We start from the raw sequence: 144,179 nt of genomic DNA, 5'->3' as shown, positions 1-144,179 counted from the left end.
GTAACCTAACAATCTACATAAATTAAAATCAAACATCTTTATTCAATAAATGGAACTATCATAGTTGCGAAAGACGAAAGGCGAAAAGCGAGCCAAGGCGGTAAGGGCAAAATACCGCCTTGAGGCATCGCGAGAGGCGAGGCGACCGCCTTTCGCATGTGAGGCGACAAAAAAAATAGAAACACCAAAAAATAAAATCATTAATATTAATAACTCAAATCTACTATTTTAAGTCTAAAGTTGTAAAACACAAAAAAAAAAACTCATAATCCTAATAACATCTAATCCAAAATAAAACCTAATTCCTAATAACATATCAAATGAACACCATAATCAATCCAAATCCTCATCATCAAACTCCATCTCATCATTGATGTTTTCCTCTTCTTCATCCTTGTACTCTTCATCTTCATCTTCTTCCACATATGTTTGTGTAGGTCTAGTAGTAGACACAACACTTTTACCTTTTGCCCTAGTTCTATAGGCATCTTCTTCCACTCCAAGATCATCCGTAGCTAAATCCCATCTCATCTCATCATTGTCAAATACTAAATCATCATCATCATTACCAACATCTCCTTCCATTGTACCCACCAACCACTCATTACTATTATCGATATCTTTTAAAGAAATAGGATCAATGCGATCTCGTTCATCAAATCTACGTTTCAACGCTCGATTATACTTGATATAAACCAAGTCATTCATGCGTGTTTGAGCTAGTCGGTTTCTTTTTTTGCTATGAACCTACAAAACAATAATTAAAAAAACAACACTTTTATGATCCTTTGAACTATGTCAAAACCTAAAGTGATCAAATAAGTGAAAAAGTTATATTTATAAAACTTACATGCTCAAGAATACTCCAATTCCGCTCACAACCGGATGCACTACAAGTGAGACTAAGCACTTTCACTGCACATTTTTGTAATTGTGGAGTACATGATCCATATGTCTCCCACCATGCAACTAAAGAAAGAAAATTACAAACAAGTATTAAAATGCATTCAAGTTGTTAAATAATAAATATGAATGTGTAAATGTTTAGAAACTTATATACCTGGGCTCATTGTCTCTCTATACCTAATTGCCATCTTCATTCTGAATAGATCATTACTAGAATTTTGATACAAAATCAGTTGCTCACCGATCTTGTCTTGTTCATCTTCACTTTCTACCAATCTTTCCAACGCTTTCAGATAGCCTTTTTAATCTCACCATTTACATCGGGTGCACCAAAGAATTATGGATTTAAAAGGAATCCAGCTGCATGTAGTGGTTGGTGGAGTTGCCTATCCCATCTATGATTAATGATATCATAGATATTTTGATAAGAAGCTAGTTTATGGTCGAAGGCTTTTGCTATTGCCTCTTTAGCCCTATCTATAGCCTCATAGATATATCCCATGGGTGGTTTTTTCTCACCATCCACCAATCGGAGTACACGGACTAAAGGGCCAAATATCTTCAAGATATTCAAAACACTTTTCCAAAAGTGTACGCTCAAGACACATCCCGGCGCATTTTTTGCACTAACTTCTTTTGCCCACTTACTCTTAGTCCACTCATCAGATATAAACATTCTCACAAATTAGCCTTCAACCTATGCATACGTTGAAGCGTTAGATAAGCATTGGCAAATCTTGTGATACCGGGTCGTAGTGGCTCTAAGTGTCTGATAGGGGTCAAAAAACTCTATCTTTGGGTACGGTTTTAGGACGGTTTTTAGTGTTATTTCATGAATAAGCGAGCAATTCTCGCATTTGTATGCCTTTGTGTGAGTTAGTTAGGAATTAGAAATGTTTTATTAACTTTTTGTTGTTTAGGCTCGTTTTCTGATCATTTTAGGCAAATAAGGCCAAAATGGCATGTATGTTATAATTCCGTTATCTTTTATAGCTAATTGATCCGCCAAAAGTCGCACCAAACGAAGCGTTTGCTTAAAATGAGCGATTGACGGGTCAATTTAGCCTCGAGACTAATGTTATTTGGAGTTTTCGTGCATGCGCATGGATAAATTCGGGCGAAAATTACATCGTGGAACATCGAGCAACCGTGCAGAAGCGTGCAGGGCAAAACGGCTCGTCGAACTGGCCTTTTTAGGCCAGCTCGCCGAGCAGGCCCCTGGAGGCCTGCTCGGCGAGCTGGCTTGGCCAGCTCGGGCGAGCTGAGGGCCTGCTCGCCGCGAGCTGGCCTGCAAGGGCCAGCTCACCGAGCAGCGCACCCTGCTCGGCGAGCTGACCTGCGGGAATTGGTCAAAATAAGCAATTTTGACACCACGACTCCACGACCGGTCCCACGACTTCCCACCTGCATAAGGATACGAAATAGGTCAAAAAGAGGGCCCGAGCTACAACTATAAATAGAACTTTTTCATTGTAAATTAGACATCTTTTCATTATTGTAATTTACTTTAGCTTTCCCCTTGAAGTTCCTCTCCATCTCCTCCATCTTCTTCAACCTCCATTGAAGCTCCTTCAAAGCTGTTCACCGAGGAATATTCAAGGTCCGTCCTTAAGACCTAGGAAGCCGGCTGCAGAGTAGACAGGTTCCCTGAAAGGGATTTTCGTATCTCCTTTTATCTTTCCTTGTTTGTACTCTTTGATACAGTCTATGAATCCTAGGCTAATTGTATCCTGTGACATTGTTCTTCGCCTTTAATAATATTTTAGCTCTTATTTTGTTCTATGATTATTTGTTTAATCTTTGTCTTACGCTTTATTCAATTGGTTTAACTCATTCAAAATCCCCAAAATCTAGTAGGCACATATTGTGAGCTGAATCTGACCTAGTCAGAGCCTAGGAGATTGACGACCTCTTAGTTGATTAAGCCCAAATTGCTGAGCCTTAGACCTAGTTTCGGCCTTACAAGGGAATCACGCACTAGGAACTTCAGGAGGGTAAGTAGGGTTAATCGCCTTGAATACAAGTGACTTGGATTAGGTTTTTAATCAATAGACCTAATAACCTAACTTCATTATTATCGTTCATACCATGTTCCTTCGGGTAATTGCATTAGTGAAAGATCACCTATGAGTAGTATAACTTAACTAGGAGTAGTTTAACTTAATTAGGCGTAGAATAACTTAGTTAGAATCAGCATAATTTAGCTAGGAGTAGCATAATTCAACCTAGGAGTAGATTAACCTAAACAAACAAACTCAAAACCCACAAAGCCTAGATAACACCTGAGACCAAGTAGCTCGATACTTGTGGTAAATAAATCCTGTGGATTCGATACCTGGACTTTCCAGATTTATTACTTGATAACGACGGGGTACACTTATCCCCTAGATCGGCCTCATCGTGAGAACCGCTGAGGCCGCGTCAAGTTTTTGGCGCCGTTGCCGGGGATTTATTTCTTCTGCAATATCGAACCAAAGGTCGATTTGTTAGTTTAGGCATTCATTGTAAATATCCTTTGTCTATATCATCTATACTTGTTTATATCATTTATACTTGTTTATATTCATACTTACATAAACAAATACTTGTTGATATATTATTACTTCATTTCTGTAACATTACTTGTACTTATAAAATCGTTCTTCCAGCAATTATGGACAACAGAGCTCCAAAACCGTCCATGAACGATCTCAACACCAAAATGGATTTTCTTATGGCTTCGCTCAGCCGTGATAGCCAAACAAGGACACCGTTTTGCGTAAGATGTGGCCAGAATCACCCCGGTGAGGTATGCCACGTCAACTACTACGTACCTAGAGGTGAGAATGTAAGTTACTTGGGTAATCGTCAAAGGTATAATTCTGAACCCCCAACTTACAACTTTTACGATCAGGAGCATACACGATATCCACCGGCGCCATACGTGGCACCCATGGATACCCTTCCATATCCCCCTTCTAATTCTGATTTTTATGGCAGGCAAACAGAGCGTTCAGAAGGAATAATGACCCTCTTAAGAGAGATATCCGTCCGACTAGCAGCCAATAAGGAGGCATGTAGGACCCTGAGCAACCAACTCGCCACAATCAGACAGAAAGAAAGGGAATGCCAAGAGGCTTTCCTCTCACGAGAGGAAACGGTTCAAGCCATCGCCCTAAAGAGTGGCAAGGAAGTGGACACACTCGTGGCACCTCAATCACAAACACAACCACCACCACAAGTAAGTAGGGAACCAGAAGTGGTAAGCAACCCCGGTCCCGTATCTGAAACTCCAGCTCCTGAAGTAGCTGTAGAAAAAGTAGTTAGGCCTTATGCACCAAAACTGCCATTCCCTCAGAAACAGAAAAAGGCCAACTTAGATAAGAAATTTGCTCGGTTTTCAGAAATCCTTAGTAGATTAGAAATCAATATTCCATTAATGGAGGCACTAGAGGAAATGCCAGACTATGCAAAATTTCTTAAAGACATGTTGTCGAAAAAGAAAAAGTTTGGGGAAAATGAGATAGTGGCTTTAACAGAACAATGCTCGGCCATAATCACTCATAAATTGCCCCCCAAGCTTAAAGATCAAGGGAGCTTTACCATCACGTGTAGGATAGGCAACATGCACATAGATATGGCATTATGTGATTTAGGAGCAAGTATTAATCTTATGCCTTTATCAATTTTCAGGAAATTGGGACTCGGAGAGCCTAAACCAACAAACATGACACTACAGCTAGCGGACAGGTCAATCGCACGGCCTAGAGGCATAGTTGAAGATGTATTGGTGAAGGTGGACAAACTGATCTTCCCGGTCGATTTTGTGGTCCTCGACATGGAAGAAGATGACTCCGTCCCCATTCTTCTCGGGAGACCGTTCCTTGCAATCGGTAGGACATTGATAGACATCCATGGAGGTAAATTGGTCCTAAGGGTGCAGGACGAAGAGGTAACATTTAACGTTTATGAGTCTATGAAATTTCCTCAAGAGCGTTCCAAAAGTTGTAATTTTGTGGATGCACTAATAGATGAATGTATTGAGGAAGTTGACCTTAACATAAGAAATGCCTCTTTAGAACTCGGTCTAGGTGGTGAGGAATGTGAAAACTCGAATGAACCATTTGAAGACCTCCCACCTGAAAAATGTTATTGGGTCAAGGGTCGAAAAGAGGACCTTGATCGTGAGATCAAACCTAAACCCAAAAACTCACTAGAGGAGCCTCCAGAATTGGAGCTTAAGCCCTTGCCCAACAATCTGAAATATGTTTTTCTTCAACCTCCCACAGATTTACCCGTTATTATTTCTTCTTTGTTGACAGTCGAACAGGAAGAAAGATTGGTGGAGGTGCTGAAGCAGCATAAAGGGGCCTTTGGATGGTCAATCCACGACATCAAAGGCATCGACCCCAAAATCTGCACGCATAGGATTTTCCTTGAGGAAGAGATTAAGCCATCTGCCCAACCTCAACGACGGCTCAACCCTGACATGAAAGAGGTGGTAAAAGCCGAGGTTATAAAACTCCTCGACGCAGGTATTATCTTTCCAATTTCTGATAGCCAATGGGTAAGCCCGGTTCAATGCGTGCCCAAAAAAGGGGGAACAACGGTAATGGAAAATGAAAAAGGGGAATTAATCCCAACTAGAAAGGTCACGGGTTGGCGTGTATGCATAGATTATAGGAAATTAAACGAGGCCACCCGTAAAGACCACTTTCCCTTACCATTTATTGATCAAATGTTGGAACGGTTGGCAGGGCACGAATTTTTCTGTACTTTAGATGGGCTATCCGGTTATATGCAAATTCATGTGGACCCTTTGGACCAAGAGAAAACCACATTCACTTGTCCCTATGGAACTTTCGCATATAGGCGGATGCCTTTCGGATTATGTAATGCCCCTGCCACATTCCAACGCTGTATGATAGCTATGTTTTCTGACATGGTCGAAGAGTTCCTAGAAATATTCATGGATGATTTTGATGTTGTAGGACCTACTTTTGATCAATGTCTTGAAAACCTGGACCGAGTCTTAGAACGTTGTGAAGACAAGAACTTGGCACTTAATTGGGAAAAGTGCCAGTTTATGGTCCAAAACTGCATAGTGTTAGGACACAAGGTGTCGGGAAAGGGGATCGAGGTCGATCCGGCAAAAATTGAGGTGATTGAAAAACTGCCCCCTCCTACCAGTGTAAAATTGGTTAGGAGCTTTCTAGGACATGCGGGGTTTTATAAAAGGTTCATAAAGGATTTTTCAAAAATCACTAAATCCCTCACTCAATTATTACTGAAAGATGCTGATTTTAATTTCAATGAAGAATGTATGTCTGCATTTAAATTATTGAAAAAGAAATTAATCGAAGCACCTATTATGGTAAGCCCGGATTGGTCCCTTCCCTTTGAATTGATGTGCGATGCCAGCGATTTAGCTGTAGGAGCCTGTCTTGGGCAGAGGGTAGATAAACTTTTTCGCCCAATCTTTTATGCTAGCAAAACCTTAAATGATGCACAGCAGAATTACTCAATAACTGAAAAGGAATTGCTAGCCGTGGTTTTTGCCTTTGACAAATTTAGATCTTATTTGGTGCTATCTAAAGTAATTGTTTTTACTGACCATGCAGCTTTAAGATATTTGATGAGCAAGCAAGATGCAAAACCTAGGCTGATCCGTTGGATCTTACTACTCCAAGAATTTGACATCAAGATCAGAGACAAGAAAGGGGTGGAAAACGTGATAGCAGACCACCTATCCAGGTTAGAGTCAGATCAGCAAGCCTTAGAACATGAGATAATCAAGGAGGTATTCCCGGACGAAACATTATATTCGGTACGATCTCTCCCCTGGTTTGCAGATATCGCGAACTACAAAGTCGGTAACATTCTTCCCCCTGATTTAGATGCAAGCAAAAAACGTAAGTTTATGTTTGAGAACAAACAATATTTTTGGAAAGAACCATATTTGTTTCGATTCTGCACTGATGGCATAATTAGGAGATGTATACCTGAAGAGGAGGTAGATTCAGTGATTAATATGTGTCATTCTAGGGAACCAGGTGGCCACTTCGGGCCAGATAGGACAGTGGCAAAAATCCTCTAAAGTGGGTTTTGGTGGCCACAAATGCATAATGATGTTATTAACTATATTAAATACTGTGATGCATGTCAGAGAGTAGGGCATATCTCTAGGAGGAATGAGATGCTTCAACAGGGCATACTCGTGTGTGAGCTATTTGATGTTTGGGGCATAGATTTTATGGGACCCTTCCCCATGTCACACAACAACCAATACATTCTTGTGGCGGTTGACTATGTTTCCAAATGGGTAGAAGCAGAAGCTCTACCCACAAATGATGCTCGAATGGTGATGAAATTTCTGAAAAAGAATATTTTTACCAGATTCGGCACCCCCCGAACCATTATTAGTGATGGGGGGGTCCCATTTCTACAATAGACAATTTGACATGTTGCTCCAAAAGTATGGCGTAGCTCATAGGGTTGCAACACCCTACCACCCTCAGACGAGTGGTCAGGTAGAAGTGTCAAATAGAGAGCTGAAACGTATTCTTGAGAAAACAGTAGGGAATGCTAGAAAAGACTGGAGCCTTAAGCTGGATGATGCCCTTTGGGCATACCGGACAGCTTTTAATACTCCCATAGGAATGTCCCCCTATCATTTAGTTTTCGGTAAATCTTGTCACCTACCTGTTGAATTAGAACATAAGGCATACTGGGCATTGAAATATCTAAATTTTGACCCTAAGCTTTCAGGTGAACTAGGGTTAACTCAGCTGCACAAACTGGATGAGCTCCGGTACAATTCCTACGAGAATGCCAAGTTATACAAAGAGCGGACCAAAAGGGTGCATGATAGGAAAGTACAAAAGAAAACCTTTCAAATCAAGTACTTTTATACAACTCCCGATTGAGATTCTTCCCTGGCAAACTCAAAAGTAGATGGTATGGGCCATTCTCAGTCATCAACGCGCACCCCTCCGGAATGGTTGAAATCGAGGGGAAGGATGGGATCACCCAGAAAGTAAACGGGCACCGTCTTAAGATTTATCTTGGCAAAGATAATTCGGACGTGCAAGTTCTGCGCCTGCAGACAATTACATACCCCCCGGCCCATCAGTAAGTTGTCTTCTCCACCCTAACTTTTTGCACTTGTACTTTATGGTTTGTGATGCAATGTTGGAACTTATTGCACATTTTTAGTGTGAGGAGGAGGGGTAGACAAACTTACAAAAATTGTATAATTTTTAAAAATTTTGTTGCATCGTGTCTAGTTTAGTTTAGCGTTTTCGGGTTTTATTTATGTTTTCGCATGTTTAGGACCTAAAACCGTGAACCTCCTTCGAATCTAAACTTCGTTATTTGTCCTTGAGGGCTGAGAACCGAATCTAAGATTGCATGACAACTAGTTTAGGTGTAGGACACAATCTTTGTATCTGTAAAAGCATGAGCTAAAGTTTGCATTTAGACCCTACTTTTGAAGAAATGCTAAAATCATTACTTAGGTAGATAACTTAAGAATTGAAGGCATGTGATGTTAAACTTGAGTTTAGGGAGAACTAGTAAACACAAAATTGAAACCCAAAGAATTGTGAGTTGAATTTGAGCCTAAGAGCGAACATCTAAAAGCTCTTTTTCTTGACATTTTTGTGTGAATGCTTTGACTTGTGGAAAGATTACAGATTTTGCACCTAATACTGGGTTGAACCTACATGCAATGATTTGAGATGATAAACGATGAATCAGCCTCATTAGAATTAACCCTTTTCTTTACCTTATTTTCTCTTTTTCATCCACTCTAAGAAGCCCCTTTGAGCCTATATTTTTGTAGTTGTAGATTTTTCTTTCGTCCTAACCCAATTTTTGCAAACCATCACTTGGTTTGTTACTTAACCCGAGTTTTTGCAAAGCTCGCATTGAGCCTTTGTTTTCTTCTAGCGCTTTATCTTTGTTTATGGCATCATAGTAGCAAGCCAAAAGGCTAAGAAGTGAATGCGCATCACTAACCAAAAAGAAAAAAAAAAAAGAGAAAAAGAAAAACAGAAAAAGAAAAGGGACGAACAAAAGAAGGAGAACTCCATCTCCCAGTTCTTAAAATTAGAACGTCTCAGAAAAATATATATATATATATATATGGAAATAAAAAGCTCAATCACTTCACAATTTGCTAAAGCCATCTTTAAACTTTGTTTTTCTAGCGCTAGAACTCCTAACCCTTGTTGTACCTTTAACCCTCTAACCACATTACAACCCCAATTCGAGGCTGTTTTTGATATCATCGGAGTCATGTAGCATAGTAGAGGAACTCGGATGAATGTGCAAAATCAACGTAATCCTAAGCAAGAACATAAGCCGAGAGTAAACACTTTAGCCACCAAAATTGTGTGAATTGAGTGAACTACCTATGGTGAGGTGTTTTATTTAGCTATCCCCTTAAGCTCGTTTAATTGAACATGTGTCCTTTTGCTTAAAACATATGACCTATGATAATTCAAATGCGGCTTTTGGATATTGTGTCTCTACTTTGTATTTCCGAATGCATGTAACTACAGATGCTCGAAATTGTGTCAAGCACCTAGTCAAACCGGGAGGTTTTCTAGCTTGCTTGTGATTGCGGGTTTAGTTTTTTAGTTTACTTAGGGACAAGTAAAGTTTTAAGTGCGAGGAGGTTTGATAGGGGTCAAAAGCCCCTATCTTTGGGTACGGTTTTAGGACGGTTTTTAGTGTTATTTCATGAATAAGCGAGCAATTCTCGCATTTATATGCCTTTGTGTGAGTTAGTTAGGAATTGGAAATGTTTTATTAACTTTTTGTTGTTTAGGCTCGTTTTCTGATCATTTTAGGCAAATAAGGCCAAAATGGCATGTATGTTATAATTCCGTTATCTTTTATAGCTAATTGATCCGCCAAAAGTCGCACCAAACGGAGCGTTTGCTTAAAATGAGCGATTGGCGGGTCAATTTAGCCTCGAGACTAATGTTATTTGGAGTTTTCGTGCATGCGCAAGGATAAATTCGGGCGAAAATTACATCGTGGAACATCGAGCAACCGTGCGAAAGCGTGCAGGGCAAAACGGATCGTCGAACTGGCCTTTTTAGGCTAGCTCGCCGAGCAGGCCTCCAGGGGCCTGCTCGCCGCGAGCTGGCCTGCAAGGGCCAGCTCGCCGAGCAGCGCGCCCTGCTCGGCGACCTGACCTGCGGGAATTGGTCAAAATAAGTAGTTTTGACCCCACGACTCCACGACCGGTCCCATAACTTTCCACCTGCATAAGGATACGAAATAGGTCAAAAAGAGGGCCCGAGCTACAACTATAAATAGAACTTTTTCATTGTAAATTAGACATCTTTTCATTATTGTAATTTACTTTAGCTTTCCCCTTGAAGTTCCTCTCCATCTCCTCCATCTTCTTCAACCTCCATTGAAGCTCCTTCAAAGCTGTTCACCGAGGAATATTCAAGGTTCATCCTTAAGACCTAGGAAGCCGGCTGTAGAGTAGACAGTGTTGGTCCCTGGTAATTAGTTCCAAAGGGGGGTTAGGAACTAATATAACTTTTTCGCGTTTTAATTAAGCTGACTGGAAGTAATTTTGAGAGTTTATTAACTCGGCTTTTGGTCAGCTTGGTGAGATATGTTTGAAGACAGCTTTAGTCAGATGTTGACTAAAGTTGTTTTCTCTTGAGTTAAGAATTGACACTCTTGGAGGTCAGCTTCTAACTCAGCACCACTTATTTTCTCAAGGTCAGCTTAGCCAATTTATATGCTGAGTAAATATAGCAAACAACACATACAATATAAGAGAGAGTTCAGAGATTACTCAGTATCACTTATCCTGGTTCGGCCTCTCTGCCTACGTCCAGTCCCCAGAGTCCTCCGGGCTTTTTGAATCCAATACTGAGCTCTTTAATGGTAGAGCACAAACCAATTACAAGGCAGTTGAATATGCAAGAGTACCTTCCTCTATTCGTCTACTCAACTCCTACTAAGTGCTACAACCCAGCACCTAGATTTCTCTACCACTGAATGCTTACAACCAAACACTCAGCTTAACACTCTCAATATTCCTATTGATCACAGACTTGTTCTTTTTATGCTAAAGAACACTTTAGATGATTATACAACAATCAATCTAGCATTTACACAGAGAATAGAAAAGTGGGTGTAAGATCTGTTTGTATTTGAGTGCTTTCAAGATTTTCTTTCTTTGTATTTTTCTCTTGATGCTTCAGTTATAAACCAAGGTTCTTTATTGTCCTTTTATAGAAGGAAATTGCAGATTTGGATCTTGAATTGTTGTTACCGTTAACACCAAAACGGCTCTTTTGGGGAACAATTTCTGGCCAGCTTCAGACTGCTCCGCCATTCCCTTTCTCTGTTTTCTTCAGGCGTCAGATTTGTCTTCTTGCGTCTGGCTTGTCTGTTTGTGCCAGTTGTCTTTTACCAATAATCCAATGACCCATGACTCTTGGAATTAGTCTTTTATGTGTCTTCGAGGTTCCAATTATTGGTGCAGAAGATTTGCAGACTTTGTCCTTTAGTGAACGGATCCTTCATGCTGTCCTGATAGTCATTCAGCTTTCTTCGTAATCTTCGGATGTTCAACTTCTAAGCTGAGTTCATTCTTGGTCAGCTCCGCTCTGTGTAACCGCTTCTGAAGAAATCTTTAACTTTAGTCAGCTTCGTTTTGCTTCTGAGTTCTACTCCACTCCGCTTACATTCTGTCATGCTGAGTTCCGTTCTACTCAGCTTTGCTTGTGCTGACTTTTGTCCTGTCTTTACTTTATATATTTTTGCACTCAATATTGAACAAACACATTAGTACAATTAAATCAAAGCATTTAAATTTAATTGCCTCTTAATCATGGATGCTTTTGTCAAATCAAAATCTTGTGGAAAGGTGTTTCAACAAACTCCCCCATTTTGATGTTGGCAAAATACATAATTACGGAACTCAGTTATAAGTTGCCCCATGATTGATTTTTGAAGTGACTCCCCCGTAAGGGTTGCACATATTGTCTTAACTTAATTCTAAACCTTCCAAGATCTAACTGAATTAGACTTAAGACATTTGTGTATACTGACTTAGTTTGAGTTTTGAGCTTGTTTGGATTTAAGTCAGTTTTTCAAAAATATTAGAAGTATGTTGTCTCTCAGTTTATTGCATAAGTTGTTTTGGTGTTAATGCATACTGAATGTATTTAACTTCTTGATTTGTTTGTTCAAATTTTATTAGTCAGGTCAGGAAGAAAATTAATACTTATAATATATTGACCTTTCAAAAACACATATATTCAAAGACAGGATATAAAAGCGAAGTCCTGGATATTGACTAAGCTAGTTATACTTCTTCTTTTTCTGAGCCGGGTGGTCAGCTTGAGCAATTCCTTTGCCTTTCTCTTTCTCTTTACTTCTAGAAGCATTACCTGCAGGCTGAGGCTGAGTTCCTCCTTGACTTGTCTCCCCCGTTTTGCCATCATCGGGTTTGTAGAGGAAGGTTTCATTTCGTGCTGCAGAGGAGAGATAATGGGAGTAGCGCTGAAGCCTTTTGGTGCTTTCACCCAAGCCATCAATGACTGGTACACTATCGTCCTGGATATGCCTAGGAACCCGAAGGGAGATGCTGATCATGTTGAGGAGGCATTCATGGGATTTGCTCAGGCAGGTGAGTGAGCTTGTGATCTGACCAAAAGATTGATGGTACAGTTTTAGCAGAGCAGAATCATAAAACATGCGCTGGGCATTGTTGATGCGCATTGCCTTCATGATAGCTTGTGAAAAGCTCATGAGTTCAATGTTGGAGATTGGATCAACATCCATCTGAGCTCTGTCGATGTTGAGTAGTCTGACTGCTTCACTTAATTGGTCAATAGTGCACTGAGAAGAGGAGGATACTAAGTCACGTGTACTGGTCAGCTCAGTATGAAGCTTGGTGAAGCATTGTTGAAGTTCGGCAGAGGTGGAAAACTCAGCATTGCCGGGTGGACTTGATTTGGTCAGCTCAGCATTTAGCTTGGTAAAGCAATCATGCAACTCAGCAGAGGTAGCATACTCAGTATGGGCAGTGGCACTAGATTTGGTCAGTTCCGCATTTAACTTAACAAAATATTCTTGCAGTTCAGTTGAAGTTGCATACCCTGGATTTACTGTCGACAATTTTTGAACTTGCCCTTCAAGTGAATTCATATGGGTTGCCATTGTAAGCATCAGTTCGGTCAGTTTTGCTATTTTCCCTTGATTCGGTTGCTGAGTTTGAATCATAGTGATAATGCTAACCAGATCTTTTAGTCCACGAAGTTCATTCAGAAGCTGAGTAATACCTGACAGGTGGGAGGACTCAGCTTGAGTAGATTGGTGACCATCAGCTTGAGTAGTATTGAAATCTTGAAGCAAGGACTGAGCAGAAGCAATGACACGTCGGCCAGACTCAGTAGCATTCAAGTATGCAAATCTAGCAGTGTTAGACTCAGAGGCCGGTACTGAGTTTGATGGTGGAGGAGGAGTTGGCTCTCTGCCAGATTGTGTACCTTGATTGGTACCTGGACTTTGATTGATTGGATGAGCTGAGTCATTAACATGTTGAGTTGAAGGTGGAGTTGAGGCAGGAGTTGGCTCAACTTGAGCAGTTTGGATTGGATCTGCAGGGTTTTTGGCTTGTTCCTCATCCTGAGTAACAGAGGCTTGTTTTTCTACAGGATTTTCTGGTGGTGACTCAGTCTCATTAGAGAAGTACTGGAATTGGATTGTAGAGAGGTAAGTTTCAAGCTCATCAATAGGAAAGTCGTCCATGAGATCAATTTGCTTTTGCGCTTTCTTTTTTAGTCTTCGCCGTGTCTCAGCTCTTGGCGGTGAATGGTCCGTTCGAATACCTTCACAGGACTCAGTAGCAACTGTCTCTTCTACAAGTTGCTCAACATGACCCTCAACAGCATTACTTTCTCTTTCTCCTTGCTCAGCATCATCCTGAGATTTCTCAACATTGGGATGTTCTTCCTGCTCAGTATTAGCTTCTTGGTGCTCAACATGTAGCTCTGTTTCTTCTACAGCTTCCTTTTCTTGGTCAGTTCCATGACCTTCAGGTTGAGTACAGTCTAGTGGGACAGCTTCCACTATCTTTAAGGAGTTACCCTTTTTCTTTTTCTTTAAAGGGGATTATGGAGTTTCTTCTTCCTCATCCTCAGGCTCTTCTTGCCTTTTTCTTTTCTCAGCTAACTCAGCTTGCTCCTTAGCCTTGTCAGCTTTAGCTTTTTCTTTTGATAATAGCCTTACTTTCTTTGGGACTGCATGAATGTCTTTTGAGTAGGTTTCTATAGCCTTCCTCTTCTTCTTCCTCTCAAGCTGAGCTGTCTTAGGTGACTCAGCATGAGCCTCAACATCTCTTGCAGGCTCAGTTTCGAGCTCAATTTCTGGTTGCTCAGCTTCTTCATCTTCTTCAGCATCTCCAGCTCCTTCATATCCCTTTAAGGGTTGATTGTACAACAGTCCATCCAGTAGAACTGCAGTGATTTCACTCCCCAATGTACTTGTTTCATTCACCGTCTCTATTTGCTTGTCCTCAATAATTTTTGTAATGAGAGAGCCCAAGCGGAGTTTCTTACCACTTCGTTGAAGAGCTCCAACTAGGAAGACGGGAAGGTTGAGTGGAGTGTAGGTCAGCATGTGCTAGATGAAGCACTGCTCGAAGTTGGAGGCGGATGAAGCTGAGCTGAGTTTGGGGAAGATAAAGGTGGTCAGCATGTAGTGGACCATCTTTTGTTCTTTACCCATGCAGGTGCTAGGTATTTCACCCTTATGATCCTTGGGTTTACAAAACCCCTTGAGCTTCTCAGTCGTGTCTTTTGGCACTTTCTCCTTCGTCGTTCTAAACTGAATTCCTTCGTCTGGTAAATCTAGTAGGGTGGCTAGATAGGCAGGGGTTACGATGATTTTCTGACCTTTAACTGTGGTCTCCAAATAGTCAGAGTCATCTGCATCAACATATAGATTCGAGTAGAATTCCCGTACTAACCTGGGATAGGTTGTTCCTGAAAGAGAGAAGAGACCTTTCCACTTGTTCTTCTCGATCCATTCACAGAATGGTTTCTCAGACGAGACAAAGCTTGGAGAAAACCATCGGCATTTTAGAACCTCCAGATTAGCAATCTTTTTGTGAACCTTAATCATGGTTCTTTTCACTGGTTGTGAGGAACCGGCGAGATCAGCCTGAGTGGGTTTGTTTGAGGTTTGAGTTTTAGGGGTTTTATCTTTGCCGGAAGTCATTGTTGAAGGTTTTGAGGTTTTAAGGAGAGAGAGAAGTTCGATTGCAGGAGATTACAAGCGTAAAGAGTGAAGAGTGGGGATTCTTCCACTTTTTATATAGATTTACGACGGCCCCTATTCATTAACTAGCCGTTTTACCTAGGGACGTTCAACCGATAAAGATTCTGTCATTTATGACATCTTCGGCGTATGGGATTTGCCATTAATGTGCGTCTTTCCAAGGTGCCAGAGGTTACACGTGTAGGTTCATTTTACGCAAGTGGGTTTCTTTTTGATTTTTCTAGAATTCGAAGCATTTGTGATGTTGAGTGCCCATGTTTTGTCTATCTCGAAATAACTCAGCATACGTTTGGGCACTCAGTATGTGCTTCTACTCAGCATAGGATGAAGACTCAATATGTCTATCTACTCAGCATAGGATATTTACTCAACATTTGTATCTACTCAGTATAACCACTCAATGTTTATGTCTATTTAGCATGAGGCTATTTTTCTATTTTTAAACTTAAATAGAGAGTAGATATTTATTTTTAATTTACTTAGCATGGCATTTGCACATTCATTCAAATTTCCACTCAGTATAGCAATCATTCAATCATACAGAATTATTTAGAGTGGATTTGACATACCAATGGCTTCCCTCAGTATATTGAATTGTTCTCGTGCTAAGGGCTTAGTGAATATATCCGCAAGCTGATCATTTGTTGGCACATAGGTCAGCTTGATCTCATCTTTTAGTACATGGTCTCTGATGAAGTGATGCCTTATGCTAACATGCTTCATCCTGCTGTGTTGGATTGGATTCTTAGATAGATCAATGGCACTTTTGTTGTCGCATTTGATCTCTATTGTCTTTGTTTTGACTCCGTAATCCTCAAGCTGTTGCTTTATCTATAGGACTTGTGCAACACAGCTTCCAGCAGCCACGTACTCAGCTTCAGTTGTAGACAGAGCTACAGATGATTGCTTCTTGCTGAACCAAGATACTAGACAGCTTCCAAGGAAATGACATCCTCCCGAAGTACTCTTCCGTTCTAGCTTATCTCGTCCATAGTCAGCATCAGTATATCCAATGAGTGTGAAGTCATTTGAGGTTGGATACCATAGACCTGCATCAACTGAGCTTTGCAAGTATCTAAAAATTCTTTTCACAGCCGTTAGATGAGATTCCCTGGGGTCAGCTTGATATCTAGCACAATAGCATACTGAGTATTGAATATCCGGTCTACTAGCAGTGAGATAGAGTAAAGAACCTATCATACCTCGATAGAGTTTACTATCAACTGACTTACTCTTCTCATCCTTGCATAGGACAGTATCAGTACCCATGGGGGTTGATATTGGTTTGCAATCTACCATGCTGAATTTCTTTAACATTTCCTTGGTGTACTTAGACTGACTTATAAAGATGTCATTCTTACCTTGCTTGATTTGAAGTCCAAGGAAGAAGTTGAGTTCACCCATCATGGACATTTCGAACTCAGTTTGCATCTGTTGGCTAAATTCTTTGCACAAAGATTCGTCAGTAGCACCAAATATTATATCATCTACATATATCTGTGCAAGTAGGGTATGTTTACCCTTTTTCTTAATAAACAAGGTTGTGTCAGCTTTTCCCCTGACATAGTTCCTGGTCAGCAGGAAGTTGGTCAACCTCTCATACCAAGCTCTTGGAGCTTGATTTAGGCCGTACAGGGCCTTTTTGAGTTTATAAACGTGGTTTGGAAACTTTGGATCTTCAAACCCAGGAGGTTGATTAACATATACCTCTTCATTTATAAAGCCATTAAGAAATGCACTTTTTACATCCATTTGGTATAGTTTAAAATTCATGTAACTGGCATAGGCACACAATATATGTATAGCTTCTAATCTAGCAACAGGAGCAAATGTTTCTCCATAGTCTATACCCTCTTGCTGACTATAGCCTTGGGCTACAAGTCGAGCTTTGTTTCTAATCACATTTCCATGCTCATCTAACTTATTTCTAAAGACCCACTTGGTTCCTATGGGCTTTTGATTCCTAGGTTTAGGTACTAAATCCCATACCTCATTTCTAGTGAATTGGTCAAGTTCCTCTTGCATAGCATTGATCCAATACTCGTCTTGCTCAGCATCGGCAAAGTTCTTTGGCTCATATATTGAGACGAATGCAACATTGCTGAGGTATTTTCTAAGCTGATCTCTGGTCATTAATTTGTTGTTGGCGGCATCAAGAATGGCCTGTTCTGTATGTCCTCTTGGGATCTTTATTTCCTTGGGCAGTGTTGAGTCGTTTGGAAGAGGTGTTTCTACAATCTCTACAGGAATAGATTGGTCAGCAAATGATATTTCAATTTCTTGCTTACCTTGGGTCAGCTCCTGTATAGATGACACGGAGGCTTCTGGTTGAGCAGCGAAAGCTGAGCCTGGTTCATCTTCTTTAGGCTGAGCTGACTTACCTGTAGGGTCAGTTTCATCAAACTCAACATGTACAGACTCTTCTACAACCTGAGTTCTTTTATTAAATACTCTATATGCTTTACTGTTTGTTGAGTACCCTAAAAAGATCGCCTCGTCAGCTTTAGCATCAAATTTAGCAAGGTTGTCTTTTGTATTGAGTATAAAGCATTTACACCCAAAGGCACGAAAGTATCCAATGTTGGGCTTTCGACCTTTCCAAAGTTCATATGGGGTTTTCTTAAGTATAGGTCTAACTAGAGCCCTATTCAGTATGTAACATGCCGTGTGAACAGCTTCACCCCAGAAGTACTTTGGAAGCCTATTTTCACTCAGCATTGTCCTAGCTATTTCGACAATAGTTCTATTTTTCCTTTCAACAACCCCATTTTGTTGAGGTGTTCTAGGAGCGGAGAAATTGTGGTCAATACCACTGATTTCACAAAATTCATCAAACTGTTGGTTTTTGAATTCTCCACCATTGTCGCTTCTAATGTGAGCTACTCTTAGGTCTTTGTCATTTTCAAGCTTTTTAATCAGTGTGGTAAGCATCTCAAAAGTTTCATCCTTGCAGCTCAGCAAGATGATCCAAGTGTACCGAGAGAAATCATCTACAATAACCAAGGAAAATTTCTTACCTCCCAAGCTGAGTGGCTGGGTAGGTCCGAAAAGATCCAAGTGTAGTAATTCCAATGGTCTTTTGGTTGAGACAATATTTTTGCTATGAAATGACTTTTTAGTTTGTTTGCCTTGCTGACAAGCTTTACACAGTTGATCTTTTTCAAACTTTAATTTGGGTAATCCCTCAACTAATTGCTTTCTAGCTAATTTGGCAAGAAGGTCCATGCTGACATGCCCAAGTCTTCTATGCCATAGCCAGGAGTTGTCCTCTTTAGACACTAAGCATATGTTTTTAGAAAACTGTTTTTCTAAGTTTAACATGTATACATTTTCTACACGAGGGGCAGTTAAAATTAATTCATTTGTATTTCCCTCGAGTATTTGACACTTAGTATCATCAAATACAACCTTTCTGTCGCTCTTGCAAAGCTGAGCTACACTCAGCAGATTGTATTTGAGACCTTTAACTAAGGAGATAGACTCAATAGTTGGGTTACCTCCGATAGTACCTGAGCCGACTATCTTACCCTTCTTGTTGTCTCCAAAGCTTACACTTCCACATCGTTTAAGCTCTAGTGTGATGAACTGAGTTTCATCACCTATCATATGCCTTGAGCATGCGCTGTCTATATACCATAGTTTTGACTTCTCCACGCATGTCAAGCTGACCTGCAGTTTAAACTATTCATTTTTAGGTACCCAATTTCTTTTGGGTCCTTTCTTGTTAGTATAAACAGGTGCAAAATCATATTTTAACTTGTGACGGCATACTTTTATGGTGTGGCCTGGCTTACCACAGAAATCACAAAAAGGTACCCTTTGTGGGTTGAACTGAGTATGGTCAGCATTATTGTGTTGGGCATGCCAACATACTTTTGTGGTATGCCCTTTTCTTCCGCAGAAGTCACATTGGACAATCCGCTTGTTATGCCAACACACATCCTTTGTGTGCCCCCTTTTTCCACAACACTCACATTGAGTGAATTGCGTATGCTGACTAGTATTTGCGTACTCAGTATGGGGTTTATTTCTATTTGAGCCCTTCCCTTGACTCTGTAACATTGTGATATCCTTTCTAAGTTTCCTTGACTCAGATTGAACCTCCGTGACAAACTTATGTAAGATTTGCATGTTGGTATGTAGGTCAGAGTTGTCCTGGAGAAGATATCGGAGGTCACTCAGTTTGACCTCTTCAATCTCATCACAGCGCCTGCTGATTGCCTTAATCTTTTTGTTACACTTCTTAGTTAGTGTATATAAGTCACTCAGGGCATTTACCATTTCATTTCTAAGCAAAAGTAAGGATGTTACCTCATTGTTGTTTTCCTCCTGCTCGGAATCTTCAGAGAGGTCAGCTTGCTCAGATTGGGATTGGTCAGCTCCATCATCTGCCATGAAACATATGTTAGCTGTTTCATTTTGCTCAGCTTCGGATGATGCTGACACATCACTGTCACTCCATGTGGCTACCATAGCCTTTTTGCTTCCCTTCTTATCCTTTTTGAGGTTGGGACAGCTTGACTTGATGTGCCCAGTTTGATGACACTCAAAGCATGTGACAGACTTCGAGCTGTCCTTCTTGTACTTGTCACTTGACTCGGCTTTATACTTGTCATTTCTTCTAAATGACCTTTTACCGTTTCTATCATTCCTTCAGAACAGCTTCTTCATTTTTCTGGTGAACATGGCTATTTCCTCATCATCAGTTGACTCAGCTTCAGTCGAGTCAGCTTTCATGACAAGTGACTTTTGTTTCTTATCTTCTGATTTTTCTTTCTCTTTGGCTTCAAAGTTTTTCATAGAGATTTCATGGGTCAGCAGGGATCCGATCAGCTCATCATATTTATAGGTAGTCAAGTCTTGAGCTTCTTCTACGGCTGTTTTCTTTGCTTGCCAACTCTTAGGCAGACTTCTCAGAATTTTCTTCACCTGTTCCTCTTCAGTGAAGTTCTTTCCAAGCCTTTTTAGCTCGTTTATAATATTTGTGAACCTTGCGTTCATTTCTGAGATGTCTTCATTCTCATTCATCTCAAACAGCTCGTAGAGTCTCATATGTTGATTGACTTTAGACTCCTTAACTTTGCTTGTGCCTTCATAGGTTACTTCAAGCTTCTTCCAAATCTCCTGTGCTGACTCGCAACCTGAAATCTTATTGTATTCTGCAGCATCTAACGCACAGTGCAGCATGTTTATAGCCGAAGCATTATTTTGTAATTTTCTGAGGTCATCCTCTGTCCACTCAGCCTCACTTTTAACGACTTTCTCATCGTTAACAGTTTTGTATGGCACATGTGGACTTTGAACAATTGCAAGCCATGCACTCATGTTTGTGGCTTGAATAAAGTTTTTCATCCTATTCTTCCAGAATGTATAATTTGACCCAAAGAATAGAGGAGGTCTAGTGATTGATAGTCCCTCAGAGAGTATCTGTGTTGTTTGGTTTCCTGGAAGGAACCGAGTGCTATTCTCACCCATTTTTAGGGATCAGCTCAAGATTGTTAAATCTTTGAGTAGTGAGCTTAAGCTCTCATACCACTTGTTGGTCCCTGGTAATTAGTTCCAAGGGGGGGTTAGGAACTAATATAACTTTTTCGCGTTTTAATTAAGCTGACTGGAAGTAATTTTGAGAGTTTATTAACTCGGCTTTTGGTCAGCTTGGTGAGATATGTTTGAAGACAGCTTTAGTCAGATGTTGACTAAAGTTGTTTTCTCTTGAGTTAAGAATTGACACTCTTGGAGGTCAGCTTCTAACTCAGCACCACTTATTTTCTCAAGGTCAGCTTAGACAATTTATATGCTGAGTAAATATAGCAAACAACACATACAATATAAGAGAGAGTTCAGAGATTACTCAGTATCACTTATCCTGGTTCGGCCTCTCTGCCTACGTCTAGTCCCCAGAGTCCTCCGGGCTTTTTGAATCCAATACTGAGCTCTTTAACGGTAGAGCACAAACCAATTACAAGGTAGTTGAATATGCAAGAGTACCTTCCTCTATTCGTCTACTCAACTCCTACTAAGTGCTACAACCCAGCACCTGGATTTCTCTACCACTGAATGCTTACAACCAAACACTCAGCTTAACACTCTCAATATTCCTATTGATCATAGACTTGTTCTTTTTATGCTAAAGAACACTTTAGATGATTATACAACAATCAATCTAGCATTTACACAGAGAATAGAAAAGTGGGTGTAAGATCTGTTTGTATTTGAGTGCTTTCAAGATTTTCTTTCTTTGTATTTTTCTCTTGATGCTTCAGTTATAAACCAAGGTTCTTCATTGTCCTTTTATAGAAGGAAATTGCAGATTTGGATCTTGAATTGTTGTTACCGTTAACACCAAAACGGCTCTTTTGGGGAACAATTTCTGGCCAGCTTCAGACTGCTCCGCCATTCCCTTTCTCTGTTTTCTTCAGGCGTCAGATTTGTCTTCTTGCATCTGGCTTGTCTGTTTGTGCCAGTTGTCTTTTACCAATAATCCAATGACCCATGACTCTTGAAATTAGTCTTTTATGTGTCTTCGAGGTTCCAATTATTGGTGCAGAAGATTTGCAGACTTTGTCCTTTAGTGAACGGATCCTTCATGCTGTCCTGACAGTCATTCAGCTTTCTTCGTAATCTTCGGATGTTCAACTTCTAAGCTGAGTTCATTCTTAGTCAGCTCCGCTCTGTGTAACTGCTTCTGAAGAAATCTTTAACTTTAGTCAGCTTCGTTTTGCTTCTGAGTTCTACTCCACTCCGCTTACATTCTGTCATGCTGAGTTCCGTTCTACTCAGCTTTGCTTGTGCTGACTTTTGTCCTGTCTTTACTTTATATATTTTTGCACTCAATATTGAACAAACACATTAGTACAATTAAATCAAAGCATTTAAATTTAATTGCCTCTTAATCATGGATGCTTTTGTCAAATCAAAATCTTGTGGAAAGGTGTTTCAACAGACAGGTTCCCTAAAAGGGATTTTCGTATCTCCTTTTATCTTTCCTTGTTTGTACTCTTTGATACAGTCTATGAATCCTAGGCTAATTGTATCCTGTGACATTGTTCTTCGCCTTTAATAATATTTTAGCTCTTATTTTGTTCTATGATTATTTGTTTAATCTTTGTCTTATGCTTTATTCAATTGGTTTAACTCATTCAAAAGCCCCAAAATCTAGTAGGCACATATTGTGAGCTGAATCTGACCTAGTCAGAGCCTAGGAGATTGACGACCTCTTAGTTGATTAAGCCCAAATTGCTGAGCCTTAGACCTAGTTTCGGCCTTACAAGGGAATCACGCACTAGGAACTTCAGGAGGGTAAGTAGGGTTAATCGCCTTGAATACAAGTGACTTGGATTAGGTTTTTAATCAATAGACCTAATAACCTAACTTCATTATTATCGTTCATACCATGTTCCTTCGAGTAATTGCTTTAGTGAAAGATCACCTAGGAGTAGTATAACTTAACTAGGAGTAGTTTAACTTAATTAGGCGTAGAATAACTTAGTTAGAATCAGCATAATTTAGCTAGGAGTAGCATAATTCAACCTAGGAGTAGATTAACTTAAACAAACAAACTCAAAACCCACAAAGCCTAGATAACACTTGAGACCAAGTAGCTCGATACTTATGGTAAATAAATCCTGTGGATTCGATACCTGGACTTTCCAGATTTATTACTTGATAACGACGGGGTACACTTATCCCCTAGATCGGCCTCATCGTGAGAACCGATGAGGCCGCGTCAGTGCCCAGTGAAAACTTCTCAACAAATTTACAACCCCGGGACGTGTATAAATATAACAATTCAACTTAATGGCTTTCTTCACCATCTTACTAACAACCTCCAACTTGCCGATATCTTCCAACATCAAATCAATACAATGAGCTGCACATAGAGTCCAAAACAAGTTTGGCCTCTTTACCTCCAAAAGCTTTCCTATAAAAAAAGATAATAACAATTAATAAAAGGTTACAAACTATTAAAGTGTAAATAAGAATTAATAATAATAGTACATGCAAGCACATTAGATGATGCACTGTCAGTAATAAACTGAACCACATTCTTCTCCCTAACTTTGAGCACCATCCGGTCAAATAATTCATATAACTTCTTGCCGGTCTTTGAATAATCAGAAGCATCAGCAGATTCAATAAAAACAGTCCCTTTATGCGAATTAACTAAGAAATTAATCAAAGTTCTTTGCCTCTTGTCTGTCCAACCGTCCGCCATAATTGAGCATCCATGCTTCTCCTATTCTTCTTTATATGATCTCATTTCAAGCTTCACTTTCTTAACTTCTTGTTTCAAAAGAGGGACTCGAACTTCATGAATGCTAGGCGGCTTGATTCCAACACCATATTGTCCAATAGACTCAAGCATCACAGGAAAAATAGGATAAGTTACAACGTTAAAAGGAATTGCCGCATCATACATCCACCTAGCTATATCCGCATAAGCTTCGAAGCTCTTTTTTACATGTTTCATTAATGGTGGTTTGCCTCAACTTTCTATCTTTGAGGGCTTTTTCAGCACCAGGAGTAAAAAAAACATCCATTGGACCCTTTAGCTTTGGTTTTTTCCTACGAATTGATTTAATACTTACACTATTAGGCTCTCCAAGATCATCAACCTCAGTCTCATCATCCCCAAAACTATCTAAATTAGTAAAATCAACATCAATATGCTCATCAACAACCTTACTTGCCTTCTTTGATATCATATAATCTCGGAGTTCTTGGCGTACATGTGGTGGATATCTATCACACTTCTAGACATTAGTGTTTTCTCCAAAATATGATGTTTAGCTCTACATATCCCTCATTTTGAGATAAAATCACAAAAATTACACCTTAGATCATTTGAATTCCCCGCCTTGACTTCTTTCACATACTTCCAACAAGGATCGGTTCTTTTCGTAGTTTTGGATGCATTAGAATTACTAATGCTCATGATAAACAACCTAAAAAATTTGGACAGAAAAGTTAGAAACAAACTTTCTGACCTAAAATCAAACTTTCTGACCTAAAAAAATTCTACAGCATAACATTTAGAATAAGAACTAATTAAGAAATAGAAATAAACAACTAAGCAAAGAGATCATAAAAGGAAAAAATTGGGCAGCATAACATTTAGAAATTAAGAAAATGAAGAAACAAAGAAGAGAAGAGAAGTAAGAAATTAATCAAATTGAGAAAGGATAAAGGATAAAGGAAGAAGAAGAGAAGAGATGAAGATACATACCTCTAATTATTGGAATTGTTAGCTGGCTGAAGTAGAAGTCGAAGTCGAGCAGAAGCTAATGAACGACTCTTTTTCTTTTCGCAGGTCTCCTCTAAATGTGACCTAACAATCTGTTTCTTTCTTTTTTTATAAAGACTAAATATCCATTTAGGTCCCTATTAAATGAAAAAACATTTCTTTCCAACCCCCTATTTTACCTAATTTTTATTTTCGGCCCAGAACTTAGTAAAAGTCGCCCGACCTACCCAAGGTGGCCGCCTCTCGCCCAGCACCGCCTCTCACCTGCGGCCAAGAGGCGGCCGCCTTAAGGATTTTGCCCGCCTTCTTTAACAGAAGGCGGGGCGGTGATCGCCCAGGTCGCCTCTCGCCTCAGGCGACCCGGGCGGGCGCCTTTCAAAACTATGGGAATTAGTATAAAATGGTTTTCTAGGTTGTTTAGCTTGATGGAATATATAGAAATAAGTCAAAATTACTGTATTAGGGAGTTTTGAACTTGACATATGTCACATTCTCTTATGCCAAAGCACATCAAAAGACTTATTCCGAGTTGTAGAAAAAACAACATTATGGGTATGAAAATTTGGTTCTGAACTAACTTGGCATGACGTCACCTTTGAAAGAATCAACTGTCAACCTTCATAGTCTTTTTATCACCTCAGTTACTACAATTAACTTATTAGAACTCAAGTCCTATAATATGCAATGCTTAGCTAGGAACCACGTCTTAATTGAAGAATCTTTGAGTGATTTGCTTACTGACAACAAATTATATGTAAAACTAGGCATAAACAAGACTCTTTTCAAACATAGATCTTTATTAAAACAAAATTCCTAACATATGTAACCTTTTGTTGGGAACCATTAGGCAAGAAAACTTTTCTTACAACTGATAAATCCCTTAGGTTTGTCATGCATTTCTCAAAGACATATACATATATGTTGATGCATCATTATCAACAATCCAACAAACATTAGATACTATAGAAGAAATTTTACATGAACAAGTTCCTGCAAAATCTGTAAATTCAACATGTTGATCCTGGACATTCTTGCCCTTAACATACATATGAACTTCACTCTGAACTAGTAATTGCATCATTATTCCCTTTTCATCTTCTAAATCTGAATCTGACTGGTCCACAAGAGTATATTCATCTTTGGTCATGTAAGCATGAGCACATGTGGCTGTTTTACCACCTGAAATGGAAACAAATCCATTCTTTGGGCCTTCAAACTATCATAATACCTTTTAAGTCGAAAACAAGTATCTTTATCATGATCACTCTTATTGCAATGACTGGAATGCTTCTCTCATTTACCTTTAAACTTGTTAGCCCTTCTCTTAGTGTCTCATGTGTATGTAATTCTTAACACCAAAAGTGAGATTATTAACTAAAGATGATTGAGATTCAGTATTTCTATGTCTTTCAACTCTTACAAGCATAAAGTATGCTTTGTTAACATTGGTAAAGGATCCATAATCTAGAACTGATCTATAATACGATCAAACTCTGGATCTAAACCAGAACGAAACTACATAAGATGTTTTTCCTCGCATGTCTTTATGCAACATGTCTTGCCTCTCAATGTTTGCAACTAATTTCAAGCCTCAAAACTGCCAATTCATCTTACACTCGCTTATATTGTTGAAAAATGCCACTACAGTTGAACCTCCTTGAGTAATTTCTCCAATTTCCTTGTGTAGGTGAAAAATGATTGATCTATTTCTCTCTCCATACCAAAGCTTATCTCATTCCACAGATCCTTTAAGTTGGAGAAAACAAGAAAACTTCTGCTAACTCCTTAGGTAGTGAATTAATCACTCATGGAAATACCAAACTATTGATTTCTTTCCACTTTTCATACTGAACATGTTTTTGTGCAGTATCTTTCAACACAAAATTTGCATTTCTTTTGGCATTTAAGTCAATTAATATAGAACGTTTCCAAGAAGTATAATTTTTGCCAATGGGAGGATTATTGAAAAAAATTATACCACGACTGTCATTACTAGTTTGATCAGAAAGTGGTACATCATAATTATGAGTGTTATTGCTGCCTTTGTTGTCATGATTACCATCACGATTTCAGTCTGAAGCAAAGTTGCGATTGTGAAGGTCTTGATTATCACAAGAATCTTTTGATCTAGATGAAACATGTACTTTATCTTCAATTTGTAAAACTTCAACATAACTTCTTCTTTTTGACATACTGGAAGAAAATTCTCTAGAGAATTGTAAAAGAAAATACAATAAATAAAATTCTTTAAACTATATGATCTCATACCATAATAAGAAAGATAGAATCAATAGGAATTTTATTATTGAAGTTATCTGATTACAATGTGTGATGATTATATTCATATTATTCTTAATTGCTAATTATAATCTGTTATCGAATCTACCAGCTCAACTAATTAATTAGCAAACCAGTTTCTCTCTCTTCAACTAACTAACATCTCTTCCCACCAATTTTTGTCATTCGAGTGTGAGTCTATAATAAGTTGCAATTTGATGCTCTGCAATAATGTTATGCATGCATGGTTCTAACATATTCCAGTTATTTATAAGGGAAAACTAAGGCGATGAAATGTTACAAATTTTTCTACTTCTGTGAGTATATTAGGAGAAATCTTTTTGGTATTTATGATTTACCTCTACGAGAAGATAAACAAATCAGGTTTCCCATACCCTTGCCAAAGCGTCTAGCTCTCAGTATAATTCTTTATTTTGGGTGGATTCCCCTCCCTCTTTTAATGTTGTTATTCTTTGTTCTAATCTTTAATGAAGATATTTACTTTTCTTAAAAAAAAATAAGATAATTGTGTTATATGTAGTGTTATAAAACTTTGCATGGTTTGATCAATTCGCAAGCGGTGACTTATTTCACCAAGCCACAAGTTAAATGAAATATATGTAAAATTATATTAATAATCAAATATGGTCATATATATATATATATATATATATATATATATATATATATATATATATATATATATATATATATATATATATATATATACTATTTTAGAAACTATAAACAATTATTTTTATTTTTTTATGCTAAATTATGTATTCCTTTTCATATTTTTTGTGTTTATTATTAGGGAAAATCGTTAACATAAAAAAAAATTTGAAAACTATAATGCAGTGGGCTAAGTTAGTTTGGGCCTTGGGAATAGGTGTTACAAGCCCAAGTCGACATTTCAGTGAGAAAAGTTGAGGTGTGTATAGATAATATCATTTATATGCTAGTCCAATTAGGTCTAGTTTGAGTCCCTTCTTCAGAAGTTTCGTGGTACTCCTGCTCAGGTGGAGAGGTAGGGTTAATGTCGAAACGGTTGTCCTCGTATTGATCACTTGATCGGTTCTGGGAATCGTCAGACATGGTGTTCTTGAGGAGTTCTTTGAGAAATGCAGAGAGATTTAGGATTTGAGAGAGAGAGTTCGAGTGCGAAAAATCAAGCGTAAAAGGTGAATAGTGAGGAATCTTTCACTATTTATAGCCGGTAAGCGTTGATTTGATAGGTCAGGGAGACGGTGGGAATTTGAACCATCGATTGTCAGTCATTAATGACATTAATTGCGAGAAACGACGCATGGTTTTACTAATGATGACGCTTACGTCATCCTAAAGGCTACTTAAATACGCGTGCAAACCCTAATTGTGCAAGTTGCTTTACTAAGCAACGAAGGTACTCAGTAGTTCAAGTGCTGAGTATATTAAGAAGTTTTATACATTTGCATAGTAGAATCACTCAGCATGCATAGCAACTCAGCATGAGTTATACTTAGAATTTTATTGAAGAGGATTAAACATGCCGATAGCTTCTCTTATTATGCTGAACTACTCACGAGCCAGCGGCTTCGTGAAGATATCAGCAAGTTGTTCATCCGTTGGGACGTAAGTCAGCTTGATCTCACCCTTGAGTACATGATCTCTGATGAAGTGATGCCTTATGCTGACATGCTTCATCCTGTGTGCTGGATTGGGTTCTTTGATAGGTCAATGGCACTTTTGTTGTCACATTTGACTTCAATCATTTTAGTCTGAACACCATAGTCATCTAGCTGTTGCTTGATCCATAGGACTTGGGCAACACAGCTTCCAGCAGCAATGTACTAAGCTTCAGTGGTTGACAAGGCTATTGACGACTGCTTCTTACTAAACCAAGACACAAGACAGCTTCCAAGGAAATGACATCCTCCTGAAGTGCTTTTTCGCTCAAGCTTGTCTCGTCTGTAGTTAGAGTCAGTGTATCTAAGGAGTGTAAAATCATGAGTGTTGGGATACCATAGACCTGCATTCACTGAGCCTTGCAAATATCTAAGGATTCTTTTTAAAGCTATGTAATGAGACTCCTTAGGGTTAGATTGATATCTTGCACAGTAGCATACGGAGAACTGAATGTCTGGCCTACTGGCAGTTAGATAAAGTAGAGAGCTGATCATACCTCGATATAATTTGCTATCTACTGACTTACTGTTTTCATCAGCACAGAGGATAGTGTCAGTGCCTATTAGAGTAGATATTGACTTACAATTATTCATTTCATATTTCTTCAATATCTCCTTTGCATACTTAGTCTGACTGATGAAGATGCCATTTTTGCCTTGTTTGATTTGAAGTCCAAGAAAGAAGTTCAGTTCTCCCATCATTGACATTTCAAACTCAGTTTGCATCTGCTTACTAAATTCTTTGCACATAGACTCATTAGTAGCACCAAAAATAATGTCATCAACATATATTTGTGCCAACAGGGTATCCTTACCCTTTCTCTTAATGAATAAGGTTGTATTGGCTTTTCCTCTAACATAATTTCTAGTCAGCAGGAAACTGGTCAGCTTCTCATACCAAGCACGTGGTGCTTGCTTGAGACCATACAGAGCCTTTTTAAGTTTATAAACATGGTTTGGGAACTTAGGATCCTCAAACCCTAGAGGCTGATTAACATAGACCTCCTCATTTATAACTCGATTAAGAAATGCACTCTTGACATCCATTTGAAACAATTTAACATTCATAAAACTGGCATATGCACATAATATTCTAATTGCTTCAAGCTTTGCCACTGGGGCGAAGGTCTCACCGTAGTCAATACCTTCCTGCTGACTATAGCCCTGAGCTATAAGTCTTGCTTTGTTTCTAACTACATTCCCTTGTTCATCGAGCTTGTTACGGAAGACCCATCTTGTTCCTATGGTCTTCTGGCTTCTTGGATTTGGCACTAAGTCCTATACTTCATTTCTTTTGAACTGATCAAGCTCCTCTTGCATTACACCCATCCAAAACTCGTCGTTCTCAGCTTCTGAAAAATTCTTTGGTTCCAGAATTGAGACGAATGCTACATTGCTGAGGTATCTCCTGAGTTGATTTCTTATCATTAGGGTATTCTCAGTAGCATCGAGAATGGCATTTTTAGAGTGTCCTCTTAGGATTCTTATTTCTTTCGGTAGTGTGATGTCTTGAGCTAGTTGTGTTTCAACAATCTCTGCAGGTATAGATTGGTCAATGAAAACAATTTGAGTTTCGTTTTTACCTTTAGTCAGCCCTTGAGGTAGTGACTCAGCGGCTGTACTTTGGTCAGCGGGTGCTGAGCTTGGATCATCCTCAGCTATTTGATTGATCTTCCCTGCAGGGTCAGTTTCATCGAACTCAATATGTACAGACTCTTCTAAGACATGAGTTTGTTTATTGAAAACTCTATATGCTTTGTTGTTTGTTGAGTAGCCTAAAAAGATAGCTTCATCATCTTTTGAATCAAACTTAGCAAGATTGTCTTTAGTGTTTAAGATAAAACATTTACAACCGAAGGCACGAAAGTATCCAATGTTGGGTTTTCGTCCTTTCCAAAGTTCATAGGGAGTCTTCTTCAATATGGGTCTGACTAGAGCCCTATTGAGTATGTAGCAAGCTGTGTTGACAGCTTCTCCCTAAAAGTACTTTGGAAGCCTATTCTCACTCAACATTGTCCTGACTATTTCAACCAAGGTTCTGTTCTTCCTTTCAACTACCCCATTATGTTGAGGAGTTCTAGGAGCAGAAAAGTTATGGTCAATGTCGCTGGCTTCATAGAATTCAACAAACTATTGATTTTTGAATTCTCCACCATTATCACTTCGGATGTGAGCTAACTTTAGGTCTTTATCATTTTCAAGTTTTCTAACCAATGTTGAAAACGTCTCAACGGTTTCATCCTTGCTACTCAGCAAGATGATCCAAGTGTACCGAGAAAAGTCATCTATAATGACCAAGGAAAATCTCATACCATCCAAGATCAGCGGCTGGACTGGTCCGAAAAGATCCAAGTGTAGCAACTCTAGTGGACGCTTGGTTGAGACTGTTGGTCCCGTGTAACTTAGTAGGATTAGTTCCAAGGGGGGGGGTTAGGAACTAATGTAACTTTTTGCTTAATGATGCTGACTTAATTAATTATTTGAAGATTAAACTCAACTTTAGGTCAGCAAGGCTGAGTGAGATGTGAGACAGCTTTAATCAGATGCTGACTAGAGCTGTTTCGATTGTGAGTTGGGAAGCAACGCTTTAGGTCAACTTCCAACTCAGCACTCTGATTACTCAGTGTTGGCTTATACAAATTATTTACTGAGCAATTTAAGCAAGCAACACATACATATATAACAAGAGAAAGGGTTAGAGATTACTAAGCAGACTTATCCTGGTTTGGCCTCACCGCCTACGTCCAATCCCCAGAATCCCTCCGGGCTTTTACAATCCACTACTGAGCTCTTTAAAGGTAGAGCACAAACCGTTTACAATAGCAACTGAGTATGCAAGAGTACCATCCTCTATTCGTCTACTCAATCCTATCTGCCACTGAATACTATAACTGAGTATCCAGAATTTCTCTACCACCGAGTACTATAATCGAGTACTCAGCTTCACTCTTCTAACCTTTACAATCGATACAAGATTGTTCTCACAAAACAAAGAACACTTTAGATGAATAAAAATTCACTCTAGACTTTTACACAATGATTGGAATTGGGTGTAAGAGCTTGCTTTTTGTTTTCAGACAGCTTCTATTTTGGATTTTCACTCTTGTGAAGATTTGTTTTTTCTATCTGTTTTTAGTTGTATGTGTGTATAATCCAAGTGATGAACTTATCCTTTTATAGTGAATTCCGAAGCTTCAAATTATTTGAATTCCGACATATCCGTTGGGAGTAAACAGTCTTCTTTCGTCATTGATAGGTCAGCTTCCAGAATTGCAGGCCAATCCTGTCTTCTGATTTTCGCAGGAGCCAGGCTTTGCCAGTTTCATCTTCTTGCGCCAGGTTCGTCTTCTAGCGCTAGGTTTGTATTCTTGCCAAATGCCAGACGGTCCATGCGTCTCGAAAAGGTCCTTGATCACATTTTCGAGACTTCTGATTTGTTGCAGAGATCTGTCGGGCCTTGTCTTCTAGTAAACGGATCATTGGCGCTGACTTGATCATTACTCAGCTTGACTTAGCGGCGTCTTGATCATTGCTCAGTTTGACTCCGCAGCTTCGCCTTCAAGCTTTCCTGAAGAAGACATTTCTTTTGCAACGCTGAGTTGTATTCCACTCAGCTTCTGCTGTGTGATCTGCTTATGCTGACTTTGTTCTGTCTTTCTTTTTATGAACACTTAGTTCCTGTTCTAGTCAGTTTACTTACTCAACATTGAACAAACATATTAGTATAATTAAACCAAAGCACTTAAATTTAATTGTTTAATCATGGGATTAACTTAAATAATTTTGTCAAATCAAAATCATGTGGAAAGGTGTTTCAACAAACTCCCCCATTTTGATGTTGGCAAAAGTATTTAGTCCGAAACTCAGCATTGAGCTCCCATGAAAGTTGACCTTTCCTATTCTTCTGAAATTACTCCCCCGTAAGGGTTGCATCTATTGACTTAGTTTAACTCTAAACCTTCTAAGATCTAATCGAGTGAAACTAAGGCTTGCGTTTACTGACTTAGTTCAATTCTAGACCTTCTAAGATCTAATTCATATGAGCCTAAGGTCAGTTTTCAGAAGTAGGTCAATACTTGGAACATATGGTCATTACTCAGCTTTGATACTTATCTATTTTTAGGTATCAGAGATATTACGTTAAGTTCAGGTATCAGAGTTGGATTCATTTTTCAGAGTTGGGGTGTACTGAGTATGATCTACTTGTTTAATCTCTATGTTCACAAGTTTTAATTTATTGTTCAATGAGTAGTCATGTGTTCATTTAGCATATAAACACAGCAAGTAAGCATGGCATAAATATAGCCAGTTTGTAGAAAAAGATGCTTGTATAGATAGTCAATTCAACAAAGATATGCCAGATACAAAATCACAAGTCGTAAGCTAAGACTATTGTTAATCTATTTCTTCATGTTGACTTGAATTTGGTTAGATTTGCCTTTGCCTTTGGCTGTGCTTTGTTGCTGACTTTGATTGCCTGGACAGCAGAAGTTGAACCAGGCTTCTGCTGAGTTCCGGCAGCTGGCTGCTTAGCTTTGTCTTTCTCGCCCGGCTTCTGGTGAGTTCCAGCAGCTTGCTTCGCTTGATCTTTCTCCCCCGTTTTGACAGTATCATTAGATTGAAGGGGAGGAGCAAGGAATGTCCCTTGTTGAACAGCACGAGTCAATATGGATGAATAATGTTGCATGTGACCCGTACTTTCTCTAAGACCCTTAAAGACTTGCACGCCATCGGCCATACTTGAAGCTGGGATTTTAATATTTGCGCTGAGCATGCTGAGTAGGTACTCAAGTGATTTTCCAATCCAAGTAATGGAGTCTGTCATTCGTGCATAGGATTGATAGTACATTTTGAGCAGTGCAGTATCATACGAATGACGTTGAACATTGATGTGTCGAACATGCGCAAGTGTTGACCTGGTGTAGTGCAAGATGTCATTAGTCTTGACCTGGTCAGTGTCCATTTCTTTTTTTCTCAAGTTGAGTAAGCGGATAGCTTCTCCAATTTGTTCTATGGAGCATTGAGAAGATGAGGAGATGAGTTCACGAGCCCCGGTTAGCTCGATGGACAGCTAGGAGAAATGCTGAGTGACCTCAGTAGAAGTTGCGGATGATGAGTTTGCAGCAGATAGGGTGTTGATTTTCCCTTCGATGGAGTTCATATGATTTACCATCATCAGCTGTAGTTCAGCCAGCTTCATTATGAATTGTTGCTTGGGCTGCTGAGAGACTAGAGAAGTCATAACATTCATCAGCTCCTTGAGACCTTTGAGTTCGGTCAAAAGTTGCGTGACGGAAGAAAATTGAGTTGGCTCAGCAGGAATGGACCCAACAGCATCAGCTTGAGACTGATGGATCTCTTGAAGTAGAGTTTGAGCAGATCGGATGATTCTTCTTCCTGACTCAGAAGCATCCAAATAAGTGTAAGTATCATCAGTGTTGTGCTCAGAAGCCATTTTCTGGTTAACAGTAGGTGGTGGAGAATTGTGGTGCTGTCCAGAAGTAGAAGTGCCAGCTTTGTTAGCAGGTGCACTTTGATTGGTAAGGTCAGTATCAGGAGCTGACTGGTTGATAAACTGCTCAGTGGAGGATGGAAGTGGTTGCTGATGCGCCTCCCGGCGTTCGGTACCGCAAGGCTCACTAAGGGATAAGTGTACCCCGTCGTTATCAAGTAATAAAATTCTGGAAAAGTCCAGGTATCGTCCACAGGATTTATTTCTGCAAGTATCAAACTACTTGGTCTCAAGTGTTATCTAGGCTTTGGGGGTTTTGAGTTTGGTTTTGTTTAAGTTAATCTACTCCTAGTTGAATTATACTACTCCTAGCTAAGTTATTCTACGCCTAATTAAGTTACTCTACCCCTAATTAAGTTAAACTACTCCTAGGTGATCTTTCACCAATGCAATTACCCGAACGAACATGGTATGAACAATAATAATGAAGGTAGATTATTAGGTCTATTGATTAAATCCCTAATCTAAGTCACTTGTATTCAAGGCGATTAACCCTACTTACCCTCCTGAAGTTCCTAGTGTGTGATTCCCTTGTAAGGCCGAAACTAGGTCTAAGGCTCAGCAATTTGGGCTTAATCAACTAAGAGGTCGTCAATCTCCTAGGTTCTGACTAGGTCAGATTCAGCTCGCAATATGTGCCTACTAGATTTTGGGGCTTTTGAATGAGTTAAATCAATTGAATAAAGCGTAAAACAAAGATTAAACAAATAATCATAGAACAAAATAAGAGCTAAAATATTATTAAAGGCGAAGAACAATGTCACAGGATACAATTAGCCTAGGATTCATAGACTGTATCAAAGAGTACAAACAAGGAAAGATAAAAGGAGATACGAAAATCCCTTTCAGGGAACCTGTCTACTCTGCAGCCGGCTTCTTAGGTCTTAAGGACGGACCTTGAATATTCCTCGGTGAGCGGAGCTTCGAAGGTGCTTCAATGGAGGTTGAAGGAGATGGAGGAGGTGGAGAGGAATCTTCAAGGGTGAAGGCTAAGGTAAATTTACAATAATGAAAGATATCTAATTTACAATTGGAAATTCCTATTTATAGACGTGGTTCGGGCCCTCTTTCTGACCTAATTCGTATCCTTTTGCAAATAGGAAGTTGTGGGGCCAATCGTAGCTTTGTGGGGCCGGGAATCAGTTTTTTGACTGATTCCCGCAGGCCAGCTCGGCGAGCTGGCCTCCAGGGGCCTGCTCGACCGAGCAGCGCCTGGGCAGCTTGCCGAGCAGCGCCTGAGCTGCGCGCCGAGCAGCGCCTGGGCAGCTCACCGAGCAGCGCCTGGGCTGCACTCCGAGCAGCGCCTGGGTAGCTCGCCGAGCAACGCCTAGGCTGCTCACCGATGCTCAATTCGCCGAGCGACTGCCGGAGGTCCCCGAGACGCGATTTTTGCTTGAAATTGATCATGTTTTAACCTGCACATGCACATAAACTCCAAACAACATTAGTCCAAAGGCTAAATTGACCCGCCAATCGCTCATTTTAAGTGAAAACTCCGTTTGGTGCGACTTTTGGCGGATCAATTAGCTATAAAAGATAATGGAAATCTAACGTACATGTTATTTTGGCCATATTTGCCTAAAATTACCAGAAAACGAGCCTAAACAACGAAAAGTTAATAAATCATTTCCAATTTCTAACTAACTCACACAAAAGCATATAAATGCGAGAATTGCTCGCTTATTCATGAAATAACGCTAAAAACCGTCCTAAAACCGTGCCCAAAGATAGGGGTTTTTGACCCCTATCAAACCTCCTCGCACTTAAAACTTTACTTGTCCCCAAGTAAACTAAAAAACTAAACCCGCAATCACAAGCAAGCTAGAAAACCTCCCGGTTTGACTAGGTGCTTGACACAATTTCGAGCATCTGTAATTACATGCATTCGGAAATACAAAGTAGAGACACGATATCCAAAAGCCGCATTTCAATTATCATAGGTCATATGTTTTAAGAAAAAGGACACATGTTTAATTAAGCGAGCTTAAAGGGATAGCTAAGTAAAACACCTCACCATAGGTAGTTCACTCAATTCACACAATTTTGGTGGCTAAAGTGTTTACTCTCGGCTTATGTTCTTGCTTAGGATTACGTTGACTTTGCACGTTCATCCGAGTTCCTCTACTATGCTATATGACTCCGATGATATCAAAAACAGCCTCGAATTGGGGTTGTAATGTGGTTAGAGGGTTAAAGGTACAACAAGGGTTAGGAGTTCTAGCGCTAGAAAAACAAAGTTTAAAGTGGCTTTTGCAAATTGTGAAGTGATTGAGCTTTTTATTCATTATGTATATATATTATCTTTTTTTTTTTTTTGGTTGGTGCGACTTTTTTGAGACGTTCTGATTTTAAGAACTGGGGAATGAAGTTCTCCTTCTTTTGTTCATCTCTTTTCTTTTTCTTTTCTGTTTTTCCTTTTTCTTTTTCTCTTTTTTTTTCTTTTTGGATAGTAATGCTCAATCACTTCTTAGCCTTTTTGCTTGCTACTATGATGTCATAAACAAAGATAAAGCGCTAGAAGAAAACAAAGGCTCAATGTGAGCTTTGCAAAAACTCGAGTTAAGTAACAAACCAAGTGATGGTTTGCAAAAATTGGGTTAGAACAAAAGAAAAATCTACAAACTACAAAAATACAGGCTCAAAGTGGCTTCCTAGAGTAGATGAAAAATAGAAAATAAGGTAAAGAAAAAGGTTAATTCTAATGAGGCTGATTCATCGTTTAACATCTCAAGTCATCGCATGTAGGTTCAACTCAGTATTAGGTGCAAAATCTGTAATCTTTCCACAAGTCAAAGCATTCACACAAAAATGTCAAAAAAAATAGCTTTTTGATGTTCGCTCTTAGGCTCAAATTCAACTCACAATTCTTTGGGTTTCAATTTTGTGCTTACTAGTTCTCCCCAAACTCAAGTTTAATATCACATGCCTTCAATTCTTAAGTTATCTACCTAAGTAATGATTTTAGCATTTCTTCAAAAGTAGGGTCTAAATGCAAACTTTAGCTCATGCTTTTACAGATACAAGGATTGTGTCCTACACCTAAACTAGTTGTCATGCAATCTTAGATTCGGTTCTCAGCCCTCAAGGAAAAATAACGAAGTTTAGATTCGAAGGAGGTTCACGGTTTTAGGTCCTAAACATGCAAAAACATAAATAAAACCCGAAAACGCTAAACTAAACTAGACACGACGCAACAAAAATTTTAAAAAAAAAATTATACAAATTTTTGTAAGTTTGTCCACCCCTCCTCCTCACACTTAAATCATGCAATAAGTTCCAACATTGCATATAAAACCATAAAACACATGTGCAAGAAGTTAGGGTGGAGAAGACAACTTACTGATTTTATCGCAATCGCCAAAAACTTGATGATTTGCGGTGCCATTTTTTTTTATTTATTTATCTATTTATTATTTTTTTCAGCTCCGTTCGGGAAAAAATCCCAAACTGTTGCTTATGTCGCCCGAGCTGGGGTGCCCGGCGGGCTGCTGGGCGGCAGTGGCCAGCTCGCCCGAGCGGCAGTGCCCAGCTCCCCGAGCTGGGCCTCCCGGGGTGAAATTACGCTTTTTTTTTAACCCGAGCACTAAAAATAAAAACGGAAAAGAACTAAACCAACCTAAAAGTATATCTATAAAATTTATTAAAAAGTAAAAACCTGAAAAGTTGTATTCAAACTTGGGTTGCCTCCCAAGAAGCGCTACTTTTATAGTCGGTTAGCTTGACATAGAGTTCCTTCCTAAGTATAAGCTTCTATCCGCGTTAGGAACTCGAATTCCTTAACAAATAATCCGTACCTACAAAACGGATTAGGATCCTCAAATGAGTTAAATAAAAACAAGAGGCCAAATTTAAACAGATTATGAAAACGTTTGGTTTGCTCCCTTTTGGATTCTCTTGGTAGGTCGAAGAGAATGAAAACTTATGAACAATGAGTAAATCCAAACTTTTCTAACTTTTGAGGAAAAGGTAGTTCATATACACAAGCTTCGATCTGATCATTTATTTCTATCACATGATTTAGGATTTTAGGTTTTGAACCGGGGTTGCTTACCGCTTCCGGTTCCTCACTTACCTTGAGTGATGCATGTGACAGTGTGCTTGGTTCTACCTTTTTGTCGTTCCTCAAGGAGATGGCTTGAGCTGATTCCCTCTGTGGGATTTCTATGTTTTCCTTTATGCTTGGGAGAGCATCTCGGGTTTGCTCTTGCATCTTATGGTTTATTTGAGCCAATTGGTTGCTCAAGTCCTTGCAAACCTCCTCGTTGATTGTAAGTCGGGCTGATATTCCTTTCAAAAGGGATAACACCTCATCTCGTGAGCTAGAGGGTTGTGGAGGAACTTGGCTTGCTTGTTCGTAAGGGAACATTCCCAATTCGTTTTCCCTGTGCTTATTAACAAACCTATTTGGATGCCTCAACATGTTAGGGTTCCCGTAGGACAGATTTGAGTGTTGAGGTCTCCTCCAATCACTACCATAAAAGCTGTAAGAATTGGGGTTAGAATTATACCTTTGGTGATTACCCACAAAACTTACACTTTCATTGGTGTTGAGGCTCAGTTTCGCCATCAAGATATCCATTTTCTTATTTAAGTCGGTCATGGAGGGATTGGGAGCCTCATTCTCCAGGGCATGAATGTATTGTCTTGATGGGATAGTAAACTCTTGAGCTTGCCACTCGACTCTTTCTTGCCAATTCATTGATCAGAGAATGCTGAGAAAAAGTGAAGTTCTAGCACAAAAGTTGATAAGTAAAAGTATATAGTTATAAACAAATACAAAAGATATGAACAAGTATATAAGTCTTAAAGAATTATACATAAACAAGTATAAACGATATAAACAAAGGATATTCACAAAGGAATGCCTAAACTAACAAATCGACCTTTGGTTCGATATTGCAGAAGAAATAAATCCCCGGCAACGACGCCAAAAACTATTGGGGTTTAGTGTCCTATAGACAATTGTTCTAGGATACAAACTTAATGTAAATGAATTGTTCTTTATATCATTTGTTTAATGAGATATATGTTTTATAACTATATAAAGGCAATCCCTTTTAAGCACTAAATAAAGTCTAATAAAAGGAAATCCGTAAGTTTATTTAAAGTGATTATAAAGTGTTCATACAAGCATGAAGTGAGACAAAACTTTATAGTAAACTGATAAACTTAAAACCACCCCAAGTCAAGTGATATGTTTGGGATTGACATATCACTGTTGAGACTTGTATGTAACAATGTCTTCTGTCCGACAGAAAGCTAATCTCACAAGCTTCATATATACAGATATCTGGACAGTTACATAGATCCGATGAAACGTTGTTCATTAGGATTGGGGATCCGATTTGAGATAACAGGATGCGTAGATTCATCCTTGTCACCTGTTCATCTCATTGGTATTAATAGGTATAACTAATCCTCAGACTCAAAGGAATATTAATTGGTATTCTGGATTACGGAATGTGATGCTTTGACTCTGGTGTAACACGATCCTTAACAGAGATGACTCTGGGGTGTGAACAGTAGACATTGGGTATCATAGGAAGTGATTGCGGAGTCGTTATATATTGGATTGAGCATTTATCACTCCCGATAAATGGGAGATACATCCATGGATCGCTTGTGGAAGACTCGACTCTAAATCCTTGCAAGGTGATAGCTTAAGAGTAAGAAATACAGATTTCACTTAACCTATCTTTTTGAGTTGACTCGGCCTGTACAAGTAAAACGAACGTCTCGCTATATGTGACTTGACATCACCCATAGTCATAAGATTCAGTTCAAGGATGTAGTTGATAAAGGATCGAATTATACTGTAACTAATACGGAAAGGTTAACGAAAGAATCAACCTGTCTTCTTATAGCTCTGGGGGAATGATTACGGACTTGCTAATCACATACTCTGTACATCATTCCGTTATGCAAAGATTAAATATAATTCTTTGAAAATTAATTTAATAACGTTGCATACGGCTAGAAGCAATACGAACCTAATGGATCACACATAAGACTTGGAACCTAAAAGAGAGATAGATGTTAATTAATTAATAGAAGCCCAATTGAGCCCAATAAGGCCCATGGACATAAGGGGGTCGAAATTCATGTAGTAATATACATGAATAATTAATTTGATTTTGTTAATCCTAATTAGATTAGGAATATGAATTAAATTAATTAAGAGATAATTAAGTTAGGAGTTTTAATTAGATTAATATACTCCTATTATTATCCAATAAGGTTATTATTACTATCCTTAATATATTAGATATATAGTGAGATAATAATTAGGAATTCTATTCCGAATGGAATTCCTATTCAGTAACCTAATTCTATCTAACTAGGGATTAGATACAAGAGATTATAAATACCCCTTCCCTTGAGATTTTTGAAATCCAAGAAAGCCATACCCTACTGTGATTTTCAAAAATCACCTAGTCCAAGATAGAGAAAATTCGACACCCCTAGTTTGAGGACGAGATTTCTCTACGGCTTCGTTTGATCAATTGATTTTCATCTATTTCTTTTATCCTTGATCTTGTGTTGATTAGTTAGAGGCAATCTACTTTGGTTGCTATTCAACGGTTGATTCCAAATTAATCTTCCCGTGTTTTATTTCGTGTTTGGGAACTCGAAGAAGAAAAACAAACAAAAGAGATAAATTCATTTTACTACTCCTACATCAGGTCAGTTCACGATTTCGCGGATTCCCGGAGATTGAACCGTCGGATCGTCGCGATTTTTGGACAGGAGCTTCTAGATATATTCTTCCACGTTTCCACCGAAGGGATTGTCGTTCGGAGGTCTGGAAGGTCTGTTTCGGATAGGGGCAGATTGGTAGACAGTTTCTATCTCTTTTGAAGTTGTGGGCACTTCGTTTGCAACGGTAGATAGAACTTCTAAAATGTATTTCTTCTTATCCTTCTTTATATGAAATAACGGTTAACGGATCTTGTGGTCAAATGGAAATAGGTTAAAATTTTTATATTTCCGCTGCTATACCTTAGCCTAATTTCCATCAAAAACTTGATGCGCCTCCCGGCGTTCGGTACCGCAAGGCTCACTAAGGGATAAGTGTACCCCGCCGTTATCAAGTAATAAAATTCTGGAAAAGTCCAGGTATCGTCCACAGGATTTATTTCTGCAAGTATCAAACTACTTGGTCTCAAGTGTTATCTAGGCTTTGGGGGTTTTGAGTTTGGTTTTGTTTAAGTTAATCTACTCCTAGTTGAATTATACTACTCCTAGCTAAGTTATTCTACGCCTAATTAAGTTACTCTACCCCTAATTAAGTTAAACTACTCCTAGGTGATCTTTCACTAATGTAATTACCCGAAGGAACATGGTATGAACAATAATAATGAAGGTAGATTATTAGGTCTATTGATTAAAAACCTAATCTAAGTCACTTGTATTCAAGGCGATTAACCCTACTTACCCTCCTGAAGTTCCTAGTGCGTGATTCCCTTGTAAGGCCGAAACTAGGTCTAAGGCTCAATAATTTGGGCTTAATCAACTAAGAGGTCGTCAATCTCCTAGGCTCTGACTATGTCAGATTCAGCTCGCAATATGTGCCTACTAGATTTTGGGGCTTTTGAATGAGTTAAATCAATTGAATAAAGCGTAAAACAAAGATTAAACAAATAATCATAGAACAAAATAAGAGCTAAAATATTATTAAAGGCGAAGAACAATGTCACAGGATACAATTAGCCTAGGATTCATAGACTGTATCAAAGAGTACAAACAAGGAAAGATAAAAGGAGATACGAAAATCCCTTTCAGGGAACCTGTCTACTCTGCAGCCGGCTTCCTAGGTCTTAAGGACGGACCTTGAATATTCCTCGGTGAGCGGAGCTTCGAAGGTGCTTCAATGGAGGTTGAAGGAGATGGAGGAGGTGGAGAGGAATCTTCAAGGGTGAAGGCTAAGGTAAATTTACAATAATGAAAGATATCTAATTTACAATTGGAAATTCCAATTTATAGACGTGGTTCGGGCCCTCTTTCTGACCTAATTCGTATCCTTTTGCAAATAGGAAGTCGTGGGGCCAATCGTAGCTTTGTGGGGTCGGGAATCAGTTTTTTAACTGATTCCCACAGGCCAGCTCGCCCGAGCTGGTCTCCAGGGGCCTGCTCGGTCGAACAGTGCCTGGGCAGCTCGGCCAAGCAGTGCCTGGGCAGCTCATCGAGCAGCGCTTGAGCTGCGCGCCGAGCAGCGCCTGGGCTGCGCGCCGAGTAACGCCTGGGCTGCGCGCCGAGTAACGCCTGGGCTGCTCACCGATGCTCAATTCGTCGAGCGACTGCCGGGGGTCCCCGAGACGTGATTTTTGCCTGAAATTGATCATGTTTTAACCTGCACATGCACATAAACTCCAAACAACATTAGTCCAAAGGCTAAATTGACCCGCCAATCGCTCATTTTAAGTGAAAACTCCATTTGGTGCGACTTTTGGCGGATCAATTAGCTATAAAAGATAATGGAAATCTAACGTACATGTTATTTTGGCCATATTTGCCTAAAATTACCAGAAAACGAGCCTAAACAATGAAAACTTAATAAATCATTTCCAATTTCTAACTAACTCACACAAAAGCATATAAATACGAGAATTGCTCGCTTATTCACAAAATAACGCTAAAAACCGTCCTAAAATTGTGCCCAAAGATAGGGTTTTTGACCCCTATCAGTTGCTCGGCCGTCTTATTTACCTACTCAGGGTCAGTCTGGAGTTGAGTAGAACTTTGAGGTGGAGGCAACTCAGCACTGTCTTTAGCAGATGGAGTTTCCTTTGCTAACTCTTTATGTTGAGCAGTAGGAACTTCGAGCACTTGCTCAGTGGAAGGATGAGCAGAAGTGTCGGCATAAATTGGACCCTTAGTGGCTTATTCCTCAGCTTGAGAAACTGAGGCTTGTTTTTCCTTTACTTGGTCCGGAGTGGGCTCAGTGATGTCTGTGAAAAATTGGAATTGGAGCCCAGTTAAGTCTGTGATTGGGTCCCTCAATGGTGATTCATCCAGCAGATCGATTACACTAGGCTTTTGAGCTTTGCGTTTGAAACGCTTGTCCGCACTGCCCTTTTGAGGTTTGGTTGGAGGAGAAGGGTCAGCAGCATGGGAGTCTGGTGACTCAGAAGAAAAGTTGAGTCCTAAGTCAGCGTAAAGTTGCTCTTCAACCTTGTCGTTTGCTGGAAACTCAACTCCTTGCTCATTAGTCTGCTCAACAGCAGTTGTATTACTCGGCTCAGTAGAATGTGTCTTGTCAGCTCGAGCCAGTTCCTCAGTACAACCTTGTTCTTCCTCCTGATCACAGGGTGTCTTTTCAAGGTCGATCTCCTGAGCTCGCAGGAAGTGAGATTCTTTGGGAATAATGAAGTTAATGGGGTTGGCTTCCAACGGTGTCATCCCAGAGGTCTTCTTCCTCTTTAGGGGTTGCTCAAGAGTCTCCTCACTTTCCTCAGGGTCAGCTCTCTTCTGTTTCTTCTCAGCTGACTCTGGCTTTTCTTGCGCTGGCTCAGCAAGAGCAGCTTTCTTTCCACCAACTATTAACCTGATCTTCTTCACAGCTTTGTTAATGTCTTTGGTTAGATGGGTTGAGGATTGGTCAACTTTCCTCTTTCATTCCTTTCTAGTTTGCTCAGCTGGTGCTTCTTCAACCATAACCTTCTTTTCTTTCTTGGTTAGCTCAGCATCTGCTTCTTCAACCATATTATCCTCAGCAGGATCTTCTTCAATCACAACTCTCTTCCCTTTTTTAGATTTGATAGGCTGACTGTGGGCCAGCGCGAATCAGATTTCCGAGGTGATCTCAGTCCCCTCTACGTTAATTTCTCCCTTGAAGCTGACCTGGTGATCCTAAAGTATTTTAGTGATGAGCGAACCCATCCGAAGGATCCCAGTGCTGCGTTGGAAAGCTCCAATAAGAAAGACGGGCATGTTGAGTGGCTTGTAATTAAGCATGTGCCAGATGAAGCACTGCTCAAAGTTGGAGGCTGAGGAGGAGGAGTTGACCTTGGGAAACAAGAATTTTGTCAGGATATAATGGGCTTGTTTCTAAGGCTGACCCATACAGGTACTGGCGATTTCTCCTTTGTGGTTCAGAGGTTTACAGAACTCAACAACGTAATGAACCCGCTTATAATCATTCGTGCATCGCAACTCAGCACCTTCTGCTTTAAGCTTTAGCAGGATAGCAAGGTAGGAGGGGGTGATGGTGATTTCCTTATTCTTGACCTTGGTGACCAAATAGTCATCATCGTCCTCAGCGAATGTTAGGTTTTCGTAGAACTCCTTCACCAGTTGCGGGTAAGTTGTTGCAAGTATAGAAAAGAGGTCGGTCCACCCATTCTTGGAAATCCAGTCACAGAAGGGTTTTTCTTCGTTGATGAAGCTCCCGGAAAACCATCGGGAATGATACACATTTAGTCCTTTTATGCTATTGAAGACTTTGAAGAACTTCCTTTCCTTTTGTTTGTTCTTCTTCTTCTTTAAAGAAGTCGTTTGGTCAGTGTGTGGGTTTTTACCGTGGGGGCTGACTACGCCCTTTGATTGGTCATGCTGACCTTGGGTTTGATTTTCCTCCTCAGAGGTTTCCTGATATTCCTGCTCAGCAGGAGATGGAGGGTTAATGTCAGAGCGGTTGTCGTTGTATTGCTCACCGGACATATTCTGGGAATCGTTTGACATGGTGTTCTTGAGGATTGAGAGAGTTAGAAGATTAGGGAATTTAGAGAGAGAGAGATCGAATGCTAGAGTTTTAAGCGTAAAGAGAGATTAGTGGGAAATCATCCATTATTTATAGTCGGTGCGTGTTGATCTGATAGGTCGGAATGGCAGTTCGTTCTTGATTTGATCAACGACGGTTATCTCTGGCATTAATGACACATTCAGCGCTTGGTTTTCTAATCATTACGCTTATGTCATCCTGGGTGGCTACTTAAATGCGCGTGCAAGCATTAAATTTCGCATGTTATCTTACTCAGTATCTAGGATACTAAACGTTTGGTGTTATGAGTGCTCAGTTTAGGGATTCATATCATGTGAAGTAACTCATCATTTAGTAATCACGCAATATATATATATATATAGCAATTCAGCATGTGGTGATTCTTTTGTATTCATATTTGCTCAGCATATGATAGTTACTCAACATATAATGATTACTCGGCATATTATAATCACTCAACATACGTTTTACTTAGAAATTTATTGAAGAGGATTAGACATACCAATTGCTTCCCTTAGTATGCTGAACTGCTCACGAGCCAATGGCTTCATGAAGATATCTGCAAGCTGTTCACCTGTTGGAACATAGGTCATCTTGATCTCACCCTTGAGTACATGATCTCTGATGAAGTGGTGCCTGATGCTGACATGCTTCATCCTGCTATGTTGGATTGGATTTTTAGATAAGTCAATGGCACTCTTGTTGTCGCATTTGACTTCTATTGTTTTCGTTTGAACTCCATAATCATCCAGTTGTTGCTTGATCCATAGGACTTATGCAACACAGCTTCCAGCAGCAATGTACTCAGCTTCAGTTGTTGACAGGGCAACTGACGACTGCTTCTTACTGAACCAAGACACTAGACAACTTCCAAGGAAATGACATTCTCCTGAAGTGCTTTTCCGCTCAAGCTTGTCTCGTCCATAGTCAGCGTCAGTGTATCCAATAAGTGTGAAATCATTTGCGTTTGGATACCATAAACCTGCATTCACTGAGCTTTTCAAATATCTAAGGATTCTTTTTACAGCTATGTAATGAGATTCCTTAGGGTCAGCTTGATATCTTGCGCAGTAACATACTGAGTACTGAATGTCTGGCCTACTTGCAGTTAAATAGAGTAGAGAGCCAATCATACCTCGATATAATTTGATGTCTACTGACTTACCTTTCTCATCAGCACAAAGCACAATGTCAGTACCCATTGGGGTAGATATTGGCTTACATCCTTCCATGTCGAATTTCTTCAATATCTCTTTAGCATACTTAGTCTGGCTAATAAAGATGCCATTTTTACCTTGTTTGATTTGAAGTCCAAGGAAGAAGTTGAGTTCTCCCATCATTGACATCTCAAACTCAGTTTGCATCTGTTTGCTAAATTCCTTGCACATAGATTCGTTAGTAGCACCAAAGATAATATCATCTACGTATATTTGTGCCAACAAGGTATCTTTACCCTTTTTCTTAATGAATAAGGTTGTGTCAGCTTTTCCTCTGATATAGTTCCTGGTCAGTAGGAAGCTGGTCAGCCTTTCATACCAAGCACGTGGTGCTTGCTTTAGGCCGTACAGAGCCTTTTTGAGTTTATAAACATGGTTTGGGAATTTTGGATCCTCAAACCCTAGAGGTTGACTAACATAAACCTCTTCATTTATAACTCCATTAAGAAATACACTCTTAACATCCATTTGGAACAGTTTAAAGTTCATAAAACTAGCATATGCACACAATATTCTTATTGCCTCTAATCTAGCTACGGGTGCAAAGGTCTTACCACAGTCAATACCTTCCTGCTGACTGTAACCTTGAGCTACAAGTCTAGCTTTGTTCCTGACTACGTTACCTTGTTCGTCTAGCTTATTGCGAAATACCCACTTTGTTCCTATGGTCTTTTGATTCTTCGGTTTAGGCACTAAATCCCATACTTCGTTTCTCTTGAATTGATCAAGTTCCTCTTGCATAACATTGATCCAGAATTCATCGTGCTCAGCTTCTGAGAAGTTTTTCGGTTCATGAACTGAGACGAACGCAACATTACTGAGATATCTCTTGAGTTGATTTCTGGTCATCAGGGTGTTCTCAGCAGCATCAAGAATGGACTTCTCTGAGTGTCCTCTTGGAACCTTGATCTCTTTTGGTAGTGTAGGGTCTTCATGAACTGGTGTTTCAACAATCTCTGCAGGCTCATGTTGGACAGTAAAGGTAATATGAGGTTCGTTTTTACCTTCGGTCAGTCCTTGAGGTAATGACTCAGCAGCTCTATTTTGGTCAACGGAAGCTGAGCATGGGTCATCTTCGGCAGACTGACTTATCTTCCCTGCAGGGTCAATTTTATCGAACTCAATATGAACAGACTCTTCTACAACCTGAGTTCGTTTATTAAACACCCTATATGCTTTGCTGTTTGTTGAGTACCCTAAGAAGATAGCTTCATCAGATTTTGAATCAAACTTAGCAAGGTTGTCTTTCGTATTAAGAATAAAACATTTACAACCAAAGGCACGAAAATATCCAATGTTGGGTTTTCGTCCTTTCCAAAGTTCATAGGGGTTTTTCTTAAGTATAGGTCTAACTATAGCCCTATTGAGTATATAGCAAGCTGTGTTGACAGCTTCACCCCAGAAATACTTTGGAAGCCTATTCTCACTGAGCATTGTCCTAGCTATTTCGACTAAGGTTCTGTTCTTCCTCTCAACTACCCCATTTTGTTGAGGAGTTCTAGGGGCAGAAAAATTATGGTCAATGTCGCTGACTTCACAGAATTCATCAAATTGTTGATTTTTGAATTCTCCGCCATTATCACTTCGGATGTGAGCTAATTTTAGGTCGTTATCATTTTCAAGTTTTCTAATCAGTGTTGAGAACATCTCAAAAGCTTCATCTTTGCTACTCAGCAAGATGACCCAAGTATACCGAGAGAAATCATCTACAATGACCAAGGAAAATCTCTTACCACCCAAGCTCAGCGGCTGGACTGGTCCGAAAAGATCCAAGTGTAGTAATTCTAATGGACGCTTGGTTGAGACTACCTTTTTACTTTGAAAAGACTTTTTGGTTTGTTTACCTTGCTGACAAGCATTGCATAATTGATCCTTCTCAAATCTAAGTTTGGGCAAACCCTCAACTAATTGCTTTCTTGCTAATTTGGCAAGGAGGTTCATGCTTACATGACCAAGTCTCCTATGCCATAGCCATGAATTATCTTCCTTTGACACTAAGCATATATTTTTAAACTTCTTTTCTAAATCTAGCATAAAAACATTTTCAACACGAGGGGCAGTTAAAATCAACTTGTTTGTTTTTCCCTCGAGTATCCTACACTCAGTGGCATCAAATACAACCTTTCTACCTCTGTCACACAGCTGAGCTACGCTCAATAGGTTATATTTAAGACCCCTGACTAGGGAGACTGACTCAATAGTAGGATTTCCTCCAATAGTACCTGATCCCACTATCTTACCCTTTTTACTGTCTCCGAAACTTACATTTCCTCCTCGTTTATGCACAAGTGTGATGAACTGAGTTTCATCACCAGTCATATTCCTCGAGCATGCGCTGTTAATGTACCATAGCTTTGACTTCTCCCCGCACCTCAGGCTCACCTGCAATTGAACTAGTTATCTTTAGGTACCCAATTCTTTTTGGGTCCTTGTTTGTTAAAGCTAATAGGTGATGCATTATATTTAAGTTTGTGACTACATACATTTATGGTGTGGTCATCTTTCCCACAATAGTCACAATAAACCACCCTTTGAGGGTGTTTCCATTTTTGGTCAGCACGATAGTGCTGAGCATACCAACACACACTTACAATGTGCCCTCTCTTTCCACAACAGCCACACTAACTGTTATGCTGAGTGTACCGTCTTTGCTGACTAGTACCTGAAAACTTAGCTTTTGGATAGAACCTTTTCTTAGCCGATGAACTCAGCTGGTTCTGTATGGATGTGATGTCCTTTCTCAGCTTTTTGGAGTCTCATTGGACTTCAGAGACAAACCCGTGCATGATTTTCAAGTTTTCATCTTGCCTGGTATTGTCCTGAAGAAGATGTCGGATGTCACTAAGTTTGACCTCTTCAATCTCATCACACCGCCTGCTGAGTGCTCTCATTTTCTTGTTACACTTTTTGATCAGTGCATAAAGATCACTCAGGGCATTAACCATTTCATTTCTGAGCAAGGGTATAGATGTTACCTCATTAGAGTGTTCCTCATAGTCAGACTCATCGGAGAGGTCAGCTTGCTCAGTCCGACAGTTGTCAGCAGCTTCGTCAGCCATAAAACAGATGTTTGCTGACTCAGTGGCATCAGCTTCTGATGAGGTTGACTCATCACTATCACTCCATGTGGCCACCATTGCTTTTCTACTACCTTTCTTTTCTTTCTTCAGAGTAGGACAGCTTGATTTGATGTGCCCAGCTTGATGGCATTCGAAGCAAGTAACATGCTTGGAGTTGTCCTTCTTATGTCTGCTATCGCTAGACTTAGCTCTGTATTTATCACTTCTTTTGAATGGTCTTTTGATGTTCTTGTCGTTTTTCCTAAACAGCTTCTTTTTCCTAAACAGCTTCTTCATCTTCCTGGTGAACATGGCCATCTCCTCATCATCTGATGAGTTAGCTTCCGTTGAGTCAGCTTTCATGACAAGAGATTTTTGCTTCTTGTCCTCAGTCTTTTCTTTGGCCTCAATGTTTTTCATGGAGATCTCATGGGTCAACAGAGATCCGATGAGCTCATCATATTTGTACGTGGTCAGGTCCTGAGCTTCTTCAACAGCTGTCTTCTTAGCTTGCCAGCTCTTAGGGATACTTCTCAAGATTTTCTTCACCTGCTCTTCTTCTGTGAAGTTCTTGCCGAGTCTCTTAAGCTCATTTATGATGTTAGTGAATCTTGAGTTCATTTCAGAGATGTCTTCATTTTCGTTCATTTCAAACAGCTCGTATAGCCGCATGTGTTGATTCATTTTGGACTCCTTGACCTTACTGGTACCTCCACAGGTAACCTCCAGCTTCTTCCAGATTTTCTGTGCTGACTCACAACCTGAAATTTTGTTGTACTCTACAGCATCTAACGCACAGTGAAGCATATTGATAGCCGAAGCATTATTTTGTAATTTCTTAAGGTCATCATCTGACCATTTATCCTCACTTTTGACGGACTTTACACCATCAATAGTTTCATAGGGAACAGATGGGCCTTGGAATATAGCTAGCCATGCACTCATGTTTGTTGCCTGAATAAAGTTTTTCATCATGTTCTTCCAGAATGTATAATTTGACCCAAAGAACAGTGGAGGCCGACTAATAGATAATCCCTCGGGGAGTATTTGTGTTGTTTGATTTCCTGGAAGGAAATGAGTGTTGTTCTCAGCCATTACAGGGATCAGCTCAAGATAGTTTTATCTTGAATAGTGAGCTACTGTGCTCTGATACCACTTGTTGGTATCGTGTAACTTAGTAGGATTAGTTCCAATGGGGGGTTAGGAACTAATGTAACTTTTTGCTTAATGATGCTGACTTAATTAATTTTTTGAAGATTAAACTCAACTTTAGGTCAGCAAGGCTGAGTGAGATGTGAGACAGCTTTAATCAGATGCTGACTAGAGATGTTTCGATTGTGAGTTGGGAAGCAACGCTTTAGGTCAGCTTCCAACTCAGCACTCTGATTACTCAGTGTCGGCTTATACAAATTATTTACTGAGCAATTTAAGCAAGCAACACATACACATATATATATCAAGAGAAAGGGTTAGAGATTACTCAGCAGACTTATCCTGGTTCGGCCTCACCGCCTACGTCCAGTCCCTAGAATCCCTCCGGGCTTTTTCAATCCACTACTGAGCTCTTTAAAGGTAGAGCACAAACCGTTTACAATAACAACTGAGTATGTAAGAGTACCGTCCTCTATTCGTCTACTCAATCCTATCTGCCATTGAACACTATAACCGAGTATCCAGAATTTCTCTACCACTGAGTACTATAACCGAGTACTCAGCTTCACTCTTTTAACCTTTATAATTGATACAAGATTGTTCTCATAAAACGAAGAACACTTTAGATAAATACAAATTCACTCTAGACTTTTACACAATGATTGGAATTGGGTGTAAGAGCTTGGTTTTTGTTTTCAGACAGCTTCTATTTTGGATTTTCACTCTTGTGAAGATTTGCTTTTTCTGTCTGTTTTTAGTTATATGTGTGTATAATCCAAGTGATGAACTTGTCCTTTTATAGTGAATTCTGAAGCTTTAAATTATTTGAATTCCGATATATCCGCTGGGAGTAAACGGTCTTCTTTCGTCATTGATAGGTCAGCTTCCAGAATTGTAGGCCAATCCTATCTTCTGATTTTCGCAGGAGCCAGGCTTTGCCAGTTTCGTCTTCTTGCGCCAGGTTCGTCTTCTAGCGTCAGGTTTGTATTCTTACCAAACGCCAAACGGTCCATGCGTCTCGAAAAGGTCTTTGATCATATTTCTGAGACTTCTGATTTGTTGCAGAGATCTGTCGGGCCTTGTCTTCTAGTAAACGGATCATTGGCGCCGACTTGATCATTACTCAGCTTGACTTAGCGGCGTCTTGATCATTGCTCAGCTTGACTCTGCAGCTTCGCCTTCAAGCTTTCCTGGAGAAGACATTTCTTTTGCAACGCTGAGTTGTATTCCACTCAGCTTCTGCTGTGTGATCTGCTTATGCTGACTTTGTTCTGTCTTTCTTTTTATGAACACTTAGTTCCTATTCTAGTCAGTTTACTTACTCAACATTGAACAAATATATTAGTACAATTCAACCAAAGCACTTAAATTTAATTGTTTAATCATGAGATTAACTTAAATAATTTTGTCAAATCAAAATCATGTGGAAAGGTGTTTCAACAGAGACCATATTTTTATTTTGAAAAGATTTCTTGGTTTATTTTCATTGCTGACAAGCATTGCAAAATTGATCCTTTTCGAAGTTAAGTTTGGGCAGTCCCTCAACTAATTGCTTTCTTGCTAATTTGGCTAGGAGGTCCATGCTTACATGACCAAGTCTCCTGTGCCATTGCCAGGAATTTTCTTCCTTTGACACTAAGCATATATTTTTTGAAAATTTCTTTTCCAAATTCAGCATAAAGACATTGTCAACACGAGAGATAGTTAAAATCAATTCATTTGTTTTGCCCTCGGGTATTTTACATCCAGTGGCATCGAATACAACCTTCCTACCGCTGTCACACAGCTGAGCTACGCTCAGTAGGTTATATTCAAGTCCTCTGACTAGGGAGACTGACTCAATAGTAGGATTACCACCAACGGTTCTTGAACCTACTATCTTACCCTTTTTGTTGTCTCCAAAACTTACGCTTCCTCCTCGTTTAAGCTCAAGTGTGATGAACTGAGTTTCATCACCAGTCATATGCCTTGAGCATGCGCTGTCAATGTACCACAACTTTGACTTCTCAGCACACCTCAGGCCTACCTACAATATAACTAGTTATCTTTAGGTACCCAAGTCTTTTTAGGTCCTCGTTTGTTAGACACAGCAGGTGATACATCATATTTAATCTTATGACGGCACACATTGGTAGTGTGGTCAGTCTTCCCACAGAAGTCACAATGGACCTTCCTCTAGGGACGCCTTATTAGCGAGTCAGCACCATTGTGTTGAGCATGCCAGCACACCTTAGTAGTGTGGCCTTTCTTCCCACAAAAGTCACATTGGACGTTTCACTAGGGAGTCCATTTCCGCTGACGTACCTGAGTACTCAGCGTACTGATGGGAACTTTTCTTATTCGGAACTTTCAGCTGGTTCTGAATAGATGTGATGTCCTTCCTCAGTTTCTTAGAATCTGATTGGACCTCAGTGACATACTTATGCATGCTTTGTAAATTTTCCTCTTGCCTAGTATTGTCTTGGAGGAGATGTCGAAGGTCACTGAGTTTGATCTCCTCAATCTCATCACATCGCCTGAAGAGTGCTCGTACTTTCTTGTTACACTTTTTGACAAGTGTGTAGAGATCACTCGGGGCATTAATCATTTCATTTCTAAGCAGAGGTAGAGTTATTACCTCAGTTGATTGTTCCTCATTGTCAGATGCACATGAGGGGTCAACTTGCTCAGAAAGGCAGGTGTCAGCAAACTCATCAGCCATGAAGCATATGTTTGCTGACTCAGTGGCTTCAGCTCCTGATGAAGATGATTCATCACTATCGCTCCAGGTGGCCACCATTGCCTTTCTAATACTCTTCTTGTCTTCTTCAGGGTAGGACAGCTTGACTTGATATAGCCAGTTTGATGACATTCAAAGCATGTGATGGGCTTTGAGCTTTCCTTCTTGTATTTGTTGTCAGTTGACTCAGCTTTGTATTTGTCATTTCTCTTGAATGGCTTCTTGCTGTATTTGTCATTCTTGCGAAACAGCTTCTTCATCTTTCTAGTGAACATGGCCATTTCTTCATCGTCTATTGAGTCACCATTAGTTGAGTCAGCTTTCATGACAAGAGACTTTTGCTTCTTGTCCTCAGCCTTTTCCTTCACCTTAAAGTTCTTCATTGAGATCTCGTAGGTCAGAAGAGATCCAATAAGCTCATCGTACTTGTAGGTGGTCAAGTCTTGGGCTTCCTGAACGGCTGTCTTCTTTGCTTGCCAGCTTTGGGGAAGACTCCTCAGTATTTTCTTCACTTGCTATTCCTCAGTGAAGTTCTTGCCAAGCCTTTTTGAGTTCGTTGATAATGTTGGTGAACCTTGAGTTCATGTCAAAAATTCCTTCACCATCATTCATCTCGAACAGCTCATACAGCCTCATGTGCTGGTTCACCTTGGATTCCTTGACTTTGCTGGTTCCTTCATAGGTGACTTCCAGCTAGGGGTGGGCACGGTTCGGTTAACCGGTCCATAAGGTAAAAAAATTAACCGAACCGTTATCAACGGTTTTTTAACCATCCAAACCGAAACCGGTCCATATCAATCGGTTAACCATACAGCCGGTTAACCATTAATTTCGGTTAGGTTTTTCGGTTAACGGTTTTTAACCAATTCTCACCAGTTAACCAAAAATCAACGGTTAACCATAATTTTTACCCAAACCTAAATTTTTAAACAATATTAAAATACACATTTCAAAAATTCAAACGAAACGAATTCATATAAAAGTTCAAATTCAAACATAAGTACCGAACTAAAAAACAATCCATCAAATTTACATTTAAAACATAAAGAAATGTAAATAATATTTCGTCAACGTGCTTATTACAACATTAATCCATCAAGTTTACATTCAAGTATAATCTATGTTATATATTTATATTAATATAGGTTATAATCTATGTTAAAGACTTTTTTTTAATCTTATAATCTATGTTATATAATTATATATTATTTTTTTTTAAAAAAATTGGTTATATTTACTAAACGGTTCGGTTAACCATTAACCGCGGTTTTTAAAACTCTAACCCGAAACCGAAACCGAAACCGGTACCTATATATTTTTTTAACCATTAAGAAAACCACCGGTTCGGTTAACCGATTTTTCGGTTCGGTTACCGATTTTCGGTTCGGTTACCGGTTTGATCGGTTTTTTTGCCCACCCCTACTTCTAGCTTCTTCCAAATCTCATGTGCTGACTCGCAACCTGATATTTTATTGTACTCTGCAGCATCTAACGCACAGTGAAGCATGTTTATAAATTTGCTGCAATCCGGCACTAAACGAAGTAGGTATCTTGCCGAAGCATGATTTTGTAGCTTCTTGAGGTCATCCTCTGTCCACTTAGCCTCAGCTTTGACAAGCATTTTGTCGTCAATGGTTTCAACAGGAACAAATAGGCATTGGACTATAAAAACCCATGCACTCATATTTGTTGCCTGAATGAAGTTTTTCATTCCGTTCTTCCAAAAGGTGTAGTTAGACCCGAAGAGCAAAGGAGGCCTAGTAATGGACAGTCCCTCAGGAAGAATCTGAGTTGTCTGATTTCCTAGGAGGAAACGAGTGTTGTTCTCAGCCATTATGGGGATCAGCTCAAGATAGTTATATCTTGTTCAATGAGCTGTTAAGCTTTGATACCACTTATTGGCCCCGTGTAATGTGACAATATTAGTTCCAATGGGGGGTTAGGAACTATTTAAAAAAATTCACGTTAGACTGACTTATATTTAGAACTTAGACTTTTTCAAAGTCTATTAGCACAGTGGTACTGAGTAAGTTTTAGACGCAAGCTTAGTCAACAGGTGACTAAGTCTGAATCTAACTTCGAGTCAAGAGATACCACTTGAGTCTATTCCTGAACTCAGCTTCACAGTTCACTCAACTCAGCTTATGTTCCTTTTTAGTGTTTAACTAGGCAGTATTTATGGCAAGCAATATGTTAAGGAGATAAGGGTTAGAGAGATATTACTCAGCAGACGTATCCTGGTTCGGCCTCTCCGCCTATGTCCAGTCCCCATAATTCCTTCTGAGCTTTTCAGAATCCTCTACTGAGCTCTTTAAAGGTAGAGCACAAACCTTTTACAATAGCAACTGAGTATACAAGAGTACCTTCCTCTATTCCTCTACTCAATCCTATTTCTACCACTGAGTACTATGACCGAGTACTCAGCTTCTCCTTTCTATACTTCTAGAAATGATAAGTGTTTTTGTTCTAAATAACAATTGCTAAGAACACCTTAGATGAAATAAAATCACTCTAGACTTTTACACAAGATTAGAATTGGTGTAAGATTTGCTTTGCTTTTCTTAACAGAACTTCGAGTATCAATTTGGTCAGCATTTCGACTTGATTGAAGATCTGCATCGAATGAAGCGTTTGAGTGGCCTATTTATAGTGACACTTGATGCACCAGTAATTTTGAATTTCGAAATCACCGTTGGAGGGAAACGACTTCCTGTCGCTTTCACTCAGTACGTGCTCAACGTCCTCGGCCAATCAAATTCTTGTATCTTCTGTCTACGGCAGTGCTCAACAGCTTTTCGTCAGGCTGGACAGAATGTTTCCACATTTTTGGCAAAGTCTTCCAGACAACTTTCTGCATCTTCTGAACTTTACCCAAAGTAGAAATACTTTGTCTCCAAGTTTGTTCAGGTCAGCCGCTGACCTGACTTCCTTGTCGCATAACTCAGCAGCTTCGTCTTGAAGCTTTTAGTCGAAGGCTTCTCGATCCTTCTCCTTGCTGGGCTTGCGTTTTGTTTAGCTTGAGCTGTGTTTTGATCTACTTGGGCCATGTGGCTTTCATCCGTGGACTTAGGCTTGACTTTCTCTTGCAGGCTTTTGGCCTTTGGGCCTTTCAACTTAATGTCTTATAAATTAAATAACTCAACATTGAACAAACACATTAGTACAAATAAATCAAAGCATTTAAATTTAATGTGATAGAATATTTTTATCATAGAGATTTAACTCTTGTTAAATAATTTTGTCAAATCAAAATCATGTGGAAAGGTGTTTCAACAGATATCATGAAGCAAAAGATCATGTAAGATTACAATAGGCATATGTTAACTTATACGTGGCATTCAACTAATTTGGGTAGTCATATTGGCTTGTTAGAGTCCGCTTACGACTTATGGACCAAAAGCTAATTTTGGGCTTATTGCCAATGTTAGGTGAACCTATAGGATCGTACACAAGAAAGCTTGGTTAAATCAGATTTAATTAATCTTTAGAGAAGTGTTGAGCGATTTCCGCAAGTGCACGGTTTCGCTTATAGTAATAAAAAGATATCGATCCCACAGGGAATGTTTTTCAACAAAAACTTATTTATGTGTAGTTAATATACAACTTAAGGTTTATATAAATAGATAATCATTATTTGAAATTGGTTTTGAGATTGAAAGAATTAGGTTAGAATATGTAGAACGTTTAGAAATCAATTCTGTTTTGAGTATGAATTACAAAACAGAAACGTTTAGTGTTTAAAATAAGAGAATAATTGTGTTCGTTTGCATTAAGCAAAGAAAACAACTTTAAACTTTGTATAAATTATAACAGTGTGATAACGTAAACTCCTTCAATTAAAAGGCTTTGAACCGCAGACAATCCTCCTATGGTCGGGTTAGATTGCTACCTTAACCAAATTAATACTTATTTCCGATAAGCCGACTTAACGATCATATCGTCCTTAAGAATGAATTTGCCTAAGTGTTCAACAAAGTTTCCTTGTAAAGATATTGAATTCAACTACGTTTTTATGAAAACACCAGAACTCACTTCCGATCATTTACATAAGTGCTACATAAAAATTTATTGAATTGCATGAATTTTATTAGATGAAGTATGAATTTGATACAAGTTTACAGAGAATAAAAAGCATGGAAGCATTCAAACGACATGAGAGTTCCGGGTCGTCAATCCTTTCCTCAAACCTCGTTAGAGTTTGTCAGGCTCGTGGGTCGAATCCGCTACTTGATCTTCTCGCTGAATCTTTGGAATAGAGATGGTTTGTCAACTACCAGAATGTAAACTAATATAAACAAATCTTAATCTAAATCCAAATGCTACTGTGTATGTAATTATTTGGTAAACAATGTGTGTACATCATATTGCTTTTTACAAAATCGAACTTCTAACTCTGAATCGTTTGACTCAGAATTTCTGCATTAATTCTGTACTAAATCTTAACTCTAAAAAATCATATTTCAACTCTGAAATCAACTCTTTATTTATAGTTGTTGAAGAGTCGGGTTTAAGGGACGTGTCTGCTGCGAAGAGATGTTCTTATCCAATCGAACGGATGCGTATCTTTGAAAACGAACATGTGTAAGTTGTGCTGCCTGAAAATCTGAAGTTACCGAGAATGGAGAAGTGCAATTTCAGCCTTCGAACGGAATGGAGGAGTGGCTGGCTGACGTGTGTCGCGACCGAGAATAGGGAATCTCGATCGCGACACGGGTAATTATTTCCCGGACCAGACTTCGTTCCTCGTCTTCGTTTCGGTGCGTTTGATTTTTGTCGTCTTTGACTCTTTTTGTAGGATTTTTCCTTCGTTTCTGACCTCTTTTCGTTTCTATTTGGATTTTACCAAATATTGAGGTACCTTGCATGAAAGAAACATATTCGGACGTAAAAGTACGTTAAATAGATATAAACAGCACAAATTTGTAGTAAAACTAATGTAAATATTGATGATATTTTAGGTATATTTTGGGCTTAACAAGAAGCTTGATATATATATTAGATAATTATATAATTATAATTAAAAGATAATTAATGAATATAATTATATGACTATGGTTGTATTTTAATTAGGATTCAAATTAATAGGATTAAGTTTTATCCTAATTGAATATGGTTTTGAATTAAACAAAAGGTGGTTTAATAAAAAAATCAAATCTTAATCCTACTTAATAAACCCTACGTCGCCCTTTACATATATAAAAGGTGGAAAAAAATTATGCTTAAGACAATTACGATAAAAATAAAAAGACACAGAGAGTTTAGAATATTTCTAAGCCTCAATTATCTTTGTTCTTGAGATACACAAACTCGAATTCCTCTTTGATAATTCGATACTAGAACACGATCTAACCAACAAGTTTCAGTGTGTGAGATTGCAGAGGGAGGCAGCGATTCACAACTCATTGTCCATTCGAGTTTGTTCATGATCGATTCTGTTGCTTCGTGCACGCGGGGCGCACGACAATCTATTTTCCCCTTTTTTCGAATCACCACCAATCATCTATTGGTAATGTGCACGCGGACGTGATTGAGCGTCCTATTTATTCAAAATTAGCTCTTTTTGTTTTGGTTTTGATAAGGATATCTATGGAGAGATTTAAGTTTGTTTTGCAGTTACTTATCATCACCCTACCTTGCCCAATAAATCGGTACTATCATAATATTATCTGTTTGTTTTTTATATTATGTTTTAAATTGTCAATATAAGTCGGGTACTCATCTATTTTCTTGGATTTAGAGTCTGGGTTTGTTTTAATTTGAAATTATGCATATTACATACACATAATTGTGTTGAAACACCTTTCCACATGATTTTGATTTGACAAAATTATTCCCATGATTAAAACAACTAAATTTAAGTGCTTTGATTTAATTGTACTAATGTGTTTGTTCAATGTTGAGTAAGTTAACTAACGAGAACGGGAACTGAAAGTCTCTAAAAGAAAGACAGAACAAAGTCAGCATAAGCAAATCACACAGCAGACGTTGAGTAAGAATGCAACTCAGCCTCAGAATAGAAATGTCTTCTTCAGAAAAGCTTGAAGGTGAAGCCGCTGAGTCAAGCTGAGTAATAATCAAGTCAGCGTCAATAATCCGTCAACTTGGGAGACAAGGTCTGACATAAATCAGAAGCCTCAAAATCCATCTTAAAGACCTTTTCGAGTTGAATGGACCGTCTGACTTTTGGCTAGAAGAGTGATTCTATCATTTAAAGTGTTCTTTGTTGTATTAAGAACAATTTCTTATCATTTGTAAAAGGTTAGAAGAGTGAAGCTGAGTACTCGATTATAGTACTCAGTGGTAGAGAAAATCTGAATACTCGGTTATAGTGTTCAGTGGTAGATAGGATTGAGTAGACGAATAGAGGACGGTACTCTTGCATACTCAGTTGCTATTGTAAACGATTTGTGCTCTACCTTTAAAGAGCTCAGTAGAGGATTGAAAAAGCTCGGAGGGATTCCGGGGACTGGACGTAGGCGAAGAGGCCGAACCAGGATAAGTCTGCTGAGTAATCTCTAACCCTTTCTCTTGATATATATATATATGTATGTGTTGCTTACTTAAAATCACTCAGTATATAATCTGTATAAACTGAAGCTGAGTAATCTGAGTGCTGAGTTGGAAACTGACCTAAGTGTTACTTCCCAACTCACAACTAAAACAGCTCTAGTCAGTATCTGATTAAAGCTGTCTTACATCACACCCAGCCTTGCTAACCTAAGATTAAATTAAATTGACAAACATTTTATTTAGTCAGCATTATTAAGCGAAAAAGTTATATTAGTTCCTAACCTCCCATTGGAACTAATCCTATCACGTTACACGGGACCAACAAATTGTACTTATCGAATTAAAACTTAATTTAATTTTACATATATCGTGTATACGCTAAATAAAATATGAATTTTAGTTGGGAGTATTTTAAATATATTATAAATTCAAATAATATTTTCACGTTAATTTGAGCTATTTTGATTAATTTATTTATTTTAATTCAGAATTACGTATACAACATATACGTAATAGTAGATAATAAATGGGTTAATTTATAAAATAAATAAAAATAAAAATAGATCTTTATTATTTGACTTTTGACTTTTTTTTAACACTGTTAGTCAGTTTGGACTGCCTTTGCTAGCGTGAATGAACCACAAGGTACCAATTTGTAAATTTGTAAACCACGTAGTTTATGTTTGAAAGTAACACAAACCACAAGATTTATTTTTGTACTTTTCCCTTATAATATTTATAATAATTATAAATTCCAAATTAAATAAAGTATAACCCTCTAATTATACACGTAGGTGGAAAGTAAATAAAATCCTAGTTTACCTAACCTTATTTTTAGGGTAAATTCCAAAAACATCCCCTATGGTTCATGGATTTAAAAAAAAACTCTGTGGTTTGTTTTTACAAAAAAAAAAAGGACTGTGTCTTACGTCGTTACAAGAATTACGAAAAAGGAGAAAACACCGTTTAACTTGGTGACGTGGCAAAGGGTAGATTTGTCCGAAATTATTGGAAGACCTATATAAACTCCAGACCGTGTTATTCTTTCCCTAATTTTAGGGCCATTGGGAGAACTCTGACAGCATTGCTACTTTCCCTATTTCTTCTTCTTCTTTCTCATATCGCTCTGCCATAGCTGGTAACGTAGCTTTTTTTTACATAAAATTAAAACAATGACACAGTCAGAGAGATACCCAATCAAACAAAAGATGTTAATGTTGGTCATAAGAGTACAAGAACTGAAAAAACTAAATGATAACAAAAAAAAACTCACCATTAAAATGATAATTAGGCGCACAGATTAATGAGAAAGAAATAAGATACCTGAAGGGCTTGCTTGCAGTGGCGGTACTTACGAAGTAGCCATTGATGAATTTCCGTAGCTCAAATAACTTAAATTCCTTCTTCGAGGCATTGGTCAATAACTGCTATCATCGAGACTGAAGGATTTCTAACCGTCGAAATTCCACAGTACAGAGAGTCGATTTGCGGCGAGGATGCGGAAGAGAAGGAAGACGTTACATCATTTGTGGAAACTAGAAAGAAATAAATTTGAAGAGGGAAGAAGATGAAGAGAGGGAGTGATAGGGGTAAAGGAGAGAAATGTATCAAATTAATTTTTTTTTATAATTTGTGGGTCCCATTTTTTAAAATGGATATGATACAAAATGGTCATGTGGCGCGTTGACTTCGGGTTGATCGGTCACAATTACCGGCTGTACACTTTAGTGGGAGGTCAATAAAAGATTATATACTTTTGTATGCAAAATTAAAGGTTGTACACCAAAGTGTGAAATAAGACAAAGGTTGTACACCACATATGTAATTTACCTTCATTACTTGCTACTTCTTCCTTTATTTAGGGGCTTATGGATAATGAGTGGTGGTTAACTTTTTGCATATGTTTAAAACATGTGTTTAGTCTTCAGGAATGAGTCATTGACTCGTTGAGGCGTCCCAATGTCCTTAACTTTGTAATCACAAACGAATTGACTCTGGTTTTCTATTCTACATGGCATGTGAGCTAAATCACACGTCATGTGGCTCATTTATTCATAACATTAAGTTGTCATTTTATGTCTGACACGTCGTGTGGGTTTGTTTGCAAAAGTTGTTCATTGGAATGCCTACAGCTCACACGGCGCGTGAGTTGTAATTTCCCGAGCCTTATGTTAAATTTACTATAAGCTTTTATTTAAATAAAAATAAAAATACAATTTTATTATATGTACCAACACTTGTTTTGTGCTTTTCTAGGGTCCTATTAACAATTGCATTACATACTATTGTCATCAAAATGGCATCGTTTAATCTTTTACTTTTGTTTTTCTTTTTGCTTTTTATTCATTGTTTTACTACATCCTCTCATCTCTAATTTCTTCATCAGAAGATTATTTACGATCTTGGCTGAACTCTCTTTTACTTTTTTCTTAAATTCTTCCAATCAATATGCCTCCCATTTTTTACAGTTTATAATCTTCATATGAATCCTTATGTTATTTGCTTCATATATTGTTAATATATCCTAAAAGAATTAACTACATTAAAATAGTTGTTTATACTATTGTATGTTTATGAAAAAATTTATTTTCAGAAGCGAATCGATCGTATATCTAGTAATTACCCCTTTTGTTTCCAATTGATTGACGTTTACATAAACTAGTTTTGTTTCTTATTAGGGAAAATTGCAAAATTGGGTCAAATGGGAGACCCATTCACGTATTTAACCCATTTACTCAACCTACTACATATCTAGACTATTTTGTGTGACTTTCCCAAAATATCCCAACCTTTCATCTTCCATTTCTCTACCTTGGCGCACGACGGTTTCTCTTCCCTAGGAGATTCTCAGACCTTTGATCTTCATCTCTTCCTTTATATTGTGAAATCTGCACCATTTCTCTTCATCGCCATGTCTTTCTCTTCTTCCTAACTTCCTCTCTTGATTCTTCATCTTCCTATTGCTAGAAAACTAAGTCATGGTTCTTCATCTTCCTGTTTCTGCTCGTCTTTTGGTTTCTTTCTTCTTGTGCGGATCAAAGAAATCGTTATTCTACGTTATTTTCATCGTTTTTATGCGTTTATCATATGGCTATTGACAATTTTAATGGTGAAAGGCGGGGAAAATGTAAATATCCACTATTTTCTTTTTGTTTTTTTCTCTCTAGAAAATCACTTCGCGTAATCTGGTTTAGCGAAGGTCTACGATGAGAAAGAGCTTGAAACAGACGATTTTACTTCGCGAAAACGGATTACGCGAAGTCTGTGAAGAGAAATGTTCATGATTTTTACCTTCGCAGACTTCGCGTAATTTGTTTTTGTGAAGTAAAATCATCACATTTCTCCTCGCAGACTTCACGAAATCCTATTTTCGCGAAGTAAAAGCGTCCTCTATCTTGCACATTTCTCTTTGCAGACTTCGCGAAATCCTCTTTTCGCAAATCTAAATCGTCCTTTGTCTTCCTAACACGATTAATTTTTTCTAAAGGTGGTTGAATATATAACATCCCTTTCAGGAAGGCAGTGTACTGGAAAGCAGAGGAGATGACTTTGTTGGATTCTCTTATGATACAGGGAGAAATTCCCATCAAGATTGGTCACGTTGACTTTGAAATGATACGTTAGGTTGTTATTGTGGCAATTTTGTTGTAAATTTTGATAATGTTATGATTTTAATGTTATAATCCCTTGTTGTTATGCCTTTTTTGTTATATACCACTTCGCAGATTTCGCAATATGTGAAGTTTGCGAAGATAAAAATGCTTAAAAACACGTCTTTTATCTTCGCAGACTTCACATATTGCGAAATCTGCAAAGTAAAATCATATACTGAACCAAACATTATCTTTGCAGACTTCACATATTGCGAAATCTGCGAAGTCAGACGGGAGGAAGAAAGAAGAAAGTCTAAAAAATTTCTAAGTGTTATATATATATTAAAGTTATTTTGGAAAAGTCACACAAAAATAGTATAGATATGTAATAGGTTGAGTAAATGGGTTAAATATGTAAATAGGTCTCCCACTTAATTTTGTAATTTTTCCTTCTTATTATTTGATGTTTTCCTTTAATCAAGGATCATTAATTGTCATCCTTCCCGAAATCGTGCTGCTGATTGATTGACAAACTTCACATGGACACTCCCTTTAGGTCATCACGAATATGATGTGCCTCCTACAGACCTTCTTGACACGTTATTCCATGATCGTTGTGGCTCTGGCCACAGCCGTAGAATCAATACATTTTCTCTTATGTTTCTGGTTCTTAGGGCCTTGTGCCTTCCTTGTCTGATAAAAAAGTTGCTATCCCTCCTTTTATACCATTGTTTGTATTGTTTCTCTTTGCAATAGTTATATGCCAACTTATGCAATTTTTGTAGTTCTTTAGCGAGAACACTAAGTCTAAAACCGGGCTAAGAAAGTACTCAAGCCGGGTAAAATGACTTTCGAACTTCCATCTTAAATTTTCCCAATTAGCGCCATATTTTATAGTATGATTTTATAATTTTTCACCAATTAGCGCAATGTTTTTTAGAACTTCATTAAACACCTGTATGCGGCGATTAAGCAATTAATTTAATAAATGCTTTAATTGAACCGTATTAGGAGCCAATTTTTTTGTTAATTAAAAAGAGTAAAAGAGTCAATTTATTTATAAAATAGTATCATTAATTACAACTTGTGTGCACATTTTCTTTAAACGAACAAATATTATAAAAGGGATGGAGTAATTTTTAAAAAAAATATTTTTAAAAAAAAATATTTTTTAAAGGTAATTTTAAAAAAATATTAAAACCTTAAATTTAGTAAAAATAAAAAGCCCAAAATGGACGAGAAAAAGGCCTCCGCCATCGTCGTCGTCTTCGCGTCAAATCCAAGCCCATTATTCGCAGAGACAGAGAGAGGTCTCGTTCTCGCATAGTATCTCTTTCGAAGAAGAACCAAACCTGAAGGAGAGAGAATTTTTTTTTCTCACATTACAAAAAAAATTCAGAGCGAGATTACAAAATTCTGATTTTTTTTAAAAAGAGAACGAACTTTTCAGAGAGAATTACAGGGAACTCCATTTTTACGTCTTCATGGCTGACATTTGCAGCGATGTGTTTAATTCTAGGGTTAATTTACCCTCGTTCTGATTGAGGAATTTTTTGCTCCATCACCACTCCAAAACCCTAGGAGAGAGAAATTGTTGGAAGAGAGGAACGCTTATTTATTGTCTCAGTGCTGTGCCCTAGCTATCCAATTTTGTAATTCAGGTGATTAGTGCTCCAATTTTTAGGTTTATTTTGCCCTACTTTGGAAACCCTAGAATTGGTGTGCCATGTTTCGTTTGGGCAAATTATGCATTGATTAATGAAACTAGGGTTTCTTTTTTTGGGGCAAAAGATACTAATTCATTTCTCTCTTGGTTTTATCGTGCATTTTCCTTCAGTGCTAGCTGATTCATGCTGTATGTCGTATTATTCACGTCGATAAGGTAATCCAATGCAGTAACTTGGTTTGCTCCCGTGTTTAAATTGTTAAGCTGTTGATTATGAGTTTCTCAACGAGTGACTGTCAGAATTTGAACGGACTTGAAGGCGCTAAACATTTTTGGTGCTCTTGTTGCTTATGAGCATGGCAATGTTACCTTTCCAAGTACATTTAGGGGATTTCGTGCAATATTCAGTCTAACTGATTTCTCAAAATATTGTTGGCGCCTCTCTTGTTTCAATGGATAACTTAGTCATTTTCAAAATTTTGGAACTTAAACTGTTAGAACCGTCCGGTCACCCTTAACCAAATAACATATATATATATATATATATATATACATACACATACACATATATATATTAATGCATTGCTAGTTGTGCAAATTTCTTGTTAATTCTATGATAAAATGGGTGCAAAATAGAAAGTCAACTGTGAGCGCGCTCTCATTTGATTAGAGTCGATTGCAAAACTAATGTTCTAGGGCTTTATGAACTTTAAGAGAGAGGCACTAATCCAAGTGGTTTATGCTTGAAAAGATAAAATAATTTAGTACTTCACCATAAGGCTTTCAAGAGGTAAAACGCCTGTAAATTAGCATGACACTGTAGCTATTGTTGAATTTGAATACCATTAATCTCCACAGTTAGTTTTGCGCATTAACTCCCATCCTATTTGATGCTTAAATCTTGTATTTCATCTCTCTCCTCTCGCTCTCTTTCTCGATATATGTATTTTTTGTGCTTTCTGTGTATTTGAATTACTTTTCTTAAAACCATGTTCTTTGGCTTTGTGATGTGGGAATTGGGATGTCATGTGTCATGGATTCAAAATATAAATCTATTATCTGATCTGTTTGACTTGTAGATATTTTAGCATCTACATTGCTTTACTTTGGTTGCATTAGTGTTTCCATATGCATTTTAGGAGGCTTATTAGTCAAGGAATGAGGAATCATTACATCAATGCAGAATGAGTGTGCTTTCTGTCTCTGTTGCTATAACAAGATAGATAAGCATAATCTTGAAGCTGCTGCATTGAATCTGTAGTTTCATAACTTTGCTTATATTAGTATTGCTCTTAAACCACGTTCAATATTTATGGAAGCATGTTGTTTCTATCTGTTTTCATATAGCTGGATTAGAATATCAAGAAGTTTATCTTGGCATGTGTAAGTGATACTTGTCTATCTTCAATTATCAACATTCATAGATATGCTCATTTTGTCATCCTTGAATTATAGGATACAATTACATGTGGAAATTATTTAATGTTTTGTTTTTAGTTGCTTTCGCCCGTTCATTCTTTAGTTAATTTGGAATTTGTCCATTGTGCTATAAAATCTCGCTGTAATTTGACTAATTAAGGGAGGAATGCTTTTTTATTTGTTGGCAAGTCTTTATTTCAGTCACATACTTAGTTCTTAATTTTGGTGGATGAATTGGATAGACGTCGGAACCAATGGGTGGGGAAAACTTGTAGCTATTAAGGTGGGAATGCATGGATGTGGTTCGGGATCTGCTCTCCTAGTAAATGCTGAGGTTGATTCCATGGGAGGGGTTGTTGACGGTGGAGTTGGAATTGGAATCAAAACCTCTCCACGCCGAGCAGCTATTGAGAGAGCTCAAGCAGAGCTCAGGTGATGCTAACATGATCTCTTGTGTTTGTCACGTCTCTCAATTTAATATCTTCTTTCAACATGGCATATTGTTATTATTCATCATTGTTTCTTTACAAATATGGAAATTATTCTGTGTAACAGACAGGAGTATGATGTTCGTGAGGAAAGGAGACGAGAACTAGATTTTCTTGAGAAAGTACGTCAATTTCGTCCTCTGCTTGGTATTTCTATTCTCTGTATATTATTGGATCATTTAAAATATTTTATTGTCCACAGGGTGGAAATCCATTAGATTTTAAGTTTGGGAATGCAGCTTCAGTTAGTGTCCAGTCTACTTCTCTGACTGATCATCATACTGAACATTTTGTCACTAGGTATATATTTACCTTTTCATTTAAACTTTCTTACAGTCAAAGAATATGTACATGATTAAGTAGCGAGGCTCTCCTTTGTATTTTTACTGTTCTGTTTACAGTGAAGCAAAAGGTAGTTTCGCACTGACTGCTTCACCTCATGGAGACTCTGTGGAAAGTAGTGGGAGACCAGGGGCTCCTCTAGTATGTGAACCTAATAGTGCTGATAATTTTGACGGTGAAAATGAGATTCTTGAAGGTGAAAGGAAACTTAAACATCCTAATAGGAGAAGTAATGTTGCTCCATCACAACAGTCTTTCCAGATGGATGGGACTCAGATTGCCAAGGAATCAGAAGATTCTGCTATTGTTCGACCATATGCTCGAAGGAATAGGTCCAGGCCAAATCGTGATGGTGCTCGATCCAGCTCAACTGATATAGCTCAGAGTTCTGTTGGTCATGGATCTTTCATAAAGGTTCATGGGGCTTTGAGGAATGTGAAAGGATCAGTACCTGAAACAAACAATCAGAAGGAGCGGGTCATTCCTTCTCTTTCAAATCCAAAGTCTACTACATCGAATGGTGATATGGCTTCTCCAATTGAAATTGCAAATACTCAGTCAAACGTGGAGCTGGATGGTAATCTGGCCGTGGATACAACAGCCAGCCCATGTAAGGGTGGTGCCCCTGAAGACAGGTTGGATGCCTTAGATACTAACATTTTAAGGGAAAACCAGTGCGAAAAACTTTCAGAAATTGATGCTCAGAAAAGATCCATTGACATGGCTTCTGTGGAGTGCGACCAAGTTTTAGGAAAAGAACAGTTAGTTTCAGCTGCTTCTGATTTTACTCCTGGTGCAGATGTGGCCAAACCTGAGAATGATATTGGTTCAGCTGAATTAAATGGTTTCATTGACATGAAAAGAGATGCCAATGAAGGGAAAAACACCAACACCCCTATAGGAACAAAGGGGTTAGATTCAGAATCCTCTTGCACCCAAAATGGTCTATGCTTAGATGCAAATAATGAGAGTGATTTGTGTACTAATGGCAAAAATATTGATACTAATGGACTTCTTTTAAAGCCGCTGTCAGAGTCTGATGGAATGCAAAATTCAGTGGAAGCTGAGATGGTAAATGAAAAGAATGATATCAAGGTCACAGACAGCAGTGTTCTTATCAAGGAAGATAAAGATTCTGTGCATCAAAACCACTCTGGCATTGATTCTTTCCTCAAAGTGGATGGAGAAATGCAGAGAAATTCTGAATTAAACAGTGAGCCGAAATGTTCTTCTAACTTCAGAGGAGTAGAGAAGAATGACCATGCTGCATCTCATGCTGACAAAGAATTGTGTAGTGTGTTAGGTGATGATTCAAATTCTAAAAAAGAAACTATCAGTACTGCTGGGCCCAAGGGCTGCTTAGATTTACCTATGCAAGAGCCACGTGAAACTAGTTTGCTAGAGAAAAACTCTTCTGCTGTTCCCGACCCTCAATCTTGTTCTGGTAGTCAGTTGTTAGTTTCAGACAAGGCCCATGAAGATTCTATCTTGGAAGAGGCACGGATTATTGAGGTTTGTTCCTGAAGCTCTAAATATGAATTGTTATTTATTGGACAAGCATTGCAAGGATTTATTTCCTTATTCATTAAGCTTTAAATGGTTGACATAATTTGGCAAACAGGCTAAACGTAAGAGGATTGCTGAGTTATCTGTAGGAGTTGTGCCCTTGCAGAGTCGCCGAAAATCTCAGTGGGATTTTGTGCTTGAAGAAATGGAATGGTTGGCAAATGATTTCGCACAGGTCTGACCATGTTAATAACTGACATGATTAAAGTTTATTTTGCTTTACTTCACTTCTATACTTATGAATGTTTCCATCTTTGCCAAAAGGTTGATCGTGTAAAATAATTGCTATTAGTACCTGTATTCAACTCCAACTTTAGTTCTTTTTTCTTAGTTGTTGCTGTCCACTTGTAGGAGCGTCTTTGGAAAATGACAACTGCTGCTCAAATTTGTCACCGCGTAGCTTTTACCTCTCGGTTAAGAGTTGAGGAACAGAATCAATGCTGGAAGCTTAAAAGAGTTGCTTATAATTTGGCAAAGGCTGTGATGCAGTTCTGGCAATCAATGGAGATGCTTTTAAATAAGGATGATCAGTACACCGATCTGAAAAGCTGCAAACATGATTCAAAGAGGTTTGGTGCAGATGGAATTTTCAAGGACAAGTTTGAAGAACTTGATAAGGTGCTATTTTTTCACCTTGTGGAGGCATTACATATATAAGCATGCATGTGTCTGAAAGTGGATTATATTTGAAGTGTTACTCTGTTGTATGCTTATTAGATGTAGTGAATTTTCTTTGACATTCATAGTTTGAGTTTGTCAATGTGCTATGTTGCAGAAGAATTGATTTTATGCACGCTGATCGTAAATTGACATCTGTGTGATCTAATTATATGCAGGAGAAGTGCAAAGAATTTGAGGTGCAAAATCTGGGGAAAAATCTTGTATCCCCAATTCAGGGATATGCAGTTAGATTTTTGAAATGCAACAGCTCTGTTGTTCCTTCCCTTCAGGCAGAAGCACCATCTACTCCTGATAGAGTAGCTGATTCAGGCTTTATTGGGATCTCATGGGAAGATCAACTTACTGAAGTAAGGGAGTATTTTTTTTACTTCTTTCTCTGATAAATTTGATTATCAAGATTGATGTCAGCCATCCTTTCTCCATGTTTTAGATGCCTGCTTTTTTGTTGCTCCGTACCATGTTGTTTGTCATGCTTAATTTCATTTAGGTATTTATTTACTTGGCAGGAAAGCCTATTCTATGCAGTTCCCTCAGGTGCCATGGAAACTTACAGAATCTCCATTGAGTCTCATTTGGTACAGTGTGAGGTAAAGCAACAAATGGTATGAGCTTTTTATTTCCTTCCCTTTGGATGACAGTGGAGAATTTATCTGAATTAGAAAAATTAAATCTATATTGGTGTATGATATTATAGCTTTATGTGAAGACTGTCAGGATTAATAATTCGATAAGCTGCTCAGTGCTCATGAATTTTTTTACATGATCTCATGTTTGGTTCCTTATTTTGTCTTCATTCTTATTGGTCGAATTGATTTTTTCCTTTCAGAAGACAGGCAACAGCATGCAAGAGGAAGTAGACACCTCTATGTATGATCCTGCAGCAGGTAACATTCTAGCTACTCTGCTTATGTGTCTTTGAGTTTCTCCTGGGTTCTTACAAGTTGTTTTTGAATCCAGAGTTTGGATATCGGGAGAACACATATGATGAGGAGGAAGGAGAAACGAGCACATATTATTTGCATGGAGCTTTGGATGGTAGCAGGTCAACAAAACATGATCAGAAGAGGAAGAAGAACCTAATGAAAACAAATTCTTTGAGATCATATGAATTAGGAGTGGATTCGACTTATGGACACTATGCAGCAGCATCTCAACAGAATAATTTGATTGGAAAAAGGCCTGCAAGTAATCTTCATCTTGGTTCAATTCCAACAAAACGTGTTCGCAGTGCTGCGTCCAGGCAGAGGTTCATAAGTCCTTTTAATGCTGGAGCCACAGCGACTCCAGCAAAGACAGATGCTTCAAGTGGAGATACTAGTTCTTTTCAGGATGACCAGAGTACTTTGCATGGTGGATCCCAAATCCAGAAGAGCATTGAGGTTGAATCTACTGGGGACTTCGAAAAACAGTTACCATATGACAGTGCTGAGACAACAACAAAACCAAAGAAAAAGAAGAAGGCTAAAAACCTGGTACGAGGGAAATTTCCATATGTCGAGAAATACTGCCGGTTATGTAATACTGTTGTTTATTCATTTTTATTCTGCTGGTTGAGTTGAATGACTATTTGGTTGTAGGGTTGTGCTTATGATCAGGGTTGGCAGCTGGATTCCACTGTTCACAATGAACAGGTGTTTACATCTTCTCTTTCTTTCACTGAGATTATTGTTTAATTTTTTCAGAATTATTTTCTTCAGCTCTCTTTTCCGATAGTTGGTGGATGGCAAATAATTGTTGTTGCAAAAAAATTGGAAGAGCTAAAAGTGAATTGATATTTAAGAAATTGAGAGATGGTTTAATTCTGTTTATAAGAAAATTCTGAATTTTTTATTTTCAGCTGTTTTGATCTTATTTTTGTGAGGCATGGTAATAATCCCAATCCCATTTTTTGGTTTTCCAATAAGATTCGATCATTAAAAAAGAGTTTAGAAATTAACTCCCCTTTCGCTTCTATTGTTTATTTTTTGGGGTTCGGTTGTAACCGATCTAAGCGGAAAGGAAAGGTGCTTACATGATTCGCCTCAGATGATTGTAACGTCAATAATTTTTTCGTTTTTATAGACGCGAAAGAATATGATCTTCAGCAGAATGGTGCCTTCATTCATCTATATTTGTGACTGGGGATTGTTAGGTATTCATTCATGCGTTTAAAATATGCTGTCTAAGCAAACATCTACTACAGGCATATGGATTTAAAAGTTGTTAGAATGTCAAATAGCTATAAAGAGAAGGAAATAGCGCCCTTCAGTCAAGACAGTAAAATATTTATTGTTGCTTGTAGGCTTGCTCATACTTAGGATGGAACTCTTAATATTGGGCCATGCAATAATGTTTGCAATAGAATTTTGTAAGAAGAAAAGTTCATTTACTAATGAAAGGAGATTTGATGAAGTGGTGTCAATATTCATTGACTAGTTAATCTTAAATTGTGAATTATCTTTTGTTATAACTTGTAAGCCTTGGCAACTAGGAAAATCATCTTATTAGTTCATTTAGGGTACAGTAAATTTATTGGCAGATCTTGCTTGAGAAAAATAGCATATTTAATTGGTATGCAATAGTTTAAGCATGCATCCTGCCATGGGCTTGAGGCCGATGACCTGTTAAGGGAACAACAGATCTTTTCATTTCTTTGAGGACCTATGGAGTTATGGTTAATTTTTTCTTGAGGAACTAAAGGCTTGGATGCACTATCTAGACTATAAAATATTATCATTTCCTTTGCAGATGCCAGATGTATATTGTTATAATGAGATTATTTCTACATTTTCTTTGTCAGTGATGCATTTATTCATCTATCTATACTTCTTTAATCAATTTTCTGCATTTGAAATTATGAAAAACTTTCATTCTACCAATATTTTCTGAAAAGTTCTTTACTTTTGTTAATGGTTCTTCTATTTCCAGAGGGATCATTCAAAAAAGAGACTGGAAAGTCATCATTTTGACTCTAATGGAACTAGTGGTAATGCTATTCTCATTTCGAAATGTTTGTCTTATTTGATAGGTTTGCATAGTGTCTTAAGTTTATTTATTTTGAACCTTCTTCTTTTTAAGGCTTATTATACGGACAACACCCTGCAAAGAAGCTGAAACTAATGAAACAATCAATGGATGGTACTTTGGACAATATGGCCCCAATGATGGGGTCTATTCCTTCTCCTGCAGCTTCCCAAATGAGTAATATGCCCAGCACTAGTAAAATGGTGAAAATTGTTGGTAATAAGGATAAGGGCAGAAAACCTAAATCATTGAAGGTGTGCTTTCTTGTAGCTGTGCTATGTCTGATTAACTTGTCAACCTCTTCTATGCATCTCACTTTGGGTTTGACCATTTTATTCTTTCTGTAGGTGACTGCTGGGCAGCCAGGTTCTGGAAGTCCATGGTTACTTTCTGAAGACCAGGTTGGGATTTACTTCTATCTTTCCTACAACCTCTTTTTTTTTTTTTTTTTTTTGAGTCAAATCTGTGGTAACATGAAGTGTTGTCTTTTTTATGCCCAGGCACTTGTTGTCCTTGTACATGATATGGGTCCTAACTGGGAGCTTGTAAGTGATGCCATTAACAGCGCCCTTCAATTTAAGGTAAATTTTTCTTATGTCTTGTATAGATACAATTCAGGTTGCAGAAGACAAGTTATTACTTTTCTAGATATTCAAGCCTATGGTTTAACCTTCATAAAATTATTTTTCTGTTGGTGCATTATGTTCAGTGTATGTTTCGCAAGCCTATAGAATGCAAAGAACGACACAAAATTCTAATGGATAAGGGTGCTGGTGATGGGGCTGATAGTGCTGATGATTCAGGATCTTCCCAATCTTATCCATCAACTTTGCCTGGCATCCCAAAGGCAACTGTTTTAGATACTCATATAGTTATTTTCCCTTCTTATATTTAAACTATATATTTATGTGTGTGTGTGTTTATGTGATTTTCTTTTCTGCTTCCATTGTTTTACATTGGCTGTATTTCAACAGGGCAGTGCCAGACAGTTATTTCAACGTTTGCGAGGGCCTATGGAAGAAGATACTCTCAAGTCTCATTTTGAAAAGATTATAATGATTGGGAAGAAGTATCACTTTAGAAGGACTCAGGTTTGTCTACAATCCATATTTAGCATGCATAAGCAGTTACGTTGATTGTCTCTGAATTTTTTTTGCCCATCGCCGTTGTATCAGATTCAGAACCATACAGGCTGCTGTTAATTTTTCGCCTAAATTTAAATGTTGATAATTTTTGACATGATAATCATTTAAAAGTACTAAAAAAAAGCTTAAGAAGAGAAGTATGTTAACTTTTTTGTGTTTGTTTTAAACAGATGCATGGGTATTTGAACTGATCCTTGTTGTTTTTTCCTTATCACAATATTCTTTCTTGACACTAATTCTGGGTTTCTTTGTGGCATAAAGAATGATAACCTGGATCCTAAACAAATAGTTGCCGTTCACAATTCTCATCTTGCTGCTCTCGACCAAGTGCCCACAAGCCCAAATGGTGGTGCTTTGACGTGAGTTTCATGCTTTGCTACTTGTTTATTGTCTAGCCTTCAATATACGTGCTTACCAGTACTTACCTCCACAAGTGTCTTATTTGTTTTTTTGTGTTGCCACTCTTTGGGACATTTGAATGTTCTTGTCTCATGCAAGAAGTTGTATTAATAATTGTTTTGTTGAGTGGATGCAGGCCTCTTGATCTCTGTGATACAACTGCATCAAGCCCAGAGACTCTTCCCAATGGGTATCCAAATTCTCATGCTACTGGTTTACCCTTGTCAAATCAAAGTGCTGTTGGATCCGTGCTTCCTACTTCTGGGGCAAACTCATCTCTGCAACCGTCTCCTGGCGTGGTTCTTGGCAGTAATTCATCACCATCCGGCCCACTTAATGCTCCTGTCAGGTGGTCATGCTTGGGATTTATTATGTTTATATTTGTGTTTTCGGCTTTGTTATTGTTATCATCAATTTTTTTTTCTTACTGGAATGTGGTGTCTTTATGATAATGTCAGGGATGGTAGATACAGTGTTCCAAGGACATCTTTACCAGTGGATGAGCAGCAAAGGTTACATTATAATCAAATGTTATCCAACAGAAACTTGCAGCAATCTAACTTGCCTGTTTCTGGGGCTGATCGGGGTGTTCGCATGGTTCCTGGAAACACCGTGGGCATGATGCCTGGTATCAACAGAAGCATGTCACTGCCAAGGCCAGGGTTTCAGGGGATTGCCTCATCATCAATGTTGAATTCTAATAGCATGCTTTCCTCTGGTATGGTTGGGATGCCAAGCCCTGTAAGTATGCAGTCTGGAAGTAGTTCTGGTCAAGGGAACTCAATGATGAGATCTCGTGATGGCTTGCATATGGTGCGGGTAAGTTATATCCGTCCAAATATTATTTAGTCTCTTTCAGCATTGGTTGTACATTAATTCATGTCTTTTTGTATTAGTTGACAAGTATACTGTTACTAGCATGTGATGTGATTCTTATCACACTGTTCTGGTAATTCCTGCATGTAATGGTTTTTTGGTGATTGTTTTTTCATTTTAACTTCATATAAAATTAAATACTTGTTGGGTAGATAAGTTAACTTGGGAGTCAGATGTTACTCCCACTTTTCAATCCTTATTCGTTAAGAAAGTATTGGTGTCATCTTTAGATTGTGTTGCTATCACTAAATTTCTGATGCATCAAATGATTCAATATGATATGATCATATTATGTATTTCCATTATAGACTGGAGCCAGTGGGAATAATTCGGAGCATCAAAGACAAATGATGGTGCCAGAACTTCAGATGCAGGTCTCACAAGGGACCAGCCAAGGAGTCCCTGCTTTTAGTGGCATGAGCTCATCATTTGCTAATCAGACAACGCCTCCAGCTGTACAAGGATATCCTGGTCATTCCCAGCAGCAGCATCAAATGCCTCCACAACAATCTCATGTGATGAGCAATACTCATCTTCAGGGCGCCAATCATTCTACAGGCTCACCGCAGCAAGCTTATGCAATCCGTTTGGCTAAAGATAGGCAGATGCAGCAGCGACTCCTTCAGCAGCAGCATCAGCAACAACAGCAGCAGTTTGCTGCATCTGGTGTCCTGATGCCACATGTCACATCACAGCCCCAACTCCCTATGTCATCTTCTATGCAAAGTAGTTCCCAGGTTCAACCACAAACTTCGACACAGCCAGTATCACTTGCCCCCTTAGCACCGACTTCGCCCATGACACCTGTTTCAGTTCAACAGCAACAGCAGAAACATACCTTGCCACATCATGGGATCAATCGGAACTCACAAACTGTTGCAAGTGGGTTAACCAATCAGGTGGGAAAGCAAAGGCCTCGACAGCCACAGCAGCATCAGCAGTTTCAACAATCTGGCCGGGTCCATCCTCAGCAGCGACAACATTCACAGTCTCCCCAGCAAGCTAAAGTTTTGAAGGGAATGGGAAGAGGGAATGTGGTGGTTCATCAGAACCTTGGCATTGATCATTCTCATTTAAACGGCCTTTCTGTACCTCCAAGTAACCAAAGTGCGGAGAAGGGTGAGCATATCATTCATATGATGCAAGGTAAAGGCTTATATTCCGGTACTGGATTGAGTGCAGTACAACCATCTAAACCATTGGCTACTCAATCCTCAAATCATTCTCAGCCACCTTCAAAGCTATTTTCTGCCTCAGCCCCTCCTCCTTCAAAACAAATGCAGCAGATGCCTTCTCATTCTGATAATAGCATGCAAGGTCAGGTTTCATCAGTATCTGGTCATACGTTATCGGCTGCTCATCAAGCTCTTCCACCAGCAATTATTGCCTCCAACCATCAGCAGATGCAGCCAACACCACAAATACATCAGAAGCAGTCTGGTCAACCAGCTATTCAGAGGATACTTCAGCAGAATCGTCAGTTGAATTCTGATCTGCAAAACAAGTCACAAACTGATCCGGGTCATGTAGAGAAACCTGTAATTGCTCCCAAAGTTCCCCAGATGGTCACAAATACAGTGACATCAGCGTCTCAAGGCTGTAATGATTCAACTAATAAGCTACCGAATGTTACTACTGCTACTTCACAGTGGAAACATTCGGAAACCCCTTCTGATACTGTGATGGAAAATCCAGCATCGCAAGTGAGTTCGGTTGGCAGTGCACCTCTTACAAATATGGCTGGAAATGAGCCAGTGGCATCAGTTAATTCGGGTTCAGGCCAGAGGAAGTTATCAGGAGGCATGCCTCAACATGGGAGTGCTGGAGCACAGAGGCAACAGCAGCAGCAGCCACAACAATCAACACCACCGCCGTCACAGCCCTCATCTCAGCCACTGTTCCAGACTCAAGAACAGCAGCTACCAGAACAACAATCACCACGACAACAGCTGCCACCACAACAGAAATTGCCGCATCTTCAGTCAGCGCAAGGCACTTTGTATATCAGGCCCACTAATTCTCAGCTGGAGTGAAGCAACCTAATGGAATGAGCAGTTCCAGATGCAGTCGGTGCTGCTAAGGCTTGGGTTTGCATGCCCTTGTAGCAGCAATGTACAGGTAAATCTGCAACTTTTTCTATCTTAATTTTAGTTAACGAATACAGATTGGCACAGATGTTTAGATGTTCTCAAGTCTTCTCAATGCTGAATGTTTCTTCACTTGAACTCTATATGGATCAATATATGATGTTATCTAACAAGTGAAGAGATACTTTGCCTTCTGTCCTTCATTTAACATATCTTCTAGGCTTTAGTTTATTTTGGACTGGTTTAATCTCTTATATACGTTTCCTGTAAGCATGTCAAATGACTCAAATTAGTTAGATCCAGAAGTAAATTATTGCGTGAATTTGATGCAGGCGAGGCCGATTACTCCACAAGAGGAAATGGAAAAAGGCGCTGATTGTTATTTGCAGGTTTTGTTAAAAATTTACTGAAGAGTCGTCTACGGGCTATTTTTTGTTTCTTTTTTTCCTTCTTTTTATATTAAAATTTGGGGAAATCATGTATATTACCACTTGTAGGGCTTTTGGAAGATGGAGACACATAGGTATGTGTACAGGGTCTCATCTGTCCATCTCTTTGTACATTTCCCCAGATTTTGCCTGGTTACCCTGCTCATGTGCAGAGGGGCCTGTTTCCATTTTGTGCCTCGGTAGGTTAGTGCATGTATTTGTTAAACTTGCAGTTAATGTTGGTAGTGATCATTATTATGGGCAAAAAAGCCTTGGAAAATTTTGTGAATACAAGGTCTCTGGTAGTCCAGATTGATCTGTTACTTCCATGTCTCACCCATTTGGTTATGACTCAGTGCTGGCATCTAATATTTGCATATAATGTAGCAAGCCAAGCTGTATATACCTAACAAATGAACCCCTGAAACTGTATGGTTTCGATAGTATTATTATGATTATTATTATTTTTTTCCATATAAAATATTTGTTACGAGACACTGTTGAATGGCTTGTGTTAGAGGTAAATGCTCGGGTGATACAAGCTTTACTGTATCCGACGAAGGACCGAAGCATACTTCCTTCTGGTGAAGGAGCTACCGAGCTTTGGCCATTGGAATTGTTATATTCTTAACACTGAATGGACTGTGAAGAGGTAACAAATGTTTCGGAGTGGTTGCTTGAAAAAATTCTCTTTATGGTTTATTTGGCAATTTACCAATTAATTTAGCTTGACGGATCCATAAGTTAGACCTTGTTTGATAAAGCACTTAATTGCTTAAATTAAAATGTTAAGCACTTATTTAATTTAAGTGCGTTTGATAACGATTGTTTTTCCACCACTTAAATTGGTTAATTAAGTTAGAAATCGCTTATTTTGATAAGTCAAAATATTTAACTTAACGTTTTAAGTTAAACATTATCTACTAATATTTTTATAAAACTTATATCATTCAATATTTTCAGCATTTATAATGTTCAGCACTTAAAATTCAGTATTTATTTTTTCAGCATTTAATTTTCAGTTTTATCAAACACCACTTTAATGTGTTTGCCTTCATTTTAGCCATGAGATATCTGAAATTTCTGTCATGTTATTGTTCTATCGGTAATAGATCAAAGATAGCATGCTTGTGAAAAAATGTAAAACAAATTAAAAGATGATCTCCTATATTGTTGCCTATTGGAAAAAAAAGCAAATATTTCTTCAAGTTTAAAAAGTATTTTATTTGCAAATCTATTATGAAATTAGAAAATGTGCACAAACAATTCTTCTGACATATGAGGATAAGATACTTTTTCCTGGTAAATTGAGGCTATATTTTTTCGGCTTAATGTATAATTCCACCTCTTAATTTGTAACTTTTTTGCATTTTGTACCCTATTTTTATACTTATCAATTTGGAATTTATTATAGCTAAAATTTTGGATTTATTATTTACTGATTAGGTAGTGATGTGGCATGTAATATATTTAGACAACTCAATTCAAATTGACAATTTCAAGTGTGTGACAGGTTAAATACAAGTACATGTTAAAATGCTATATGAAATTATATGTAAAATATCATTCTCATATTCATTACAGGAAGAGAGTCATGCTGCTATTTGATTCTGTGAAACGCGGCGGCGTCGATGTTGATGGAGCGGAGAAATTGGGCTTGTGTAGAGTACATTGCTAAGATATAGTAGATCGTGTGATGGGGTTGGCAATTGAGCGTCCTCCCTCTCTTATTTTGAAACGATGACGGTTGAGCGTCCTTCTCATGCCTCATCTAAAACAGCGGTGACTGAGTGTCCTTCTCATGTTTCATTTGAAACATCAGCGATATCAAATAAACCATCAGATCATAGAGTCAAAAAAACCTAAAGGTAGTAATGGTTTTCCACAAGATTTAGAACAAAATCCCAAACAATTACTGGAACCGCTGATTCGTAGGAAGCTTTCATGGAAATCTGTGGCTGCCGCTGAGGATTCTGAGAGTCATGATCATTTATCTGAAATCGCTTCTGATTGGTGTGAGGATCATTACGCAGAATCAGAGATGGATGAGGATGATGATCCGCTTTGCCCTACTATTCACTTGTCTAGGAAGAGAAGCATTCCCTCTGGAGTTTTTGGAAGTTTTCTCTCATTATTAGTGTTGGGCAAGCATGTTGCATTCAACTATCTTGCATTGAGGTTGAGGCAGATGTGGTCAAATCTTGGCAATTTCATAGTTATTGATATTGCCAATGATTATTACATTGTCAAGTTTGCTAACCATGAAGGTTATTTGAAGGCTCTGAACGGTGACCGTATATTCTGGCGAACCATTGCCTAACTATTAGACCTTGGGTACCTCACTTTGACTCATCTGATGAGTATGTTAAGAAGATAGTGATATGTGTGCGTTTTTCAGGCCTTCATATTGAGTATTATAATGAGAGGTTCATGAATAGATTGGGTAGTCTGATAGGGAAAGTCCATCATGTTGATACCAAGATGGTAGGTGCTGAACGTGGGAAATTTGCCAGAGTGTGTATTGAAGTGGATCTTACTAAACCACTTTTGGCTAAATTTAGATTTCGCCGATCCATTTATTGAATTGAATACGAAAGCCTCCATGATATTTGTTACCAATGTGGGATGTTTGGACATGGTTTTGATTCCTGTCCTGCTCGTAAGGAAGAGAGCAATACTGATGGAACACATAAAGAACTTAATGATAGAATCATTGTTAGGGAGGAAATTACACATGATTATGGATCTTGAATGGTGGCAAAAAGAGCTGCCAAGAGAACTGCATCTAGACAAAGGAACATACATAGTTTTGACACTGCTAATCTTATTGCTAAGGACTCCCCTTTGCGTAACCTGGAGGAAGTTGGGGCTCAGAATAATTTAGGATCCAGGTTTGATGTTTTGAATAATCTAGATGAAGGGAATATTGTAAAAAACCCGGATAGTATTACACTGACAAAGGAATTAATTCCAGCGAATGCCCAAGGGTCTTCTATGTTGTCTGATGTTGTCACTCCTTTGTTTGAAAATGATCAATCAAATAAAAAATCTAATGCTAATTCACATGCTAAACAGGGGAAAAGAGAAATTTACAATTTAAATGTTATCACAAAAAGTCTTATAAGCTTGACAAAGCAAAGTCTTGCATGATAAATTGAAACCTTTAAATGAAATAAATAGAGATATGAAGAAGAGTAGTAACTCTAGTGTTGCTAAAGGTAATGGTCATAATTCTACTCGTGGTGGTGGAGACGTGAGTGACTATCTTGCATAATAGGTGCTCTTTCGCTCCTCCTTTTCATCCTTTTATGGATTTTTTAGCCTGGAATGTCCGTAGAGCGGCGAACAGGAAGATTTGATTAAGCAGTTTTATCCTGCTTTTTTTGCTATTTTAGAACCTAAGATCAGTGGATCGATGGCAGACAAAGTGATTAACAAGTTCCGTAGTTGGACGTGTATCAGGTCTGAAGCATAACACATGTCTAGTGGGATTTGGCTATTCTGGAACCCTTCTGCTATTACAATTATTGTTTTAACTACTCATTCCCAGTTTATTAATTGTGCTGTGCTAAGGAATGGTAAAGAAATTTGTAAAAAATTACTTTCGTATATGCTTCTCCTATCTCGTGGAATTGTAAGCTCCTTTGGGAAAATCTTGCTGCTATTGGTAATGATATCTCAAGTTTGTGGTTTCTTTTGGGTGATTTCAATGATATATCTTCGATGCAGGATAAAAAAAGGAGGCATCTCTCATTACATCAATAGTTGTTTGAGGCACAAAAGAGAGATGTATAGTTGTAGTATTTTTTTTTATCTTGGATTCTCTGGTCACCATTTTACTTGGAAGGGAAACATGACTTTTGTTCGCGTTGATAAAACTTATGGGAATTACCTTGAAAAACTTTGGCTTCCGAACTCCTCTGTGTTAAATCTTCCGTTTAGGCATTCAGATCACTGCCCGATTCTCTTTATATTTGAAGGCAATCATTCTCCTCTGGTGGCCAAACCCTTCCGGTATTTCTTGGCCTGAGAGACTCATCTTCTTTTCAAGGATTTTGTTAAGTCGATGTGGAAACCGGCCAATGATGCTATTCAGGAAGCTAATAATTTCAAGGAAGAAGCAATCGATTGGAATAAGTCTATATTTGGGAACATTTTCGTTCGTAAGTGGTCCTTACTTAACCACATTACTGGTATCCAAAAGCAGATTGGAACTCAGCCATATGGCAATCTATGTCGCTTTCACGATGTGTTGCAACATGATTTATTCAAGGGTTTATGTCAGGAGGAATTCTTTTGCTTCCAAAAGTCTAGAAAAGATTGGATTACCTAAGGGGATAGAAACTCTAGGTACTTTCATTTATCCACTGTTATCATGTCTCAATTGGAATACCCCAAGAGGGTTTCACTCAAGGGCTCGATTAGTTTACAAGATTGAATGACATAACGAAATAAAGAGAAAAAGAAGAGATCCTCAGCAAGTGGATTGCTTAAATACTTTAAAGGTATTATGTATTTGAGTTTGCAATTTAATAAATTTTTGATTATTTTGGAACTGGGGTTTTGACAAATGATTATGTCTTTATCTTGGGCGATAGAGCCATTTCGTGGAAATCATCCAAACAAACATGTATTGCATGTCAACCATGAAATCCGTATTTATAACACTTGAACTAGCAAGTCAAAAGGTGGAATGGTTGAGAAGTTTTGTTAGCAGATCCTTTTAGTAAATGATTACCAAGTAGAGTTGTTCTTGAAAAGTCGAGGGGAATGATACTAAATCCCGTATATTGAGGTTATTCACTATATCCCCCATTCCTATGATGCAAGATAGTTCGTGTTATGTCCACAGAATGTTGTATGGTGGTTCATTATAATGAACTCCATGGATGTTTTCTAGAGGTTGAGTTATTCGAAATTCTTCATGATTTCTTTTTGAAATGACCTACTTGAGTCTGAAGGCGGGCCATCTTTTATAAAAAGGTATGAACTGCCTTTCTAGAGCACTTATAAGACTCAAGGTATGCGCATGACCATTAAGAGTGCTATATTTACTTTCATCACGGAACAACAAAATATATAACTATATATTTATATATTTTGTTGTTCCGTGATGAAAGTAAATATATGACTCTTAATGGTCATACGCATACCTTGAGTCTTCTAAGTGCTCTAGAAAGGCAGTTCATACCCTTTTTTAATGACTTGTTGTCAAGTTTTACTTCTTATCCCATATTTAAGTTTGGGAAAAGTATAAAAATAAGCACGTGGTTTGGGTCATTTTCAAACATAAACTACGTGGTTTAAAAGTTTGCAAATTGGTACCTTGTGGTTCATTCCATTAGCAAAGGCAGTCGAAACCGACTAACAGTGTTAAAAAATGTCAAATGATAAAGAGTGAAATAGTACCGATTTTAATTATATATATATATATATATATATATATATATATATATATATATAATTATCTATACATGTAAAAATGAAAGAGTGAAATAGTACCGATTTCAATTTTGTTCCAACTTCTTCCAATCTTACCCTTTTAAAAGCTTTTCAATTATATCCTTTCACTATTTCTACCCAGATCCCCCATTTTAGCCCCAAAAATACCTCACCCAAACTGATTTCTCCCTGTTTACGATACCCACCACCTAGCAATAAATCGACATTGTTTGAGTGCCTTGGGCTTTTAGGGCTTCCTCATTCTCTCTCATGGCCATCTGCAAACTGTCACCTCTTACTTCTCTCTTCTTGCCCAACACTTTCACATTCTTTCTTTTCTCTTTTCGATCAACAAGTATGTAGGTGAGGTATTTTTGGGGCTAAAATGGAGAATCTGGGTAAAAATAGTAAAAGGATAAAATTGGAAAGTTTTTAAAAAGGTAAGATTGGAAGAATTTGGAACCAAATTGAAATTAGTACTATTCCAACTCTTCATTTTTATACGTATAGATAATTTATTGATTGTGTTTTCTTATTTTAGGCTTTGTGGCCCTGTTCTTATTTTAGGCTTTGTGTGTGCTCTTCTTCCCAAATACTTTTAGATTGGAGTTATACTTTTGATAAGTTTGATCTTGTTTAATTCGGAGCTCTAAGTGCTTGTTTTTTTCCCATTAATTAATGTGTGCTCAGTTTGTGTCTGTAGGATGGTAATGAATGTTTTTTCTAGGTCAAGAGAAGCAACAAACTGAAGAAGCTTATTACTGCATATTACGAGGAACCACTAGAGCTCAATTCTATTTCATTTCTATTAATGGTAGTTTCAAATAATGTATAATAACATGTGAGTTTAATAACGAGAAAATAGGGGCCAACAAGCAGTTATGTAAGTTGCCGACGATTTCTTCTACCTTTTTATGAATAAAAGGGAGATAAAGGGGGGAAAAGAGAGCTCATCCGGAGCAAAGAGAGGGAGGGCTTGTGTAGAAGAATAAGGGGGCGACTAGGGAAGAAGAAGAAGGGGGTAGCTAGGTCTAGCAAATCCTTACTACCACTTTTACTTAACTTATTTAGCTTATTGTTACTCTTATTTTTAATTGATTGGTTATTATTATTATTATTATCTTTATTCTTGTGATAGATTGGTTTTTCTTTTACATAATGTCATTCTTTTTTTTTTTTTGATAAAAACTTAATTACCATAAATCAGATTTCTAGAAGCATCCTTACAAATAGATTCCCACACACAAGACGGAGAATCCCTCAATGAAAACTAATGGAGAATCCTTACATAATGTCATTCTTTAAGTTAAACATGAATATTTTCATTGATGAGTTTAATTTGACTTAAGTTTTCCATTATTTCATAGTTTACATGGCTAGTATTTTCTTCTCTTTTTTTTTTGCTAATTATGATGTCTTATTTTGCATCTCATGCTTATAATTTTTAGGCTGCTCATGAATATTTGGATCTGCTTTAATGTCCTATTTAAAATATTTGATGTACTAAAAAATAGGGTTCTTTACATAAAAGTTATATATACTAATAATATTAGCATTTAATTAATATATCAAAAACATCAAAATTTATTTTACAAATATCAAACAGTTACTGATTCTTTTTATTTAAAAAAAAAACAGTTACTTATTTTCTACTTCAAATAAAAACGTGGGTGTTAGGATTTGACAAAATGAAAAGAAGATTTTTTCAATTGATAAAATTAAAAAATAAGGCTGATTTAATTCTAAATACCTTTTAAAACTTGTAATTCCATGTAAATTTCTCCTAAAAAATATTTGATGAAAGTTTGAGATTTTTTAGTGGAGTAATCGTTAATCAAGCCTGACGCATTTTTAATTTTTCCTTATCTCTTCCTTTCCTCTCTTAACTATGAAATTCGAATATTGGTATTACTCAATATACATTATCTAAATCACGAAGCATTGTGTGGGTAACGTTCTAGTATAATATAAAAGTGGACCATATCAGGCCCATTTAGGCTTTTGAAACAAATTTTAAATTAAATTTAATCTAAGATCTTATTTGAATTGAGTGTAATTAAAATAAAGTAGTGTAAAGTGAAATGGGTAAGGTATATGAAATAACATGTTGTGTTTGCATAGAAAGTAAGGAAGTGATGATTTAGTAACGTAACTAGGGTCGGTTCTAGGGGCAGGTTGTATAGGCGGCTGCCTAAGACCTCCGATCGGAACTTGTTTCAAATTTGATAATTATTAAAACTGTTATGGTTAAAAAGTAAGGATAAGGTATCAAAATAGGCCTAAGGTTTTTGGGAAAGTATCAATTTAGGCTCAACATTCAAAATAGCATAAATATAGGCTTAATATTTACAACATAATATCAATTTAGGCTTAACGTTTATAATATAGCATCAATTTAGGCCTCACGTACAAAATAGCACCAATATAGGCTTAACGTTTACAAAATAATACGAATTTAAGCTTAACGTTTATAAAATATATCCAATTTAAACTAAACGTCACAATTAAATTAACCATATTATATTCTTTTCCTATTAACTTTATAAGTTATCTTTTTATTTAGTTCTATTTTCTTATTGGAGTATAATACAATTAATTAGTTTTGTTGCCCATTAAAATATTATATTTGTTTTCATCAACCATTCCATGACTCCTAAATTTCATGGCTCATGTACTATATGCAAACTAAAAGTAATTGAATATCCATAATATTTTGAACACTAGTTAAAATAATATTGATACATGAGCAATGAAATTTAGCAGTCATAGAATCATTTATGAAAAACGAATATAAGATTTTAATGTGTAAGAATACTAATTAATTGTATTATAATAAATAAGAATATATAGAACTAAATAAAAAGATAACATATAAAGTTAATAGGGAAATAATATAATATGATTAATTTAATTATGAAGTTTAGCTTAAATTGTATATATTTTGTAAAACGTTAAGCTTAAATTCGTATTATTTTGTAAATGTTAAGCTTATATTGGTGCTATTTTGTACGTGAGACCTAAATTGATGCTATATTGTAAACGGTAAACCTAAATTGATATTATGTTGTAAACGTTAAGCCTATATTGGTGCTATTTTGAACGTTGAGCCTAAATTGGTACTTTCTCAAAAACCTTAAACCTATTTTGGTACTTTATCCCTAAAAAGTATAGATTTGGATTTATAATAATATGTAGTGCTAGATTGAATGGTAAAGATATATTGAAAGTTTGAAGATTTTGTATGGTAAGTAATTTTATAAAATAAAAAATGAAATACAATTTAGTAGGATAACAAGTTAGAAGATTTGGTTAATGGATTTTTCACTAAAGAATGGGAATGAGAATGGTTGATTACCTTTGTTAATGTTTGGTTTTATAATTTTGATATTGGAATGGAATCATATTCACCCCACTATGGGAATCAACCATTCCCTATTCTTTTCCCTTCAATCAAATTTGATTCCCATTTCTTATAAATTTAATAATAATAATAAAAAAAACCACGTTTTATAACTACCTAAAAAAAATAACTATCCTATACATATAACACATATGTAATATAATATATAATTACCCTATGCATATAATTACATGTACATATGTAATATAATATAAAAAAAAACTACCATGTACATATAATACAGGTTATAATACTATATAATACAGGTTATAATACTATATACTATAATATATACTATATGATATATAATATAATATAATATAATATAATATATTAGTTGTTCAAATAATTTCTATATAATATCATATATATTAATTTAATTTATAAATATTTTTATAATTAATTTTTTCGGTTAGTTTATTATTAATAGTTTTCATATTTTATTTATTTATTAAATTAGAAAGTTTGATTTTTTTTAATTTTGATTTTGACTTTGATTCCAATTCCGAAATTTGAACCAAACATTCTTAAAAGTAATCGGATTCCGATTCCGGATTAACAAACAAAATAAATCCTCATTCCGATTCTGATTCCGTAACATTCCGATTCCGATTCCGTATTAAACCAAAGGCCCCCTAAATGTTTAAGTACCCACCCCTCCACTTGGTTTTCTTCTCTAGCTTCTGATCCATTTTCGCCACTTCCTTTATCCATTTTATTCTCACCATCTTTTCCAGTCTCGACGACGGCGACCACCAGGATTCAGCCATCCTCCATTGCCGCTGCTTCCACAGCCTCTGTTCTTCTCCGGAATTGAGCTCAAGCCAGGTTAGTGTAGTTTATTTGTCTTCCAATTTTTATTTCAAATCCCCAGCCCTAGGTTAGTTAGTATATACATGATTTGTCTTTTAATTTGACGTCTTTCAATAGGTTTTTCTTTCAATTTGACTTTCAACAGCATAGACTCTAGATTCTCTGTGTGGCGTTTGCACAAACAGGTTGGATTCATTTTTGTCTGTGAACTCAAAATCCTCTGCATTATTATACTTCAAATACATCATCTCCCATCTTGCGAGTTCTATTTTTTTCATCTATTGCAGAATCAACAGAAGAAACTTGATTGGTTCATGGAAATATTCACGGGTCGTTTTTTTTTTGTTTTCTGACTAAACCTAGGACCACTAACGAATCCCTGAATGTAAAGATATTTTTCCAGGCTTGTATCGTTTTCCCATAAGATAATCATGGGCAGACTGCATTTAGAAGAGTTAGGCATGTGTCTGTCCTCTTAGCTGGAGTTTATTTATGAGTAGGGATCTTCTCCAATGAAATGAGGAATTTATCAAGCTTAAATTTTTCGTTGTCGATGTGCATTATGAGCTGTTAGGCAGCTCCATTTTTGTCTATGCTTATGAAGTTCTGCTGCTTGAGTGGTTTTAGTTGGAAGGAAGAAGGGTATGAGGAAAGAAGTTGGACATTGGATAATATAATCAAATGATGTGTAGACATTGTGTAGGTTACATCTTTTGTTGTTTAAGCTGTATACTTATTAGTAAATGTTAGAATATAAACTCATCAGTTTTCTTAAATTGCTTTTTGAGGCTTCTGGTATTTCATGGCTTCTGATATCATGGAAAAGAAAGATGGGTGGAAGTGGAACTACATTGATTCTAATGGAGATCATCAAATATGTAATTACTCTGTGAAGAGGCGCCTGACTTGGCTACAACTGAACCGATTTTAATGATTATGGAGTCATACATACCCTAAAAAACAAACCACTTGTCTTGAACAGATTGAACATTCAAAGCTGCTATATGATTATATCTCAACACATATAATAGTGGAAGTAGAACATAACATATAAATTATAATAGTGGAGATGATTTCAAGTGAATTTGGTTGCTTAATGAAACAATAAAATGCTACCTGCGGAATTTCATGTACTATTGTTTAATTATTGTTTTCTTTTTATTTTTCCGTAATTCTTAGCACAAAGTGTCGGCATGTAACATTAATTGTATACTTTTGAATATTTATTATTTTTTCATTGATGTTTTGAAAATTTTGTTATTAAATATTTGAGCCCCGGGTCAACCGGGATCCTGGTGCCGCCACTGCTCCCAGGAAGGTGGAAAATCTCATATCACTGCCCAATCAGGTGGTATTTATCTCTCAAATAGTTGTACTATTCATGTCTTGTTAGGTTGTACTAATGTACTTCCTTTAAAAAGAATTATGTTCTATCTAAAGTCTAAACGCTTTCTGGTTGTGTAAATGAGTAGAACAGAAATAAGTCTCCTGGATTTTTTTTTTCCATTCCCGTGATTGCCATAGTTTGACTGTTTTCATTTTTTCCCCCTATTAATGGCTGTATAAACTTGCTGAGAATGGTTTGATTTTATTTTAGATGTTCACTACATTTTATAATTTTTCTAATGTCAATTTTGAAGCTATCTGCATAGCTTTTAGTGTTTTACTAGCACTCGGTCTCCTTTACTGTAGCGCTTTGGTTGTAATGTTGTAAGCACTAGGTGTGATGGATGGTTAACTAACAAATCGGAAGCCTAGATTGAGCATTGAGCACAACTTTTTTTATATGTGTTCTTGTGCTTGTATAAACATGCAAGGAAACTGCATTATATTGGAACTCCACCAAATATTTGTTGCAGAATTTTTCCATGAAATAGCACTTGATAGTTGATACTGGTTCTCTGCTTGGCTTCACATTCTAGGTAGCACATCATGGTGGGATTCAAAAATAGATACATGGTAATGGAAGCTTTCGTGGATCCTAATCGAGATCTCATCGGGGATGATACTGTGATAATTACGCAATATAATGTGTCAAAAGCAATAAAAGATAGCATTTTGGTTAACTATGGGGAGTGTGGTTTAGCTTCATCACTTGGATCATTCCAAGGTGAGTAACCTCTTTCTTGACTGATCTATTGTTTGTGATTGTATCTTGCCATATAATGTTGTTTATAATCTCTGAAAATTTGATTCGTGGCAGTGAAATATGTGAATCCCATTACAAAGTTATGCGTCATTAGGGCCTCAAGGGAGGAATACCAAAAGGTGTGGTCTGCAACAACCATGGTTCGGAGTATCGGGAATTGCTCAGTGATATTCAACTTACTTGACCTCAGTGGTATGTCTTATTACTTAAAATGATCTCATTTAGTGTTGAATGATGTTAGTTAGTGTATGTTTTTGGTGGGTTAGGAAATATGAAGGCGTGCAGAAGAGCAGCCTTAAAATGTGATGAAGCGAAATTTGAAGAATACAAGCTTGCGGTTGGAGAGCGTCTCTCAGCTGATGTTGCTCAACACATGCTAAATTGTATTGAAAAGATCAAAATTTTAGAGCACTGAGCAATTGAATCATTGCAATTGCAAGCATTAGATGTTGGAAGGTATTTCAATTTTCAGTAATTGTGATATGAAAAGGTCCTGCATTGCATATACAACATGTCCAATTTAAACATATTTTCCCTCACAAATTCATGTTAATATTAAGGGATAAGCTACCAAAATAGGACTAAGGTTTTTGGGGAAGTATCAATTTAGGCTCTACGTATAAAGTAACATCAATGTAGGCTTAACGTTTAAAAAAGAGTATCAATTTAGGTCTCGATAACAGAAAGTGACATGTGATTCATATTACTTCGTTAAGTTCTATCAATTGTATGTGAAGAGAGAAGTCAGAACTTAACGGGGGTAATATGAATGACATGTCATATTTTGTTATCGATATCTAAAGTGGTACTCTTTTTTAAATGTTAAGCTTTACATTAGTGTTATTTTGTACTAGAGCCTAAATTGATACTTTTCCAAAACCCTTGTGCCTATTTTAGTACCTTATCCCTAATATTAATAATCAAAATTTAAAATGTGTAATTATAAATAGTTAATTTCCGCTTCAAAGAATTGATTGCAGATTTGAGACTACAATAAATAAATTTTAAGACAGCAGTATTGTGTAAAGAAACAAAATTGAATAGTTAATTTGATCTTTTAATTTGGTTCCCAAGATAAGAGCCAAATTTAACTAACGTTTCAAGCAATGCGTAGATTTTGTTATAATATATGAAATGGTGCACATTTAACAGTGATGTTTCTAAGCAAGATCAATTTTTAGTTCTGAGCTATAGAAAATTTGAAAAGACTAGCTTGTTTGTTATTTAACTCACATTAAACTTTCCAAACCAGTTTGTCGATAAATTGAAGTAGTTTCGTAAATATTTTTGTAACTATATTAATAACCAGTAGATATTTTAGGCGATTGGATAAAAAAAAATTGTGATTAACTTATATGTATGTAGCAGATTTAGTTTTTAGCATTTTAACATAATGTTTATAATTTTGTTAGTAATACACTAAGGTTCCGTTTGGTAAGATGTAATGACCTTCGTAATGCAATGACCATTACATTGAAGGCTCATTACCATGTTTGGTTGCATGTTACAATTTCATTGTAATGGAATGAGAAAATCTTGAGTTAGATTTTGTTAAAGAAATCTTGTAATCCCCATTACATAGAAAAATGATTTGAATTCTCATTACATTGTCATTTAACATCTCATTTCTCAAATTTCACATCTCAATCTTACCTCACATTCTTGTCAAAAATGCAAAAAGTAGAAAAACATGAAATTGAAAACGAGAAAAATGACAAAAAAAAAATGAAAAACCGAAAAAATGTGAAAAGTGAAAAAAAAACGAAAAACCGGAAAAAAAGAGAAAATAGAAAAACGGTGAAAAATGTTGTAAAATGGAAATTAAAAAAATGAGAAAAATATATGAAAAAGTGAAAAACGGTATACTAATTTATTGATTTCGGTTCGATTTTTCACATTTTTCGTGCTTTTTACGTTTTCATGTTTTTCGTTGATTTTAATTATGCAAATAAAATTTTATAATTATATTTAATTAGGAAAATATAAGTATTGTAATGGTTATTACATTCCATCATCATTATCAACCAAACATGGTAATAGAATCACTATTCCATTCCATTACATTATAACTTTGATTACATTATGACCTTGATTACATTACATTACATTACATTACGACATACCAAACAGACACTAAATATTTCAGACATAATTGATATTTGAAAGGTTTGAAGTAACAGTTAAATATCAATCAAACAGTTTTTTCTAATTTGTAATAACATAGGGCTAAATTGATTTTGCTTGGAAATGTTAAAGTTAAGTTTACACCATTTCATATGTTAAGACTAAATTTGCATTTCTCTTAGAACGTTAGTTAAATTTGATCTTTATCCATAGGTTTATTTTAGAGATAAGGTATAAAAACATCTTTATTGTTGACCGTTATTCCCTAATAAGTTTTTCAAATATCATTAATGAGATTCTCTCCTTAGACACGATCATGTTATCGTTATCATGTTATATCACTTATCAGTAAAAAAAGAAAGGGAAAATTAAAAATTAAGAAAATTAAAATCAAATATTTCGTTGAGCTTAAAGATCTCTAAATCTATTTTAGAATTATAAAAAAAACATGGTTTTATTTATCCTAAATCATTAGAAAAAATGAATAAAATATTTATTGTTTTAAATGAATTTTGAAATTGATTTAAATAACAATTTTAGTGGCAAAATTGCATTATGTATGATGTTAGGGATTTGTTAATTTTAGAGGCAAAATTACATTATGTATGATGTTGGGGATTTGGCTACCATATTAAGGGTGTCTTTATACACTGCCCCTTTATTTTTACTACAATGAGAATATGTAGAAGGTGATAATATACAAAACCACCCCTCTAGTTGTAAACTAAGAACAACTCTACTATTATAAATGGTGCAATTGAGGACTTAAATTTGACAAGTTAAAGCTAATTTCAAAGTGAAACCATAATTTTAGTCTTAAATTGGTTAATTAAAAGAAAATTCTCTCTTATGTCACTATTAGAGAATAAACATTGAAATATTAAAAAATACATATACCAATATAAAAAAAATTAATATTTGGACAAAAAAAACAAAAAACTAAAGTAAAAGTTTTTTGAATTATTGAATAACTTATATTTGGGGAAAAAACTAATTCACTAGAATGCCGTATATAAGGGAATGGAAGGAGTATCACTCTTTAGTAACTGATCAAAGACATAAAAAAATATTTTAGTCAAATTTAAAAACATTTTATTTCCAAAACTTCATTGAAGTCGGAAAAAAAAGGTAATATTTTTTTGGGTAATTAATTTATTAGTTCCTATATTTTGACAAAACACACTGTTTAGTCCCTGTATTTTCAAAAACACACACTAAAGTCCCTAACGTTTTTCTCGGTGAACTGTTTAGTCCCTAATGTTTTTCTTGGTGAACTGTTTAGTCCCTGCCGTTAGACTCTCATGAAGATTCTGTTAGTCAATTTGGATTTGTGTTCTTCTTTTCCTTTATTTTGCTTTCCTTTAAACTCTAATGCATCTGAAATCAACTTTGAGTGTTCTTGTTTTTAATTTTCTTCTTAATCGTTCAAATTCGTAAGCGTTGAGTCTGTTCTTTTTATTGTTCTCCATGCAAATAGCTTCTTCTTCTAAATTGGATTACTCTTCTGAAGTTTGAAGGTAAATAGTAAAGGGTAATTTAGTCATTTCCGAAGTCATAAACGGTAAAAAATGTAACAAACAGACGGAAGGACTAAACAGTTCACTGAGAAAAAGGTTAGGGACCTTACCATGTGTTTTTGAAAATACAGAGACTAAAAAGTGTGTTTTGTCAAAATATAGGGACTAATAAATTAATTACACTATTTTTTTTAATCAATTGATAAATAATACATAATATGACAATATTTTTTTTAATGATGTTCGAAGTTGATTTAATTTATCAACATTTGATTTTTAATTGTACCATTTTAAGTTTTAGTGGTAAAAAAAAAATTAACGTATTTTTATATCTTATCCTTTTTAGAAATGATTTGTTTGAGTAAGTTAGTTGTTTTAATAAATTAATTCATAGATTAATTTATTTATTTTTAAATTATGGTCTGGCCTATTTAAAGATGGATTAAACAAAAATTTCCTAAAGTTTACAACCAGGTGCAGTTTTACCCCTAATATCTAAAATGGTGCAATTTTACCTTTAACATTGGCAGTCAAGAAATAATTTATAAAATTATCTTCTCGACCATAAATCTTGTCATTTACACTTCACATTTGCGTCATTTTATCACTCTCATTAGTAACAAATCACAAACATATCATTAAACGTGAAAAAGATCAAAAAATATACTATATTTTGTACAAATTGGACAAAAAAAATTGAAATATTTCACCAAATTTAAAAATATTAATCTTCAATTCTATTATTAAATCACAAAAAATATGAAAGTTTTTTTTTTAGAATCAAAGACTTGCAATTAGTGCAGAATAACGAACAAAATATCTACATTTAATAATAATATCTGAAATTGATCCAACTTGCCAACGTTAGGGGTAAAATTGCTCTTGACTACCAGTGTTAGGGGTAAAATTACACCATTGTAGACGTTGAGAGTAAAATTGCTCCTAGATGTAAACGTTGAGGGTATTTTTTGCATCTTATCCCTATTAATATAGTTACAAAAAAAAAGTATGAAACTGCATTTTATTCACAAACTGGTTTAGAATGTTCGATGTGGCTAAATAACAGTCAACCAAATATTTTCAAAATTTTGGTAGTGTATAGTTAAAATTGATCTTGCTTGGAAACGTCAGTGTTAAATTTGCACAATTTCATATGTTAGGGCTAAATCTGCACTACACTTGAAACGTTAAGGTTAAATATTTAGTGTATTACTGAAAAAAAAAATTAATGTAGTAATAACACAGTAAAATATTTTAGATAATTTAAAAAAAAAATTGTGATTAATTTATATATAGCAGGTTTTTTTTTTGAAACTGTCTAAAATATTTTATTGTGTTATCAATATAGTTAAAATTTTTTTTATAAAACTGCTTCAATTTATGGACAAACTAATTTAAAAGGTTCAATGTAGCTAAATAACAGTTAAACAAGTCTTTTCAAATTTCCGATAGTATGTAAAATTGATCTTCATTGAAAATTATACAAATACAATGATATCAGTATAATTTATATATAATTTATTTTTATAAAATAATAAATTAATTTATTTTTATATTTATTTTATAAATTTTATTTCTATTTTTATAAAATAATAATTTAATTTATTTTATAAATTGTATTTTTTTTTATAATTGTTAGGGGGTAGTGGCGTAAAGCCACTACCCCCACTTGTTTGGCAGAATCCCAAAGGATGTGATTCGTGCCACTAACTCATTACGATGCCACGGGTGTCATAATGAGTAAAAAAATATTAAAAAAATATATATTTAATCCTGGTTGAGAAAGAGCCCCTTCCAGGGATTTTTTTTCCAACCAGGTCCTATGACCCCAAACTAAAGTTTAATCCTTTAAAAATAGAGGTGTACAAATTTAACATTTTCAGATAGTATAAGAGTTAGGAAAGTCGGAGTTCCTTGACCATGGGGTCCACATATGAGTAGAGGTAGTATAATCCCATGACACGATCCACTAATATATGTATATACTGATGCATTTGTAATATAATTTCAATATTTTCAAATAGGAATAGAACTAGTCTATAGTTTGGGAGAGTCTGTTGGCTCCCCTTGGAGTGTAGAGGTAGTGCAGCATCCCCTAAGTTGTTGTTTGGGAGAGGTGAGAGTTAAAGGATCAAGTGGAAATGAAAGGAAATGGATAGAAATGGAAGCTAAAAATTAACATTGTTTGGAGTTTATAGCATGTATATAAATTTTTTTAATAAATTTTATGCCAAAAACAACTCCCATATTTAACAGGGATAATTACTAATCTGATCCAATCAAGGACCCCAATTTATATATCTAACCCACGGATAAAAATCTGCTGTCCCTCTTTAGATGTCCCCTTCTACGTCCCCCATTCATTTAATTACATCTGTTAATATAATCCTAATCAGTAATTAGTAATTAAATATAATTCTATTATGTTAACGTGAAGATTAACTCTATGCTCAAGTCCGTTAACTTCCTTCCTCCTCCATCGATTCAGCAGCAGATTTTTATCCCTCCATCAGAATCAGACTCCACCCACTCCGCCCCTGCTGCCTCCGACCACCGATACTGTTGTAGCTCCACCTTTTGTTTTTGTCTTTCATTTTATTTCATCCTCTTTTCTTGTTTCTTGTTTGTTAATCGGACTGGATCCCTAGCTTATGGATAACTTAGGCCGATTTTGGCATGAAGGAATATGGAATCGATGGAGAGAGGACTACTGGAGTTGGTTGAAGTCCCAATGATGGAGTTTCTTGTAGTAGTTTGCAGTCAGGCCATGAGGTACAATTATCCGGCAATCATGTATTCTAGTGTTGTATTGTGAATTAACTGAATATTACATTCAATGTAGCCGATTAGGATTGGGGTCTGCATTGCGTTCCTTATGAAATAAGTAAGCTGCACTCAAGTAATTTGATTTTCTATCTTAAATTCACTATAGGCATATTCCTAATTCCTTTATTGACTATCTTTTGTAGGGGATATTTCTCCCAGTGTAGTGTGAGTGCTGTCATGGAGATGCAGGCAGAAGCAGAACATAGACAGAGAGCTCAAGTTCTTGAGTCTGAATGTTGGTTCTGTTTTATCTTTCTTTATTCAATTTTTTTTCTTTGTTTCAATTTCAATGATTTGCTTGGTTTTCTTACATGAATGTTGGCCTTTCAGATTTTAATTTCAGGCAATTTGTGAATTGAGTTAATTAGTACCTCTGATTTTTAGGTAGCAGAACTGCAAGAAGAACTGTTGAATTTGGAAGGACTTATGTGGTTAGGCCAAAAGGGAAACATCAAGCTACCATAATCTGGTTACATGGTTTAGGAGATAATGGCTCCAGGTATTGCACCTTCAATTTTCATTATTATTTTTGTTTTATTGCATACTTCATTCATGTCACAAATAATAAAAAGTAGTATTTTTAGATGTTAATATGATAAATAGTATAAAGGCAATGGGAACTTAATGATCAATGACGTCCTTTTAGAGAGCTATTTTACAGGAGAAATAGGAGTATAAAGTCTTATTTCAAATGCATTCTGAATCTCCTGATATATTCTCCTAGTTTGAAATAAGACTTTACACTTTTGCATTTGAAAGACTTTCTCAAGTTTGTTATGTATGTGTGAAGGGATTACTTGAAATTTAAGGAGATTCCTTGAATTTGTCTTGTTGATTTAAGGGGTAAGGTGCAAAAATGCCCTTAACGTTATCAATCAAGAGCAATATTACCCTTAACGTTGGAAATGGTACAATTAAGGACCTAAGGTTAGTAATTTAGTCCAATTTTAGACTAACTCTATCAAATTCACTGACACTGTTATGTTTTCCTAATCTACTGTTAAATACTCAATAATCCGCTCCTGATGAAATGAAGAAATCATTTCATCATCAATTCACAATCCTCTATGGATATTTTTTCTTGTTTCTTCCTCCATTAATGGGCTTAAATTCTATCATTCTTTCCTCCTATTTTCTCCTACTCTTCTTCTTAGGCTGCTTCTTCTTTCTTTTCCAACGAAGCTGCTTCTTCTTTCTTTTCCAACCAGCACTTTTCTCTTCTTCTGCTGCTTTGGTCTTCTTCTTTCTTTTCTAATCGAGCGCTTCGCCAAAGCTCTTCAAATTCCTCCTCCAATTCACCATTGTTGTCTGAAGTAATATTCAATTGCAAAACCGACCAGAAGCATTGTCTGAAGTAATATTCAATTGCAAGACCAACCCGAAGCATTGTCTGAAGTAATATTCAGTTGCAAGACCAAACAAGCATTGTCTGAAGTAATATTCAACTGCGAAACCAATCTGAAGCATTTCTCAAACATGTTGAAAATTGCAGACAAATACATGAACTGAAGTTTAGGAGGAATAGAACATCTAACGGTGTTAGTGAATTTGTTATAGATGACCAAAATTGGACGTTACTAACCTTAGGCATTTAATTGTACCATTTATAACGTTAAGGGTAATATTGCACTTAGTTGATAACGTTAGAGACATTTTTACACCTTATCCCTTGATTTAAAGAAGAATTGCAGCAGCATGGCTACCTCTTAATCTTGGAAAACTTAAGTAGTACAGAACAAGTTCTTTTTTATAGGGTGATAAAACTATTATAGAAATGATTTAATTGCAAAGTACTTGTTTTTTTACATGATAATAGTAGATAATATATTTGGCATATAATTTATCACAAAGTAATAAATGTTGATGTTGTTTGGGTGTAGTTTATGTAGTGCCATTTGTGACTTAAAAATATATGAGCAGCTATGGCATGGGAAATCACCACTGATGCTTGACATGTTATTTACAGTGAGCAAGTTATACTGATTTCAACTTGTCCAAATCTCCGCTTAAGGTGTTAACTATGTTAATTTAAGCAAGTTAAGAGAGTAATGAAATATTTTAAAATTTGAAAGTGTCAATAGAATTAGTTAGGCAAGTAAAAAAGGGCCTCTTATATTATGGAAATTAAGAAGCATGAGCATCATTATCTACATCAGAGTAATTGCTCCTTCCCCCTCAAGTTGCAAAAATGTCTCTCTTTTTCTCTTTTGGCGTTCTCTATTTGACCCTTTGCTCCTCTCCTCTTCAATGTCTTATAATTTATCATTGTGACATCAATTAATATATCTATAATTACATTACAGGTGATGTGGCCAAGATTAATTGAAAACAAAATCTCGAGGAAGAGATTGGGAAGCAATATTTGGGCTCAACAAGAAGCACCCGAAAATCAAGTTGATGCTTTGGATGTTTAGTAAAAAAGAGACAATAAAAGTATTTGTACAAAGTAGAGATGTAGTTTTAGCAGTGTATCTTCAACTAGGATATGTTCAATTAGTTGAACATCCAGTGTACTCAACTTATTGACATTAAAGTAAATAAAGTTGATCAATTGCGAAATTATTTAATCAAGTTACATTAAAGGGTCTTTCTGCTTGTGTGTACTTTGTTTCCTACATTCCCAAATGATTAACGATGGAAAAGGCATGCCATAATTTTGATATGGTTGGCTAAGCCAGCACAATGCTTATGGACAATAAATAATGAAGCTCAGTAAAGTTTGGGACTAACACAACAACACTAATAAAAGCTAGAATAAAGGGTTCAATTGGGTTAAATTTTAATTTTGGAATTAAATTAGTCCAAAATGAGATCTTAAAACCAATATGAGAGAGCAAGCACTATCCAAAATTAAAGAGGAACCACCTGTCTAACAGCCTTTGATGATCTAATGTTCTTCATCAATTGAGGGAATTTCTCCACTCATTCTAGGAACATGCTGCTGCACAAAGCAAGCATAAAAACCAACATAATTTTAAGAAAACAAAATTAAGAAGCCAATATATATACAATTACATCTAGCAGAGAAGCATACATTAACTTTTTTTTTTGTGCAACATATTTGTCAATCTTCAGGGGAAACATGACATTTATTGCAGCAGGCCAACTTTTTTGAATTTTTGAATGGAGAAAAACAAAATTTAATAAGGCAATCATACATCGGGAAGGTTAAGGTAAACCATGCATCAAAATTCAAGCAGAAACCAATAGCACAGTAAGGGCCAAAAGTTGACTGAGGACCAAATAAAATGTCATAACCAAGCCGACATACACAATCAGAACACACTAATCTGGAGGCAAAAAAAAAATGAATGATTCCTGCCAACTAAATTTCAATCTCACATAGCCAGAAAAATAAAATTCATTATGTTAAATAACTAAAAGAACATATTATTATTATTTAAGATACAAGAAACAGTTGTGGAGGCTATAAGTTTAAGGGTCAATCAAGCTTTTATGACAAGTTTAAAGAGGAGTTGCATCATGTTAACAGCATGAAATCTTTAATTGCAGGCAGCCACATTCTCGATGCTAGCTTTAATTAATTTTCTGTCCAGTATCAAACATAAACAAAAGAAAGGCACAAAGCCAGCTTTAATTAATTTGCAAAATATGAAAATACCACAGTACATATTAATTATTATTTTTCCTGACCACACGAAAACCATAACAATTAAAAAGAATAAATGAAAACCTTAACTTTAGTAAGAAATAAAAGAGTGTGTCTCAATTAATAAAGTCATCAGCATCAGGTTGAACTTCTCCTTGGTTATCAAAAGTAGCAGCTGCATCTTCATCATCTGTTTCATTGATTGGTGAACCTGCAAATTTCTCATCTTCATCTTCTTCTTTTGTTTCTTCTTCATGCTGCTGCTTCCCTTCTTCCTCTATATCTTCTTCCTCATCGTCTTCTTCTTCTCCATGCACTACCCCTTCTTTCTCTTATGTACTGCTACCTATCAGAGATTACGATAAAAGTTATTATTAAGTCTTAATTACTTTGAATGATATCTTCACATGATATTAGATCATTTTATTACAATGGTCCAGAATTCAAATCCTCTCAACACTTATTAAATGAAATTTCAAAACATAACAAGGGTGATGGTACCTGCAGCCTGCAGCTTCTTCCTTTACGGGAGTTTCTGCCGTCAAATTCTCAGCTTCGTCGTTGATCACCTCTTCGTGTGTTGCATCATGTTAACAACATGAAATCTTTAGTTGCATCAATTTTCTATTTCTTCTTTTTAAAAGAGGTGAGAACTAATGATGTATGCTAGCTTTAATTTGCTTTAAACTGTAGCTAGCTCAAAAACGCTCGAACTCAAAGAACATATTATTATATAAGATACCAGAAACAGAGTCTTACAATCTCAACAAGTATACTGAAAATGCAATTGTAAAACCATGAAATATCAGCTTCTCATTCGACATGACATAGTTTTAATACAGCTCATAATCCTATTTAACTTTAAACTCTCAGTGTCAAAAACATAAAAGTTCCTGTAATATCATGTCTTTGCTTCATAATATCAACATCCATCTCATGGATCGTTCTTTCTTTTACTCACAATTCATCTTGAGTGTTGTTTATCAAGTCATGTTCTTCGGTGGAAATTGTGCCTACACACACAAAATGATATTTTCATGAAATTTTATGGAATCAAAGTTTTTAACATGTTAGTTATTTCGAAATTATAAATATATGAACAAAACATACTTATAGATGAAACTCTATTCCAATTTCCTGTAAGAGGTTGATAAGCCACCATAGAGCCTTGCTGATAAGGTACACCAACATTGGAACCTCCTAAATTCTATACAACATCGCACAAGAAAAGAAATATATAAAAATAAGTAATAAGCATTAATTAAACATACCATGAACTCATCAAATAACAACACCAGTATTAAACCTGAACATATTGATATGGTGATGCAAATTGTATGTTTGGACGTAAAATAGGTGATGTAAATTGCATTCCTGGAGGGAAAACAATAGAATTGAATTGTGGATGAATTCCATTCTGTAACATATATTGAGGCATCTGTTCAAAAAATCAATATGGATTAGCAAAACAAACATAAATAAGAAAGTTAATTAAGCAAGTTATCAAAATATAAATAAAAAAGCTTCAGACATGTTCATTCATTTGATTTTGTGAACCAGAACTTCTTATGGAATCAACACATTGAGATGGTACATTAGGACGATCTATTTGTGGTTCCCTTTGGTGTCTTGGTGAAGTATCTACATCTTGTTTAGATCTTTTACTCCGGATAAGTTTCTCTAGAGCATTCTTTGGTCTGATAGAATCCTCTTTACGAGAAATTCTTCCTTTAGCCTTGATTCCTTTCACTATATGTTCACCAAACTCATCATTAACAACCTCATGTGTAGTATTATTAATCACCGTGGTGTCTTCAGGAGGTTTCTGACAAGTCCTTAAATGTGTCTTTACATCAGCTAAAGTCATGTGAAGAGCATTTGAAGCAATTTCATAAGCCTCATCAGATTCAGCAAAGTCCCTGTAACGCCTTGATTCCTTTCACTATATGTTCACCAAACTCATCATTAACAACCTCATGTGTAGTATTATTAATCACTGTGATGTCTTCAGGAGGTTTCTGACAAGTCCTTAAATGTGTCTTTACATCAGCTAAAGTCATGTGAAGAGCATTTGAAGCAATTTCATAAGCCTCATCAGATTCAGCAGCAATTGTTGTCAATTCAGTGTGTAATCGAGCAAAGTCCCTGTAACGCCTTGCTATTTTCCCTTTTCGATCATCATCATCATCATCATTTATATTTGGATAAGACTCCTTTGGTACTTGATCCTTAATATCTTTTCTCCATCTCTTTGAAATGTATTGGCTAGGAATGGTTTTCACATCATTAGTTGAAAGAACCTTTAAAGCATGTGAACACAAAATTCCAGCAAATTCAAATTTCTTGCAACTGCATGAGATAGTATTATCAGCTAAATCAAATGTCACAATATGATGGAAACACTTTCCATGGGCAGTCACTTCATATATCCGCATAGTTCCAATGTCATTAAACAACTTAAAGGTGCAATCATGAGCTTTACATAACTCAACTTCGAACCATTTAAATAATGCCGGTGTATATACTTTTGCTGCATCCTTTAATATCTTCACTGGGAATGATAATGTAGGGATAGTATGACTAGCTCTAAAATCAGCGATTAACTCTTTATAACGACGATCATCAACTAATCTTTGAAAGTGGCGAAAAAATCGTAGCAAATCATACTTGTAAGTTACATACCTCTTGATAGAATTATTCATGCTTTCACTACGCTGGGTAGTAGTAATATCTGCACTGAATGTTCCACGTCCATAGACTAAAGCCCATTTCTCCTTCACATCAAATAATCGGCTCAACCATGTGTTATCTTCGAGTTTGTACTTTTCAAGCATCTTCTGCCAAGCTATTAGAAAGTCTTCAACATCTTCATAATCATATATTATGCTGCTAAATTCTTTAGCAAAATCCTTAAACTCCTCAAAGACACATTTAAGATGCTTAGCAGCGTTTTGATATATGTGCCAAATGCATAATCGATGATGTGATTCAGGCCATTGTGTGGCTAAAGCTTTAGCCATTGCAGGATCTTGGTCGGTCAATATGCTTTTCGGTTTCTTCCCTGACATTGTATTCACAAAAGTGTCAAACAACCATATAAAAGTTTCAGCAGTCTCGTCATATAACAATGCAGCTCCAAAAATAAGTGTTTGCTTGTGATTATTAACACCAATAAACATTGCAAATGATCTTCCTTCTTTGTTTTTCCTATAAGTGGTGTCAAAACATACTACATCACCAAAGTAATCATAGTCTACCTTCATCTTTGCATCAGCCCAGAAAATATTAGTTATCAAATCATCTGCATCAACTTGTATAGCATATGTAAAACTAGGATCATTTGATTGCATTTTTTGTTGATATTCTAATACACCACCTGTATCACCTGACTTCATCTCTCTTGTTCTCTTTGAACGTAAATAGTTCCTATAATCTTCTGCGATAAATCCAAGATGCTCACGTCCACCAGCTTGTCTACTCAATAACTCAAGAGTTTCTTTTGGATTTAGTCCTGAATCTTCAGCCATGTCAGCCATAACATTTTGTGCTAGAGATATTTTTCTATGAGATCGAAACCGATGTGTCTTTCTAGGAGTTGAAGTCAAATGAGTATGATTAGCAATAAATTTTGAAACAATATACTTTTCAACCGATGAATCATATCTAATCTTCATTCTTGCTTGACAACCAAATCTAGTCTTTGCACGATGAACTTTCACATATATACTTCTCTTGTTTTTTTCACGTTTACCTTCAGCTGAGCAAACAAATATTCTGTCTCTCACAAAGCCAGTGGATGATGTATGTGCTTTACTTAACCTAGTACCGAAACCGAATTTATATGCATATCGATTATAAAAATCATGTGCATCCTTTTCTGTTTCAAACTCCATACCAACTACAGGGATCCATTCTTGACACATTCTTGAATGAATAGAGTCAATATCACAAGGGTTGCCTACTGGCAGCGATTCTTCTTCATTATATTCATTATTCACTTTACTAGAAATTTCATCGTCATTAATATCATGAGCTTCAACCTCCTGCAAGAAATATAAAATCAATGTGTTAGGCATTCAAAAGTGCACAAAATATTTTATCTATATCAAAATTTGAATAACATAAAAGAAGCGAATCAACTCACCAATAATTTAAACTCAACAAGCTCAATTATATTTCAAGACACATAGATTACAACATTGAAAACGAAAGGCATTTTATAGATGAAGATGGAGTTTGGCCAGTGTTGAAATTGGACTGCTTTGTACCTTTCAGATTCCATTTATTAACAAAACATATTTATAGATGAAGTTTGACTCACTTAAGCTACATATTCTTAAAAAAAAGGAGGAAACACAACTTATTTTCGAGTTATGTCTGCGAGTGCAGAACCTTCTAGAAAGCTGGAATTGGTTATAAGCCAATTAACAAAACAACATATAACACCAGCACAAATAATATTAAACCATGCATTGAGGCAAGATGATTGAGGAAACTATAAGATATATAGAAGAGTGATAACATTACAATTTTGTTGAGATTTGAACTGATCATAGCAAAATTCAACAATGATGCTAGGAATGAACTTTAAAGCAGTAGAAAATGGAAATATCAAATCTGAAGACATTCAGTAATCTAATTTCAATTTCATGTTGACACAGTAAAACCAAAACAGTCTAGAAATAAAAAAATTGAAAAATATAGTTCGATTTTATTTTAAATTACCTCCGTTGACGGTGGCTCGCTGCTTGAATTTAATGTCATGTAAGTTCCACCTTCCATGAATGTTATGTAACTTTGAATTTTGTCTGCTTCAAATAAACAACTGATCTGAATTGAATGAGAAAGATGATAATTGAATATTAGAATGTTGTCGTGAGGAATGGTTGCAATGTTGGAATAAAACAGAGATTGAACATTCACAAATTTGGAAAAAATAATATCAACAATAACATCAATCAAAAAATCAGAATGATAAGAAATTCTAATTTGAAGGAAGAATCAATTAATTGATAGCAAGAAAAATGGAAAGAAAACGTGGAGAAACTATGTTGGTGCTGCTGAGGGAAAGTGATGAAGTTAACAGAATTGGATTGAAATTTAACAGAGTTGAATCAATTTTCAATTCCTATCACAATTTTGCAGGTATTGATAATAATAGAATTAGCTGGTTAATTTCAAATTCAACAAGGACAGACAAAGGATCAATTGGATATAGAAAGACTAAGGATTTTGCAGGAATTGACGAATGAGAGAGACAGAAATTGGAAAAGAAGATAAATTGGAAGACGGCGATGGAATGAGTTTGATGGAAACAAGGAAACTGCAGTCAGAAGAGGAGGAAGTCTGTTATCGATGGGAAGAAAAATTCAAATAGAAACGTGTTGCTGCTGAATCGATGGAGGAAGGAAGGAAGTTAACGGACTTGAGCATAGAGTTAATCTTCACGTTAACATAATAGAATTATATTTAATTACTAATTACTGATTAGGATTATATTAACAGATGTAATTAAATGAATGGGGGACATAGAAGGGGACATCTAAAGAGGGACAGCAGATTTTTATCCCTAGCCCACCTTGCCTCAAAGTTACCAAATTAGACACTTTCACCCATTTTGGACAAAACTAACCTTAGTTCTATTCGATCAATCGATCGATCTTCTTCTTCTTCTTCTTCTTCTTCTTCTTCTTCTTCTTCCGCTTCTTCTTCTTCTTGTTGTTGTTGTTGTTCTTCTTCTTCTTCTCCATTTCAACTTCTTCTTCGGTTCATCTTCTTCAATTTTTGATACCAATCGTTAGCGATTTTTGACATATTATGTTCAATTTCCCGTACAAATGGTATATTTTTAGCTTATACACTTGCTTTTCTCGTTGGTTTTGCCTCTTTCTTCATCTGTAATGGTATCGTTTCAATTTCCTCTATTTTCCATAATTTTTTTCCATTTTTCTCCATTATTGTCGCATTTGTGACGAAATACGACAATTTCGTCACAAATCCGACAACAATGGAGGAAAATGGAAAAAAATTATGGAAAATTGAGGAAATTGAAACGATACCATTACAGATGAAGAAAGAGGCAAAACCAACGAGAAAAGCAAGCGTATAAGCTAAAAGTATACCATTTGTACGGAAAATTGAACATAATATGTCAAAAATCTCAAAAATCGCTATCGATTGGTATCAGAAATTGAAGAAGAAGAAGAAGAAGAAGCGTATGAAACGGAAGAAGAAGAAGAAGAAAAGAAGGAGTAGATCAATCGATTGATCGAATAGAACTAAGGTTAGTTTTATCCAAAATGGATGAAAGTGTCTAATTTGGTAACTTTAAGACAATATAGGTTAGATATGTAAATTAGGATCCTGATTAGGTCAGATTAGTAATTATACCTATTTAACATTCCATTACTCTCATTTATCTCCGTTAACTCCATCTCAAACAACGGCGGATAGATCTACCGACCACAATGTTAAGTAAATGCTTCAAGTTGTAGATCAATTCAACACAATGTTATCATGGATCAACTCTATTATGTTTTCTTTTAAGGAATATTATGGATTCAATATGCTAATCATTGTATTCTAACAAAGGTATAGCCATTGGAAGCAATTGTCAGAAAGCAGAGGAAGTATCATGTACATCAAACCAGAAGTTAACCAGAAAACTGATTCCATTGCAAAAAATTGGAAGACTATACAGAATATTCTGTATGTAATATTGAACAAAAAAGAAGAACAATGTTCATAGATCTTGCTCCATCTTCAACTCAACTCATCCTGTGAATTAAATGCATCTGAAATCATACCACAAATTTTCCTCTGTGAATCCAGTATCATCTCAATCCTCTTTTTCTCCATTTCCATTCTCCACTTCTCTGTCTCCTTCATCACTTCCATTTTCTTCCTCTCCATTCCCACTATCCTCTCTGTAAATCCCTTAATTTCCCCTGCTATTCGTATTTCCATCTCCTCCTCCGCCATTTCCTCTCGCTTCCTCTTCTCCATCGCTTCGCCTCCAAATCCTGAATCTGCAAATCTATTCACAACGGTAGGTTTCCGGAGTATATAATTAATACTCCGGGATTTATTTCTATACTCATATTCGTCTTCTTGTTCTTCCTCTTCATCGTATTCCTCAAATTCGTCTTCCATTTCCATTTCCCCTTCCGCTTCTTCATTGATTTCATTTTCAGCGATCCTAGGCCGTGTTAAAGCCGGAGGCCTCGCAGAGATAGGCATAGGCCCGCGTTCCAGCGATTCCATCAGATCATAGTACTGCCAGAAACATGCGCCGGTGAACGACATCCGACGCTTCTCCTCGCGAAATCGTTTCCGGAGCTTCTCCATCTTGTGGCGGCACTGTATGACGGATTTTGTCGGGTGATTGTAGTCGTAGCCACAGCGGGCGGCGACTGTTACAGCAACTTCTTCCCACTGGTTGGCCTTGAGTTGTCCGCGTTTCAACGAGTACCATTTTTCCTGATAGGCTTCGATTAGGTGAACAGTCTCTTCGTGAGTCCAGGGGACAGGTTGGGGTTTCTTGGTGGTGAGAGTTCTAGGGTTCGTAGGTGGCGAATGAGATGCTGATTCTGGTGGCGGCGGTGATGGGGACGGGGATGGTGTGGACATTGTGGTAGTAAAAGGGTTAGGGTTTGGTGATTAGTGTGAATTTTGCTTTTTGTTGTTTGAGATTTGGGTGGTGTTAGAGGTGGCGGCGGCGGAGGTGGTGGTGGTAGTTGGTATTAGGTGGGATTGGTGCCAGGTAGGCTTGCTTAGCCAATTGACGTTTACAGTTCGGGTAAATGGACTAAACCCGGAAAATTATGACCCGGATCGAGACGCATTTTGTTTGTTTGTGCCCTAATAAAGGCCAATTTGGAAGCACTTGGATTTTTTCTTTTTTGAAGAAATTAGATTATAATCCTTTCAAACAAGAAAATATTACATTATAATAAACATTTTAACAATGGTCTATGCAATATGATCTTCATTCTAGTCCTAAGTCGATAAATCTTAAGATTTTTTGGAAAATTCGTTGGCAATATGATCTTATTTTGACATTAATTCATGGGAATTTCACCAAAAACACAAGTAAACAACCAATTTATTTTTATAAGTTTTAAAGCACTATTTAGACTCAATTTAATATTGATTTTGGTCTCTATTTTATTATTTGATAACATTTATTCCTATTTATCTAAAATACATATTTTCTCTCTCAACTTATTATTTGTTAACATTTGTCCCTTAACTTATTTAAAATTAGTGAATTTCACAGTTTTATTTTTTAATAGGTCGGAAACAAACCAGTAATAAGTGATGGGAAAAAAAGTAACATTTTAGATAATTGAGAAGACAAATATTACTAAATAATAAGGCTAACGGCCAAGAAACAACATTTTGAATAGTCAAGACCCAAACAGTGCTTTAATCATTTCTAAAATATCAAAAGCTATTAAAATATGAAGAAATGTTGGAATACATTAACATCACTTTCACTTGTTTTCACCTATCATCCTCCATTAGTTTGTGATACACAGTTTTTATTCCGAAACTTGTTGTAGTAGAGTGTTTGATAGGGGCATTTCGTCTCTATCTCTTAGCGTGGTTTACGGTTTATTTTCGAGCTAAATAAATAAGTTTAATTACAAAAATAATACGTTTTAATAAAATAATGAAATAAAAGTAAAATCCGAGCTTTCGGTTAATTTCCTTTATTTTTAGTTGCATTTAGAGAATAAAATGTCAAGCTAACTCGGCTCGTGAGAAGTGTATTTCGCAGGTACAAAAATACAATACACGCAGGGCGTATTCCCATCCACGCGGGGCGTGCAGACAAGTGAGTCAGAAATAATTGATCAATCCTGAACCACCACATGGAATCTACTCAGCACACGCAGGGCGTATGACATCTGTCAGAAAATGATTAACCCAATCCTGAAAGTCAGACTGCATTGTCCCCTAAGTCAACTATCAATACGCAGGGCGTACATGGGGTAATTCGAGCAATAAAATGCCAGGAGCTCAAACACGCAGGGCGTATAGCAAGACACGCAGGGCGTCTCCTCCCATACGCAGGGCGTGTCCTGAGAATTCTGCACCCAATAATGTACCTCTATGATTGTACTTTGTGAAATTACCACTCCACCCCTAGCTTGATGTATAAATAAGAGTGACTAGCACTCATTTTAGTAATCTAGACCGAGCCATAGAGTTTAGTAACCTAGACTTGGCTATAGAGTTTAGACATTCAGATTTTGTATAGCTTTATTTTATCCCCTTTCGGGCTTGTTCGTTGATCCCGACATTCCGTCAAAGTTCCGTTCCTTCTCCGTTCACCAAGCTCGAAAGTTCCACCTCCAAGTCCTAAGCGACGGCCTTGAGTCCGGTTGGCTAGTTCCGCGGGCCAATTCTTCCCTCTTCGCTTGCCAATTAGCTTGCACTCTTCCTATGTACTAGGCTTGGTTGTATTCATCATTTATGCTTTCCACATTTATAATATATGGTTTGCAATTTCCGTTTCTATATACGTGTTGATGTTTATTACTTGTTTTGATGCTCATAATTGACTATTGTGTAGGGAGACGCGATTTCCGACGCCATCCGGGCTATCTTTAGGGATTCATATAGGTGTTGCCTTACCGGAAGTGACGCTCCGGAAACCGTAGGACTTGACACGCCACAGAACTTACGGGCCCTAGTTTCTGATCCCCAGCATTAGACACGCCTTGACTAGGAATCACGTAGTCTAAGTACTTCACGGGTCGGTCGAACTACACGTAGTCGTCTTTGCAAGAGTCGATTATTAATCGTATATACTCGGAGTCTTTGTTTGTCATATTTATAACTTATCGTCGCCGTTGCACTTCATAGAGTATTTGTTATATAAAATCTGTCTTACCAATAGTTTAGGAATAGTTGGTGGTTGTCACCAAAACCCTTTAAAGTATTCACCGCTTAAATAAAGTATAAAACCGAGTCGTTTAATACTTGTAGTTATAAATCTCGTGGATTCGATACCCGGTCTTAACCGGATTATTACTTGATACGACGGGGTACACTTGCCCCTAAGTAGTGACGTCTAGTGAATTTAGAGCAATTAGAAAGACCACATCCATAGTCCCATAGCACACTCATATCATACTACATCCGTAAACATACACCGCTAGACGAACCACACATCAAGTTTTTGGCGCCGTTGCCGGGAATTTATAATTTCTTGCAATATTAGACAAAAACGTTTTATTGTTAGTTTAAGCACTCGTAAATATTACTTTCTTTTTGTGCGAATAAGTTATTTTGTTTCGTGTTGTTACTAATGATTTGTTTCATGGTATGATGCTTCATAGTCGTCATCGGTGGGACGACCGCATGGATGACGAACGCCCACACTCAACCTCGCAATTCGATGTGATAAATTCTTTGCTTAAAGATATTCATGAAAGTTTATCTAACACTGAGACATATTTCAGGGAAATAGGAAATCTATGGGCCAGATTGAAGTCTCCTCTTGATTCCGTCGCGGACGAATCAATTCGAGATTCCAATTCGGTTCGCCAAAATAGGAAGCTCGAGTTAATTGAGTTTTCTCAAAAGGATCCCTCAAGGAATAAAAGTCGTTTCAGTTGTGAGAAAACGGACATCGATGAGTCGGTTGTGCGCGGACCCATGGAAATAAATCCAAAGTTAGAAGAGTCGGAGGTTCCTTCTACGTCGGAACATTTCGCTCTTTTTGAACTACCAAAGGAGTCAAAAAGGGAGCAAACTAAACTCTTCGATAATTTTTGTACATATAGTTTTTGGTTTTTGTTAAATTCTTTTGGAGCTAACAATCCGTTTTGTAGGCACGGGTTGCTTATTCAAGAATTTAGATATCTTACGCGATTAGAGGCATTCACCTAGGATGGGAAGAAGTCAGGCTACTCCGACTCTAAACGTAGCATCGGTTTGAATTTCTCAAACCACTTGTTTATATATATCTAAACCATTTTTTTTTATTTATTTGCACGCTTTCTTTATTTTTACATGTGACATTTTTCCTGTGTCTTGTTATATTGGTACTATTTTTATTTTTATTTTTATTTTTATCTTTTCTCAAAAATTAAAAGAAAAACAAATCCCTTTAGAAATCCAAATATACGTGGGGCGTATACACCCATACGCCTCGCGTGTTCCAGGCTCTGCTCTTTTTCATAGCAAAAATTGCAGAGGACGCGGGGCGTCCCTACTCCACGCCCTGCGTGGTTCCCTTTTCTACAAAGAATAAAAAGTCACGTGTCAGGGGCACGCAGGGCGTCCCTTCAGGCACGCCCCGCGTATCCTGGGGAGCTGCGAAATGTAGATTCCCCATGGCAACCTTTCCTCTTTCCTCCCCTATCAATCACCTCTTCCCCAAAAATCTTTCCCAGTTCTCCACTCCACCTCCCTTTCTCTCCAATCACATCACAACCTTTTCAAATCCATAATAAATTCATCTTAATCACTTTCTTAATTACTCATCAAGAATAATAAAAACATTAAACACACTACTAAAACCCATAAAAATTTGAAAAGACCCTCTTCAAAATTCAAAAAAAACGTGCATGCACGCGGGACGTACCCCTGTGTACGCCCCGCGTCTCCGCCTTCACCCAAAAAAAATCTAACTAGGAGACTTGACACGCAGGGCGTATCATACGGTACGCCCCGTGTGTCCTACCAAAATAAAGTCAAGAGGCGGGATACGCAGGACGTGGCCCCTTCACGCCCCGCGTGTCCCGCCTGGGAATCCGAACACTCTTGGATTCCCCCTTCTTTTTCTATTTAAACTTACCCTCCTTTTCCCCTTTCTTCCTCACAAATCACTCCAACCTTCCCCACTATCTCTTCATTCTTGCTTCCCCCTCATACAACCATGACCCGAAGCAAGCGACCCGCGAGTGACCGCCCCCCACGTGCCACTCGTGCTCGCTCCGCTCGTTCCACCCAAAATCCACCATCTCCCGACCGGGAAGAAACCCCACCACTCACCCGACAATACCGGGCACCCTTCCACCTTCTCTTCGAGGCCGAGGCTTATCACACCCTCTCCACCAATCAGCCCTTGGTCCTCCCGTACTTCACATTGGACACTCTCGAGCATGACAACATCCGTGATGCTTTCGTAGAACGCCTCCACACTCTTGGTTTGGAGGACCACTTCCGGGCTCGTCATCATGTTTATCCATCCTTGGTATTGGAATTTTTCACCACCATGGCTTCCAACAATGTCCCGGGTGCGGCCCTTTTCACCTTTCGTCTACACAACAACCCCTTCTCCATTGACACTCAATGGATCCGCACTCACTTCACCAAACAAACCGAAGAGGGCATCGCTGCATGGCCGGATGGCGTCTCCGCTAAGGAATTCTGGACCTCCATCACCGGGTCCAACAAATTTGACGTCTCCAACCTCCGGCCATCATGCATCCGAGACCCCGGCCTCCAACTTCTCCACCGGTTCATCAATTATTATTTCTCGGGGAAATCAGAGGCTGTCAAGGTGAACATTCACGAACTACTTACCCTCTATTGTGCCGAAAATGAGCTTGCTTACGACTGGTCCTATCTCGTGGCGGTCCACCTCCACGCAATGCCACGACGGAAGTGGGCTTAACTCGGTTTGGGCCACCTCATCACTATCTTTGCCACCTCCGCCCTCGGCACAACCGCCTTGGATCGCCTCCCAAGCCACGAACCACAGCCGCTAAGTAAGAACGATTTCAAATCCCTTGGGCAGCCTACTTCCGGTCCGGGGGAGAGTTCGGGGGCGGCCCGCCATCCGGAGGAGAACCAATATCAGGGGGATAGCGGTTCGGACTCGGACATGGGGCTTAACTTCAGCCCACCACCCAACCATGACTTCAATGACATTTATTCCCGATTGGGTGCAGTGGAGGCCCAACAACGTCAAGACCGGGCCCATTTCGATTCTCGATTCGAGAGCCTCAACGCCACCATCACCACTCGCTTTGACACCCTTGAAGCTCACCGCCTCATGGATCACTCAACTTTCACCACCCGTTTTAACGCGCTTGAGGCGCAACGAAGAGAAGATCGGGCCAACTTTGACGCTTTTACCAACACCTTCTTCGCCCACTTCAACATCCGCGACCCTACTCCGCCTTCTTCTTAGTCCCTTAGTCTTTGTGTTTTCTTTATTTTTTCTTGTGCTCGTTTGTGTTTCATTACTTTCGTTATCCCCTATGTACTTTTAATTTTGTTAATCGTATTGTATGCTTTGTTATTTCCGCTTTTATGTGTTTTGGAATAGCCGGCACGCAGGGCGCCCACCAAACTACGCCCCGCGTGCCCCAGTTAATTACGCAATAATCGGACCAGGAGCAGAAACACGTAGGGCGTCCCATTCGGTACGCCCCGCGTGTTTCCACCTCTGGTCCCAACGTGTTTAAAAAACACCTTTTGCGCAGGACGCCTCTTCTGGCACGCCCTGCGTGGGGACCAGCAATCTGGGCCCCCTTCCTTTTTAGCTTTATCTTCATTTTGGCTTTTGTTGTCTTTCTTTTCTTTTGCGACGTTTTTGGAATTAACGTCACCTTTAAACACGCGGAGGGCCGTGCAACCCCGCACTTTCAGTTTGTTTTGCACTAAACAAAAACAAAAATCAAATAACATCAAAATAATTAAACAAATTTATTAGCTCATAAATAATTCCGACACACCACCTCCCTCGGAAATCAATTAAAGTTCCGTTATTTGGCTTTAAAAGTAAAAACATCGAAACAAAGGATCGGTTTCGTTAAGGAATTTTGGTCTTAGTTTCGAAGTTAGGGTATTTATGCAAAATCTAGGTTTGTACTAATAAAAAACATTTGAGTCCTAACCCACGGGTCATCTCCATAATAAAGTTTAAAAAGGCAATAAAAACGGGATAGTTGAGAATTTAGCGAAAACTCGATAGTACACAATTTAAACCCGAATCTTTGTGAGGTATGTTTGAGCCTAAAAGAGTTCGTACGAGAACTCTAATTCTTTCACAATTTTTCGAGAGCTTTGACTTCACTCGACTCATAGAATGTGCATCCAATACCGGGTTAAGTACACTTATTTTTTTGGTAAAAAGACAATAGATGATAAAACCGAACCCACTTAGGCTAATTTTTCTTAATTTATTTTTCTCGTTTTCATTAAACATTAGGAAACCCCTTCGAGCCTAATAACCCATTTTTTGTTAATACCCTTTCAACATCCAACCCTTTTTCCTCTTGTCCAAATACCGACAAAATCAATTTGCACCCGAATTATCCGAAGTAAGTCACGACCTTAGCAAATGAGCACCATAAGCTTTCAAAATTTTGTTTTTGTGCCTCTGTCAAAACAAAGGATACGATAAAAGTAAAAAGGCATTCTCAAGCTCCACCCGAGCAATTTTGAAGTATATCTTGTAAAAATTAGCTAAGGCCGAAGCAAAACACGGTGCGATCATAAGTCGGTATTTTGGAACTTGAGTTTCTAAAAAACTAACCACCAAAAAAGTCTCCCACATTACAACCCCCCTCCGGGTTCATTTTTAATATTGCCTAAACCATAAAAGTAGGAGGAAAAACCTGGATAAAAATGCAAATTCAACATGATCTCGAGTAAGTGCAAAGAAGAGCGATAAAACACCGACCCACCCAAAATTGAGCGTAAGAGCGAAATTCCGTGGTGAGGTACTATCGGGTTCTCAAAAGATAAATCAACCCCCGTTAATATTGCCTATTAATCTTGATCATGGAGGTTTCAAACAAGTTTTGTACTCAATTGTTTGCGTGGTTACTTACCGAAACCTTTGCATAAAACCATAACTTTGAAACCACGCACTTGGTAAAACCCCGAAGGTTTGTTTCTTAATCATCTCAATCCCTTGTCTTTCGATTTCTTTTTACTTGAGGACAAGTAAAACTTTAAAGTCCGAGGAGGTTTGATAGGGGCATTTCGTCCCTATCTCTTAGCGTGGTTTACGGTTTATTTTCGAGCTAAATAAATAAGTTTAATTACAAAAATAATACGTTTTAATAAAATAATGAAATAAAAGTAAAATCCGAGCTTTCAATTAATTTCCTTTATTTTTAGTTGCATTTAGAGAATAAAATGTCAAGCTAACTCGGCTCGTGAGAAGTGTATTTCGCAGGTACAAAAATACAATACACACAGAGCGTATTCCCATCCACGCGGGGCGTGCAGACAAGTGAGTCAGAAATAATTGATCAATCCTGAACCACCACATGGAATCTACTCAGCACACGCAGGGCGTGTCAACCACGACGCAGGGCGTATGACATCTGTCAGAAAATGATTAACCCAATCTTGAAAGTCAGACTGTATTGTCCCCTAAGTCAACTATCAATACGCAGGGCGTGTTTTGGGATACGCAGGGCGTACATGGGGTAATTCGAGCAATAAAATGCCAGGAGCTCAAACACGCAGGGCGTATAGCAAGACACGCAGGGCGTGTCCTGAGAATTCTGCACCCAATAATGTACCTCTATGATTGTACTTTGTGAAATTACCACTCCACCCCTAGCTTGATGTATAAATAAGAGTGACTAGCACTCATTTTAGTAATCTAAACCGAGCCATAGAGTTTAGTAACCTAGACTTGGCTATAGAGTTTAGACATTCAGATTTTGTATAGCTTTATTTTATCCCCTTTCGGGCTTGTTCGTTGATCCCGGCATTCCGTCAAAGTTCCGTTCCTTCTCCGTTCACCAAGCTCGAAAGTTCCACCTCCAAGTCCTAAGCGACGGCCTTGAGTCCGGTTGGCTAGTTCCGCGGGCCAATTCTTCCCTCTTCGCTTGCCAATTAGCTTGCACTCTTCCTATGTACTAGGCTTGGTTGTATTCATCATTTATGCTTTCCACATTTATAATATATGGTTTGCAATTTCCGTTTCTATATATGTGTTGATGTTTATTACTTGTTTTGATGCTCATAATTGACTATTGTGTAGGGGAACGCGATTTCCGACGCCATCCGGGCTATCTTTAGGGATTCATATAGGTGTTGCCTTACCGGAAGTGACGCTCCGGAAACCGTAGGACTTGACACGCCACGGAACTTACGGGCCCTAGTTTCTGATCCCCAGCATTAGACACGCCTTGACTAGGAATCACGTAGTCTAAGTACTTCACGGGTCGGTCGAACTACACGTAGTCGTCTTTGCAAGAGTCGATTATTAATCGTATATACTCGGAGTCTTTGTTTGTCATATTTATAACTTATCGTCGCCGTTGCACTTCATAGAGTATTTGTTATATAAAATCTGTCTTACCAATAGTTTAGGAATAGTTGGTGGTTGTCACCAAAACCCTTTAAAGTATTCACCGCTTAAATAACGTATAAAACCGAGTCGTTTAATACTTGTAGTTATAAATCCCGTGGATTCGATACCCGGTCTTAACCGGATTATTACTTGATACGACGGGGTACACTTGCCCCTAAATAGTGACGTCTAGTGAATTTAGAGCAATTAGAAAGACCACATCCATAGTCCCATAGCACACTCATATCACACTACATCCGTAAACATACACCGCTAGACGAACCACACATCAGTGTTTCAGTCTTAAATGTTGTAACGACAACTTTTCTAGTCATTTCTTTCCTTATGTCAACTCAATAATCCTTTTCATTCTATATGACAGTTTTGGCGCATTTATTAACGGTTTCCATCTCCTTTAGCATCCGAGCAAGCTTCATGAAGTTTCTAGCTTGTGATGTAATATAAATAAGCTCTTCGATATTGTAATAAATTACATCACAAGCTAGATGTAATTTATTACAATATTGTAACGTCTATTGTTCAATTCAGTCATATTTGCAGATAGACACACTACCATTGACTAATGTGTATTTTTTGGGAACAAACTCATATATTGGAAAAGAAAAAAACAAAGTGTAGTTTCTAGATCGAGTGTTGAATTGAATAACGAGTTATAACACAAACTACATGTAAATTTGTATGGCTACGTCATGTACTTGATGAAATTGAATTTACTTATACAAAAACCAATAAAGTTGTGGTGTGATAATGAAACATCCGTCTATATTTCAAACAACACCGTTTTTAATGAAAGAACCAAGGTTGATTGTCATTTTACGCGAAAAAAGTGAAAAGATAGTACAATCTCAACTCTACGTGTCATAACAGGAACCAACTAGCAAAAGTATTCACCAAAGACTTAGTAAAAACGTGAATCAATTATATTTGTACTAAATTGGACATGATCAATATTTATGTTTCAACTTAAGAGGGAGTGTTATAGACGTTATATTATGTCACTAACTGACTTTAATAGCTCAATCATATGAACAGAAATAAGATTTAATGTAATTACCTACCTTATATAAGGTATGAATTGTATATTTATAAATGTAATTACAAAGTTCATTGTTTGTACTAGTTACAAGTTCCAACCGGCTATCCTAGTAGTAACTCTGTTAGCACGGTATAAAAACTCCGTTTTTAGACATGTGTAGTTTGAGTTCAATAAATGTCTTCTATTAGGGATTTTATAACAGAGTCCGGGTGTTCCATGTAACAAAAAAGACCTTCCTTATATGTACTCACACCTGTTAATTAAAATAATTCTTCTTATTGAAATCCAAATTAAAAACTTACTAACCCAGAAAACCACCGATCAACTAAAAAAACTCCACCTCCATAGCTTCTATTGTATATGTTCCGATCAAGTTCTTTTACTGTTGATTCGCAGTTCGTCGGTGGTTCGATTTTTGTGGAACTTCGTAGATTCTTCAAAGAACCAAATTAAGGAAGTTTTACTTCTTTCAAAACATCATATAATTGTTAATCAAGCTGAACTGATCCAAAACAAAATTAAGTTTCAAATTCATTGAGAAAAAACAATGGAATCAAATAAAGAAGTTATTGACTATTAGATTCAATTCAACAAATGTGATGTGAGAAGGAAGTAGATTAAAAATTAGAAAAGGAGAACAGAGCCATAATTTCACAGATGAACAAAAGAAGGAGAACGATGCCGATCGGCTCTTGATCGGCGACATATGTGATGGAGAATGAGGCACTTGGTCGGCGGTATTTTTCTGGGAATTGTTTTTTACACTTTTAATTTGGGTTCCTATGAAATACAGAGACAGATGATCAGGAACGTCTGAATCTGATGGGTGACAGATGCTAGGGAGAAAGAAACCGTAGAGGTGTAGTTGATCGGTGGTTTCCCGGACCCTATTATAAAATCCCCTTCTATTAGTAGAGTCAAACGACACATGTCAAGAAATAAGTGAAAATACTTTACGTGACATGGAGCACCCGGTGCAAAGAGCATCAAAGAATCCTTGAAATCATGAAAGTAATCGAGTTGGATTTGGAGCGGACAGTTCTAATCCATAATGGCATGCGACTGCGACAGACACATCACATGTCTCATTTCTTCAACTATGCTCCGCAATGGATGCTCATATTAGGGAAACTTACTTGTCAACATTTAGTCGTTGAAAATTCACCAACATACAACAGACAAATTTTTCTATTCGCAGACTTTGATAAGGTGAAAACAGCTATAGAGCAAATTAATTTCCAAAAATGTTTGCATCTCCTTTCCAAAATTAGCATTTTGGTTTTCAGTATCATCAATGTGGTTACATATTTTGTTAATCAAAAGACCATCGTCCTATGCTATTTGCCTATGTACAGAAACACGAAAATTTATCCTACGATGTGTGTGTCGGTCATCTTCATGGCTGCGCTCGCCTGCTGAGATTTTTTTTCATATCTATTGACATGTGGGAAGCCGTATGTTTTTCCTCTGTGTTCTAAAACCTTTAAGACAAAGGAAAAAGTAATAAGATCATGATTTCCGGAGCGCAAAAGATGTAGAACGAAGGGCACTTATACATACCTATTAACAGTAATCCCATTGAATCTGCTCAGCTATTTACTCTTGTATCTGATAATCACTTACTTCTGCAGAGAATCACTAGGCATGTTACAAATGAAAATACCCCATTGGACTTCTTTCTCTCAAAAATCAAGTTTCATCTTTCTTGGGGAAATGATCCGCAGTTTCTTGGCCAACAAGATTTCACTCCCTGTAACTCGAAAATGATTTTCAACTGTCAAAAATATTCAACTATCGTCTTTACTAACTCGGATAATAAGATATCCCCAAGCTTGTTTTGCTGAAACTTATGCTTATGTTGTCACACAAGCTAAAGCTCATGTTTATCACTTCTATTAGTGTTTAAAATGCACACATTAGCAACACTTGGATTATTGCCAAGGACATGCATTAAGAGAGTAAAAACAATGGATACTTTTCATCCGTTGGACCATGCATCACAAGCTTAAGATTGACTCACAACAATAAAGAAATGGCAGAGCTCTTAGAATAGTCTATACTATAACAGACTATTGACTGCTGGCTTATGTTAAAATAAACAGTCAACCCGAATGGATTTAGAAACTCACGTTTAATGCATGTTGTTTAAGACTTTCTAGGGACTCGGCAAGCTCCACCTGTTTTGATGCAGTTGCAAACAGTGCCTGCATAATGAAAGCTTAGTTCATCTTTCAACAGCCAATAAAGAACAATGTTTTGGGGAAAATAAGGATATAATACCTTCTTTGTCTTCTGTAGATCATGCTCTATACCTCTTATCCTACTCAGTGACTCGAGAAGCATGTCATCCTTCTCAGGGGGAATCTTGTTAGGCTTGTTAGCCAGCTCATTAACCATTGTTTCTAAATGCTGCAGCCTCTGCCAGCATGGATGGAGAGAGTCCTCTTTTATTTCCTCTCGAACATGTTGCTCTTGAGAATCTGACTCTTCCAGTGGTGGGCTCTGTGGGTTAGGCAATTGTCTATGTCTTCGTGGTGCTACAAAATATAGCCCCAATCTCGGGAGGAGAAGAAATGTCCATGCGAACAATTTGAGCATGAAGCAAACAACAAAACTCATCATCTGGGGAATGAGCTTCTTCTGCTGTATGCTTGCATTGACATTACTGGTTGAACCATCTGTCCGATGTACCGGATCAGGAATGATTAGAAGTGTTCAAGCAAAATGACTAGCTTCTCAAAAAGGGATGGAAAAGCTAAATCCAAAAGATGAACTTCTTGGAATTAATTATTATGATTACCATGATATTAGCAAAAAAAAAAACGACTTAAAACACCAAATCAGTGTCTGTTGGAACTAGATATATCAGAAATTAAGAACACTTGACAACTTGAGATCTTATTCTCTGATAAAGCATCAAGTACAGGCAGATGTGAGGCAATTCACCAGTGAATTGCAATTATTTCTCTACTCCCAAAGTAGAGCGGAATTTTGCATAATAAAACCCTGACTATTTGGGTAGAAGAAGAAATTCAAGCACAACCAAACATAAGCTAGAAATACCGCACGGAATTCATATACACAAATAATGCCCAGATGGAAGGCCGCAAGTTTCCCTATGTGACCTGTCAAACTGTGCAAGTAATGCTCAGATGAAAGGACACGACCCTACGTGACCATGCCTAACCATGTAAATTATGCCCAGATGAATGGGACTCGAGTTGCCCCATGTAAACATATGTGACCTGTCAAACTGTGCAAGTAATGCTCAGATGAAAGGACACGACCCTACGTGACCATGTAAATTATGCCCAGATGAAGGGGACTCGAGTTGCCCCATGTAAACATGTGAAGCCATAATTAAACTTCAATTGGCAGTAAATAGATCCAGGACTGGATGATCGTCACAGATAAGAAAGTAAAGAATCAAAACCCAGACTATTGTGGTTTCATCATTCAATGCAAACCAAGATATAGATTTAGTTAAGAAGATAATTGTCAGATCACTTACTAGTTGAACTAGAATCTTCAGCCCTCGGAGAAACGTGGTCAACCAGGTTGCAGACAGAAGCTGGATCACCCATCCTTCCCTATATAATGTAGGAGCAGATTAAGCGTTACAGTTATGCACTAAAATGATGCTCAGTAGAAAACCCGAAAGTAATAAGCTTAACATGTTATTTTTCTCATAGTAGTTTCTCAAATGTACTATGAGTCGAGCAATATTTTTCAAACAAATTCAGACAGAAAGCAGAATAAATTATTTATTCAACTCAACTTTAACGGTAAGTTAGTAAGTTAAGCAATACCTATAGTATCAACACACAAATGGTATCATCTCCCATTTACGGTTTTTCTAACCTTATGGAAAATCTAAGTTTCTCATTTCAAATATTTGAATAGGAAACAAAAAAGCAACAAAATACCTTTGAAAATTACCAAATAACTTCAAAAGTTATAGGTCAGTGGTCATGTCACATTCCATGATTACAGTATTTTCGAGATATTAATCTTCCCAAGAAGATAAAATTCCAAATCCAAGAAAAACGATATGACTAACATCACCAAAGATCATCATCCTAGTCTAGCACAAGCTTATTTCTAAGAAATGTCCAACTTAAATTCTCCTCAAGTATGTCTGACTCCTACATTCTTTTTTGCTCATATTTCTTCTAATTTCTTTATTACTGTATTCTGCTAGAAACAGGCATTGATGTCTGTTACAATTAGCATGATAAATTGATTAGTTTGACTTACAAAATTATAGAGGTCAGAATCCTTTTAGCTTGTAGAATTTAATTAATAGTTGAAAATCGTTAAAAGGAAAAATCCATATAGTTCAAAAGTAAAAAGGTACTTCATTATACTTTACAAACATCTTAAATACCAAAGAGGTCCTTCATCTCTATACTTCTCTCTCTAGATTCAAATATAATTCCGTCACAGCCAATTGGAAAGACTTCTATTAAAAGGAATTGGATAACATTATGAACACAACTTTTTCAATGAATTTAAGAGAAAATCACTGAAAAAATAGCCTCAAGTATATCAGGGTAGTTCAGGAGATGACAACAACACACAATATGAATATCTAATAAAAGAAAAAAGGAATAGAAAATAAGGAATAATTCCAGTACTCGAGAAACCAAAAACCAAACTCCTGAAAACTTACTTCCTCAGAAAGTGGCATTTGCTCAATCAAACTTGAAGTGCTTGGCTTGACACCTGAGCCTGAGTCAGCAGAAGATATTTCATTTCTTGAAACCTGCATAAACAATTATCAGGAATCCATACATACAGCGAAAATTATGTGAACTGTAAATAAATGTTTTGCACCTCACCTTGGAGGCAGAGAACTTTATTTCTAAATCATCATCATCATCAGAACACTTTATTTTCCTCAAGTACATTGCTTCTCCAGCATGTACCAGCTGCAAGTAAAGTTGATGATTTTAGTTTACAGATGAACAATTGAAGTTCAGAAATTTTAAATATCAAATGTACTAATGATCAATTCTGCCAACTGATCAGGTTCATTATTTGCTTGACACTGACAAGGATCATACTTTCATTAACTCTGGGTCATTCCAGGGCCCCTTGTCAGATCTAAGACAACCGCCTTCATTTGGACATGAGCAGGATCCACCAAGAAATTCGGGCAATTGGCTGTTTGCATGAAATTGCCAAAAGAAGTTTGTAGCATGAGTCAGAATATGTCTCAGTTATGATTAAATATATTATATGGCATCAAAAGAAAAGAAATTTCCAACCTTGAATCTATAAATTCAAGCAACTTATTTTGGAATTTATTGCCTAAAACCTGTAGAACGAGATCAGAACAAGTTATGTTAGTTCTTCAAATTCCCATTCTAAGAGATTTTCAAGTCCAGAAGCTTTAATACATTTATCTTTGAAGTAGTTTTGGGGTCCAGAAAGCCTTTGGCTGTGTTCCATAGCAGTTTGAATCCACTACCAGAATTAACAATGAACATTTGATGTAATGTCTGTTAAGAAATGACAAATCATATGTATCAGCAAATGAATACACCAATAACTAAGACAACTTATCTATTTAATTTTACTTTAATAATTAAACCACCTCGGGATAGTTGTCACCATCAATTTTCTGCATTCGCATAACCAGATCATGTGCAACCTTCCCAAAACTCATCCAGTTCTGAAAAACCAATCAAATGTCAAGGAACAACACATGATTAAAAGGAATTTTGCATGCAGAATTGGGGAAAAAAAATAGTATAGCGCTCAAATTACCAGGCCATGCACATCCAATATTGTTATTGTAGAATCTATGTGCCTCTTGGCTGCAATTGAACATGCAGGAAATTTCTCAGCAAACATCCTCTCAAATCCCTGAACATGATATCTTAAGAACCGATCCACTGTGGTGGCACTCATTAACTTGCTAGGTTCAGCTTTGCCAAGTCTTTCAATATAAACTGGGCGACCTTCTTTGTCTACACCATGGTAACCATGAGGATAATAACGCTGAACTTCTTCATATTCATCATATACAAAATCCTAACCAAGCAACATGTTAAACCATCAGTGCAAAATTAAGAACTAGTAAAAGTTACAGGTTAAATAGAACAAGAAGTTTCAGCAGCAAGCCAGCAACATTAATGAAGTATGAGGTTCAAATTCAATGAATATCACTACTTGTTGAGAGCAGTTCTTGATCTCAGATACGAATTTGTCTGTGCATCAGGGATTTACCTCCATATTTAAATAATTCTAGAACATTTACTTGTCAAAAAGTAACAAAACTCTTTTACCTGTATAATAGTATCTACGCCATTCTCTTTTCTCCAGTAGAGCATTTCTGACCACATCAAAAGAGTTTTATCTGTGTCAAACTTTCGAGCCTTTAGAAACCTGCGATGATGGAGATCCAATTATCTGCCATTTAGTTACTGAAGTTTGAAGACAGAAAATACATGGAGATTTTAGCTATTACGAGATTATCCTATGAGTTTGAATTTCTTGAGACAGTAAAGCTTCAAGAATAATAGCAACACTATAAAGACATGCTGATTTTTATTTTCATAACTACATAGCATGCAATTGGGCTGTGCTTTCGAACTTATAAGTCAAAGCCATGCATTATATTCCAACTTTATTTTTTTTTCTTTCTTTTAAATGTACACTTATGTGGTGTTCATTATCAGGCGCAAGGCGCACTAAGGCGCCAGAAGGCCCTGGAGCCTAGGCACACGTCTGAGCGACACAAGGCTCACTAAAGAAAAATAATATATAAAATCATAAAAAATAACAATTAACATTTCTAAATGCAATAGATAGTCGAAGACTAAATCATATCGAATTATCCATCAACTTAATCATAAATTCGAAATTAACCATTTACTCTTCCATAATCATAATTCATAAATCATAACAATATATTCTTCTCTCAAAAAAAAAAAAACAATAGATTCTACATGTAAAGACTTAAGTTCAACCAAATCCCAAGTTAATTAATAGTCTAAGAACTACTTTTCATCAAGACTAAAATCTCTATAGTCCATATTCATCACCCCCACTATCATCTCCAACATCAAATTCATCTTCAAGTTTCTCAATCTCATCCTCATTTACAAAGTCTAATTCTTCTTCCTTCTCATCTCTAAAAACTGCAGGAGTTCTTTCCGAACGCTAGAAGATGGTGCTTTTAGCCTTCTCCTTTGGCCAATGCCTAGCACTTAAAGTAGAGGTATTCATGATATTTTTCCTACTCTAGTATGATAAGCACTTTCTTCAGACAGATAGAGAAGGGTTGAGATTGAAACAATCACTTTTTAACTTGGAACCTTAAACAGAGCCTGCCTTTTGACTTCTCGGGCGGCATACCTGAAGCCTTGAGCCTTTTGATACTCAAGCACGCCTTTGATAACTATGTTTATAATTATATTATACTTCAGTAGTAGCAGCTCTGTTCCCAAATCTCAAAAAAATGAGATCGTTCAATTGAATGAACAAACTCTAATTCATAACACAAAATTTAATTCAGAACTTCTGAGAGTGTCAGCAAGTCAGCTATTCAGCATTTAAATGCGACTCCTCACTCTTCATTACCATATACTGCCAATAGAAAATGAGCTCATAAGCAGCTGAATCACCTCAATAAAGTATGATAATCGTCATGACGAGGCGGAAGCAGGTTCTTTTCGATCAATGTCTGACGAAACGCGTTGACTGCGGCTTCCTCCTTGGCGTCTCGAACATCATGAATCGAAATTGCCGCGAATCGGCAATCCGCCACCCGCTTGCCGCGCTTCCTGAGACTGTGCGTGAGCCTCGTCGACGCACTCATTGCTTTTTTCTTAAAAGATCTGGGCTTTCTTCTCCTTTTCTCGTCCTCCGAAGTCTCCAGATCAACACCATTAACCCTCTCATTCTCCTGAATAAAAATTGCCTCCCCTGAAAATAAAAACAAACACGTTATACCTAGAAAAACAAATCACATTTTGCTCAGCTCAATTTTGCACCGGTTTCTCTTCAATTTTACCTGGCATTCTTGTTTAACGCCGAAACTGACCAGAATTCAGGTTAAATCTGATCAAACAATAAAAAGAGAATCAGATAAATGAAAAAAGTAAAAGCAAAATACCTAACAGATCTCACGGATCTCCCAAACTCTCCATTTAAAAAAACGACGGAAATTCACCGCAATAAAAACTCGTACAAAATCGACAAAAAAGCGCACAAGAGACGTGAATTGGCATAAGAAACCAGATCCAAAAACGAAGATCACAAATAGAAAACAAAAGAAGAAGTATAAGAAACTGCATTCTTGATCGAATCAATACCTTTTCCAAGAAATCGAATTCACGCTAATTAGTATTCAACAAATACTGTTTCTCTACACACATATATATAAAAGCATGTACATGTATATAGACACGTGTAACAGAGTGATGCCAGAGCAAATGCAATGACCAGGCGCAAATTCTCTCTTTCTATCTCTAATCAAATTGCTTCGAGATTACGATGGTTATTCCTATTTTGTATATTTATTTCTCTCTTTGGATGCTTTGTGCCTTTTCTCTCTCTAGAAGATCCGTCGATATTAATATAATTCCTTGTTTGTTAATGCGTTAGGTTTCCTTTCCTTTCTCTCTCTAGAATGTAAAAGGAAAAGAATATTGGTACTAACTGAAGAACGCTGCTGGTGAGGTTGCTTTCAGGTAACGAGAACGAAAGGCATGTCGTTAGTTATCAAGAGCGTTTCCGTTCCCGTTAGCGTTACGCCGTCTCCGGCGGCCGTTTCTGTTTGGCGCTTCGGATTCTTTTATGTTCGTCGTGGTGTTCGTCGTCGCCTCCAACCGCCGTTTGTTAACGGTGAAAGGAGGTTCTGCGCCGTCCTTCTCCTGATTACGCAGCTAAGGGAGCCAAGTATTTTTTATAGTTTCTTTTGACTTTATTTTGTTTTTTTTTCATCTCTCGAGGACAAGGGGTTTTTTTGCTGCAATTACGTAAATGCCCAATTAATTAATGCCACGTGTCGGTAACTGCTTGTTTGGGTAATTCCCTGTAGTTTGGAATTTTGTATATTTATTGCACCGATTCCAATTCCATTGCAATTATTTTGTATTTGATGTTGAATATTACCACTGTGGTGTTTTTTTTTTTTCTCGTGAGTTTATTTTTGATGGATTTTCTTTCCAGTTTGATATCTAATCTTATCATATATTATCAACAATTTGCTGTGTTTGCAAAACTTGCTTTTTAAAGATGTCTGAATTAATCAGTTTGAGATTGGTGAAATATTTCTTTTGGGTAGTTTTTTTAGTTTTTAATAAAGGACTAGCAAAATAAGTTATCTTAATAAATGATATAGTATAAATAACTCTAAATATATATGTATTCTTAAGTTAATAAGGGCACGTGAAATAAGGAGGACACTCGGACAAACTATGTTGCAATACATAACTTTCAAGACGTATGGACCAGTGAAACACATTTCGAATCCTATTCGGCAGGGCCGTCTTAAAGATTTTGAGGTATGCGCTACACTTAAAAAAAAATATGTGTTTTTCACATCCAGATTCATATTTTTTTTACATTACAAAGTTATAATACTATACAAAAAAAAACGGAAGGTATAATTGAAAAACCACTTGCTTACTAGATTAGTAAGTTTTGCTAAAAAGACGCTATAAATTTCATCTATATTTTTTTATATATAGAAATGCTAATATTTCATTAAAACATAAAATTGCAAGTACAAGATGAAACCAGTAAGGAATAAAACCTTATACATATATAGGCTAAGCGTAATACATAGTCCACTAGGGCAAGAAAATGACTATTAAAAGCAAAAAAAGCCATTAAAGGCACATTAAACATAACAACATTTGAAACATATATAGATCGTAACTCCAAATTCGCCGCAAAGCAACTGTAGTCCAATCTTCAGCATTTGAACCATTCTGAACATTTGGATCTAACGTAGATCCAGTGATCTACGGATAAGATCTACTATTTATGTTCTTGCTAACACAGAACAGGTTACAAAACCAGAGAGTTTAGCCAACAGGCGCAATTCAAACGGAGTCAGAGATACGATGAAATATATATGATCCAACTGAAGAACTGACATAAACAAAAAGAAAAATAACTATGAAAACGGAAAAACTGTGGGAGGAACTAGACATGAGCAAAAAGGAAGGCAGACAAGAGTGTTGAAACACCTTTCCACATGATTTTGATTTGACAAAATTATTTAAGTAAAATTAAATATATTCTAAACACACTAAGTTTAAATGCTTTGATTTATTATACTAATGTGTTTGTTCAATGTTGAGTTAAAATTGTTTATAAGACATAAAGAATAAAAAGCCCAAGGCCCATACGGAAGTCAAGGCCCAAGTCAAACAGATCAAGACAACTCGGCCCGCGTATGTCAAAACGCTGTCGTTATGTACAAAACGCAGCTCAGCGGAAGAAGGATCTAGAAGACCTTCGTTGAACAACTTCGGGACGAAGCTGCTGAGTTGAATCGACAAAGAATACAAGACAGCAGCTGAGCAAGAACAACTTCCAGACAAAGTGTTTCCACTTTGGGTAAAGTTCAGGAGACACAGAACGCTGTCTAGTTGACCTTACCATAAATGGAGAGACAATCTGCCGAGCTGACTAAAAGCTGCTCAACACTGACCGAGGACAGAAGATACTCAAATCTGATTGGCCGAGAGCTCTGAGCAAGACTGAGTGACAACGACAGGAAGCCGTTTCCCTCCAACGGTTATTTCGAAATTCGAAATGACCGATGTCTCAGACGTCTCTATAAATAGAGCCCTTCAGTTGCTTCATTCTACACAGAACTTGATCAAGCCATTACGCTGACCAAAATTCTACTCAAAGTTCTGCAAGAAAAAGCAAAGCAAATTCTTACACCAAATTTCATATCTTTCGTGTAAAAGTCTAGAGTGATTATTCAATCATCTAAGGTGTCTTAGCAATTGTTGTTTAGGACAAATCTTTATCATTTCTAGAGATTAGAAAGGAGAGGCTGAGTACTCGGTTATAGTACTCAGCGTGAGATTAGGAGTGAGTAGAGGTATAGAGGAAGGTACTCTTGTTATACTCAGCTTCTAAGATTGTAAAAGGTTTGATGCTCTACCGTTAAAGAGCTTAGTAGAGAATTCGAAATCTCGGAACGTGTTCCGGGGACAGGACGTAGGCTTGGAGGCCGAATCTGGATAAATCTACTGAGTAATATCTTTCTAACCTTAAACTCCTTAATATATATATTGCTTGCTTAAACAAAACTGACCAAGTAAAGAGGTCAAGCTGAGTTGTGTGTATTGAGTATTTGAGTTCAGGAATAGACTCAAAGTGCTATCTCCTGACTCAATGAAAGAAGCTGACTTAGTCACCAGTTGACTAAGCTAGTGTCTTATTGACTCAGCGCGCTGTGTAATCCTTTTAAAGGAAAAAGAAGTCAGCCTTAACATACTTAAATTTTAAAATAGTTCCTATCCCCCCCCCCCCCTTGGAACTAACTTGTTACGTTATAAGGGACCAACAAATGGTATCAGAGCTTAAAAGCTCGCTGTAAAAGGTGTAACTACCTTGAGCTGATCCCCACTATGGCTGAAAACAACACTCGGTTTCTCCCAGGAAACCAAACAACTCAGATCTTACCTGAGGGGCTGTCCATTACTCGGCCTCCCCTATTCTTCGGGTCTAACTATACCTTCTGGAAGAATAGGATGAAAAACTTTATTCAGGCAACAAACATGAGTGCATGGCTTTCGATAGTCCAAGGCCCGTTTGTTCCTGTTGAAGTTGTGGCTGGCCAAATAGTTGTCAAAGCTGAGGCCAAATGGACAGAGGATGATCTCAAGAAGCTACAAAATCACGCTTCGGCTATAAATATGCTTCACTGTGCGCTTGATGCTGCAGAATATAATAAGATATCAAGTTGTGAGTCGGCGCAAGAGATCTGAAAGAAGCTGGAAGTCACCTACGAAGGAACCAACAAAGTGAAGGAGTCCAAGGTGAACCAGCAGATGAGACTATACGAGCTATTCGAAATGAATGATGATGAAGGAATATCTGACATGAATGCAAGGTTTACAAACATCATTAATGAGCTCAAGAGACTTGGGAAGATCTTCACTGAGGAAGAACAAGTCAAGAAGATTCTTAGGAGTCTTCCTAAAAACTGGCAAGCAAAGAAGACTGCTGTTGAGGAAGCTCAAGACTTAACCACCTACAAATATGATGAACTCATCGGCTCATTGCTGACCCATGAGATCTCAATGAAGAATTTCGAGGTGAATGAAAAGTCTGAAGACAAGAAGCAAAAATCTCTTGTCATGAAAGCTGACTCCACTGATGAGAGCTCAACAGATGATGAAGAGATGGCTATGTTCACAAGGAAGATGAAAAGGCTGTTCAGAAAGAATGACAAATATTCTAAGAAGCCTTACAGAAAGTTTGATAAGTATAAAGCTGAGTCCAGCGACAACAAATACAAGAAGGACAACTCAAAGCCCATTACATGCTTTGAATGTCATCAAACTGGCCATATCAAGTCAAGCTGCCCCACACTGAGGAAAGAAAGGAAGAACGGCAAAAAGGCAATGGTGGCAACATGGAGCGACAGTGATGAGTCTTCATCATCAGAAGCTGATGCCACTGAGTTAGCAAAGATCTGTTTTATGGCTGACGAACTTGCTGAGCCGTGCGTCTCTGAGCATGCTGACCCCTCCATTGCATCTGACGATGAGGAGCAATCAAATGAGGTAATATCACTTCCCCAGCTCAGAAATGAAATGGTAAATGCCCTGAGTGACCTCTACACACTTGTCAAAAAGTGTAATAAGAAAGTTAGAGCACTCAGCAGGTGTTGTGACGAGGTTGAAGAGGTCAAGCTGAGTGACCTCAGATTCATTCTTCAGGACAACTCAACTTTGCATGATAACATGGAGATCATACATAAGTCTGTCTCTGAAGTCCAATCAGATTCTAAGAAACTGAGAAAGGACGTCACAACTATCCAGAACCAACTAAAGGTTCCAAACAAAAGAAATATTCCTCTAAATACTCAGTACCGAGGTACTGGTCAGCAGATATAGAATCCCCAGCGGAATGTCCAGTGTGACTTCTGTGGGAAGAAAGGACACACCACAAAGGTGTGCTGGCACGCTCAGCACTGGGGTGCTGACCAGTCAGTGAGAAATCCTAAACGGAAGGTCAGCTGTGACTTTTGTGGAAAGAATGGCCATACTGTCCAAGTATGCCGCCATAAAATTAAATATGATGCTTTACCTGTTGAACCTAACAAACAAGGACCCAAAAAGAATTAGGTACCTAAGAGTAACTAGTTACATTGCAGGTAAGCCTGAGATGTGCCGAGAAGTCAAAGATGTGGTATATTGACAGCGCATGCTCAAGGCATATGACTGGTGATGAAACTCAGTTCATCACATTCGAGCGTAAACGAGGAGGAAGCATAAGTTTTGGAGACAACAAAAAGGGTAAGATAGTAGGGTCAGGAACCGTATGAGGTAATCTAACTATTGAGTCAGTCTCCCTAGTCAGCGGACTCAAATATAACTTACTCATCATAGCTCAGCTATGTGATAATGGGAGAAAAGTTATATTTGATGACACTGGATGTAAAATATACGAGGGTAAAACTAATGAGTTAATTTTAACTGCCCCTCGCATTGATAATGTCTTCATGCTGAACTTGGAGAAAAAGTTTTCAAAAACTGTATGCTTAGTTTCAAAGGAAGAAAATTCCTGGCTATGGCACAGGAGACTTGGTCATGTAAGCATGTACCTCCTGGCCAAATTAGCAAGAAAGCAATTGGTTGAGGGACTGCCAGAACTTAAATTTGAAAAAGATCAACTATGCCACGCTTGCCAAGCTGGAAAACAAACCAAACAATCTTTTCATAGTTTTATTGTCTCAACTAAGCGTCCGTTAGAGTTACTACACTTGGATCTCTTCGGTCCAGTCCAGCCGCTGAGTCTGGGTGGAAGAAGATTTTCCTTGGTCATTGTAGATGGCTTCTCTCGGTACACTTGGGTCATCTTGCTGAGTAGCAAGGATGAGACCTTTGAGACATTTTCAAATTTGGTTAGAAAACTTGAAAATGATAAAGACCTAAAATTGGCTCACATTCGAAGTGATAATGGTGGAGAATTCAAAAACCAACAGTTTGTTGAATTCTATGAAACCAACGGCATTGACCATAATTTCTCTGCTCCTAGGACGCCTCAACAAAATGGGGTTGTTGAAAGGAAGAACAGAACCTTGGTTGAAATAGCCAGGACAATGCTGAGTGAGCATAGGCTTCCAAAGTACTTTTAGGGAGAAGCTGTTAACACAGCGTGCTATATTCTTAATAGGGCTCTTGTTAGACCTATACTAAAGAAAACCCCCTACGAACTTTGGAAAGGACGAAAGCCCAACATTGGATACTTTGGTGCCTTTGGCTGTAAATGTTTTATTTTAAACACCAAAGATAGCCTAGCTAAGTTTGACTCAAAAGCTGATGAAGCTATCTTTTTAGGCTACTCAACAAACAGCAAAGCATACAGAGTTTTCAATAAACGAACTCAAGTTTTAGAAGAGTCAGTACATGTTGAGTTCGACGAAACTAACCCTGCAGGAAGATATCTGCCGCTGACTGAGGATGATCCACACTCAGTACCCGTTGATCAAGATACAGCCGCTGAGTTATTCCCTCAAGGGCTGACCCAAGGTAAAAGTGAACCTCAAATTATTTTCACTGACCAATCTATACCTGCAGAGATTGTTGAAACACAGACAACACAAGAAGTCAAACTACCAAAGGAGATAAGGATACCAAGAGGACACTCAGAGAGTGCCATTCTTGATGCCGCTGAGAATACCCTGATGACAAGAAATCAACTCAGGAGATACCTCAGCAACGTAGCCTTCGTCTCAGTTCAGGAACCTAAGAACTTCGCTGATGCTGAGGAAGACGAATTCTGGATGAGCGCAATGCAAGAGGAACTTGACCAATTCAGAAGAAACGATGTATGGGAGTTAGTGCCTCATCCAAGGAGTCAGAAGACCATTGGAACAAGATGGGTCTTCCGCAACAAGCTGGATGAGTAAGGAAATGTAGTCAGGAACAAGGCAAGGCTTGTAGCTCAGGGCTACAGTCAGCAAGAAGGTATTGACTACGGTGAGACCTTTGCCCCAGTGGCAAGGCTAGAGGCTATTAGAATTTTATGCGCTTATGCAAGTTATATGAACTTTAAACTATTTCAAATGGATGTTAAGAGTGCATTCCTTAATGGAGTTATAAATGAGGAAGTTTATGTTAATCAACCTCCAGGGTTTGAGGATCCTAAGTTCCCAAACCACGTTTATAAACTCAAAAAGGCTCTGTACGGCCTCAAACAAGCACCACGTGCTTGGTATGAGAGGCTGATCAGTTTCCTGCTGACTAGAAACTATGTCAGAGGCAAAGCTGATACAACCTTATTCATTAAGAGAAAGGGTAAAGATACCCTGCTGGCTCAAATATATGTTGATGATATTATTTTCGGTGCTACTAATGAGTCAATGTGCAAGGAATTTAGCAAGCAAATGCAAACTGAGTTTGAAATGTCAATGATGGGAGAACTCAACTTCTTCCTTGGACTTCAAATCAAACAAGGAAAAAATGGCATCTTCATCAGTCAAGCTAAATATGCCAAGGAGATATTGAAGAAATATGATCTTGAAAATTGCAAGCCAATATCCACTCCTATGGGCACTGACACTATCCTCTGCGCTGACGAGAATGGTAAGTCGGTAGACAGCAAATTGTATCGAGGTATGATAGGCTCTCTACTTTACTTAACAGCAAGTAGACCGGACATTCAGTTCTCAGTATGCTACTGTGTTAGATATCAATCTAACCCTAAGGAATCTCATTACATAGCTGTAAAAAGAATCCTTAGATATTTGCAAAGCTCAGTGAACGCAGGTTTATGGTATCCCAACACTCATGGTTTTACACTCATTGGATACACTGACGCTGACTATGGGCGAGACAAGCTAGAATGGAAAAGCACCTCTGGAGGATGTCATTTCTTAGGAAGCTGTCTTGTATCCTGGTTCAGCAAGAAGCAGGCATCAGTAGCCTTGTCCACCACTGAAGCTGAGTACATTGCTGCTGGACACTGTGTTGCTCAAGTCTTATGGATTAAGCAACAGCTTGAAGACTATGGTGTTCAAACAAAGACAATTGAGGTCAAATGTGACAACAAAAGTGCAATTGATCTGTCCAAGAACCCAATTCAACACAGCAGGATGAAGCATGTCAGCATAAGACATCACTTCATTAGAGACCACGTACTCAAGGGTGAGATAAAGCTGACCTACGTCCCAACGGATGAGCAGCTTGCGGATATCTTCACAAAGCCACTGGCTCGTGAACAGTTCAGCATACTGAGAGAAGCCATTGGTATGTTTAATCCTCTTCAGTAAATTCCAGCTCTTAATATAAAATCATGCTGAGTGAATTAACATGTTGAATGATCTATTGTTTGCTGGGTGAATAAATGTATACTGAGTGTTTAATGTTAAATGAATGAATATCACATACTGAGCAAACATTGGCACCGAGTAGTATAAAACTGAGAAATCATCCGTATGTATAAAACTGACCACTCAGAATATAAAACGCTTAGTATTCTAAACGCTGAGTATAAGATCCATTGCAATTTAATGCTAGAGCACGCGAATAGCCACCTAGGATGACGTATGCGCCGAATGTGTCATAAAAGCCAGGATTATTATCGGTTCACAATCCCAAGTCAAAACTGACACATGGATTCGATAAGATCCACTTATCACCGCTATAAATAATGGGCAAATCCCCATTGTTATCTCTTTACACTTACCGAACTCTCTGGCAAAGCATTCTCTCTCTAAAAACTCTCAAAGCTTCCCAATCTTTTTCTGAAACTATGACTAAGGTTTCCGTTAACATCTCCGGTGCCGGTCACCCTAAGACCAGTTCCGATGAACCTTCCAGGCAAGCTACTTCGCCTGAAACTACAAAGGTCACTACGCCGAGCAAAGGCAAAGCTGGCCAAGCCACCTCCTCTAAGGGAAAACCGACCAAAATCAGAACCTATACCAAGGTATTCGACAACGTTAGAGAATGGAAGATTGACTTCTCTAGATGGGTCTCATAAGCCTTCGTAGAAACTGAGCAACCCTTCTGCGAATGGATATCGAAGAATGGCTGGACCGAGCTGTTCTCCATTAGAGATCACACCTACCCTGACCTAGTAAGGGAGTTCTACCACAATCTCCGAGTTGCTGATGATAACCAGGACTATCTGGTAACTGTGGTAAAGGAAAAGACCATTTTTATAAACCCTACCTATCTTGCTAACTTGCCGAAGTTAAAGAATGAGGGAACAAAATTGAGGCGGTCTGGGGATCATGAAGGAACTGGGTACAATACCAACTTCTGCAAGCCCGCTGGCCATTCTGGAGAAATCTCAAGTTCATCAATGGGCCAGCACCAAAAGATGGCACACTATCTGCTGACCAATTACATTTATCCCAAGATCAACTGCACCACCTCAGCAACGAATTTTGAGCAATGCTTCATATGGCATATGCTGACATACAAGCCGATCAACATGTCAGTATTCTTGATTGTTGGTTTCCAAAGGAGCACTGGAACTCTCAGGCTGGGCTCGCTCATCACCAGAATCCTCTTAGATCATCAAATTGATCTATCTGAGGAAACTAAGGTTAGAGGATCTGAGATAACCGCTGCTTCGCTGAGGGCTTTAAAGTTCAATCAGCCAATTAAGAAAGGCAAAAATACTGATGAGGCTGATGAGGAGACAACTGTCCCAAAGAAGGGCAAAAGGACAAAGGCTCCAGCTGCCCGAAAGAGGAAAGTTGTTGGGACTCCTTCAAAGAAGGCTGAGCCTCAGGCCAAGAAGCCTAAGTCAGCTGCTGAGAAAGGTCAAGAGAGACCTAAGTCAGCTGCTCAAAAAGGTCAGGAGAGACCTAAGTCAGCCGAGAAGAGAGGCAGGCAAGATAAGCCTGAAATAGAGGAAAGAACAGATGCTGATGAGCAACCTCAAAAGAAGCCGAAGTCTTCTGAGCTGACCCCAATTGGTGCTATCCCCACTGACATCATCGTTCCTAGTGATTCTCACTACACTCAGTGTCAAGGAACTGAAGCTGAGCATCAAGAAGATGATGTGGAACTGGATGATCACTTCATCACTCAGGTGGAAGAAGAATTAGATAACTCAGGTCAGGATGATAAGGAAGAAGAAGAAGAAGAAAGCGGTCAGGATGACGCTGAGGAGACAACTAGTGAAGAGGAAACTGCTGACCCAACTAACACTGAGTTGGCTGCAGATAAAGTACAAGTACAAACCAATCAGCCCAATGCTGATCAAGAAGAGACTTCTCCTTCTCACTCAGGAGAGTCTATCCAAGCTGACACTCCTCCTCGCAGAAGAAGATTAGTTAAGGCAAGTCAGAAATCTGTCATTGACCTTCCTATTCAAAAGCCGACTACAGATCCTTCTTCTCTTAAGCTTAAGTTTTTCTGTAAGCAAACACCTTCTTCTCAACAAGCTTCTCTTGAAAAGCAAGCCTCTGTTTCTTCACCAAAGGAACAAGCCGACTTGAATGCTTCCGCAAACTCAACGAGCCAAATCGAGCTAGTTCTCGTCAATGCTGTTGCTCCAAGCACTGTGCTGACTCAGAATATTCCTGCCCCAGTCAGCACTGACAGCATTAGAATTACTACTTCACCAACCATCACTACTGCCGATCAATCAACTCTTCCAGAACATCAAGTGCAGATTGAAAACACACTTCCAGTCACTGACCCTATCATAACTCTGACTCCTCCACAAACTGGTCATACTGAGGAAACTAGGCAACATGATGATGAATCCCTCAACTATCTGCATGCCACCGAGTCTGGTAGAAAACTCATCAACTCGGTGCAGTCATTAATTAAGGACATTCATCAATCTGCTGAACCTACTGCTGGGTCTAGTAACAATACATCAACTCAGCTATCCCAGGTCACTCAACTCTTAAAATGAGGTTAAAGGACTGAAGGATCTGCTAAGTGATGTGATTTCAATTCAATCCCATCAGCCCAAGCAGGACTCTATAACCAAGCTGGCTGAGCTCCAGCTGACAACTGTTCACCATCTTAACACTTTTCAAGGCCAATTCCAGACCTTGTCAGTTGCGAATACTCAGTATGCCACTTCTGATGAAGTTAAGATGCTCTTTGCCCAGCTTCACACTGAGCAAATCAAGACCAACAATCAGCTGGCTTCCTACTCTCAATGCTCGGTGGAGCAAATAAGCGAAGCAGTTCGTCTGCTGAACTTAAATAAACAAGAGATGGACACTGACCAGATGAAGAAGAATGAGATTCTGGTCACTACCCAAAGGACCTTCACACATGTGCGTCACAATAATATCCAGCGCCAATACTATGACTCAGCACTGCTGAAGACCTTTCATCAAGTCTTTGCTGCCCTGACAGATCAATTACTTGGGGAGGTAAGTCTCAAGCTTACATACTGAGCTTACTCAGCACTGCTGAAATCGGCATTCCAAAAGAGCTCTTGAATGAAGGCGTTATTGTCTTTGACGGCATTAATGAAAGTGCCGACAAACTTAAGGAGCTGTCCGCTGTGCTAACCGCCGCTGTCTTAACCGACTCTTTTAGAATTCCTGCTCCTCTCGATGCTGACAAAACGGGGGAGAAAGAACAAGCAAGAACTCAGCAGGAGGCTCCTAGAAGCAGTCAGTCTAAGCAAAAGAAAAAAAAGTAGAAATAGGCTAGCTCAGCTTTGTTTAACTTAGTGTCTAGTCTATATGTTCTTTATGTATGCTGACTACTTCACTTTAATACAATACTTGCATCCTTTATCCTAACTTGAGTTATTTCATATGATGCTGAGTATTATGTTATTATGTTATTATGTATCTTCAACTAAATCAACTGTGTTTACTGTCTATAATACTTGTTGATTGTATCCCATGCTGATCAAATGTTTGACATTGTCCTGTATATGTACAAAACATTGTCTCATAAAAACCATTGAACAAAATACTTACTTAGCGCTCTCTGAATGATAAACCTTCCGCTTAATACTGAGTAAAATAGAATATGTTCCATGAGCTGACCTATATCTGAAAACTGACCTTAGACCTACTCGATTAAACCTTAGAATGTTTAGAGTTAAAACTAAGTCAGTAGCTCAACCCTGACGGGGGAGTTTGCTAAGCAATAATAGGTCAACTATCATGGGGGAGCTCAACACTGAGTTCCTCGCTGAATAGTTTTGCCAACATCAAAATGGGGGAGTTTGTTGAAACACCCTTCCACATGATTTTGATTTGACAAAATTATTTAAGTAAAATTAAATATATTCTAAACACACTAAGTTTAAATGCTTTGATTTATTATACTAATGTGTTTGTTCAATGTTGAGTTAAAATTGTTTATAAGACATAAAGAATAAAAAGCCCAAGGCCCATACGGAAGTCAAGGCCCAAGTCAAACAGATCAAGACAACTCGACACGCGTATGTCAAAACGCTGTCGTTATGTACAAAACGCAGCTCAGCGGAAGAAGGATCTAGAAGACCTTCGTTGAACAACTTCGGGACGAAGCTGCTGAGTTGAATCGACAAAGAATACAAGACAGCAGCTGAGCAAGAACAACTTCCAGACAAAGTGTTTCCACTTTGGGTAAAGTTCAGGAGACACAGAATGCTGTCTAGTTGACCTTACCATAAATGGAGAGACAATCTGCCGAGCTGACTAAAAGCTGCTCAACACTGACCGAGGACAGAAGATACTCAAATCTGATTGGTCGAGAGCTCTGAGCAAGACTGAGTGACAATGACAGGAAGTCGTTTCCCTCCAACGGTTATTTCAAAATTCGAAATGACCGATCTCTCAGACGTCTCTATAAATAGAGCCCTTCAGTTGCTTCATTCTACACAGAACTTGATCAAGCCATTACGCTGACCAAAATTCTACTCAAAGTTCTGCAAGAAAAAACAAAGCAAATTCTTACACCAAATTTCATATCTTTCGTGTAAAAGTCTAGAGTGATTATTCAATCATTTAAGGTGTCTTAGCAATTGTTGTTTAGGACAAATCTTTATCATTTCTAGAGATTAAAAAGGAGAGGCTGAGTACTCGGTTATAGTACTCAGCGTGAGATTAGGAGTGAGTAGAGGTATAGAGGAAGGTACTCTTGTTATACTCAGCTTCTAAGATTGTAAAAGGTTTGATGCTCTACCGTTAAAGAGCTCAGTAGAGAATTCGAAATCTCGGAACGTGTTCCAGGGACAGGACGTAGGCTTGGAGGCCGAACCTGGATAAATCTGCTGAGTAATATCTTTCTAGCCTTAAACTCCTTAATATATATATTGCTTGCTTAAACAAAACTGACCAAGTAAAGAGGTCAAGCTGAGTTGTGTGTATTGAGTATCTGAGTTCAGGAATAGACTCAAAGTGTTATCTCCTGACTCAACGAAAGAAGCTGACTTAGTCACCAGTTGACTAAGCTAGTGTCTTATTGACTCAGCGCGCTGTGTAATCCTTTTAAAGGAAAAAGAAGTCAGCCTTAACGTACTTAAATTTTAAAATAGTTCCTATCCCCCCTTGGAACTAACTTGTTACGTTATAAGGGACCAACAAAGAGGAGAGTCGACGGTTTAGGAGGGGTGAAGGAGAAGAAGAAACAAAAAACAGAGGAGGTGGTGGTTGTTGAAGAAGAGATGGATCTAGAGAGAAGGGAGACCTTCTCTCTCTAGCGACATCCCTCTATTACTATTATATTTGAAATTATAAAAAAAAAATATTTTTTAGAGTTTGAATTAAAGTTTTACAGTTTTCCTATAGTCACTTATACATCCAAAACTGCTTTCAAATAATGAAAAAAGGGGAAAAGTTGCAGCAACTGACTTTCATCCTTCGGATGTCCCAAAACAAGCAGGTAAAACGTAAGACTTAAGATTTGCATTTTCTTTATCGAAGATAAATCCGAAAACAAGCAATTTAACCGGATAAAACGTAAAAATTCAAATTTCAATACAAATTTCGAATGCATGTACAATGAATAACACTCTGCTAACTGAGTTTTATGTTCAAAATTATTATTTTTTGTCATCAAGAGCTTTGTGTGACAAAAAAAAAGATCAGAAACTTAATGTATCTAAATAAAATATTGAGGCTTAATGAACCAAAAAATAAAAGATTAGGGTCTAATGATAATTTTTTGCAAATCTTATATACTCAATTAAACCAAAGAAGTAAAATAAAATTTCAAAAAAGAAAAACAAAAAAAATTGGGTAGATCGGTTTGGGTAGATCGGTTTCAAAAGACCGTAATCTAAATTTGGCATCTCAGCATTGACATTGAAATATACGCCATGGAGGAAAATTATCAAAGTGAAGCCTTGTCTCAGGAGCTAACTACACGATAGACCAAAACGTTCCCCCAACTCAAACCCATGTTAAAAAAGCACTAGTGCAAAGGATTATCTTGGTCCAAATAACAGTTAGAAGCGACACTATTCTTGTCATAATTTATAGCATTTTCGTACTTAATTACTATTTGTTTCGTACCATTTTAATAAGTTATAATGATAGTTTTTGTATACTTTCAACATTTTATGCATCTAAGTTATTTCGTGTGTTTTTAGACATTTTCACAAGGTTTCGTCACAAATAACCATAGTCGTGGCTTAATATGAGGACTCGGAGGTGAAATGGAACCATTATGGAAAAGGAAACAACTCATCTCGTCGATGTGCATCACAACCTAGTCGAGATGAAAAGTTAATGAAGATTTTTCACCCAGGTCCCTACACCTTACCGAGGTACATCCCAACCTTACCGAGGTGGAACTTAAGTGAGTTTTATTTACTTAAGTCCATGCACCTTGCTGAGGTGTGTAAGCACCTTACCGAGGTGCCTGCATAAATTGCATAGTCCTTTGTTCACATTGTTGACAAATTTAACATGTTTTTGTATTTTAATCATAACTCTCTCATACGAATTTAGATTGAGGCGATTCAAAATATGGTGGAAAGCTAAGAGATGGGGGAACAAATTACTAATAATAATAAGTTCCAAATTCAAACTCTAACAAGATCAAAATGTTGTCACAAATTGATGTATTTGTTAAAGCCTAAGATTCATTTCTCACTTTCACACATTTTCAACTCCTAAGTTGTCAAAGTTTGGTGCCACCCTCTTTAAAGCTTAATTTGGAAGATTAAAGGGTAGGGTGACATAAGAATACTTGGTTTTGGAGAGTGTATTTGACTTCTCATTATAAAAGGAGACCTTGAGAGCCATTTGAAGACACACCAGCTTAGACTTAATTCTTCCCCTCTTTATATTAGTTTGTTGGTTCTTCTCTTCAATAATCACTTGTGTTTGTTGTTGTAATTGTTGTTGTTGTTATAAGTTATTGTTTGTGCAAAATTTCATCCAATAAAAGTTTCAAGTCACCAATGAAGTCCATTCGGCAATCATCATTACAGTTTCTTCTAAATTTTAATCTCTTTTATTAATATGAACTCCATTATCTACCTTTCTAGGGTGAGTTTTAATCTAATCATGGGTAAAATCCCTTTAACTAAGGCTAAAAGTGGATCTTAACCTTAATTATAGTTTAACCTAATTAAGTCATTTGTCCTTTTAAAAACTAACTTATGATTTTTAATGCTTGTTGGTGATGGACCAAATCCAAACTCTCATAGGCTAGGATGCTTACTAGCTGCCTCATCATCTTAAAGGATAGACATTGACCTAGAAGGATAAATTCGCAGTCGAATGCCGCTCTCTCAACTTCCTTAAACTAATGGTCCTTTAGTTTGTGATTGGTTCCTTAGATGTCGGTATGGACAAATCTAGATTGGTGCAAGCGAGGATTCGAGTACCCACTAATCACCGAAAAACTTCAGTAGACCTTTGTATGAGTTTTATTTTTTAGGGTAAAAGCACCAAAATAAAATTCGATTTAGCTAACACTTATAACAGTGGCGGAACAAGGTCGGGGTTTGCCGGGGCTGGAGCCCCAGATGGCCGTCGGAAAATGGTGGTAGAAGTTTTCTCAGCCCATGTATTTATTCTGGTGTGGGAGCAAGGAATCTGCTCTGTATATTAGGTCAAGGTTGAAGAAGGGTCTTTTCGTAATTTTGTTTTCTAAAAAGCTAAGATGAAACAACGCCGTTTTGGTTTAATGAACCTAAACTGCGATGTTTGAAATAATAAAAAAGTTTTAAATGGTAAATTACATCTATGACCACTGAACTTTATTTTTTTTAACGGTATGACTATCAAACATCAAAATTTAATATAAAATTCATTCAACTTTACACTTTTTAACACTTGTGTCCACTGAACTTTAACTAACTTCTCAAAATGATTATTAACGACCTCAAAATGAAAATATTCAAAAATTAAAGTTGTTTAGAAGGACATTTAACATGAAACCACATTATTTATTTTTCAAAATCACCATTTTTTGGAGCTTTCTCTTTCTAAGATTTCACTTTCTATCCTAATCAAAGAACACCTAAATAACATCAAAATGAAAAATTTCAAGAATTAAAGTTTCTTTGAGTATCATTAACTCTTGGAATTTTTTAATTTGAGACCGTCAACAGTCGTTTTGAAGCGTTGAGTGGCCACATATGTTAGAAAGTGAAAATTAAACAACTTTTATATTAAGTTTTAAAATTCAATGATTATGCGGTTAAAAATAATTCAATGGCCATAGGTGCAATTTACCCAAGTTTTAAATCAATTATCTTGCTTAGCCTTCAAAACAAAAATTCCTTCCCATCATTTTTTACAACTAATTAACTAGTATGTGGATTAGAGTGAATTTGCCACACAGACAGCAAAAAAAAAAAAAAAAACTCTAACATTATTAATTTTTTTCATCATGTTTTACATTACAAAACTTGTTGAATATTTGAGCCCGGATTATTCTGAATCCTGATTTCGCCACAGCATTGAAGTGTTCCTTTTTATAAATTCTAGATCCGTCACTGGTTGTCGATCTTATTTTCTAACCCTTGCTTCTCAAATTTCTTTTAAAGTCTGCTTTTAATAAATATAATATTAGAATAAAGCTAGTCTTATCGGTAACATTTTTTGGGGGATTTGTGTTTCTAATAAAGTCATATTTTGTTTTGTTGGTCTTTTATTTGTTATGTTGGTTGAATTTTGCGAATTATAATTTTGCTCATAAAAAAAACACTTTGATTAATATAGTGTAATTTAAAATTTTAAGTTTGAAAATTTTAATTTACAAAGAATAAGTAATTTTAACTTATTTAAATGGTTGAAGAATTATAGTAGTTTTTAAACCCATTTAAATTTAATAAACGCTGAAAATATTAAGATCAATACTGATGCGTCTGTACGGGTGCTCCTGGTCCTGCGGGTTGCGGAGGTATTTATCGCTCGCATATTGGCCTGTGCCTTGGTGCGTTTGCCTTTCCGATTGAAAGTTCCTTTGCTTATCTTGTTGAACTATCTGCTGCTCTTTACGCCATTGACATGGCTATCAACAAATGTTGGCGGAAAATTTGGCTTGAAAGCGACTCAATGTATGTTGTGCAGATGTTCAAATCTAAATCTTGTTCAGTTCCTTGGTTGCTTAGACAAAAATGGTTTAATTGTTTAAATCAGATTGATTTGGTGGCTTTTATGGTGTCTCATATTTTTTGTGAAGGTAATCATGTTGCGGACTCGCTTGCAAATTATGGACGGACGGCAACAACATCGACTTGGTGGGATATTGTCTCGGATTTTTGTGGATCGGTCTTTTTTCATGATCGTGTAGGACGTTGCGTTTATCACTTTTCCTAATTCTTTGGCTTCATTTTATCCTTTATTCTTTTTGTATTATGACATTTATTTACTCTTTTAATAAATTTGGTTTGGGGCTTTTTTGAGTTTGTGGTGGGGGTGCCAGCATAGCTGGGATGTTCGCCGCTTACCCTTCCTCGCTAACCAATCTTTAATAAATAAAAAAAATCTTATAGGTAATTAAACAATATCTCAGTTTGTCATATATAATAGTTAATGACATGTTTCATGTGAAAAACGATAAAATTGATCAAACAGAATGTTTCTCATTCTATCAATAAAATTATTTGTAGAATATCTTATAAATATTATTAATATTTATTAATTTCCAGTTGATATATTTTTAATAAAAATGTATGGAGATAAAATTTAATTTTGTAATATTTTATTTTCATCGCTATTATACTTTAAATTTATTTTATCTTAATTTTAATTATTTATTTTACTTAAAATTATATACTTTAAATAGTATAAAAATTTAATTTATCCGCGCATCTAGTACAATTAAAAGAATTGTCAAGCAATCCTCAAAAAAAAAAAAAAAAAAAATTGTCAAGCACATGGATATAACTAATGAATAAACTGAGAATTATGATTGGTATCTCATCCTTCTAAAGAATTCCATAATCATTAACAATGTTACATCAAAAATTTCAAGTCAAATTGTAATTAGTTTATTTTAAAAGTAAAAATAAATGTTTCTCTCTAAGAGTTTAGAATCTTATTTAGTTTGATTTTTCTAATTAAAATACAAAATAAAAACTTACACTTTTAAGTGGGTTTTATTAAAATGATTACTATATTTTAAAACCTCTGTAACCATGTGTTGTTTACTTATTAATTTGCACAAAGAATTTTGGAATTTGATGGCAATGATGATAAAGGAAGAGGAAAAAGACCATAATCATAAAAAGAATTTTCAAGCACGTGAATACTACTAATGGTTTTTTTTACTATCCTAGCAATTTATGGATTAATAATGAATTATATGCTCCACCTTATTCATCCATGATTATATATATAAAAAAAAAGGTCAAAAAATGAAAATCTTTATTTTTCTTTTTATTTTTCTTATGATTGCATGTTTAAATTCCTAATTCAATTCATATCCCAAGCTTATTAATATATAATCTAACAATAATGATTAAACATAACTTGAAAAGTGTGTTACCATGATAAGAGCATTTTTATTTTATCCCTTAATTTATCGTGGACTGATTTCCCAACTCCTCTGATGTAACTGTTACCTATTCTTCCTTTAATTATTTATTTATTTATTTATTTGTGAAGTTCTATAAATAAATAAAAAGAATATTCTATCAAGAAATGCATATTTAACTTCAAACTTATATTTTCTACCAAAAAAAAAAAAAAAAAAAACTTCAAACTTATATATTTGCATTGTTTACTAGCACCCTGTCACTGTCCAAACTGGAAGCAGCAGAAAATACAAGCTCAAAAAGTGCGGTTAATTACATCCTTCAAAACATCCATCCAACCATTAAATAAAGATCAAAATACTGACATTATAGGTATAACATGACCATAGATGATATAAAAACAATTATATATATATATATTATTTACTTAATATATACATGATTGGTACGTGACTAACATATTAATATTAATATATATATAGTAGAGTTTTTTCCGAATTAGTTATCACATCATTATTCCATTCAATTTTTTTTATATCTGAATTGGTTGTAAAGACTTTATCGAAATAAAAAGCAAACAAAATAAAGTTAAGTAACTTTTTTAAATTGGTCACAAATTTAGAGTGACTATTGGTGCAATTTACACACTTGACATGACCTGTTTGACATGATTATCATTTTTATTGTATTTATATTTTTTGTAATCACGTGAAATATATAAAGCATATTAGCAAAGACAATCCAATTTGGCACTCCAGGCCACTCACTATAAAATCCAGGACCACTTTTTATTACAAATACAACTTACAAATAGCTTTTATTCATTACCTTACAACCCATAAAAAAAAATGGTTAAAAAGTTCCTATGGTCATTAAAGTAGTGATTATGTACATGGGTGATCACTAA

At 37.2% G+C, this 144,179-nt stretch overlaps 6 protein-coding genes and 1 long non-coding RNA gene across 17 annotated transcripts in view; 3 read left to right on the top strand and 4 right to left on the bottom strand.

Annotated features, from left to right (window-relative positions):
* Positions 1–64,192: 64,192 nt before the first annotated feature.
* Positions 64,193–77,300, top strand: LOC136229275 (chromatin modification-related protein EAF1 B-like). 6 transcript variants are annotated; one of them, XM_066017952.1, is made up of 24 exons: positions 64,193–64,538; positions 64,715–64,759; positions 66,205–66,394; positions 66,518–66,572; positions 66,653–66,750; positions 66,852–68,304; positions 68,414–68,533; positions 68,710–68,976; positions 69,195–69,386; positions 69,546–69,641; positions 69,866–69,923; positions 69,997–70,511; positions 70,617–70,670; positions 71,947–72,004; positions 72,097–72,296; positions 72,390–72,443; positions 72,543–72,623; positions 72,752–72,913; positions 73,017–73,133; positions 73,449–73,546; positions 73,723–73,935; positions 74,045–74,405; positions 74,771–76,580; positions 76,882–77,300. In XM_066017952.1, the coding sequence occupies exons 3-23, from the start codon at positions 66,252–66,254 to the stop codon at positions 76,493–76,495; spliced, it is 6,120 nt and encodes a 2,039-aa protein (XP_065874024.1). In that variant the 5' UTR covers positions 64,193–64,538; positions 64,715–64,759; positions 66,205–66,251; the 3' UTR covers positions 76,496–76,580; positions 76,882–77,300. The 6 variants fall into 6 exon arrangements, with proteins under 6 accessions (XP_065874024.1, XP_065874026.1, XP_065874021.1 ...); XM_066017954.1 differs by lacking the exon at positions 64,715–64,759 and having other exon boundaries at positions 64,194–64,538; XM_066017949.1 differs by lacking the exons at positions 64,193–64,538; positions 64,715–64,759 and having other exon boundaries at positions 66,188–66,394; positions 69,546–69,626.
* Positions 77,301–86,486: 9,186 nt separating this feature from the next.
* On the top strand, positions 86,487–89,793 carry LOC136228641 (probable ribonuclease P/MRP protein subunit POP5). Of its 2 annotated transcripts, XM_066017089.1 has the most exons (5): positions 86,487–86,647; positions 86,750–86,817; positions 88,555–88,742; positions 88,836–88,973; positions 89,048–89,793. In XM_066017089.1, exons 3-5 carry the CDS (start codon positions 88,565–88,567, stop codon positions 89,194–89,196), a joined length of 465 nt encoding a protein of 154 aa, XP_065873161.1. In that variant the 5' UTR covers positions 86,487–86,647; positions 86,750–86,817; positions 88,555–88,564; the 3' UTR covers positions 89,197–89,793. The 2 variants fall into 2 exon arrangements, with proteins under 2 accessions (XP_065873161.1, XP_065873159.1); XM_066017087.1 differs by lacking the exon at positions 86,750–86,817 and having other exon boundaries at positions 86,489–86,647.
* A 4,931-nt stretch (positions 89,794–94,724) lies between these two features.
* Positions 94,725–97,800, top strand: LOC136230866 (uncharacterized). 2 transcript variants are annotated; one of them, XR_010689578.1, is made up of 5 exons: positions 94,725–95,194; positions 95,265–95,306; positions 95,392–95,483; positions 95,633–95,747; positions 97,552–97,800. It is a non-coding gene; the product is annotated as an uncharacterized lncRNA (long non-coding RNA). The 2 variants fall into 2 exon arrangements; XR_010689577.1 differs by having other exon boundaries at positions 94,727–95,306.
* A 1,597-nt stretch (positions 97,801–99,397) lies between these two features.
* Positions 99,398–104,250, bottom strand: LOC136231212 (protein FAR1-RELATED SEQUENCE 5-like). 3 transcript variants are annotated; one of them, XR_010689730.1, is made up of 5 exons: positions 103,584–104,250; positions 101,541–102,901; positions 100,165–100,296; positions 99,969–100,065; positions 99,398–99,871 (listed from the first exon to the last, which is right to left on the bottom strand). XR_010689730.1 is itself a non-coding variant. In XM_066020525.1 (2 exons), the coding sequence occupies exons 1-2, from the start codon at positions 103,638–103,640 to the stop codon at positions 100,766–100,768; spliced, it is 2,193 nt and encodes a 730-aa protein (XP_065876597.1). In that variant the 5' UTR covers positions 103,641–104,250; the 3' UTR covers positions 100,205–100,765. The 3 variants fall into 3 exon arrangements, 1 of the variants encoding a protein (XP_065876597.1); XR_010689729.1 differs by lacking the exons at positions 99,398–99,871; positions 99,969–100,065 and having other exon boundaries at positions 100,218–100,296; positions 100,390–102,901; XM_066020525.1 differs by lacking the exons at positions 99,398–99,871; positions 99,969–100,065 and having other exon boundaries at positions 100,205–102,901.
* A 1,261-nt stretch (positions 104,251–105,511) lies between these two features.
* On the bottom strand, positions 105,512–106,755 carry LOC136231210 (trihelix transcription factor ENAP2). The gene has a single exon (XM_066020524.1). The coding sequence runs from the start codon at positions 106,485–106,487 to the stop codon at positions 105,621–105,623; it is 867 nt and encodes a 288-aa protein (XP_065876596.1). The 5' UTR covers positions 106,488–106,755; the 3' UTR covers positions 105,512–105,620.
* A 10,642-nt stretch (positions 106,756–117,397) lies between these two features.
* On the bottom strand, positions 117,398–125,110 carry LOC136229427 (phosphatidylinositol/phosphatidylcholine transfer protein SFH9). 2 transcript variants are annotated; one of them, XM_066018196.1, is made up of 16 exons: positions 124,869–125,110; positions 124,221–124,267; positions 123,832–124,132; positions 122,491–122,590; positions 121,970–122,236; positions 121,797–121,874; positions 121,600–121,701; positions 121,468–121,517; positions 121,264–121,363; positions 121,039–121,128; positions 120,870–120,962; positions 119,709–119,787; positions 118,478–118,875; positions 118,327–118,401; positions 117,758–117,947; positions 117,398–117,678 (listed from the first exon to the last, which is right to left on the bottom strand). In XM_066018196.1, exons 2-15 carry the CDS (start codon positions 124,225–124,227, stop codon positions 117,894–117,896), a joined length of 1,794 nt encoding a protein of 597 aa, XP_065874268.1. In that variant the 5' UTR covers positions 124,228–124,267; positions 124,869–125,110; the 3' UTR covers positions 117,398–117,678; positions 117,758–117,893. The 2 variants fall into 2 exon arrangements, with proteins under 2 accessions (XP_065874268.1, XP_065874267.1); XM_066018195.1 differs by lacking the exon at positions 124,869–125,110 and adding an exon at positions 124,522–124,803.
* An 18,925-nt stretch (positions 125,111–144,035) lies between these two features.
* Positions 144,036–144,179, bottom strand: part of LOC136229018 (myosin-binding protein 3-like) — a 4,743-nt gene continuing 4,599 nt past the window's right edge. The window contains exon 4 of the mRNA XM_066017560.1: positions 144,036–144,179. This exon is cut by the window's right edge and continues 442 nt beyond it. The gene's annotated coding sequence lies outside the window, so the exon portion shown is untranslated.

The sequence above is a fragment of the Euphorbia lathyris genome, chromosome 5 (genome assembly GCF_963576675.1).
Source record: "Euphorbia lathyris chromosome 5, ddEupLath1.1, whole genome shotgun sequence".
Lineage (NCBI taxonomy): Eukaryota > Viridiplantae > Streptophyta > Magnoliopsida > Malpighiales > Euphorbiaceae > Euphorbia > Euphorbia lathyris.
This window is presented reverse-complemented; position numbering and strand designations above follow the sequence as displayed.

What these genes read in the sequence shown, in the direction of transcription:
- LOC136229275 (XM_066017948.1), top strand. Translation starts at nt 66,192, where the DNA reads ATGAATTGGATAGACGTCGGAACCAATGGGTGGGGAAAACTTGTAGCT. An exon ending in GAAAACCTAAATCATTGAAG is followed by an intron (nt 72,297 to 72,389) that starts GTGTGCTTTCTT and finishes TTCTTTCTGTAG; the next exon opens with GTGACTGCTGGGCAGCCAGG. An exon ending in ATGGCTTGCATATGGTGCGG is followed by an intron (nt 74,406 to 74,770) that starts GTAAGTTATATC and finishes TTTCCATTATAG; the next exon opens with ACTGGAGCCAGTGGGAATAA.
- LOC136231212 (XM_066020525.1), bottom strand. Translation starts at nt 103,640, where the DNA reads ATGGAAGGTGGAACTTACATGACATTAAATTCAAGCAGCGAGCCACCG. An exon ending in GCGAGCCACCGTCAACGGAG is followed by an intron (nt 102,902 to 103,583) that starts GTAATTTAAAAT and finishes TATTTCTTGCAG; the next exon opens with GAGGTTGAAGCTCATGATAT.
- LOC136231210 (XM_066020524.1), bottom strand. Translation starts at nt 106,487, where the DNA reads ATGTCCACACCATCCCCGTCCCCATCACCGCCGCCACCAGAATCAGCA.
- LOC136229427 (XM_066018196.1), bottom strand. An exon ending in CTTGAATTTATAGATTCAAG is followed by an intron (nt 121,364 to 121,467) that starts GTTGGAAATTTC and finishes TCATGCAAACAG; the next exon opens with CCAATTGCCCGAATTTCTTG. An exon ending in AAATGCCACTTTCTGAGGAA is followed by an intron (nt 119,788 to 120,869) that starts GTAAGTTTTCAG and finishes TACATTATATAG; the next exon opens with GGAAGGATGGGTGATCCAGC.
- LOC136228641 (XM_066017089.1), top strand. Translation starts at nt 88,565, where the DNA reads ATGGTGGGATTCAAAAATAGATACATGGTAATGGAAGCTTTCGTGGAT. An exon ending in ATCACTTGGATCATTCCAAG is followed by an intron (nt 88,743 to 88,835) that starts GTGAGTAACCTC and finishes GATTCGTGGCAG; the next exon opens with TGAAATATGTGAATCCCATT. An exon ending in CAACTTACTTGACCTCAGTG is followed by an intron (nt 88,974 to 89,047) that starts GTATGTCTTATT and finishes TTGGTGGGTTAG; the next exon opens with GAAATATGAAGGCGTGCAGA.